We start from the raw sequence: 144,179 nt of genomic DNA on the forward strand, positions 1-144,179 counted from the left end.
TTTCCTGTCTCATTTCATCAGCCAGGATTAAGGCTACCAAGCATATTTTTGAAATACCCTCTTACTATATTTGAGACATGTTAAATAACTAGGATTCTATTTTTATAAAAAGAGTACTTAGCGGGGTGTGGTGACACACACCTATAATCTCAGTGGCTCAGAAGGCAGAGACAGGAGTATTGCGAGTTCAGAGCCAGCCTCAGCAATGGCGAGGAACTAGGCAACTCAATGATACCCTGTCTCTAAATAAAATACAACATAGAGCTGGGGATGTGGTTTTTTGGTTGAGTGTCTCTGAGTTCAATCCCCAGTACAAAAACAAAAACAAAAAAGAGTACTTAAGAGTTCCAAAACAAGAGTTTGATAATTGCAACTCAAATTTGATACAAATCTTTCACCTTGTATGTAAGTTTTACCATTCCTTCAATCCTCATAATCTCCAAAATTCTCATTTGTACAACTGGCATGTAGAGAAATAACAAACATAAAGTAATTAGCACAGTTCTTAAATACTATTAATGACCCATTTTACAGATGAGGAAATGAAATCTCAGAGATATAAAATCAAATTCATTGATAAAGTTCATGTAATCTAAAGTCAATAGCGAAGTCCTATTATAGCTGGGCAGGGTAGTGGATGCCTGTAATCCGAGCTGCTCCAGAGGCTAAAGCAAGAGGATCACAAATTCAAAGCCAGCTTTGACAACTTACTGAGGCCTAAGTAACTTAGTGAGATCCCATCTTTAAAAAAATAAAATAAAAAGAGCTGGAATTTTGGCTCAGTGGTTAAGTGCCCTTGAGTTCAATCCCTAGTACAAAAAACCAAAACAATAATAATAATAATCCAGTTATAAATTTACAAAAAAATAATAAAAATAATATTTGAAAGTAATGAAAAAATCACCTAAATTTGAATGAAATTACCATTTGAAACTAACATAAGAAGTAATTTAAAATTGGGTTTATTCAAAAATAACAACCCTGTCTACTACTTCTGTTTTCCTTTATTTTATGGGTTAAATTTTTTTATATTTATTTATTTATTTATTTTAATTTGTTATATATGACAGAAGAATGCATTTTAATTCACAGCATACATACAGAGCACGATTTTTTCATGTCTCTGGCTGTACATAAAGTAGAGTCACACCATTCATGTCTTCATACATGTACTTAAGGTAAAGATGTCCATCTCATTGCATTCTCCTCCCTCCCCTTCCCCCTACCTAAAGTTTCTCAATTCTTCCCATGCTCCCCCTTACCTCCATTGTGTATCACCATCACATAGCAGTGAAAACATTTGGCCTTTGGTTTCTTGGAATTGGCTTACTTCACTTAGCATGATATTCTCCAACTCCATCCATTTACCTGAATATGCCATGATTTTATTCTCTTTTAATGCTGAGTATCCCATTGTGTATATATACTACAGTTTCTTTATTTATTCATCTATTGAAGGGCATCTAGTTTGGTTCTACAGTGTAGCTATTGTGAATCATGCTGCTATAAACATTGATGTGGCTGTTTCACTGTAGTAATGCTGTTTTTAAGTTATTTGGTTATAAACCAAGGAGTGGGACAGCAGGGTCAAGTAGTGGTTCCATTCCCAGTTTTCCAAGGAATCTCCATATTGCTTTCTAGATTGACTGCACCAATTTGCAGTCCCACCAGCAATGTATGAGTGTGCCTTTTTCCCCACATTCTCACCAACACTTATTATTGTTTGTATTCTTAATAACTGCCATTCTGACTGGAGTGAGATGAAATCTTAGAGTAGTTTTGATTTGCATTTCTCTAATTGCTAGAGATGTTGAACATTTTTTCATATATTTGTTGACTCATTGTGTATCATATTCTGAGAAGTGTCTGTTTAGTTCCTTGGCCCATTAATTGATTGGGTATTTATGTGTGTACTTTTTTTTTTTTTGGTGTTTTTGAGTCCTTTATGTATCCTAGAGATTAGTGCTCTATCTGATGTGCATTTGGTAAAAATTTTCTCCCATTCTGTAGGCTCTTTATTCCCCTCATAGATTGTTTCTTTTGTTGAGAAGAAGCTTTCAAGTTTGAATCCATCCCATTTATTGATTCTTGATTTTATTTCTTGCAATATAGGAGTCTTGTTAAAGAAGTTGGAGCCTAATCTAACACAATGAAGATTTGGGCCTATTTTTTCTTCTATTAGGTACAAGGTCTCTGGTATAATTCCTAGGTCCTTGATCTACTTTGAGTTGAGTTTTTTGCAAGATGAGAGATAGGGACTTAATTTCATTTTGCTGCATATGTATTTCTAGTTTTCACAGCATCATTTGTTGAATAGACTATCTTTTCTCTAATATATGTTTTTGGTACCCTTGTAGATAACTATATTTATGTGGGTTTGTCTCTGTGTCCTTAATTCTGTACCATTGGCCTACAAGTCTATTTTGGTGCCAATACCATTTCATTTTTGGTACTATTGTTCTGAAGTATAGTTTAAAATCTGGTATAGTGATGCCACCTGCTTCACTCTTCTTGCTAAGATTGCTTTGGCTATTTTGGGTCTATTTTTCTAGATGAATTTTTCATGTTTGCTTTTTTTATTTCTATGAGGAATACCATTAGGATTTTGATCGAAATTGCATTAAATCTGTATAGTACTTTTGGTAATATGGTTATTTTGAAGTTATTAATTCTGTCTATCCAAGAACAAGGGAAGTCTTTCCATCTTCTAAAGTCCTCTTTAATTTCTTTTTTTTAGTGTTCTGGAGTTTTCCTTGCAGATGTCTTTCACTTCTTTCAGTAAGTTGACTCCCAAGTATTTTATTTATTTATTTATTTTTGAAGCTATTGAAATGGGGTGGTTTTCCTACTTTCTCTTTCAGAGGATTTGTCACTGATGTATAGAAATGCCTTTGATTTATGGGTGTTAATTTTATATCCTGATACTTTGCTGAATTTATTTATTAGTTCTAGAAGTTTTCTGGTGGAACTTTTTGGATCCTCTAGGTATAGAATCATGTCATCCACAAATAGTGATAGTTTTAATTGCTTTCATCTGTCTAATTGCTCTGGCTAGAATTTCAAGAACTATGTTAAATAGAAGTGGTGACAGAGGGCATCCCTGTCTTGCTCCAGTTTTTAGAGGGAATGCTTTCAATTTTTCTCCAGTTAGAATGAGGTTGGCCTTGGGCTTAGCATAGATAGCTTTTACAATGTTGAAATATGTTCTTGTTATCCCTAGTTTTTCTAGTGTTTTGAACATGAAGCAGTGCTATATTATGGCAAATGCTTTTTCTGCATCTATTGAGATGATTCTATAATTCTTGTCTTTAAGTCTATTGATGTGAGGAATTACATTTACTGATTTCTGTATATTGAACCAACCTTGCATCCTTGGGATGAATCCCACTTGACTGTGATGCACTGTCTTTTTAATATGTTTTAGTATTCAATTTCCAGGATTTTATTGAGAAATTTTGCATCTATGTTTATTAGAGATATTGGTCTGAAGTTTTCTTTCTTTAATGTCTTTGTCTGGTTTTGGAATCAGGGTGATATAGGCCCCATAGAACGACTTTGGAAGTGCTCCTTCTTTTTCTATTTCATGGAATAATTTGAGGAGTATTGGTATTAGTTCTTCTTTGAAGGTCTTGTAGAACTCAGCTATGTATCCATCTGATCCTGGACTTTTCTTCTTTGGTAGGCTTCTGATGGCATCTTCTATTTCATTGCCTGAAATTGTTCTGTTAACTTGTGTATATCATCCTGATTCAGTGTGGGCAAATCATATGACTCTAGAAATTTGTTGAGGCCTTCAATATTTTCTATTTTATTGGAGTAAAAATTTTCAAAATAATTTCTGATTATCTTTTGTATTTCTGTAGTATCTGTTGTGATATTTCCTTTTTCATCATTATGTTAGTAATTTGAGTTTTCTTTCTCCTTTTTTCATTAGCATGGCTAAGGGTTTATTAATTTTATTTATTTTTTCAAGAGACAACTTTTTGTTTTGTCAATTTTTTCAATTGTTCCTTTTGTTTCAATTTCATTAATTTCAGTTCTGATTTTAATTATTTTCTATCTTCTATTGCTCTGGTGTTGATTTTTTTTTGCATTGAGTATTAATGTTATGTACTTTATTTGTTGACTTTTTCTTCTTTTTTTTTTAAGTTCCTTCCTTTTTATTTTTATTTTTTTTTAATTTTTTATTGTGGATTGTTCAAAACATTACAAATTTCTTGACATATCATATTCCACACTTTGATTCAAGTGGGTTATGAACTCCCACCTTCACCCCATACACAGATTGCAGAATCACATCAGTTACACATCCATTGATTTACATATTGCCATACTAGTGTCTGTTGTGCTCCGCTGCCTTTCCCATCCTCCACCCTCCCCCCTCCCCACCTCTCCCCTCCCCTCCCCTCCCCTCTCTCTCTACCCCCTCCACTGTATAATCCTGAGGGTCTCCTTCCATTACCATGCAATTTCCCTTCTCTCTCCCTTTCCCTCCCACCTCTCATCCCTGTTTAATGTTAATCTTCTTCTCCTGCTCTTCGTCCCTACTCTGATCTTAGTTACTCTCCTTATATCAAAGAAGACATTTGGCATTTGTTTTTTAGGGATTGGCTAGCTTCACTTAGCATAATCTGCTCTAATGCCATCCATTTCCCTGTAAATTCTATGATTTTGTCATTTTTAAATGCAGAGTAATACTCCATTGTGTATAAATGCCACATTTTTTTTATCCATTCGTCTATTGAAGGGCATCTAGGTTGGTTCCACAGTCTTGCTATTGTGAACTGTGCTGCTATGAACATCGATGTAGCAGTGTCCCTGTAGCATGCTCTTTTTAGGTCTTTAGGGAATAGACCAAGAAGGGGAATAGCTGGGTCAAATGGTGGCTCCATTCCCAGCTTTCCAAGAAATCTCCATACTGCTTTCCAAATTGGCTGCACCAATCTGCAGGACTTTTTCTTCTTTTAAGGAATGAACACTATGCAATGAACTTTCTTTCATAGTGTCCCAGAGGATTTGATATGTTATATCAGTGTTCTTATTTACCTCTAAGAATTTTTAAGTCTCCCTTTAATGTCTTCTGTAATCCACTGTTTATAAAATAGCATATTATTTAGTCTCAAGGTGTTGGAGTAGCTTCTCTTTTTTATTTTTGCATTCATTTCTAATTTCATTATATTATGATCTTACAGAATGTAGGGTAGTATCTCTACTTTTTTATATTTGCTAAGAGTTGCTTCATGGCCTAATATGTGGTCTATTTTAGAGAAGGATCCATGTGCTGCTGAGAAGAAATTGTATTTACTCGTTGATGGATGAAATATTCTATATATGTCTGTTAACTCTAAGTTATTGATTATATGATTCAGCTCTATAGTTTCTTTATTTAGCTTTTGTTTGAAAGATATATTCAGTGGTGAAAAAGGTGTGTTGAAGTCACCCAGAATTATTGTGATGTGGTCTACTTGACTCCTGAACTTGGGAAGAATTTGTTTGATTAACTTAGATGCTCCATTGTTTGGGGCATATATATTTATAATTGTTATATCTTGTTGATGTATTGTTCTCTTAAGCAGTATGTAATATCCTTATTTATCCCTTTTGATTAACTTTGACTTGAAGTCTACTTTATTCAATATGAGGATGAAAACCCCTGCTTGTTTCCACAGTCCATGTGAGTGGTGTGTTTTTCCCAACCTTTCATCTTCATTATTTGGATGTCTTTTCCTATGAGTCTCTTGAAGACAGCATATTGTTGAGTCTTTTATTTTAAGTCCAATCTGCCAGTCTATGTCTTTTGATAGGTGAGATTAGGCCATTAATATTCAGAGTTATTATTGAGACATGATTTGTGTTCCCAATCATTTTTGTTTATTTTTGGTAATTTAACATGCATGACTTGATTTCTCCTTTGATTGGTTTTGCCTTTAGTGTAATACCTCCCTTTGCTGATTTTCAATGTTGTTTTTCATTTCCTCCTCATGGAATATTTGCCGAGGATGTTCTGTAGTACAGGCTTTCTAGTTGTAAATTCTTTTAACTTTTGTTTATCATGGAAGGTTTTTATTTCATCATCAAATCTAAAGCTGAATTTTTCTGGATATAATATTCTTGGTTGGCATTCATTTTCTTTCAGAGCTTGGTATATGTCGTTGCACGATCTTCTAGCTTTGAGGGTCTGGGTTCAAAAATCTGCAGATATCCTAATTTGTTTTCCCCTATATGTAATATGGTTCCTTCTCTTGTGGCTTTTAAAATTCTCTCCTTATTCTTTAAGGTAGGCATTTTAATTATATTGTTACTTGTTTTATATCTGTTATGACTTTGTACATTTTTGTACATTTGGTGTCTTGTAAGCCTCTTGTATTTGATTTCCCAATTCATTCTTCATGTTTGGAAAACTTTCTGATATTATTTTACAGAATAGATGGTTAATTACTTTGGTTTGTTATTCTGTGCCTTCCTCTACCCCAATAATTCTTTTTATTTTTTGAATATTTTTTTTAGATGTTGATGGACCTTTATTTTCTTTATTTATATGTGGTGCTGAGAATGGAACCCAGTGCCTCACCCATGCTAGGCAAGTGCTCCACCACTGAGCCATGACTCCAGCTCTATCCCAATAATTCTTAAATTTGGCCTTTTTATGTCATATCATAATTCTTGAGTATTCTACTCATGGTTCCTTACCATCTTCACTGTGTGTTCAACTTTATTTTCAAGATTATATATTTGTCATCATTGTCTGAGGTTCTGTCTTCCAAGTGATCTAATCCGTTCCTTGTTCTGTCTATTGTGTTTTAAATTTGGTTTATTGTTTCCATCATTTCAAGGATTTTTTGTTTGTTTGTTTTTCAGAATATCTATCTATTTATTGAAGTAATCTGTTTCTTCCTGTTTTTGCTCATACAGCTCTTTATTGAAATGATCTTTTGCTGCCTGTGTTTGCTCTCTAATATCATCCTTTAATTCACAGAACATTTCAATTATGCACATCCTAAACTCCTTATCTGTAATTTCTTCTGGTGTTTTGGCCATGCATTCTAATAATGTAGTATGTTGGTTTGTTTGGGGGACTTTCTTTCCTTATTTTTTTTGTTTTTCATGTGTCTTCCCTTCTGGCGCTTCTGATACGCTGTGTTACAGTTTTTACCCTGTAGGCTTATAGTGTTCCTTCAGGGTTCCAATACCTCTCCTTTAAGGGGGAGAACAATATTAATTGATCCCAATACAAACAATATACAGCCTTAAACCAAATAGCTGCTATTAAGACATTTATGGTTTTGTCACAATATACAGAAATGATGAGTTCAATTATTATCTACAATATAAAGAGTATATTATTGACCATATAAAGAGTATACAATATAAAGAGTATATAAAGAGGTTTGCAAAAGGGTCTATAGTTTCCTGTGGTGGACAAAGAGAGAACTGGAGGTGAAGTGTAGGATGATATGTGACAGAGGTAGGAGGTGAGGATATAGAGTTATTAGATCTTAGGAAGCATGAAAAGGAATCTGAAGAAGTTGACTAGTAGCAGGAGAAAAAGAGAGAAAGTGGTTTGGGGTAGACAAGTAAGTGGGAAATATAATAGAAATAGTACAAAAATAAACAAACATAAAAATTAAGAATAATAAGAAATGTAAAAACAAAAGATAATAGAAGATACAACCCAGTTTTAATATACTATTTAGACATTTCAGACCTCAGTAGCCTAATTCATGAAAAGTACTTGGTTTCCCAAATGTTTGGGATATAAGGGCCGGAGAAGAGAGAGAGAGAAAAGAATAAAAAAAAAAAAATCTCTAAGAAAAATACAAAGATTGTTTTTGTTCAGTATTTTTTGTTGTGTTCCATATTTTTCCTGCTTTCCTTCTCATCCAATAGGTGGGGTTGTCTCATTTTTGCACTGGTATCTCAGCCCTCAGGATAGTGAAGGTTATTAGGGTCAGAGGGTTGGTCTTGGAGGCGGAGCTCCTGGAGTTGGGGCATAGCACATGCTGGACCCCAGTGTAAGACTATACCCCAGGGATCTCCTTTGGGGCCTGCCCATGTGATATGGGCACCTGATCTTATCTCCTTATATCGCCTGTAGACCTCACCATTCCTGATCTTCTCCGTAAACTGTATCTCAATCACCCTCTCCCTTTCTACTTCCAGTCAGGATCCTTTCTCTCTGGAGGTCTTGTGGGCTCTTTCCTGGGGGCCTGTCATGTAGAGATGTTTGGTATTGGGCAGTTCAGGGCTAGGCTTTGCAAGCTATGAACTGACTGCATAGCCCCGATCACTGTGCCAGTTTAATGGCTATAGGGGAGAGGGGGGAGTCGGAGACTATAGGTACTCTTGATATTGCTTCTAGTTCCCAGATGGTGTCCCAAGCTGGGAATTGCCCCAACTACAGATGGAGACAAAGGTGTACCAAGATGGAGGTAGGTACTTTCAGAGATGAGGTGTCAGGTCAGGTCAACTGGGTGATGGCATTGGGCCGTGTGTTCAGAGATGCAGCCCTGTGGTGTGCAGTGATTGTGGCTTGTGGCTGTCTCTAGTCCCTGTCCTGTGACCCCAGGGCAGGCAGGCTACTGCATGTAGGGGACTATGGCAGTGATTGCAATGTCCCAAGATGGAGGCAATTGGGAAAGCCCCATGTTGGTAGATAGGTGGTCCACACAAGAGTGGCGGCTGGAGGTCCTACTTGTGGGCGGCCCCTGGGTATTCTGTGTAGGAGTGAAGGCCCAGATTCTTGTGCAGGTGGGTGGCCAGGGTAACTGAGTGAACATTGATGCTTGGGATGCTTCTTGGGCACAGTGGCCAGAGGTCCTGAATGGGCGAGCAGCTGGGAGTCCTGCACCAACTGAGGCCTGAAGATCTGTGCAGGCATGGCGGCTGGGATTCCTGAGTGGGAGCAGCTGTCAGAAGAGGGTAATAACTCACAGAGGAACAGTATTCCCACTATTAGAATCTTGCACCACAGAGCAACACAGAATGCAGCCTCCCTCTAGCCCACCATATAGGATCCCTCCTACTTCTGTTTTCTGATGTTCATTTAGACACAAGCCAGGAACTTTAAATAATATCTGACTCCTGAGCCCATGCCTCTGATCATTATATAATCTAGTATAAAATGGACATAAGGAAAAATTCTTTGATAAGAAGATTGCCATTCTTATTCACGAACTCTCACTAAATTATATATGTTATGAAAGGAATGCATTTGTAGCTTTCTACAGAATATGGATAATATGAGAGATATCAAAAACATATAAAACCCACGAATTAGATTTGGCATTAGTTGGTAGGAACTTATTTAGCAACAACCTCAGTGGTGTAATCAGTGAAAGGCTGCTAATTTAAATATGCCAGCATATTTTGAAAACTTTGAAAGCAAATGCTAAGCATCAGACCATTGCACATAAGCCTGTATATATTGAATATTTAACGCTTTGCATTTATTTCCCACCAGCACTCTCTTTCCCCTTTGTTGGGAAAGCATTTAGGTAGGTCTGGCCCCACCCCTACCTTTAAATTTACTTGTGACCCAGTTTAGGACCACCAGAGCACAACATCCTCTGAGCACAGTTAATGGTCTCAAGATAAACACATGGTCCAGTCAGAGCTAATTCTTGGGTGTGTTTGCAAGGGTTAGTCAGAAAGGAGACATTCATTCTCCTACAGTCTTCAACTGATAAATATGTGCACAGGCAAGCTCCACATGGTGGTGCAGGCCTATAATCCCAGGGATTTGGAGTCTAAGGCAGTTACCTATGTGGGAAACCTGCTGGGAATGACAGACACCTACCTCACTTCCATGAGGAACATGCTGGGGATGAAGTCAACCCAGCTGAGCACCAGAATTAAGACTAAAAACATAATTCCTCCTCATTTTATTTACTTAGGCTATCTTCATTCTATCTGCTTTCCTAAGTCTTACCCTTGCTTCTTGTTCAATGTCTAGATCAGATTTCAACAACATTTTACCCAGCTTTGTCCTTGAGTTCCTGGAGCACTTACAGCTGAGCTACAGCACATGCTGGAAACCCTCTCAGTCTACAGGGGATCACTGTAGCATAACTTTTCTTGGGTCCATATCTCACTATTACCCCCAGTGCTTCCCAGCAAACACACACACACACACACACACACACACACACACACAAGCCTGATGAGAAACTCTCCCAGTGTAGGGAATGTACTTGTTTGTACACATTCTATTCCCTATAGGGCCTACACACATTGCTTATTGCTTTTGCCTTCAGAATGCCTAGAAGATATTTGTTGACCCATAATTATTTCTCAGAATTGCTTTACAATATAAAATTCATTCAGTGAATTTGATCCCACTATGAACTTCAATATGCTCAAAAGCCCACATATTTTTGTGACAGGGAATATATTCTTATATTAAAGTTAACTAGATTAAAAAATGTAAAAAGTCTTTGGATCTCACCGTAAATATGAATTCTATATATTCAGAAAGAACATCCGGGACAGAATGCCTGTGCACAGCATGAACTACACCTAGGAAACATTCTCCAAAATGTGCCTGGGATCAGGGAGAAAATTTAGGGGCAGAAGACTTTGGAATAAAAATGCAATAGTAAACACAATAGCAACAATATTACTTACACAACTATAAGTAATACTTTGAGGCATTAAGTGGTTGTTAGACTGAGACTTTTGGAATCAAGGATGCTGTAAAAGGAAGATGTTGAGAATACTGTTAACATTTGTGTCAGTCAATAGATGCATTGGGATTCTGTGAAAATAAAGTTAATATAAAAATATTGTCGTGAAAATATTTAGTTTAGATATTTTACATCTTCTAGCTCTTTGTAAAGACACAGCTAGAAGAAAATAATGCTACTACCTGTTACTTTTATTTCCCACTTCTTTGACCTTCCACCTAGCAAGAGATAAGCATTGATCAGTAGAGCTGATTGTAGCTGTGCTTTGATGTTAAAGATGTTTTTGATGACATCTGTGCATATCGCTGATATTATCTGCAATTATCTAATTTTAAAGGGTACCTTTGAAGATAACCCTGAAAATTAAACATGACTTTTAAATGAAAACTTTTTCTATGGACAAGTCTAAAAAAACAATAACAATTTGAAGCTGAACCATAATTTCTATTACTTCACATTTTCTCAGAAAATGCAAGTCCTTTAAACATAAAATATATTTTAATATTGTCTCTTTCCAAGTGCAATTACTTTTGTCCATATTTTTGCCACATTTATTTAACACTATTTGTGTTCTGCTACCACTTTTTACTTGATTCTGAACATAGTTTATTCCAGGTTACATAACAATAATTTCTAAATTACATATGCATAATTCTGAATTCATATTCTGAATTACATATTTCACAATAATAATTACTGAATAATAATATTCTGAATTACATATTCTGCATTTGGAAAGCTTTAAAATATCATTTTTCATTATTTCAAATTCAGATCAATTTATTATTTTTTTATTAAACTTCTTCTTTAATGTGAATCTTAATTAACATGGTGTTGGTAGATTGAGCAAACATAGAGAATGTGTAAAAACAAATAAAATACAGTATTCCAAATAAGATGTGTATCCTGAACAAACATCTTTATAATTTGTCATTTATTCTTCATGTATGTGGCCATAGTACTAAGTAATGTATGTATGTATGTGTATATATATATATATATATATATATATATATATAACACATGTATATTTATGATATATAAGTAATATATATGTGACATATCACATATATATTACATATATGTAACTCAGTGTATATATGTATATATATATGTATATATGTGTGTATGTATATATACTTAGTACTTATATGCATATGTAACTTAGTACATATATATGTAATTTCTTATCAATCATTTTGCCTGCTATGGAGGCAATGTTGATATTAGAGGGTATATTTTATTCTATTATATAACATTCTTTCAGAGAAGACATTTTTTTTCTATACTACCATAAATGAAGTCAGTTATTAATGCATTTTCAAAAAGTTACAAAACATATTATAAACTTTATTTACCATTATATAAATATTTCAATCTTTGTATGGTCCATTTATGTTTCTTTTATAAAATGTGACTTTTGAAATGTTTTATATTTGTTATTAAATCTTCAACTGTTTGTCTCTCAAGTCCCTACTTGAAGCCATCCCAGAGGTAGAACATTGTATGGATTTAGTATTAATTCTGACTTTATTAAAAAGTATGATAATAACTCAATACTCATTACACATGCACTATGTACCCACCATCATACCAATAGTTCTATGAGTTTTTGCATTGGTCTGCACTGCAGAGCAATGGAGATGGTAATATCATTTCTCCAAACTTTTAACTATGAGGATTAAGCAGCTTACCAAAAAGATCTTGCTACTAATAAATGGTAGAGCCAGGATTAAGTGAAGTTCTGTGTGAAGTGTTGAATGGCTACAAAAGGCACAAATAATATCTGAAACATGAAGAAGCTTTGGTTTACAGCACACTATGAGACTGTGATTGGGGGGGACACAAATTACCTCCAACTGCATTAGTCATGGACTCTTCCTTGAACTATAAAGGGTTCTTATATTTTAAGATGCAAAATATGGTGGCATTTTAATAAAATCTGTTTAGAATAAATATGACCAGAGGCAAATAGATTAGATACATAATTTCATTCAATGATTTTTAAGTATCTTTAGTATATAATTTAAAAATTGGAAGCTAAGTGGAAAGTACAGCATGAAGCTTTCAATCCAGTATGAATATGGAACAAGGAAGTATGTAATTTTCACCTCAACATTTATTCTTATTCTTTTTTATGTAGAACTTAAATTCTAGTTCATTGGGGAATATTTTAACCAAATTATACCAATAATAAACAAATTTTTATCAACACTCATTTTCTTAATCGAACTAAGCATATAGTCTTTTAGATAAATATTATGATTGGGCCAATTCAAGTATTATTTTCAACAGAAAGAGTTATTTTCTGATACCTTTTTTACAATGAAGATTTGCTGAAATTACTGGATTTTTGCTTATTCTGAATTTTGCTAGTAGTAGTTTTCATGATTTTTTTTCTTTTCCGTGCATTGTAATATAAATTCAAAGGGTGAAATTGATAAGGTAATAATATCATAGGGAAACAGAGCACAAAAAATAATTTTTCAGATTCATTTTGTCAATAATAATAGATTTTTATATCATTTGGGGACAATTATAATTTTATCAAGTAGTTTTAGAAACTTCATCTTAGTTGATTATTTCTACAAAGTCAATATTGCTGTGCCAATCAGTATAATTTTTAAATGATAAAAATATTAATTTTCTCATTTGTGATGAATTTCACAGCCCTTCATGTAGCTACTGTCAGTTATATTTTAGGTTGTTCTTAAGTAGTGGCATGGCTTATGCATTTAATAAAAGATTTATGGTTTGTAATTTATTTCTTGGTTAATTTATGTAGCATTTAAGCAAACTTTCATAGTCATGAACTATGTTTCAAGAAGGGTAGATGTTATCACGGTGATGGGTTTTTCATAGACTTCTAATCCCTATGGATTCAGTAGCTGAAATTTCCATGCTGATTTCAAAACCAAAGGCAAATGACTGATCAGATCAAAACGCCCTCATGGTTAAATTGGTCTTTATAATCAAATCACTGTTGGTTGAAAGGCAAAGTCAAAACTTGGCTTTATAGAAGAGGTGCCTTCCAAATAGTCCGAAGTGATTCACCTTGAGCTGAGAGGGGCTTGCATTTTAGGTAATTTTACTTTTTTGATTAGTTATCTTTATATTTTTCTGTAATGAATATGTATTCCTTTTGAAATTAGGAAAACAGATGAAGCAGGAAAGCAAAGGAACAAGCAAAGAGACTAATGATGCAGGAACTTAGGCCATCTGGGTAATTCCTTAAATGGAAGCCCATGCAAATTGCAGATTCAGGTTCAGGTTATGAATGAATCAGTAGCTACAATAGGCAACGTTCTTAGAAAGGAACCACACTGGTGGCACAAATCCCACTTAAGGAAGCTATTATATTGTTTTTGAGGAATGATGTCAGAGCCACATAGAGGTTAATGGTGGACACAGTTTAGAATAGTCACAGCAGCGATGATTGATAGGAGAAAAACCAAAGTTATGGAGAAATGAAAAACAATACGTATGCAAATGGAATGAATCCAGTGTGCCCAAATTCAGTGTCCATGAATTGGACATTACAATGTTTAAGACAATAGGACTTGAGGAATTAGACCCAAAAATAGAATTGCTGGAAAATCTATGTGAGAAGCATTAAGACCTCACAGATCCCATTATCCATCTTCACTCTCCCACAAATGCATATACTTGCAAGTGGAAGCCACTCACCAACCAAATGGAAGTCAGCAATTTTATTCTCTGAATAAATTAAATCTGATATGCTTCATCCTGGGGTACCAAAGAACAGTATGGCAACATTCTAATGACAGTGGTTTTGGGATTTCAGAAATCTTTAAAGGAGGGAAAGTTTATTTGGGATCTCAGTTTCAGAGGTCTCAATCTATAGGCAGCAGACTCTATAGCTTTGGGTCGGTGGTGAGGGGAGGCAGAACATCAAGGGGTGGGGCACAGGGGAGCAGTGCAGGACTGGCAACAGGAAGCAAAGAGCTCTGCTCACTAAGGACAAAAGAGAAGGCCCAAAGGCATGTCCCCAGTCCTACCTGCCTACAAATTCAGTGTCCATGAATTGGACATAACAAACCTTCCTGTTCCAGCCACATCACCTGCCTACAGTTACCAACCAGTTAATCTATATCAGTGGTTAAGCCACTGATCAGGTTACATCTCATAACTTAATCATTTTGCCTTTGAGTGTTCTTCCACTGTCTACACATGAATTTTTGGAAACCCCTCATATCTAAACCATAACAGCTCTATTTCCATAGCCATAAAATTATTCAATTGATTTCTGCCATTTATTCTTTTTTTTTTTTAATTTTTTATTGTTGGCTGTTCAAAACATTACATAGTTCTTGATATATCATATTTCACAATTTGATTCAAGTGGGTTATGAGCTCCCATTTTTACCCCATATACAGATTGCAGAATCACATCAGTTACACATCCATTGATTTACATATTGCCATACTAGTGTCTGTTGTATTCTGCTGCCTTTCCTATCCTCTACTATCCCCCCTCCCCTCCCCTCCCCTCCCCTCTTCTCTCTCTGCCCCCTCTACTGACATTCGTTTGTCCCCCTTGTATTATTTTTCCCCTTCCCCTCACTTCCTCTTGTATGTACTTTTGTATAACTCTGAGGGTCTCCTTCCGTTTCCATGCATTTTCCCTTCTCTCTCCCTTTCCCTCCCACCTCTCATCCCTGTTTAATGTTAATCTTCTTCTCATGCTCTTCGACCCTACTCTGTTCTTAGTTACTCTCCTTATATCAAAGAAGACATTTGGCATTTGTTTTTTAGGGATTGGCTAGCTTCACTTAGCATAATCTGCTCTAATGCCATCCATTTCCCTGTAAATTCTATGATTTTGTCATTTTTTAATGCAGAGTAATACTCCATTGTGTATAAATGCCACATTTTTTTTATCCATTCATCCATTTAAGGGCATCTAGGTTGGTTCCACAGTCTAGCTATTGTGAATTGTGCTGCTATGAACATCGATGTAGCAGTGTCCCTGTAGCATGCTCTTTTTAGGTCTTTAGGGAATAGACCGAGAAGGGGAATAGCTGGGTCAAATGGTGGCTCCATTCCCAGCTTTCCAAGAAATCTCCATACTGCTTTCCAAATTGGCTGCACCAATTTGCAGTCCCACCAGCAATGTACAAGTGTACCCTTTTCCCCACATCCTCGCCAGCACTTGTTGTTGTTTGACTTCATAATGGCTGCCAATCTAACTGGAGTGAGATGGTATCTTAGGGTGGTTTTGATTTGCATTTCTCTGACTGCTAGAGATGGTGAGCATTTTTTCATGTACTTGTTGATTGATTGTATGTCCTCCTCTGAGAAGTGTCTGCTCAGGTCCTTGGCCCATTTGTTGATTGGGTTGTTTGTTCTCTTATTGTCTAATTTTTTGAGTTCTTTGTATACTCTGGATATTAGGGCTCTATCTGAAGTGTGAGGAGTAAAGATTTGTTCCCAGGATGTAGGCTCTCTATTTACCTCTCTTATTGTATCTTTTGCTGAGAAAAAACTTTTTAGTTTGAGTAAGTCCCATTTGTTGATTCTAGTTATTAACTTTTGTGCTATGGGTGTCCTATTGAGGAATTTGGAGCCCGACCCCACAGTATGTAGATCGTAGCCAACTTTTTCTTCTATCAGACGGCATGTCTCTGATTTGATATCAAGCTCCTTGATCCATTTTGAATTAACTTTTGTGCATGGCGAGAGAAAGGGATTCAGTTTCATTTTGTTGCATATGGATTTCCAGTTTTCCCAGCACCATTTGTTGAAGATGCTATCCTTCCTCCATTGCATGCTTTTAGCCCCTTTATCAAATATAAGATAGTTGTAGTTTTGTGGATTGGTTTCTGTGTCCTCTATTCTGTACCATTGGTCCACCCGCCTGTTTTGGTACCAGTACCATGCTGTTTTTGTTACTATTGCTCTGTAATATAGTTTGAAGTCTGGTATTGCTATACCGCCTGATTCACATTTCCTGCTTAGCATTGTTTTTGCTATTCTGGGTCTTTTATTTTTCCATATGAATTTCATGATTGCTTTCTCTATTTCTACAAGAAATGCCGTTGGGATTTTGATTGGCATTGCATTAAACCTATAGAGAACTTTTGGTAATATCGCCATTTTGATGATGTTAGTTCTGCCTATCCATGAACAGGGTATATTTTTCCATCTTCTAAGATCTTCTTCTATTTCTCTCTTTAGGGTTCTGTAGTTTTCATTGTATAAGTCTTTCACCTCTTTTGTTAGGTTGATTCCCAAGTATTTTATTTTTTTTGAAGATATTGTGAATGGAGTGGTTGTCCTCATTTCCATTTCAGAGGATTTGTCACTGATATACAGGAATGCCTTTGATTTATGCGTGTTGATTTTATATCCTGCCACTTTGCTGAATTCATTTATTAGCTCTAATAGTTTCTTTGTAGACCCTTTTGGGTCTGCTAGGTATAGAATCATGTCATCTGCAAATAGTGATAATTTAAGTTCTTCTTTTCCTATTTTGATGCCTTTAATTTCTTTCGTCTGTCTAATTGCTCTGGCCAGTGTTTCGAGAACTATGTTGAACAGAAGTGGTGAGAGAGGGCATCCCTGTCTTGTTCCAGATTTTAGAGGGAATGCCTTCGATTTTTCTCCATTCAGAATGATGCTAGCCTGAGGCTTAGCATAGATTGCTTTTACAATATTGAGGTATGTTCCTGTTATCCCTAGTTTTTCTAGAGTTTTGAACATAAAGGGATGCTGTACTTTGTTGAATGCTTTTTCCGCATCTATCGAGATGATCATATGGTTCTTATTTTTAAGTCTATTGATGTGGTGAATAACATTTATTGATTTCCGTATATTGAACCAGCCTTGCATCCCAGGGATGAATCCTACTTGATCATGGTGCACAATTTTTTTGATATGTTTTTGTATCCGAGTGGCCAGAATTTTATTGAGGATTTTTGCATCTAGGTTCATTAGAGATATTGGTCTGTAGTTTTCTTTCTTTGAAGTGTCTTTGTCTGGTTTAGGTATCAGGGTGATGTTGGCCTCGTAGAATGAATTTGGAAGTTCTCCCTCTTTTTCTATTTCCCGAAGTAGCTTGAAAAGTATTGGTATTAGTTCCTCTTTAAAGGTTTTGTAAAACTCTGCTGTATACCCATCCGGTCCTGGGCTTTTCTTAGTTGGTAGTCTTTTGATGGTTTCTTCTATTTCCTCAATTGATATTGGTCTGTTTAGGTTGTCTATATCCTCCTGACTCAATCTGGGCAGATCATATGACTTAAGAAATTTATCGATGCCTTCACTGTCTTCTAATTTATTGGAGTATAAGGATTCAAAATAATTTTTGATTATCTTCTGTATTTCTGAAGTGTCTGTTGTGATATTGCCTCTTTCATCCCGTATGTTAGTGATTTGAGTTCTCTCTCTTCTTCTCTTCGCTAGCATGGCTAAGGGTCTGTCGATTTTGTTTATTTTTTCAAAGAACCAACTTTTAGTTTTGTCAATTTTTTCAATTGTTTCTTTTGTTTCGATTTCATTAATTTCAGCTCTGATTTTAATTATTTCTTGCCTTCTACTTCTTTTGCTGTTGTTTTGCTCTTCTTTTTCTAGGATTTTGAGATGAAGTATGAGATCATTTATTTGTTGGTTTTTTCTTTTTTTAAGGAATGAACTCCAAGCAATGAATTTTCCTCTTAGAACTGCTTTCAATGTGTCCCATAGATTCCGATATGTTGTGTCTGTGTTTTCATTAATCTCTAAGAATTTTTTAATTTCCTCCTTGATGTCTTCTATAACCCATTGATCATTCAGTAACCTATTGTTCATTCTCCAAGTGATGTATTCTTTTTCCTTCCTTCTTTTATCGTTGATTTTCAGTTCCATTCCATTATGATCAGATAGGATGCATGGTATTATCTATACTCCTTTGTATTGTCTAAGAGTTTCCCTGTGACATAATATATGATCTATTTTTGAGAAGGATCCATGTGCTGCTGAGAAAAAAGTGTAACTGCTTGATGTTGGGTGGTATATTCTATATATGTCAATTAAGTCTAGGTTATTAATTGTGTTATTGAGTTCTATAGTTTCCTTATTCAACTTTTGTTTGGAAGATCTGTCCAGTGGTGATAGAGGTGTGTTGAAGTCTCCCATGATTATTTTATGGTGGTCTATTAGACTCTTGAACTTGAGAAGAGTTTGTTTGATGAACATAGCTGCACCATTGTTTGGGGCATATATATTTATGATTGTTATGTCTTGTTGGTGTATGGTTCCCTTGAGCAGTATGTAGTGTCCCTCTTTATCCCTTTTGATTAACTTTGGCTTAAAATCTATTTTATTTGATATGAGTATGGATACTCCTGCTTGTTTCCGAAGTCCATATGAGTGATATGATTTTTCCCAACCTTTCACCTTCAGCCTATGTATGTCTTTTCCTATCAAATGCGTCTCCTGTAGGCAGCATATTGTTGGGTCTTGTTTTGTGATCCATTCTACTAGCCTGTGTCTCTTAATTGGTGAGTTTAAGCCATTAACATTTAGGGTTATTATTGAGATATGGGTTGTTCTTCCAGCCATATTTGTTTATTTATGTTACTAAACATGGTTTGTTTTCCACTTTGATTATTTTCCCCCCCTTTAGTGTCCTACCTCCCACTGTTGGTTTTCATTGTTATTTTCCATTTCCTCTTCCTGTAATGTTTTGCCAAGGATGTTTTGAAGAGATGGTTTTCTAGCTGCAAATTCTTTTAACTTTTGTTTATCGTGGAAGGTTTTAATTTCATCTTCCATCCTGAAGCTTAATTTCGCTGGAAACACAATTCTTGGTTGGAACCCATTTTCTTTCAGTGTTTCAAATATGTTATTCCAGGATCTTCTAGCTTTCAGAGTCTGTGTTGAAAGATCAGCTGTTATCCTGATTGGCTTACCCCTAAATGTGATCTGCTTCCTTTCTCTTGTAGCTTTTAAAATTCTCTCCTTATTCTGTATGTTGGGCATCTTCATTATAATGTGTCTAGGTGTGGGTCTCTTATGATTTTGCACACTCGGCGTCCTGTAGGCTTCTAGGATTTGGGGTTCTGTCTCCTTCTTCAAGTCTGGGAAGTTTTCTCGGATTATTTCATTGAATAGATTGCTCATTCCTTTGGTTTGAAACTCTGTTCCTTCCTGTATCCCAATGACTCTTAAATTTGGTCTCTTGATGTTATCCCATATTTCTTGGATGTTCTGCTCATGGTTTCTTAACAGTCTTGCTGAGCTGTCTATGTTCTTTTCAAGTTGAAATACTTTATCTTCATTGTCTGATGTTCTGTCTTCTAAGTGTTCTACTCTGCTGGTAGTATTCTCAATTGAGTTTTTAAGTTGGCTTATTGCTTCCTGCATTTCTAGGATTTCTGTTTGTTTGTTTTTTATAACCTCTATTTCCCTGTATAGTTGATCTTTTGCTTCTTGGATTTGTTTATGTAATTCATTGTTGAAGTGATCTTTCATTGTCTGATTTTGCTGTCTGATGTCTTCCTTGAGACTCCAGATCATCTGAAGCATGTATATCCTGAATTCTTTATCTGACATTCCATCAGCTGCAGCTATTACCTCTTCTAACGTTGAGTTGACCTGCAATGCTTGTGGTCCTTTCTTTCCTTGTCTCTTCATACTGTTCGCGTTCCTTTCTACTTGGTGAAACTGTTGTGCTATTGAATTTTCCCCCTATATATTTATATTGGTCTTGTATAGTTGCAAAGTCTCCCTCGCAGGCGCGGGCGGCGGCTCTGCCCCTCCTCCAATTGGGGCAATGTGCCTACCACGCCGGCAGGCCGCTGGGCCTGCTCTGCCAGTCGGTAGCAGGTCCGCCGACCTTGCAGGCGCGGGCGGCGGCTCTGTCCCTCTGCGGGCCGCTAGGCTTGTTCTGTTGGTGGTCGCAGTTCTGCCTACTTTGTAGGCGCAGGCAGCGGCACTGCCCCTCTGCAGGCCTCTGGGGCTGTACTGCCAGTGGGTCGCAGGTCTGCCTACTTTGCAGGCGTGGGGGGGGGCGGCTCTACCCTTCCTCAGGCCACTGGGCCTGTTCTGTCTCTCGGTTGCAGGTCTGACCTGTTCTGATGGTGGTCTCAGTTCCGACTACCTTGCAGGCGCGGGGGGGAGGGGGCGGCTCTGCCTCTCAGCAGGCCGCTGCTCCTCTTCTGCCGGTGGGTCGCAGGCCCGCCTACCTTGCAGGAGTGATTGGAAGCTCTGAGCCGCGGGCCACTGGGCCTTTTCTGTCGGTGGTCACCCTTCCCCTACCTGGCAGGCGAGGGGGGTGGGGGGCGGCTCTGGCCCTCAGCAGGCCGCTGGGCCTGCTCTGTGTTTGGTCCCAGTTCCCTCTACTATGCCGGCGCAGGGGGAGGGGGCGGCTCAGCCTCTCAGCAGGCGGCTGCTCCTCTTCTGCCGGTGGGTCGCAGGCCCGCCTACCTTGCAGGAGTGATTGGAAGCTCTGTCCCGCCGCGGGCCACTGGGCCTTTTCTGTCGGTGGTCTCCCTTCCCCTACCTGGCAGGCGAGGGGGGTGGGGGGCGGCTCTGCCCCTCAGCAGGCCGCTGGGCCTGCTCTGTGTTTGGTCCCAGTTCCCTCTACTATGCCGGCGCAGGGGGAGGGGGCAGCTCAGCCTCTCAGCAGGCGGCTGTTCCTCTTCTGCAGGTGGGTTGCAGGCCCGCCTACCTTGCAGGAGTGATTGGAAGCTCTGTCCCGCCGCGGGCCACTGGGCCTTTTCTGTCGGTGGTCACCCTTCCCCTACCTGGCAGGCGAGGGGGGGTGGGGGGCGGCTCTGCCCCTCAGCAGGCCGCTGGGCCTGCTCTGTGTTTGGTCACAGTTCCCTCTACTATGCCGGCGCAGGGGGAGGGGGCGGCCATTTATTCTTAATTAATAATTATTTGTAGGAACTCTGGTGTCCTCAGTTCTGCCTACCTAAAGTGTGATTGTCAGTTGATTATGCAACCTAAAAAAGCTGGCAACCAGGAGGGCCAATTACAGAATGCATATTCTTAACCACTGTGCTATACCAGTGTGACTGATCACCTGAGCTACCCAGGATTTTCCATGAAACACTGTGAGTAGAAAAACCCTTGCAATTTTATTCACTTAAACTTTCAATTCAGGAACTAGAATGATCCTAGCTTTTCAGTACACCATGATAGTACAACAAATGTTGGGTCTAAACTTTGTGCTTTTCAAAAAATGTTAAGTTTTTAAAAGTAAAAGAATTTTTAAAATAACAATAGAATATAAATAGTTGAACATAAAGCTGAAACACAACAAACATCAACTATAGGGCCACTACTCAGGAGAAAAAAAATACTGAACCATGGGTGAAAAAGTGCTTTAAGAGAATAATTTCCTAGTAGCTAAAAAACATTTCAACTCATTTTATATTTTAGAAAATATCAATAAGACATGTTTTCATTATCCCCATATTCAACCAATATTTGATTTTATTTTGCACTCTCTTTATTGCACATTTTGGTGATGAATTTAAGTGTTCTGAAGTTCAGTTTTATGAAAGATGTCATTCTACAAAACTTTTTTTTTCTGAACAAATATTTTATTAGTTCTATCCTTCTTGTTCTCTCTCTCTGAGCAACTTTCAATTTTTAGTCTATTAATTCCCAGATCATACAGTCTGACAAGTCTATTTGCCTTCAAGGAAAATATTGAAATTACATGGTTTTGGCCATTGATTTCTGGAAAGTGTTTCAGAAATGATTTATGATACAATGATAAAATGCTTTTTCAAAGCATTATAACCAATAATGGAAACTAGGGCACCAGCATAAGAATGAAAGTATATGGAAATTTGATGAGAATATAAGTAATGAGCAAAATCAACATTTAAAGTCATAAAAATGCAACTTGTCAACAGATTCTTGGTCTAAGCTATCCATTATAAATCCTGGCTAAAATAGAGAGTAATAAAGCAAAACAAATCTGCAAAACATAATGAAGGCAAAATCCTATAAAAGAAACTGATGTTAAATACGATAAATAAAACTAAGCATTTTATATTAGTGTTTAAGTAATGCAAAGTCAGTTTTGATATTCATATCTGATCAAAACTGCAAGAATATGTACATATGTACGTACGCAAAGTGAATCTGTTAATGTGAAATATGCTTTAAACCTATGCTGAAAATATCTCATATTTTAGGAATAGGACAATAAAAATAAGTAGGATCAGGGCTAGTGAAGAAGTAAATTAATTTGCAACACAGTAAGAAAAACTGAAAGGTTTATTTGCCTGTCCTTTGATTTACTAGTTTTTTTTTATGTGGAAATGATATAAAAATGATTTTTAGGAGATAGTGTTATTATAATTCATTCAAATGAAATAACAAGTATTTATAGAATATCTAGCTAAGGGAAGTAAGCCAATCCTAAAACACCAAGGGCTGAATGTTCTCTCTGATAAGTAAATGCTCACCCGTAATGTGCATGTGTGTGTGTGTGTGTGTGTGTGTGTGTGTGGAGAATGGAGGAACTTTGATTGGGAAAAGGGGAGGAATAAAAAGGGAGAGGGCATGGGGGCAGGAACAATGGTGGATTGAGATGAACATCATTACATCAGGTTCAACCAGAGAAATGAAAAGTTGTGCTCCGTTTGTGTGTAATGAATTGAAATGCTTTCTGTTATCATGTATAACTAATTAGAACAAAAAAAATAAAAAAATTAAAAACGAATAAATATTTGTAATGTATATTCTTTATAAAATTTAACTTTATTTTATTTTCTTCAGATGTTATTTACTGAAACAAAAAAATACATCTCTTGTATATACTTATCAGATCATACAAGATTGTTTTTAGTGTTTTAGACATTACATATGTTAGCTAGTCCAATGCTCATAAAAATGTTATGAAATGGTATTAATTATTTTTCTTTAGTGTATAAATAAAGAAGTTAAAAGTAGAGCTTATAATAAGTAGCTGAGAAGAACTTAAATTCAGGCAATGTGATTACGAGTTTCCTTGTGCATACATCACATCAGAGTAAACACTTTCAAACCTGGTTGCCCAGAACCATTTTACCAATGAACTTCCTCATAAACCAAGTATGAGATCTTGTGGTTATACACCTTGTCTACAGTTATTATCTTTAGACATTTTATTTTTTTTAAATTTTATTGTGGCATATTATGGCTTTCCCTAAATCTCAGTAAATTTGAGCATCATTCCCTATGCTTAGTAGCTGTAGAATGTTTCTCTAGATTTTTAATTATTAAATTTTCATCAATTATATAAAATTGTAATTTGCAAACCCAAAAAAATGCCCAGAATTTAAGTGTAGAGTTTTAGTGAATTATGACAAATGACTCTTTGGTAAGGGATGGCAGATAAATCTGTGAATAGGGTCCTGTTTAACCCCTAGTCCAACCTATTTTCTCTCAATCAATCATATCCTTGGACCCAACCTGACACTAACTTTTTTTTCTGTTACTATCAGATTTTTTATTTCTTATGTAAATTAAATTTTACAGCATCCAGTCCATTCTACCTAACTTTTTTACTCAGCATATTTTTAGTTTCATTTATGACAGCCAAGTCGGATTTATTCCAAGACTGTTTCAACATTCAAAAACCAAGTGATGTGAAAAATCAACAAACTAAGGATAAGGAAAACATATGATTGTATCAACAGATGCAGAAAATGTATTTAACAAAATCTAATACCAATTCACAATAAAAGCTGTATGCAATCTAATAAGAGAGGAAACTTACTCACCTTTATAAAGAACATCTACAAAATGTTCACAGTTGGCTTACATCAGTGTCAGAAACTGGATCCTCCCTTATAATTAGGAATAAGACAAGGATATAACTTTCATTTCTCCTACTTGCATTATTGTGGAAGTCATAAGTATTTTATGTGCTATAAATAAAAGGGTCTTTTGATATTGTTCTTGTGATAATAAGAAACTGGATTAATACAAGACAGAAAACTGACACTCTTTAGGTAACCACGACCATGTGATATTGGTGAAAGAATAGACAGATAAATCAACAGATCATGAAATAGAGAACTTAAAAAGAGTCCTATACAAATATAGTCCATTGATATTTGATAAAAGAGCGAACATTTTTATTGGAGAAAGGATAGAATTTTCTTAAATATTTTATTTATTTATTTTTTAGTTACACATGACATTAGAATTTATTTTGGCACAGTATACATACCTGGAGTATAATTTCCCATTTTTGTGGTTGTACATTATGTAGAGTTGCACTGATTGTGTATTAAAATATGGACAGAGGAAAGTGATGCCCAATTTATTCCACTCTCTTTTCATTCCCATCCCCTCTTCCTTATCCCCAACTCCCCTGTCCAATCTAGTGAACCTCCACTCCCCTTCCCCTTAACCTTGGCCTACTATGAGTCAGTATCCACATATCATAGAGAACACTGGGCCTTTGATTTTTTGGGATTGGCCTATTTCATTTAGCATGATATTCTCCAGTTCTACCAATTTACCAGCAATTGTCATAATTTCATTATTCTTTATTGCTGAGTAATAGTCCATTGTGTATATATATACCACATTTTCTTTAAGGTATAGTATTTTTAACAAATGTTTAAATGAAGAACTGGAAATTCCAAATTCCTTTCTCCCCATAAATGTTTAGACTCTGGTCTTACTTCTTTCACAAAAAAAAAAAAAAAAAAAAAAAAAAAAAAAAAAAAAAAAAAAAAAAATTAACTTAAAATGGATCCTGGACCTAAATTTGAAATGAAAGATTGAAAAAAACAAATCTTGAAAAGATGTCATTGGAGAAAATCCATGTGACCTTGATAGGGCAATGAATTTTTAGGTGTGAAATTAGAAGCACAGTTGATGAAAGAAAAAATATGTTTGGCTCTATTAAAATTTAAATCTTCCTTTCTAAGATACAGCTAAGACAATGAAAAGACAAGCCATGGACTTGGAGAAAATCTTTTCAAAGCTTCATACGGATAAAAACTGGTTTCAAAAACACACAAAGAACTCTTAGAACTCAACAATAAGAAGCAACCAACTAAAAATTGAGCCAACATCTAAAGAGGTTTCTTACCTAAGAGGACTAACAGATACCAAGTAAGCATATAAACAATGCTCAGCATAAGTTTCTCTTATGGAATTGCAGATGAAAACCACAAGGTACCACCATAAACATATCAGAATGGTTGAAAATAAAACCACTGACTCCCCCAATGGTGGGAGAGGGTGTGGCGCCACAGGCTTCAGTGTTGGGGTACCTCTCTAGTCATTTCCGACTTCCACGCATTTCCTGCTCACATTGGTGTACACTTAAAATATTTCTCATACTTTCTCTAATCCCTAATAGGGAAGTTTCTCCATGAAAGATGCCTTATTTCTGGTAAACAAGTCAATAAATCAATACTTGCTTTTTAAATATATCATCAACAAAATAAATGAGTGACCACAGGGTGCCATGGTTGAAAATGAAACATTCCCTGTCACAGACATGACCAGAATGTGAGCACTGTAGCAAACCTGCAGATGTCACCTGGGGATGTCATGTGTCATTCACGCTTCCTTTATCTTGAGGAGAAAGAGCAGTACTGAATACACTTTTCCCATCTCAGTACCACATTGTTTCAACATTTCTACCTCCTCCAATCCACCAGTCCACACGTGAACGGTGAATAATCATGAATAATCACTTCTACATATTAATAATCATATATAATAATCATATATATATATATATATATATATATATATATATATATATATATAACTTATTAGGAATAACAATTTCTCTGATTTGTCATTTTTTAGTTTGAATATTTGTGATGTGGGTATACCAATTATGCAAAATTATTTACTTTATTAAGTGGCAGGTCCGTCCATAAATTCATCTCATTATTGACTCTGAAGTCTTTTTGAATATAGTACATCATAATATTCCTTTGTATTGTATACATTTAAGTATACAATATGAAGTTTTGGTATACATACACATAATGGAATAATTATTTCTGCCAAGCCAAATAATATATCTAGCATCACACAGAACTATTTTTTTCTTTATCTTTTACTATTTTCTCTCTCTCTCTCTCTCTCTCTCTCTCTCTCTTTCTTTCTTTATTTCTACCATGATCTTATTTTTTGTTTGTTCATCCATCAGTGTTTGCGTGGGGGGGCGGGGTTACATATCTTGGCTCTTGTGTGGAATATTGCAATGAACCTGGGGAAACAGATAGCTTTACAACCTGCTGATTTCATTCCCTTTGAGTATATGCCTGGCAGAGGGATTACTAGGTCATGTGGCATAATAGTCTAGAATATACTGACTTTCTTAGAGTAAATTGTGTTGTGTGGCTTTGCTTGGTCTTTGACAACTACCATCAGATTGCTCTTGTATTTGATGCTTCTTCATTTTTCTTATGTCTTATTCTTTACAAGCAACTTTTGTGTCTAGATAGTTTCAGTGTGTCTAACTCTAATAATGCTCCATCTCATCTTATTTATATTGTTTCTAAGAGGGGATAAACACATTGCAAGGGCTACTAAAATTTTTTATAAGATCTTTAACTCTACATGAGTGCCAATGTGCCAATTGGGACCTTTACTCTCTAAATGTCTCCTCTAATGTCTTCCTTTGAGGTCTTTGGATTCCTTTTTGATTCTTTACATTATTGAAATAGAGTTTAACACATCTAGCTGAGTAAATTGATACAATATTTCGTGTTAAGTACAATTATCTTTAACCCTGTTGGATGAATACATATAACTATCTACATAATTTTTCCAAAAGTGTTACCAAAAATTAAGACTTAGGGAAAAATTATTTAGATTTACCATTTTTCTCCTTTCTTTCAGTGTATCAGATTTTGATAACCACCTATCCCATTTTCTGTCATTAGACTAGCCTTTAATAACTTTGTTCATTTTTTTTGTCAGTACTTAAACTGTTTCATGTACCTGATTTAACCTGTTTCTTGTATTTACTTTTTTCTCCTGTGTAGATAATAAGGATTTGGAGAGCAATGGGAACATTTATTTAGCTAATCAGTACTTGTGAGAAACTTAAGTCTTTAAAATGTCACACTTATATCTTAATTTGGGACATTCGCTGTTACCTGACTTAAGGATAATGTATATAATCAACATTTCTATTACTGAGGCTTAGAATTATAGAATGATGTAAGTACATGTTTACTGAATGGCTAAATGAAACAAAACTAAACCTGTCTAGAATAAATACTTCTCCGTTTGTTGTTGTTGTTGTTGTTGTTGTTGTTGTTGTTGTTGTTGTTTTAGATCTAAGTGAAATGATGGTGCAGTAGTTTGCCATCTATATTTTGCATGGACATAGGATCCCTCAGAATAGAATCAGAGGGAAAGTGATTGAGATTTTATTAGCTGTGGCTCAGAGACCATCAGTGTTTCCTTCATATTTATGCAAAGCATCATCACGAGCTCTGCTAACTATTTTTTGTGTTGGCATTTTTGACTTTTCTAAAATTGGATAGAAAACATAGTTGTTGATTCTTAAAACAATTGAAGTAGCATGAACAGTGCCTTCATAGAAGAAAGAAGAAAGTTTCAAGATCCAAACAGTCTGATCAGATTCAGATTTAAAATCCTGGCTGCCTACTTCTTGACTACACGACTTGGGGAAGTCATAACCTTAACTTACCTCAGATTTTTTTCTTTAAAATGAAAATATTAATAGCACCTTCCTCCCAGAGTTGTCAAAATGAAATGAATGAATGGGTGCAAAAGGTTTAAGGCTTCATGGTTCATAAAATCATTCATAAATAATAATAATAATAACCATTATAAAATACAATATGTAGAGCTGAAGAAGTTTTAATAGCAAGCATTTGCTACATCCTAGTTCCTCAAAGGTTTCTATGCAAAGTGGAGAAATAATTGTTTTGGTTTTTCTGGCACTAGGTGTTGACCAGGTACAACCTCCCTGAGTACCCAAGGCACATGAGTTTGTGCTAGAAGCTATTTAGGTGATGTAAGTGCAGAATCAACCTTTCTTTGTCTGAATACTTGCAACTGTATATCGGAACACAGGACGTGATTATGTACACTGTACTGAAATTCATACTGAGGAACTTGTTTCTAGTCCATTATGAATCTTTTCTCTCTTAATGATTTGCTTTTCAAAACTGTGGCTTTGCATCTTATTTTCCATTGTTCAAAGATGGAAAAGGAGAAGAGAGGCAAGAAGAGTAAGAGAAGGAGAGTGGCCAGGAGATGGATTGATGGTGTTCTTTCAGACTCGAAGAGTTCATTTGAATGGCAGCACTGTGCCCTCGATGCCCTTATAGTCATATTCCCTTACTCAAGTGTCAGCTTCAGTGGTGAAAATAGATCATTTTATCTTCTCTTTTGAGGTCAACCTCTTAGAGATGGAACAGTCCGTCACTGTGTTTATCCTGAAATGGGTTTTTGAGCTGCACAGGAACATAGGTGGTAATACACTGCATGATTACATTTAATTTGTATTTCAATTCTAACTCTCTGGAGCTCTGGTTCTGCTTTCTCATTTTCCCTTTTTATGACAGTGGTGCATGGGGTGATAACTATAGATTTTCATCAGTAACTCCCAAATCCCTCCTTTGGTCGGTAAGCTAGAGAAATCTTTTCTCTTACAATGTTTTTCTTTGAAATTTTTGGTGATTTTCTTTCTCCCTTGCACATCTTACTTTGGTTCCAAAACATAATTCATTTAAGTCCAATTTCATCAAGCTTTATTTGTATCTATATCTTCCTTTGAATTATTGTGGAATTCCATGTGCTTTGAAAATGATTCTTTTTTGCTCAAAATGGGTAACAAAATGCTATAGTTATCGAAGAGAGAAACTGAAATCGAAGCCTTGAAAAAATCTCTTGTCATTAACAAACACGAAGTTTTAGAGTCTTATCATTGTTTCTTTGACATGTCCACTCACCAATGTTTTCTACTTTCTCACATGTTAATCAACACTGGCAAGTTTGAACCCCCACCCCCACCCCGCACACACCCCAACAAGATAAAGATTTCCCTCCAAATCAAACAATTGCTGTTTCCCTACAAATGAGCGTGCACTTCGAAACAGGCAACAAAACTATGAAATGCGTGATTAAAATGAATTTTTATAAATAATGTAAAGGATGAAAAATGTATCATCAAATAAAACTTAGGTGCTGTGATGTCTGTGAACGTTGTGAATGTTGATAAAGGTCAAATTTTACTAAATACCTTCTCAGCCACGGAGTTCTGCATGTAAATCCTATCAATAGGTATTTGCTGGGCTTCTGCTTTTTTTCCCCTGGAAATATACTAGTGTCTTGGGTACTTCCCCGACTGCCCTTTGCATTCTACTAGATTCTATCACTTGAGCCACTTTCCTTCTCTCTCTCCCTCCCACCACTAAACCCCCTTAAGACTTCCACTGATCATCTCTCTGCTTTATGCCTGCAGGTTTCCGGGGTGGTCCACCCCTACTCCACAACACTTCATGGTGTTTTCTTTGATGCCGAAAATGCTTGTATCATTCTCCTCATGAACTTTGCAAACTGTGCAGTGTCCCAGCACTGCCCTCAGTTTTGCATCCAAATTTCTCACCAGGATGATGCCTTTGTTATTGTTGTTGTTGGTAATGGTAAGAGAATGGTGGTGGTGGTGGTTTGTTTTGCCACAGCTCTCCTCCCACACGTTTTTATTTTAGGAGAAGATACTGCTCCCATTTCATTGTCTTCTGTTAGGATTGTCAGCTACAGTGTCTGTCCAGGGAGTGAGTACATGAGCCAAACTTGACAAGCTCTACCAAGAATTTTAATGCATAATAGATGACTAAGAGGGATCAAAGGTGGTCGGAGCTGAGTCAATGGAATTATTGTGTCCCCCCAAAAAATGCTGTGGATTCCTACTATGAAGATCCCTGGGACTCTCTTTTGTTCCGGTGTCTCTTGTGATTTGGCTACAGAGCTTCTCCTTTGATTATGTGAATTAGCCAGTTCAAATAAGTTCCTTGGATTTCCAAAGCTATATCTCTAGTTGAATTGATTTGCTTTTGTTGCTTTGTTAATGGATTCAGTTTTTACCACTTCCCCCTCTTCTCTTTCAATTTCCCACCATGCATCTAAGACCTACCGAATTTTATGTCCTTCACTATTTCACCATCCTCTCTTTGCCTCTATAGAATGACTTCTCATGTTCCCGTCACATGGAAACTCTATTTCTTATCTGCATTTCTCTACTTCCTATATAACCTCCAGAATTCAACTTCTGTCATACCCATCTGCTTCTACTCTGACCTCCTGTGGCCCATTGAGCACAGTGTCAGCTGTTGCTTATCTTCTATTAAAAAAAAATAAAAACTAATAAGTTTAGAGTCTGTTTTTTATTATTCATATTTTGTTTATAGTATTTAACTCAATGCCTTTTATATAAAAATTTAACAAATATTTGTTAAATAATGAATGCATGTAGAGAGAACCTATGCAACTCTATAAGACATTGTATAATCATGTTCCAAACTGAATATAATGAAGGTCCATGAAGCCCATCCTCTGCCTAAGAGAAAAATTGAAAAAGATCAGTGCTGGGCCCTGTTACTCTGGGAGGAGACACAAAGGGCATGGGTTGATTTGGTTCATGATAGATGGGATCAAAGGTGTTGCTAAAACGTTGAGCAGAACATTTTGACCCCAGCCTTGCAAACTGTACATTTCAAAATGTGCTTTGTCCTAAGGTAACATCACAACACTATGCAGATATGCTGACAAATAAAATTTATCTCATGTAAACTCTGAGTTTTTGTGGAATAATGAGGCCTCATGAATCCTTGGCATGAATGAGTGTGGTGACTGATCATCATTGGCTGCCTGGGAAGAGAAATCAGGAAGTATGTACAAGAGTCCATATGCTAGTATAAGGCATTACCCTCTATTTGCCTTTCAAATTAAATTGTTTCAGGAAATTCCCAAGGATATATAGAACATGCCAGATTGAGAAATCTATAGAAAGCTGGCTACAAAATCTTTAGAAAACTGATATAAAATCATAGAAACATTAAATTGCTAGGTTGCCCTGAACATAGTTATTCATATTGTTGATATGGAAGTCAAGGACTAGATGAGGTAAAAGGGTTTGCCCAAGACTGTCACCAATCCATCAGCAATAAAATTTATTTTTTTTCTATTTCGCATTCTAGAGTTTTCAACTTGCATAATCCAATTTAAGTTTTCTTTTTAAACCAAAGACTGATCTTTTAAAAGTCACTTATTAGTTGTGGTGACTTTCCCAATTAATATACTTTTGCTCATCTTAAAATTTGTAAACTATGTGTATAATTGTATTGCATAATTATGCACCTGGCAGCTAGCAAGAAATTAATAATTGTTGCCTAATATTTTCATTGTGATATTTTATGTTCAAGTATAACATTCAACTGACTCATCTCCCAAATTCCTTGAAAGAATGTGTCAGTTTTCAAGGCTGGTTAAACTAGGCATGTTTAAAGGATTTCGGGCACATGTACTTTGTGTAGTTGATGAATTAATATATTTGAATATCATAGGTAGGACTTGGATCATGGAAAGAAGTAAAGAGGACAACTGGGGGACAGAAGGATGCCTAAGGAAGGAGGAAATGTGAAGAAACCAAAATACCCATTTTAATTAAGTAAGGTTGTCTCCAATTCCATCTCTTATAGTCTGGTGTTCAATTATCAAGGTTAGGTTTTCCTTTTCTCACTAAGGTATCAATTGTTTATTACATTTTATTTATGAAATCAAAGGTGGTGAGAGCAGCAGTCATAATGTTGGAACTCCACACAACACTCATAAGCCAAAAACATTATTAGAAATAAAATAGGGATGAGCAGAGTTAGCAAGTATAGGCAGCTTCTATATACCAAGCAATGAGCTCCCTGTTCCATGCTTGTTGCCTTATTTAATCGCCATTTTATTCTATGAAAAGAAGTTCTATATGCTATGCTTGTATTTAGTTTTTCAATGTATTGCTTTGTTCTTTTTTTTCAATGTCTATAGAAGCCAAACAATCTTATTTCCACTTTTTTTAAAAAAAAATGGGAAAATGAGGCTTAGAGAGGATATGGGATTTAATCTTGTTCAGACAAAATTTTGGTCTCCTTAAAGTAGAATCGATACTCATGAGCACTGCACTTTATTCAATACCTTCATGTATATAAATAATGCAAAGAATAAGATACATGATTTTGGCCAGGCGAGGTGATGTACAACTGTAACTGCACCAACTTTGACGCAGGAGAATCTCCAGTTCGAGGCCTCAAGGCCAGTCTGGACAACTTGGAAAGACCCTGTTTCAGAATTACAAAACTAAAAGGAATTGTAAAACTAGTTATAGAGTGTCCCTGGGTCCTGGGTTCAAGCCACACACACACACACACACACACACACACCACATACACACATACAAGTGTTAGAACATGGACTTGCCATAGAGGCCAGCATCAACTACTGATTTTCTATTAAAAAATATAATGGCTTAAACAGCCCATTTCCTCGTGTTACCACCCCAGTTGTCTCCAAATTGGCACTTTTGTCCTTCGGTTATCTCTCCCAGCATTTCTTGTCTGCTTATTCAAATCTTATGTTTCTATTTGGGGTAAAAGAATTAGCATTCATCCTCAGTTTCCAAGTTCACAGTGATGCACCCACCTCTGAACTCACAATACATTCTGTCGCTTCAATTCAGTGCCTTTCGTTTAAAAAAATGTAAAATTGGTGCATATTAATTATACAGACTAGTGGATTTCATTGCAGCATATTTGTACATGTAAGTAACATCATTTGATGTTTGTGCTTTCAGTGACATTTTGTTGTTGTAAGAGGACAGTTTCTGCAGTCAATCAGGAGTCATGAGTGATAGCAGAGGCACATTAACATTGCATTCAATGCAATGTTGGGTTCAAATGTTTGATACATGTCCGTGCCTCCATGCTGGGTCACTTGGCTAGTAAGAGGGAGTCTCAGGACCAGTGATAGGTGTGGGAGTGAGCAGATAAGACCTGAGACCATGGGCAACTGAAGGTTGTATTGTCAGTGAAGAGAATAGGGGAATAAGAACAGAGAAAGGTGCAGCTAAATGGAAGGATTTAAGACTTAGAAATTCATCTAAACAGAAGCTCTTCCATAGAAGTTGCAGTAGACATGGGGTGGGTGAAGCACACCCCCTGAATCAGACATTCAGAGGGAGCTGAGAGCAGGAACTTGATTAAATCCATGCAACAGACAATCTTGTCAAGGACAATAAAAGATTCAACTTGCAGATTTCATTTCTGTCTTTAGAAATGTTTGAACTTGAGGTAATTGCTGCCCTTTTCTGCTCTTGATAAACAGTTTTTTTTTGTGTGTGTGTGTGTTGTTGTCATTTTCCTCCTGGATTTGTCAATGGATCAAAGACAGGAGATTTGACCACTCCTTAAAAGCAGGACCCCTTTACTCTAGAGGACATTTGTATTTCATGAAGAAGAGCCAATGGAACAGTTGGGAAGGCAAGACTCACTTATTCTTCCTGTGTTATACTCAGGTACCCAAATTCCATGCCACCTGGACCATCTAGCAGCCCTGATGAAGGAGCATGGGGCCTGGCAGCCTGTGCATGGCTGCTCCCAGAGATGCCCACGTTGCCTTGGGCAGCTCACAGCCTGATGGTCTCCAGACAATCTGTCATTTCTGCAGTGTCCCAGTGACCCTTGGCAACAGTAAATGCAAACAGGTGCCTGGAGGCTGAGGGATTCCAATACGGAGGATTTACACTTTCTTTATTTTAAAAAATATGGGTGTTATTGAGACCACAAAGAGTCCTAAAGTTTCATTTAGAATCAAGATCACCTTTGGGCTTGTTATAATTCTAGACCAAAAAAATATGTGGTTACCACCTTTGTTATGTTTTTTTTTACTCTGTCTTCACCAGGAGTGGAGAATAAGAAGAGATATTTAAATATTGACAGAGACAATAACTTATGTATCATTCTCTCTAGATGCATATGGGTGTGTGTATATGTGTGTGTCTGTGTGTGTGTCTGTGTGTGTGGAGAGAGAGAGAGAGAAAAATCTTAAATACTTTGCATACAGATATACATATAAGTTAAAATATAGAGATATGTGTATATATATAAAATTATGTCTTTCATATTGTACCTATATGTGTGTAGAGAGGAGAGATATCCTGAACACTTTATATATACATATATCAATATATGTAAGTATATATATACTCATCTATGTATGTATGCATACATATATCATATGTATCTATATATAAAGATATCTTGAGTACTATGTATGTATATCCATGATCTCTTCAAAGTATCTCTGATATAGTATTGATATATAGATGATATAGTTCATCTACTATGAATATGTATTTTCCCTTTTTTATAAAACTAAAACCTATTTACTGAAGTTTAACTATTTTCCTCATATGTCATATGTATACACACACACACACACACACACACACACACATATATATATATATATATATATAGAGAGAGAGAGAGAGAGAGAGAGAGAGAAACAGAGAAACAAAGACAGCTACAGACACAGAGACAGTTCAGAGAGATTTATGAATATATAGTTATTATCTCCCCAAATATAAGACAGTTCTCCAATTATATGAATGAGGGACTTCATCAAAATGTCCAACAGTTCCATTTCTGTTGAGATCTTCACAGTGTTACACAACAAGGATCTCCAAATGCCTACAGGTTGAGAAAGATGACCTTGAACATGGCCAGGCCAGGGTACTGGGTGTTTGGACAGCGTGATGCTGGAGGAGCTGGTGATGGGGGCTGTGGAACACTGGGAGCTTCATGCCAAGCCTGAAAGTGAGCAATCACTCACCTCCTGTCAGTCACTATGACAGTGCAGAATGCAGGTCCAGTTTTGCCAGATTTTCTTTGTATTCAAAAAAAGCCCATGAACCAGAGTGCACACAAGTTCTCTTGACTTACAAATGAGATTTTATTTTGTTCTGCACAAAAAGTACACCAGAAAGCTGAATCTTGCTCTTGAGTCATTTTTCATATCCTATAGGTCAAAAAATTCAACTGACTCTAATTCACTCATTTCACTCTCCTTCCCCTTTTTTTCTACTGAAATGTATCTTTAAAATTGAAAAATTATAAGTAATTTTTAATGAGCCTTCAATTATTCCTTTAGATTGGATATATAAGGTAAAAGAAGCACATAATTAAAAGATGCATTTATATTATTACTTGATTCAAAAGTCAATATTTATAAAATATATGTCAGAGTGATCAGTCTCTGTGTTTAACATTTTTCTTATCCAGGATCTCTTCAAAGTATCCCTGATATAGTATTTGTTCATCTACTATGAAGATGGATTTTCCTTGTTTCATAAACCAAAACCTATTTACTGAGGTTTAACAATTTTCCTCATATGTCATAGATCAAAATCTTTTCTTTTTTCTTTCTTTCTTTCTTTTTTTTTTTTTTGGTACTGGGGATTGAACTCACGGGCATTCCACCACTGAGCCACACCCCCAGCCCAATTTTGTATTTTTATTACAGAATTACACACAGGGTCTCACTGAGTTGCTTAGTGCCTTGCTGTTGCTCAGGCTGGCTTTGGACTCTCGATCCTCCTGTTTCAGCCTTCTAAGAGGCTGGATACACCACCATGCCCAGGTCTTTTCTTGTTTTTGACGTCACCTGAGGTTCATTGGTAGGAAAAATACTATGCCCATTCTCTGAGTCTCCCATATTCAGCTCAGTTCATTTGATCATGATCTCTGCCCTACGACACTGGAATTATTTTGTTTTTGACCCATCCTAGAGAGTAGCAGAATTCTGATACTATTTATTGCGACCTTAAAGAATTTGTGCCGCTCTAATTTTTCCAGCCCAAACTCAGCTTCATCTATTGCTCATCCAAGATCCCTTTCCAATTCTCTGCTGGTAGTTCTTCTTTACATGTGGTTTACAAGTTTACAACTTCTAAATTTATATCTAAGATTTTTCATAATTTCATTCTCACCCCTCGGGCAGCAGTCAATAGATAGGGAATGAGTAAACCCCCCATGTGAGTACATATTGAAGCAGAAAATAAACTATTGAAGTTTTGATTCGTAGAAAATTATATTTCATTTTCAGACTCACTAAACTCAGAGTTGTTTTTTCTAACTTGGAGAAGGCACTCTTTTCTAGCCCTTCTCATTTGGAGAAGAAGGCACTATTTTCTTCTATTTTTCCTAAATACTTGGGGTGTACACATTATTTTTCTTTGCCCTAAAGCAATTCTTATGTTTTTTTTCAAATCAACTCTCTACATTTTTTCTGGCTCTGTTATGAAAACAGTTCTGGGGTATGGTATTTAGATGTTGAAAGGACACAAATTCTTAATTCAGACAAAGCTTCCTGGCCACTAGCATTTGATTACCTACAATAATGTTATACTTGTTATACTTAGAGTGAAATCCAAGCTCATTACTACAGTAGGTGCTTCCATATTCCTGTCCAGTATCTCCTAAAACCTTTTCTCTCAGCCACAAGACTTAAGCAATATGTGCTTTATTTCTCCTGTAGCACCAGCTCCACATTTCTCCTTGATTCACGCGGCTTATTGGTGGGACTTCTTGTCTTTCACGCCTTAGAACTTCTGTTGACCTCCACAGAGATCATCCTTGGCCAGCATGTGTTTTATTTATGTGGGTTTATGTTCTTAATTGTACTTATTATTTTAATGATTTTAATTATGCTTTTGTTATCTGCCCCTTCCACTTAAATGTAAAGTCAATGAGGTTAGGAACCTGTATTATCCTGTTCACTTTGATGTTTGCAGTGCTTACAACAGTGCCCACCTGTGGGGGAAAAAATGTTCTTCCCTCTCCCCTCTTTCTTACTGTCTCCCAGAAAGTATATGAAGGCTAATAAAATGACTACCTCAGTTTTTTCTTTTAAAAAACCCACAATAAGCGTAAATGAGAATCCATTTATTAAGCTGTAAGAATTCATGATCTGCCCATGGAAAGCAGCAGCAGGTTCTCAGGCAGCAGAGTAAGGAAACAAAGACAAGCTGCTGTTATTATTTCCCAAATCCTGCAAAAATGTCAAAAGAGAGATGTCCAGGACATCTCTGGTGTAGGTCTGAAGGGATGACACGGAGAGTGGGGGCTTCTCCTTTGTGAAGTATAAAGAATCTTTCTAATTCAAATGCAATAGAAGCAACCAGTTTCTTTTATTTGTGACCTGATTCTCAAGCATTTGGTCTCAAGATACCTTTGCCATGTAATAAATTATTGAATATGCAGATTTTTGTACATATTTTTATACTTTTTATGCCTATCAATATTTACTGTTAAAATTAAATGAGGAAATATTCGCAGGGTGCCATAGTGAACGCTTGTAATCCCAGCAGCTCCGGAGGCTGAGGCAGGAGGATTGCGAGTTCAAAGCCAGCCTCAGATGCTAAGCAACTCAGTGAGACCCTGTCTCTAAATAAATACAACATAGGGCTAGGGATGTGGATCATTGGTTAAGTGCTCCTGAGTTCAATCCCCAGTACCTCCCCCCAAAAAAAATTAAATGAGGAAATATTTAAATGTTTATTGTTAAATATTTAATGTTTACTTATTTATTTTCATTAGATATTCATTTTATAGAAAGTAATGAACTCATTAAATATGAAAATAAGTAATTTTAATGGAAATTAACTGTTTATCAAGAAATACCAAGAAAAGTGTCTTGCTTTTTTTGGCAAATTTTCTTTGGAACTTAGTAGAAGAAGACTGAATTCTCATATCTTACTCTCATTCATTCTTGTGTTGTTCTGGTTGAAATATATGAAGAAACTCTGGTTTCATATGGTTATACAGTTGAAAAGGGAAGGGTATTTATATCATCTTTGAAGATAGTCATAACTATTTTCTCCTATTACATAAAAACTTGACCAATTGTAGTTTCTTAAATGGTAGCTGCAATGAAGAAGCTAAAATGATATTTCTTAAATATTTTACTCTGCTGCATTAAAATTCAACAGTCTCTGTGGCACAGTGAATGGATATTTTAAACATACAAAGCCTTATTTTTTTTAATATTATGCACCAGTCATTTGGGAAATCTTGTTTCATTCAATGAGTTATGTAAGTCTCTCTTGAAAGGGTATATCCTATCGTGGGCAATAAATATTATCAGTTGTTTTCCTTGAAGAGATAGGATGACTCCATTCATTTTTGAGAAAATGTCTACCCAATGCCCAAATTTAAGTCTGTAAGTAGATTTTTAAGTAAAAATGATATTCCACAAAACAACACTCCAGATGGGAATTCAAAAAAAAAAAATTTAAGTGCTTTTCCTTGAGACATCGTGACAATTCATCATGCAGCAAAAGTGTTTTATGTTACTATCCATTTTATCACACAGAATATTAAGAAGGGATAAACTCAGTGGTTGAGATTCAATAAATCGTTTCATTGCTTTGTCAAGGACATGGCTAAGTCAAACTGACTGTTTTTCCCCCTGTGAGGTTGAGTGGTAAATAATGCAATAACTATTACTACTTTGGGCTTCAGCTGTCCTGATTTGTTCTTGAGTACAAGCAGTTTTGTAGTCACAATTGCTGTTACATCATCAGTGCAAACATCAAGGCAATGAAACAAGGCCAAAATCTTAGTATCATTGTGAAAATGGTTTTGACCAAGTGGATACCCTTAAAGGTCACAAAAACCCCAGAGGGCCACATAGCACATGATATTATTACCAAACACTTGAACACATAGCAGGACAGATGGCTTAATCCCCAGTTCGTTTCTAGTCATTCGAACAAATCTTGGTTAGCACTGATAAAGTGTCAATCAATCTTATTTTTTTTCTCAATGAAGTAGACAAAACTGGGATATCAAAGAAACTAGAATCATCATATCTGAAGTGACCCGTTCCAAAAGTGTCAGTTCAAATATTCAGTTGGACCACTTTGAAGAAAGGTAACAAGTAGTTCTTAAAGATTGGCTGACAAGTATACCACCTGAAATTTTAAGGTAATAAAGTATCTTGATTCTGGAGTAATGGATGCTTGAGTGAACATTTAATATTTTTTGCATGAATACATATTTATTCCTTATAAAGAGATATAGAAGATTTGTGCCATCCACCCTGCAGAAGGGAGCTTTTCTTCTATACAATATACATAAAAATATGTCATTGAATCAATCTTTAATTACATTATGAATGTTTTTAACAGTTCCTGTCTCAATTTCTCATCTTACAATTAAACTAGGTACTCAAAACAGTTCAGTGTGACCTAGAATAGAGTCTTTCAAGGAATAAAAGTAGTAGAACAAAATAAAAAAAAAAAAAGTAAGGCTTGAAGGGAAGGTATTGGGGAAGGAGGTTAATCAGATTATTTTATCAACTTTTATTATAAATATGGCATGATGAATCCCACTAGTATGTAGTATTATAAAGCACCAATAAAACAATCAAAACCTAGACTACTTGCACACTATACTGGATGTGTTTCAAACCTAAGTTCTACTACATATCAGAGTAAATATCACTCAATATGTATAAAAATTGAACTTAAAAATATATGACCTATATATTTATTGGCAAAAATCCTGCCAAAAAATGGAAGACTTCAGGATTGTGATAACTGGAACTATTTAAGCAATAAACTCTCCTAAGTAGTGCTATGCAAATGCAAGTCCCTATACCTTCCTTAAAAGGTTTTTTGAGAAGGAGGAAAAAGTAAGTCAGGTGTAAATTACATGACACTTAACCATCTTCAAAGCCTGTTTCAAATGCTTATCTAAAGTACATGTATGAAGACATGAATTGGTGTCAACATACTTTATATACAACCAGTGATATGAAAAATTGTGCTGTATATTTGTAATAAGAATTGTAATGCATTCTACTGTCATTTGTTTTTTAAACAATCAATAAAAAATAAATTAAAAAAACCTTCCCCTTCTCTGCTCCTCCCAAATAAATAAATAAGCAATTCACCTTTTTTTAGCTTGGAGTTATAATTATGTACAAAAGCTTATACACACTAAGTATACATAGGTGTATGTATATATCACTTGATGCATTTAGATTAATGTCTATAACCATCATTACAACCAAGGTACTAAAAATATATACCACCTCCAAAAATTTCCATGATTTTAACCAAATATTTAGCAAGAGATTTATCCACTTAATGTATTTTAAATTGTACAATATTGTAAACTATAAGTACTATTATGTACATCAGATCTATAGAATGTATTCATCTTGTAAAACAAAAATTTTATATTCATTAAAAATTGGATGTTAACTCACAATGGGGTAGGGGGAGAATAGAAGTACTTTGGATTAGATATAGAGGAATGAAGGGAAGGGATGGGGAATGGGAATAGGGAAGATAGTAGAATGAATCTGGCATTACTTTCCTATGTTCAAAGATAAATACATGACCAATGTAATTCCACATCATGTACAACCAAAAGAATGGGAAGTTGTACTCTATGTTTATATAATATGCTAAAATATAGTCTACTGTCATGTTTAAATAAAAAAAATGGTTCTCCACTTCCTTCTTTCCCAGTCTCTGGTAATCATCATTGTATTCTCTGTTTCTGTGAGTTTGAAAATAATGTGAAGTCCAAATGAATGATCTCACAATAATGTGGCAGGGATTAGAGGACCAGGGCTTTTGTCTGGAAATCTTTCTATGGGCTTTTAAAAGTAGGTAGAAAATGTGATTTTAGTAATATCCTAATGCAATCAATTAGAAAATAGTGCTTTGAGGGACATGACTTTATTTTTTTTAAGCCTGCAAATAACTCTTGGACACTCCTGATGAAACAGTATAACTTGGGTCACCATTTGCATGAAAAGCACAAATATGTGAGATTTTTGATGGTCTTACAATAGAAAGACAATGCCTAGCTTCCTTTCTCCCATTCATGGTCTATAATAAATCTTCAGTTTTCTTGGTATCATCAATGCTGATGCATTTTTTTAGACAGAAACAAATGCATCCAGCACCCTGGAAATAGCATTGCCTAGGAAGGTGAGATCACATTTTAGACACCACCTTTGCAATAAATTGTGCAAATTGGGTAATTGGTTTTCTGTGCTGTAGTGACCTCATCTTTAAAATGAGGCTACTGCCCTGTATGTACCTTTCAAATTCCCATTACCTAAATTTTCACACTTCAAATGAGAGGCCCTGATTCCTGGTATTTGAATGCATAAAAATGATCCATTTGAGTTTATTTATAGTTCTTTTTTCCATTATGGGTAAACAGTGCTTCTGGGGTTTTAATAAATAAAGGTTTTGGGGGTAATGCTTAAAATGATGAACATGAGCAGAATCACGAGGATGCTCATTTGATCAGAAGATGTCATTTCCTCCTTAGCAAAGCACGATTTTATACAGGAAATAATGTTTTTGCTTCTGCGTACCCTTGTTTGATATTTAAACTTATTGTAAAGAATAGTTGCTTATGTACTTTTCAGATTTATGAGAATTAAATATTTGGCTTCAAATGTTGACATGTGAAAAAATATATTGAATCCTAATAAATAGTCTACAAAACCTCTAGGTATTACTATGAAAAACTCCTATACCATACTTCACAAGTCACATGCCTCACTACCTCAAGACTCAAGGTTCCTTTTCAATAGAAAAGATTGCTAGTAAATTTTTTAAATTTGAAATTTTGACTCTTAGCTGCGTAGTATATAGGTTAAGTCTATACCTATTGGGGTTCACATCACTGAAAAATTAGAAGGAGTTTAATGACAGATCTGTTCCAAAAGTTGTTGCTTAGAGAGGACACTCATTCTTCCAGGGATAGGAGAATATATTTATGCTCCTACATTAATTTCTTAGGGGTAATAGCAAATTATCACAACCTGATGGCTTGAAACAACAGATCTTTTTTTTTCTCAGAGTTCATAAATCCACGTCATCAGGCCTGCACTCCCTTTCCCAGGCTATGTGGAGGATTCTCTCTTGGGTCTTCCAGATCTTAGTAGCTTCTGGAGTTCCCCAAGGCTGTGTCGCTGGGACCTGTGTCTATCTTCATGTGGACTTCTATCTCTGTGTTGTCTCCTCTTATTTCTGTGTCAAAGCTCCTTATGCCATTTGTTTTTGACTTCTAAGGACTTGTCATTAAATTTAAGGCCAGATAATTAAGGCTGATCTCATCTTGATATCCTTAATTATATCTGCCAAGAACTTTTTTTCCCATTAATTTTGCATTGATAGGTTTCAGGAGTTTGAACAACATGGACTTGCATTTTTTAAGACTAAACTCAATCCAATATAAATAGAATTGTGTTCATGTGTTCCACAAAACCTTCTTTGGTCTGTTATTCTGCATTCCACCCATGCATTCTTAAAGGGAGAGATGGCCATAGAGATGGAGGCCATATTATTATCATCTTTCTCTTTCCTAAAGTCTGGCATATTTCCTGACACATAGATCAACTTATAACCTGTGTGCTCAGTTAATGTATTTTCTGTAATATTTACAGCAAAAGCCACATTTTTATTGCTTTCAACATTATTTTAATGTCATCTGGGTTAAATATCTTTCTTCTTCTCTGTAATGTGACATACTTAAGGGCTAAGGCTGCACTGGGGAAAGCCCAACATAATCATGTTTTAATTTCTTGTTAGAATTTGAGAACTGAGTATTATAATCCTGGATCTGCCTTTACCGGAGGACTTATCCATTATGGCTTCAGTGATTTTTTTTTTATTATTTATAAAATAAAACTTATGAAGACAACTGATGTCCATATATGTGAACTCAGACTGCAGTTTTGAATTTCCCAACCCCCAAATAGTCTGAAAAAATATGACTGCTGAGGAATCAAAAGCCACCAGTATTAACAGAAAAAACTTTTGTTTACCTTTTAGATATTGAATAACTGTTAAAAAGAAGTACTTGACAATATTATGAAGAGGCTCTTATTGTGTCCCTTTGGTATAATTGTGAAGTCAGAATAAAAATTGCATTCAATCATGTGGTGTCTCAAACTTCAATAATAAACCTCTGGGTCATAGAATATTATTCTGTAATATTTACCACACTCTAAAATTAGAACATTATTAGCATATTCTATACCTCACAGTTCAAGATTATAAAAATATTTAAGAATTAAAATATCCATAAACATTCTCTTACTCCTAAATTATGGAAAACTATATGGACAAAAGAGATAGAGCTACAAAGACCAGAGCAGATGTTACTGTTTGACCTACAAATAGCTGTGCTGTCATGTAGAGAGAAGAGTATAATCTCATTTATAGTGTTGGAAATTGAGTTTCCCCTTTTAAGAACAAAGCAATTTGATTTTTGAAAATGTTTGAATTTAAGTATGTAAGAAAAGGACCTCTGTGTTAACAGGTTCATTGAATTTTATTTCTTTATTTTACATGTACTCAATTTTTGATTTGTGGGCGGAATTTTATTCTAGTTACCAGGTTTGTATTGAATAAGACAAAAATCTCCACCATCTATTTTGATAGCTTAGAGTCACTTGTCATTTACAATGAAATATATGTTTTTTCCTAATAAATATTTTATCATTTAAATCCTCTGCCTTCCCTCTTTCCTCATGTCCATGGACAGTTGCCTTAAATTCTGAAATAAAACCAATTAATCCTAAATATAGACTGGGTTATGTTGATATCATGTGATGATGTATACATTTCCTGAAATCTGTCCCGTGAACCAGCAGCATCAGCGTTTTCTGGGGACTTGTTAGAAATGTGAATTCATGGACAACATCCCAGATTTGTTGAATTGGAAATTCTGCAGGTTGAGTCCAGCAATCTGTGTGGTGACAGTGCTCCCAGGGAACTTGAAGCATGATTAAATTTGAGAACCACTGGTCTATAGCATTGCATAGCACTCAGGTACTGAAATCTCCTATTCCCTGCAAAAAAAAGTCTTTGTTTGAGTGTGAAAGCATGCATGTATGTGAAGGGAAGGGCTACATCTTTCCATCAATCTTTTGACCAAGTTGGTTGGTACAAGCATACATTGGATTGGATTATTTATGTAGGTTGGTTCATATCGTCCTTTAACCCTATCTTTCAATTTACGGATGAGAAATTCCTGCCTACCTTTAATTTTTTAATACAGCTGGCCCATTTGTAACTTTTTCTTCTTTTTTAGCTCATTTCCAGCTCTTTGTTGCCTGATGGAAAGGAGGGCAGAGCCTTGAAAAAGAATCAATATTGCAAAAGAACCTGGAGAGCAGGCAGCATGCTGGATTCTCCTCTACACAGTTGATATCCGTGACTCCTCATAGCAGTTCTTCCCATTAGCTCCCATTATTTTCAGAACATTGTTGCAGGTTCATGTACAAAACATCAAAAGTACCTTTTAAGTGTACCATTCTGTACATTGTAGTAAATTCATAAAGTTGTGCTGCTATAATCCAAATGCAATTTGATCACATATCCGTTGTTCTAAAAAGATCCTTCATGTATGTGGTTCACATTTCTCCACATTCTCTTTTGAAGATGGTCTATCACTTGATCATGGCCCTTCCTTGGGAACAAATTTTTTATGTCATCATGGACTTAACTTATATTTTTCCAGTAACATAATGATATTGAACATCATTTAATATGCTTATTGGTCGTTTTTTAATGTCAAGTGTTAGCCCACTTTTAAAATTGGTTGTTGGTAAGATCATGTAGTTTTGTGATGCCTTTATATATTCTGGGCACATGTTCATTTTAGACTTAATTTTCATAAGTATTTTTTCTTCTATACTGCGTTTTGGGTTTTAAAAATTTTCTTCATTGTTCTAATGTTGCCTTTTAAAGCACAGACATTTTTAATTTTGATTGAGTAAAATGACTATTCTCTTACAAATTTGGGCATATTTAAGAACTGTTGACTTAACCTCAAACCACATTTTGCCATTATATATTTTCTACATATTTTATAGTTTGGGGTCCCTATATTTTGACTTATGATTTAATTTGACTTATTTTTTATTTGGTGTGAGATATCAGTCTATTTTATATATGTCTTGTGTCTTTTTTGTTCTTCTATTTCTGTTTTATTAGTATCATTGCTGTTTGATAGATGTTTCCTGGTGTGGCATTTTAATTCCTCTGATATTGTATTGGTTTTGATTTTCTTTGTTTTTAACTTTGTAAAGATGTATTATTTTTAAATATTTATTTATTTATTCATTTATTTATCTTTTTTTTTTTTTTGGAAGGGAGAGTACGATGGATTAAACTCAGGGACACTCAACCACTGAGCCACATCCCAAGCCCTTTATTTAGAGACAGTGTCTTACTGAGTTGTTTAGCACCTCGCTTTTACTAAGTCTGGCTTTGAACTCACGATCCTCCTGCCTCAACCTTCCGAGCCGCTGGAATTACAAGCATGGGCCACCATACCCGGCTTAAATATTGATACTTAGTTGAGAAAATTATATAAATTATCATGTGCAACATGTTGCTTTGAAATGTGTAGACATTGTAAAATGGCTAAATATATATTAGCATATATATTTACTAGCATATATATTACCTCATATATTCATATTTTTGTGGCCTGACCCCTTAAAATCTACTCTTAGAAATTTTCATGAATACATCATTTTTAACTGTAGATATCATGTTGTATGACAGAACTCTCAAATACGTTGCTTCTAACTGAAATTGTGTATCCATTTAGCCAACATCTCACTGGTTCTACCTTTCTACTCTTAACTTCTTTTTAATTTTTTTAATTGGTTCTTTTTAATTATACATGACAATATAATTAATTTTGATATAATTACACAAGAATGAAGTATATCTTATTTCCATTTTTATGGATGTATACAATGGTGGGATTCACAATGGTATATTCATATATGCACATGGGAAAATTATTTCAGATTCATTCTACTGTCTTTCCTTTTCTATCCTTCTCCCTTCCCTTCATTCCCCTTTGTCTAACCTACTGAATATCTATTCTTTGCCCCTTCCCCCTTATTGTGGGTTAGTTTCCAAATATCAGTGAAAACATTCAACCTTTGGCTTTTGGGGATTAACTTATTTCACTTAGCATCATAGTTCCCAGATCCTTCCATTTACTTGCAAATGTCATTAAAGTCATTCTTTTTTGGGGCAGAGTAATACTCCATTGTGTAAATATACCACATTTTCTTTACCCATTCCTCTGTTGATGGGCATATCAATTGGTTCTATAGCTTAGCTATTACAAATTGAGCTGCAATAAACATTGATGTGGTTGCATCACTGTTGTATGCTGATTTATATCATTTGGATATATACCAAGGAATGAGATAGCTGGGTCAAATGGTGATTCCATTTCTAGTTTTTTGAGGAATCTCTATACTGCTTTCCAGAATGGTCTTACCAATTTGCAGTCCCGCCAGCAATGAATGAGTGTACCTTTTCCCCCACGTCCTTGCCAACACTTATCTACTTTAAACTTCTTTGAGTTCAACATTTTTTAGATTCTAGACAGGAGCAAGATGCTGCAGTATTTTCTTTCTTTGCCAGGGTTTTTTCATCCATGTTGTTGTAAATGGACAGAATTTCTTTCTTTTTAGAGATTAAGGAGTAGTCCCTTATGTATATAGTCCACATTTTCTTCATCTGTTCATCCATGAGTAGATACTAAGGTTGTTTAACATGTTATTATCTTTGAATGACAGATCTGCTCCTTTTTACCAGCAGCCATCCCCATTGCTAATATGTCTAATAAATGTTCAAACATCCTTCAAAATAGCTCTATTAATGCTTTCATATAAAAACCTCCCTGATATGATTCCCCAAGTATCGATCTCCTCTACCTGTGCACTTTTTCTGTAATTTCAATTATCATTGGAAGTATTATAACCTTAGGTTTACATTTATTTTCTATAAAATTATGAACTACCCAAGACTATATTTTCATCAGGACAGAAAAGATCAATAAATATTTATCTCCTTGCCATCATCTAGCACAGTCCTTAACACACTGCAGAGAATCAGCAAATACCGGTAGAATTTAGTGTAACTAAGTCAACGTTTGAAATTAAGTGATTTGACTGAATTGTGGTTGTCAGAATCAGGTGTTTGTTCTTATTGGCTGTAAGAACTGCATAGATTTTAGAAAACACCAACAGACGCTTATAACTAACTGGTACAGTGAATTTCAAACAGATGGTCAGCAATAATGCCAAGTCCTCTCTCATTTTGATTCCTTTGATAATTATATGATGAGCCTTGATGTGGGTTTTTTTTGATAGCTAAATAATCATAATTTACTACCTCCCTTTTTTCAAGAATAAACACAAATCAGTGAATATGATGGTTTAGCTGGTTTACATGGGCAGGGTTGTTTTTTTTTTTTAATTGGATAAGTCATTCTCTTGGAGTTCTTGTTAACTCTCTTGTAACTCTTCTAAGTTCTGAATTATTTTTAGGAAGCTGAATACTAAACTTGTTAAAATGCAATTTACTTCATTTTCTCCTAGACACCATTTGATGCAGAAAGATTTTGTCTCCTGTAGTCTGGTCTATAGAAATTGGATATCATTTTATACCTATCACTGAAATGACTCTTGGTCTTTTACATGATAATACTTTGATTAAATTGATTACAGAAATTAAAAAATTCTCCACATAAACAACACAGAGTAATGATTCTCTACCTTGTCTGCACCCAGTGACTTGGGAAGTGTTTAAAACTACAGTACCCAGACTGCACCCAACACTGAGCCAGAATCCTGGAAGGTAGATCAGAAATCCGATTTCCTGTATTAGCAATAGACACAAACAAGTTTCACTGTTTTTAGCATTTTTATACTGTTCCATTTATGTTTTACAAAATTTGAATTTCTGCTGTTAATACCAAGTACCAGATGTTTAATGAATTTCTATCTTTGAAGGAATTCTTCCATAATGATAGTTAAGGCTCTAACTATTGATAAGTCTCCAAAAATCTGAGTGGCCGAGGTTCCTGACAATACTGGGTACTCTCAGGTTCTTCTAAAGTAGGGCAATAGATGGGCCTTTTGATAATGTAAAAAGAGAGTCAATATTCCATTTTATTATTGAATAATGTTAGCTTTATTATCATAATTGAATACAGTGTGACATAAAATTAAGAGCTTCCGCTAAACTCTGTAAAGCAATGCATGCATCTGCCATAAACAACCTTGACTCGTATTAGGTTTTATTGCCACTTCACTGCACTGAGGTGCAATAAACATTCAGTGTCATCTTTAAAAAAGATTTCCTGGGAGTAAACAGGAACTGTCCTCTATAAGAGTGTATCTTTATTTTCAAGGAAGACTTAACTAGTATTACATGGTTTAGCAAAGCACGGTAGAAAAGCTACATAGAATAATTTGTCTCTGATAACTGTGCAATCCATTTATACAATAGAATATTACCCACATATACTAACAAACTAAGAAATGATAGGAATGCAATCATTGCATAGCAGAAAGCAGACTAATAAGAAATATTCACATCTAGTGAGCAAAATACAGACCAAAATTTAACCATGAGGAGTCTGGAAGGTAAAATGCTCTCAATAAACACATTAGGTTAATGTCCAAAAATAACAAGATAAACAGCACAGAAGTTAGAGCCATAATTTATCTTTATTTTCTATACATAATATCTACACGTGATACCAGAGGATGAAAGGTCCTTGGTTTAGCCTTTATTGGCCTAGCTCATGAAATTTAGGCAGGACCAAATTAAACAATGAAGCACATTTAAAATGAAAACCAGAGTTTGTTTAGGAAAACACAGTATATTTTCCTACATCATTGGATAGCAGCTTTTTGAGAAAAAACATTGCTCAAAACTCAGATATGGATCCCAACTGTCTTATTTGGCAATTATGCTAAAAGCTTTACATTGTATTATTATAAATGTGTTTAGACCATGACCTGTGGATTCTGAACACTAAATTTATATATCTGTGAAACTCTATCAGACAAAGGAGACTTCAAAAATACCTTCTGCATAAATATTTATCTCTAAAACATCTGGGCAGTAATGAAACAGACTAGAATTTTTATAGGGAGTATTAATGGACCTCTTTTATTTAAAGCCCTTACATAGTATGCCTACAAATATATTGCTACAGTATAAATGAAATGTAATAATATTACTCAATAAAAGCTATTTCCTGTACATTCTTTCATGTATTTTATATTGAATGCTACATATGGTACAGCACTTATTGAAATAGTTGGTATCAGCAAATATAGCAAGAATATACAGTTGATTTTCTAATTCCAACTAATGCTTCCCATTTTTTTTTTATTTTACAATAGCCTAAAATAGGAAAATATGGTATGGCAGGATTTGAGCAGATAGCAACTGATCTACCATTGAACACTGGACAACAGTTTGGAATTATCAGCTTTGTCTACATAAGTGGACTTCATACCCATATGTTTGAAGTACCATCTGCTTCCATCAGGCTGTTCTGTTCTTAAATGCAGGCTCTGAATGTATTTCCATAGCATTTAACAACATTTTAACAGCTAAGAGTGGTGATTCCTACATGATATTTTAGGAACATAACTTTAAAAAAAGTAAAAAATGTACAATCTCATGCTGAATATTTACAGATATGATTTATATATTCTATTTTTTTGTTTCTAGTCATAAATTTCAATCTAAAGCTTTTAATGTAGTTATATAAAAGAATACATTCAACAATTCTAGAGCTTGCAAAATATTTTTGCCCCTCTAAAAACATCTCCATAATAAGAATCTAGTGATTGTTGGATGAATGTATTATCTGAAAATAGGGTGCAAAATAAAAATTAATTATCACTAATTAATTTTTAGTTTCCATTGAGAGAACATCTGTTAAGAGGATGCTTCATAGAGTCTAGTGGTAAAAGCTAAGATGGTAGCAAAGGAGCCTATTTAAAGCATTTCTCTCCACTGGATTAAATGTGCTCTACAATGAGCAATTGCACCTTTGCCTATGAAATTTCCATAAATTTTAAAATAGCATTTTAACAGCAAAATAATGCATTAGAGATTTTTTAAAAGGAGAAAGAACGGGCTTTTTTTTTCTTTTTTTTTTTTAGCTTTGGAAACACAAATGTTAAAGCTTATACATCAGCTTAAAATACAAAACAAAAACATAAGCACACCATAATTTGTGCAATAAATACATAGATTTTTAAATTTTTTCTTCATTAAACATTTATATTTTATTCTTTTAAACACCTTCACACAAAAATATTTTTGACATATACAGTAGTTTTTTTTTAATAATATTTGGAAATATATATCTACAAATGATCTAGGGATTGTAGGTAAGCTCTATTTTTCTTCAACTTTTCCTCCTATCATGGGACCTTCTTCCCCTTCCTTTCCTCTCACGTCTGTCTCCTTCTGATATGGTTTTGCTCTCCTGCGTCTTCTCTCAGAATCCTGTCTCCAAGCTGCATATTCTGCTCTGCTCTGGACTGCCACACAGGGGTCTCTTGTTCTTATGTGAATTATGGAAATAAGGAAACCTTCAAATTCTTTTAAGACAGAGGCAATAAAGCAGATGGGAATCGCTGCATTAAGAACAGAAAGCCATTCCCAGTTCAGGGGACTGAACGACAGAACACAACTATGAGAACCTATTGATGTGGTGTGGGGGCTTTTAGCTGAGGCTCTCTGTTGAGATATGTAGCCCAATAGACTAAGTTAAAGATTCCAAATAGCAGCGGGAAGGCTATTCTTGACAGGCGGTCAATTTTGCTGACACTGTTAAAGGTTTTCTTGGGCTCTGGTGGTTTCGTTTCCGGCTTGACTTCTTTGGGTTCTATGGTTGCACTTTTAGCAATGGTGGCTAAGCCGGGGTCACCCCTGGCCAAGTTAGGGGTGTAGCTTGTTGCTGTTGGAGCATAAGTGTTGTTTTTCTTAATGAGAGGATCTTTCACCTTCTTTGGCTGTAGAAAGGAAGAATTTGGTTTAGTAAACCATGAGAAGCAGAAGTGTCAGCTGTTCAGCAAAGTGGACCTTGATTGGGGACCCAAAGCTGAGTTTTATTCAAAATTTTAGGAATATAACGGATGACGGTCTTTTGGGATAAATTAAAATCGTAGATAATATTTTACACCCTCTTTTATCAAGAGGTGGAATCTATTTCATTGTTCATTGAATATACAACAGACTAGTGACTCTTGACTATTGATTCCTATGCACCCTGAGGATCCTAAACTCAAAAGGCTTGTCAGTGTCAGCCTTGAGTTTCTGGAAATTGCCACTGCCAAGTGAAGAACCCCAGAGAAGATGGCTGAATGACCAGAGCCCATGTGCAGTGACAGGTCCAGCTGATAAGCAGGATCAGGCATCAGCCTCTAAGAGAGAACTTCATAGATCTTCTAGCCTGAATGGAGTTTCCAGCTGACTGCAATCATGTGAGCAAGTCCAGGTCACACTAAAGAAATACCACAGGGTTGTTTCTAGGATAAAATCTAGCATCGTGAGCAAGTAATTTGCTGTTATTGCTGAACCAATTATTATTTGAATGAAGAAAACTTGATATTCCAAATGAGCAAATAATACAGCAGAGATGAGCTGGGAAGGCAACTCAGTTTCAGACTACTTGCCCAGCATGCGTGAGACTTTGGGTTCCATCTCCATAAATGTAAATTAATAGATAAATGGATAAATAAAAAAATAAAGCAAGCAGGGTCATTTAGGGTATCTTGAATTCAATGCCTGTTCAATTATCTCTGCTCAAAAGTGTCATCTGTGCAATGATTGACATCTAGAGCACTTCCCCGTTTTCTTTCATAGAGACAGTCCTAAAAAGTGATCATGGTTTAGAACTATGCAATCCAACACAGTTACCACTTAACCATGTGTGCTACTTGAAATGTAACTAGTCTGACTTGAGACGTACCATAAATACAAAATATACAAAGGATTTTGAAGACAGCATGAACACAATACAATGAAATAGATTTCCTTAATAATGTTTCGTATGGATTACATGTTATAAAGATATGTATTATATTTACATATATAATAATATAATATAATAATACATATATGTATTATATTTAGTGAAGTATATTATTAAATTAAATAATAAAGTTCCCTTGTTTGTTTATACTCTTAAATTGACACTATTAGAAAATCTTAAATCACATATGTGGCTTACATTTTTTGGCTTACACTATATTTCTGTAGGACAATACAATTCTGAGAGTGTGTTTTCTATTCTTTGGTTTGCACTGAACTATGCAAACATTTATAAAGAGAAAATATGCCTGTCTTTGACTTCATTGAAAACTGGGGGATAGTTCATATTGCAAACTCAATTAAATTAAATCATTACAGCAAATAATTTATGATCAAAGTGATCAGGCTTGGAAAACAACCAAAAGACAATGATTTTCACATTATAAAATTTATAGTAGACTTGATGCAGAAGGTATTTAGGTAAGTTCATTTGCTTCTAATGTCAGACTGGTTAAAACTGTTCTCAAATCTCAGAGATCATAGATGAGCACATTCAAGCAGAAATGTTTACCTTCCTATCTCTCTTACCTCTCCTTCACTCTACCTACACTCCTACTCACCCAAACAACCTCTCCTTTAAACATTAAAATTACCTCTTCACTTTGTCTTTAACACGCACAACAAAAAAAGAAAAGAATCCTCACTACCCGCGTCTGCATGCTTCATCAAATTCTCTGGGCCCAAGTATTCTAACCTAAAGGTTGAAAAAGGCACAACAGTGAACTAGTAAAGTCTTTACCTTCTCTGGAACCACACTTTTGCCATCCCATGCATAACCTCTCTTGGTGAAATAGTTTACTGTGGCAAACTCAATCAGAGCCGAGAACACAAAGGCATAGCACACGGCAATGAACCAATCCATAGCTGTTGCGTAAGCCACCTTAGGGAGGGAATTCCTGGCGCTGATACTCAAAGTTGTCATGGTCAGCACAGTTGTTACTCCTATAAGAAAAGAAATTAAGTGTGTGGGTTCATACTACAAAATTTCATGCCCGGAAATCAATCTACTTGTGCAAAGGGAATCAATAGTATCAAGTACCAAACATGGATTTTCTTTCATCCTAGTTTGGTTTGGAATGAGGGAATACTAATTTAACCCCATTGTGGGGGGTGGTTTATGGTATAGCAGTGCTAAGGGGGACAGTCTGTCAGGGAGCTTATTAACAGGATCATGAAGTACTCTAAATGGGCACCTTATACAGTTTCTTAGGTAGCATAGGAAATAACATTTTTCACTGTACCCAACACTTGAAATATAAATGATAGATCTTCAATGCCTTGGATTCATTAAAAAAAAAATGAGTTCTTCAGTTTTGTTTAATATTCTGTGTCCCAAGTGTGGAAACTGGAAAGCCAATGACATCTTGGTAATTGATAGATAATTAAATAATTTTAGATAAAGATTTGCCACATTAATAAATCTTCTCTTACAATGTTTTGTTCTGATTCTAAAATTGACTCATTTGAAGAAAGTCTTGGAACCAATGTATGCATATATAGCAAGTTACATAAGTTTATATGTATAAAATCTTATACATATATAATGTTCCCTTTATTCACAGAATATTCATTTTGTTCCTCTCTTATGGTCAGACAGCTAAAATTTTGAATGTGTTTTATCTGATTCAAATATCTAAGACTTTTTTTCTCTCCTTTTTGCTAATGCTGCTTAATCTTTCCTACTCTGCAACTTTAAAACACGTGATTAAAATGACCCATGTTTAAGGTCAAAGCATTTTCAAGCCAGATCTTTTCAGTCTATTTAGATAGTCAGATGCACTGGCATGTGAAAGATGATATCCTTTAATGTTCATTCAACAAATCAATGCTGTTAATGTCAGACTACTATATGTAATGCACCATATTAGATATACGGTACTAAGTACAATACTATAATGTCCCTTTCAAGGCATTTGAAAATGCTTAAAAACAATTCAAAATAACCTAGTCATAAGGGATCATAATCCATGTCATTGGAAATGGCCAGACTTTTTCTAATGACTAACCCCAACCTTAGTACTTAGTAGGTTTGTAGACAGTAGATTTGTAGACACTGAGAGGGACCCCAGTCTCCACATGTGCAAAATGGATGATTTGTTCTTCATTCTCTTTATTGTCTACACCACCACTGAATTTCTCCAAGGGAAATTTCTGTCCAGTCACTCACGAGAATTTTAGATTTTTGTGAGAATTAAATGCAATATTCAAAATAATTTTAAGTATTTTCTATTACTCATTGCTGTGGAAAGTATTGTCATCCATGTGTCTAAAACATAAATTTGTGATTCCTTCTTTTGATTCATTATACGGGGTAAAAATGGGAGTTCATAATCTGCTTGAATAAAATGTATGAAATATGATATGTCAAGAGCTTTGTAATGTTTTGAACAACTAATAAAAAATTTAAAAAAAAAAGAAATAACTGGACAATGCAAAAAAAAAAAAAAGAAAATTAGTAGGATCATAGAGCTTCTAGGTGGCTAATGTTTTAGGTTGCTTTAAGTTGATCAGTATTCTTTGGTTTTTCTTGGATTTCAAGGTGGATTCCACTACATTAGGACGTTAAATTATTAAGAAAAAACAATGAGATTTTTATTAAATTTTATTTTAGACACATGGTTAGGGTTGTAAGAAATAGATCCTTTTTTAGCTCTGGAGGGATTTCAGAAAAACTGGGGGAAATATCAATTTTATGTAATTGACAAACAGTTTAAGAAATATTGGCTGGGGACCTGCCCCCAAATTTACATATTGATATTAACTAGAGCAAATAACAAGGTAATTAAAAGTCAGTATATTTGGGGAACACAACAATCCAGTTTCTAAGGTCAATTCTATAATTGCTGAATGACCTTGGGAAAAGTGTCTAACAATCTTGAGCTTCTGAGGTTTTTTTTGTTTTTTTTTCTTTGCTAATTGATTTTATTAAGTCTAATGCAGAGGTTTAGTGTGGTGTGGATAAGAAATAAGATAATGTAATAAAGTGTTCAGTAATTAGTCTGATACTTACTAAGGGAAAAACTAATGTTTATTTTTTAATAAATCTCAAGTAAAGTTATTTTTTAATTTTGTTTTATGTAGGCTGTGTTCAGAACTAATTTGACAATGGGTATTTCACCAAATGTATCCATAAATCAAGATCATTCATGAACAGCATCAAGAGAGGGATGGGTATGTTTGTGGTATTGCAATTCCTGTTGTAGAGAAAAAGAAAGGAACAAAAATGTACTTTACAGCTTTTATATTCCAAGAATTAGAAGCCTGATAATTTATATAGTTTGTTTTTCTCATTTAATTATTTATTTTAATTTTATTATTGTTGCTACTTTTTATGAGAAGGGCTCTTGCTCTGCTGCCCAGGTTGACCTCAAATCCCTGCATTCAAGTGTTCTGGCTGCCTCAGCCTTCAAAGCGCTGGAACCACAGGTGTTTGCCTGGCATCATTTAAATCTTTAAGTAACACTACTTTACTTTCTTGTCTTTTCCCTTCAGAGACTGTGAAAGCTCAGAACAATGAAGCAATTTGGTCAACATCATATTGCTGGTAGGTGGTGAGATTGAACCTATAACTTGGATCTTTTGGGCAGAAAATTTATATGACAACATTGCCTCCAATTAAAAGTGAGCACATGAAGCCAAAAGTATGATCTTTTATGACATAAAATAGACTTCAACTTTGTTGAATTCTGGATTCCTTTTAATAAACTGCTAAAAAAACATACAACATTTTTTAGTTTAGTTTTGTTTTTTTTTTCCTTTTAGTATTTCTTGAAAAACCATTGATTCACTCCGGGATCTACAGAAATCAGAACAACATACTGAGTTCAGATTAAAATGAATAGAAAAAAAAAAAAAGAATAGAGGGGCTGGGGTTGTGGATTAGAGGTACAGTGCTTGCGTAGCACGTTCAAGGTTCTGGGTTCAATCCTCAGCATCACATAAAAATAAATAAAAAAAATAAGGGTCTTGTGTCCAACTACAATGAAAGAAAGAAAGAAAGAAAGAGAAAGGAAGGAAGGAAGGAAGGAAGGAAGGAAGGAAGGAAGGAAGGAAGGAAGGAAGGAAGGAAAGAAACACTCAAATGGTCTAGAAATATGTGATTTCATTGAACTTAAACATTAGAAACTTATAACTTGATACACAGAAATACTTGTCACTGCTGAGTTTATAGATATGTACTTATGTTCACCAAAAGGGCACCAGTCAATTGAAATGTAAGATTGTTGAAAATGTTATGAACAATGTTGATGACTTATAGACATTCTGAAATGCTTTGGAGAATTTCCAAATAGAAGGGGCAGTATTTGTTGCAGTGAGAGTGTGAAAGGCCAGCATTTAAAAAAAGAAAGAGAAAGAAAAAAAGAAAAAATATATATATAAATATATATTCACTATATTGCTGGGCTATTTCTTCAAAAATAGAATAAAGCAAAGCACATAAAATAAATAAGTTGTGTGATCCAATTTGTTTTTTATTTCCTGGTGAATAAAAGACTCAAATGGCATATACCAATAGAGGCAAACATCTTCCCAAGAGGTCAATCTTCAGTAGCTTCAATCATTGACAATATTGACAAATTGTTATAAAGAAAAATTAATCTGAAACGATCTGTTCTTTGTCTCTGCTGCTAGAAATCATTCTGCATCTTAATTTAGCTGTGGGCTTAGGCTACCATCGGAGCACCAGAGCATGGATTTGGTGGTTTCCCACCTGGAAGCATTCCAAATTAAGAAGAAAGTCTCTTTTCTGTCCCATGTGGCAGAATTGCTTTTTTTCTCGGGTAACTGACTTTTTGCTCCTTATACGTTATGGAGGTTGATACAGGAATCTATGCACATGGATAATCCTCTCTTTAGATCATAAACTTCTGAAGTCTATTTATTTTGTAGCACTGGGTTTTAAACACAGCAGGTACCTAGATGGCATTTATGGAGTGAGCCTGGATATCTGTATCATTCCGTAGTGAGTATGTGCTTGTTATTTCTAAATGAACGATGCTGACCTCACAACCTTGCCATTACAGCAAGATATCACACAGGTTACAATATTGCATCATCATTAAGGGCCTAGGACCCAGAGCCAAGGGCCCACGCCTGACTTCTCACTCCTTCACCTAATAGTTTCTGACTTTGGATAGGTCACTTAATCTTGTGTTCTTGTTTCTCGTGTTTGTATAATAGTGATCTTGGTGGTATACAGGATGCTTTTAGGGTTCAATAAGATAACAGGCTAATTGTCAGGGACTACCCTTTTTATGAAATGCAAGCTCTAAAATGCTACATTAGATCAGTTTTTCCCTTAGAAAAAAAGAAAATAATATAATAATTCTTCTCTAGATTGCCCTTAACTGGGAATATTGAATCTAATAAAGGTTTCCAATTTAAAAAATTAAATTTATAACTCTTCAGGCATGCACACCTTAGGTAAAGGTCATTAGTGACATGGTCATCAGTGAGTTCTCCCGACTTAAGCAATCCTGTTTTTATATACATAAGGAAGAAGTTTTGTTCATGTTTCCTAAGATTCCCCCAAAACAGCACGGATACAGGCTATGCATTCTAAATACTGTTTTCTGTGTACATGTGTTTCATCGAGTATGATGTTTTTTCTGCATGCTATGTGAAACTATCAAATCAAATGTTCATGAATCCCATCCATTCACAAGCACTAAAACAGTTTGCTATTTAACAATGTTATTTTTTAACCACACTACCTTAGGGATGGCATTTCCGTGAACCTTTCCATTGTATAACTTTAGATTTGAACACATATCAATCTTTTTTTTTCCTTGCAAGGTCACAGACATGGCATAACTTGCCCTCCAAACCTTGGCATGCATGTCTTGACTGACACTTACCAAAGACAGTTCTTGCTGGTACAGACTCTCGGTTGAGCCAGAAGGAGACTTGTGACAGAATGACCGTCATTATGCATGGCAGGTATGTTTGAATAACAAAATAACCAATCTTTCTCTTCAAGTGGAAGTGAGTAGTCATAACAACATATTCTCCTGGAGGGTAAAACAGACAGTGAGGTTGAGCAATTTGACCTTGAAAAGAACCTATTCTGAGGTTTCCTATTAGCAGCAAAGACCTGGAGCTCAGACACATCCTTTCTCCATGTGACATTCAGTCCCTGGAGAGAAAAGCTTCCAAGAGAGAAAAGAGTCATTTTAAACACACACAAAAATGGCTCTGTGGATGAGATGGAGGCTCCAGAGTTCTCATGGGTATCCTTACCTACTAATGCTTCTGTGTCATATATTTAAGGGACAAACTCTGGGCATATATTCACAGATTGGCTTTCCTGATCACGAAGGCAATGCGCTAGGTTCTGTGACCTGCATTAGGGTATTTTAAACAGAACAGATATCCAGGGTGACCTTTGCAAAACAGACTCAGGCTGCTCCTTAGCTGCTCTGGTGGGCAGATCAGTACAGCTGAATTCTACCTTCAACACTTCTTTGGATCTTAGGTGAATGATTTAGTCCGCCTGATCAGCAAAATGAGGAGCAGGGTAGAATTTCATAGTTTTTCATAATCTACATGCTGGAATCACCTGGGAAGCTTTAGAAAAATTCAGTTGTTCCAGTCCTACTACATTTACAAACCACTCTTTGAATTCTCAGGGAAATCTGGGCTTATAATCTGTTTTTCCCCCCAGTTCTGGGGATCCACTTGCTGGGCAGGTGCTCTCCCACTACCACTGAGCTACACCCCAGCCCTATACCAGCTTTTGAGCTTGGCATGCTTCCTAAGCTGAACTGGGAGATGGTAGCCTAGGTAGGTATATTCCATGGTCTTTCTATCCTCCAAATCCTGGCTTCATTTAGAGGACCTAAGCAGTAGACACAACCTAAATTGCAAGAGCCTTTTATTTTCCTTCATGTGGTATATTTTCAATTACAAATCTTGGAAGTGTTTTAGCCTGATTCACCCAGAAGATATGCTTAGCTCTCTGTGGGTGGGCAGGAGAGAAATAGATGTGTTCTGGATAAGAAAGCATCACTCTATTTAGAACACGTCCCCACCTTTCTCCTTCTTTCCCCTCCAAACTTCTCCCTTCTTGAGTTAGCATCTTTATCTCAGTTCATGGGCATCTGATCTCAGCCCCTATAATGGGAGGGCAGCTGCTCAGAAAATTTAATCTACAAGACTAAAGCCTCTTCCTCATCTTCCAGCTGCTGACTTCCTTCATCACAGCTGAAATTAGTGATGTCCCTATTGTCACTATAGTATACTCTTGATTCCTGCTTTCCTTTTATCTCTCGTTCTCAATTTCTTTTGCTAACTCATTGATAGTTTCAACCAGAAATTTCTTATTGAGTTGTTCATATTTATCAGACGTTGGTTTTCTTATCTCTTTAAAGCAAATGTGGGGGTTCCTGAGTTTCTTTGACTCTGATAATGTATTTTCCATCTCACCCCTGCTCCTACTGCTACCTGTATGTAGGTGTACAGATGGCTGACAAATCTACATCCTGGTGAACAGGCTCTCAAAGTAAAGAGGTATATCCCCAAATCTAAACAGGACTAGTCTCGAATTTTTTGTACTCCCAAGTCAAGGCTAGACAGTAGCTGTCTCACAGATATTGACTTCTCATTGGCACCATCAACTATGTTTAAAATTCATATTAGCTAACTTTTCCCCAAAACAATGGACAGCACATCTCTGTCTATTGCCTCAGGCTGAAAACCAGGAGTCAATCTTAAATAACAGAATGTGCTTTGGAAAGAGAGGAAGAAAGGAATCTGTTGGTCACACAATTTCAGTGTTACCTGTGTGGTATCTTGTAATCTGACCCTGGATATGTCATTGTCACTGCCCTTATTAGCTTCGTAAATTTATTATAATAGTCTATTAATTATCATATGTGCCTCCAGTTGCATATTTACTATAAGTTTCCCTAAACTTTCCTGTAAAGTAATTATTTATATGTGATCATGTAATCTCATTTTTCCCACCAAAAATATCTTGATGTATTCTCATTGTGATGGTTGATCCTAGTTGTCATCTCTAGTGGACTGAGAGACATCTAGAAAGTTGGCAAAGTACACGTCTGAATGTGTCATTGAGGATGTTTCCAGACACCATTGGAATATGAGTCAGCAAACTGAGCAGAGAACCTGTCTTGAATGTAGGTGGCACCATCCAATAGGCTGGGCCCTGGATGGAACAGCAGGTATGCATAGTAACTCTCCTGCAGCGGTCCACTTTTGCTGCTGCTATTACTCCCCCAATATCAGACTCTACCTTCTTCATACTTCAGATATGGACTTACCCCAGTACCTGCATTATTGGTCTGACCTATACTGAGGCTTCCAGTTTTTTGGACTGGAGCAGCTTTGCTCCATCATAGGCTCCCTGCCATGATGTTCTACGTCACCACAAGCCCAAAGGCAATGGAGCCAGCTGACTATGGACTGAAACTATGGGCCAATATCTTTCTTACTTTTAAATTCTTTATCTCAAATATTTTATCAGAGTAATTGAAGACTGACTAACATGCCCAGTATTCACATCAAGGATTCCTGACCTCAGCACTCTCGGAATTTTATACTAGATAACTGTTGTAGGAGACTTGTGCTTTATATATTGCACAATGTTTAGCCACATATCTGTCTTCTCCTCACTAATTGCCAGTAGCAAAGGATGATTTTTCCCTTTCCCTATCTATGTTCTTTTCACACTAAGGAAAAAATGCCCTAACCCAAATTCAAACCTCTCCACTGTATACCTCTAACACATATTACAGGGATTTGTCTCAACACACATTTTCACATTTCAGTATCTTGCTCTACAAGACTCTACTACACATCTTCTGTGATGGAATATTTGTTCATCTGTGGTTGGGGCCAAACACAAACACCAGGTCGTGAGTGAAAATAGGAAGACTTGTTCTGACAGAAAAGTATATTAGCTTGGAAGGCTATGGATTTGAGTTTAAAATCCAGATCTGCTATTTTCTTGCTATACAGCCTTGGGAAACTCATGCAAGCCTCTATTTTCTGATCTACAAAATAGTGGAAACTGTGATAGAGCAGAATGAAAACTAAGAGATCTCATTAGGATGACACCACAAAGCATGCTAAAATAAGTTTCAGATCCTTTCTTCATTTTCTTCACCCCACTCTCAATCAGAATTGAAGGAACTATCAATCAGAATCAGTGGAGCCACTGGCAGAAGAGATGCATTCATTGTTTACAGATAGATGCAAGTCACCAGTGCATTTACTTATTTATTTCATCACTGTTATTAATGGTCAGACTGGCCATTAACCAAGCACTTCTTAAGTGCTTTATTTGTAGCTCTTGTTTATATTTATAATAAGATCTCACACTTTGTATTTTAGTTATTTATATGTATATTCCTCCCACCAAACTGAAAGCTAATTGTGCACAGGGCTCCTCCTTGGGATACACCATGACCTCCCAGATTCTCAGTATCTGGTTCCTATCAGTGGTGAAAAGGTACCTTAAGGGCTCTCCATCCCTACACAGTCTATGAGTGTCTCTGTCTTGAAAGGAAAACAAAGCATTAACTAATAATTGCCTTTTATATTTTTTCTTATGTACTTCCAGTGATGTCGGTAAGGTCATTGGAAGGACAAGTAAGTGATCTAAGTTTGAGAAAAAAAAATGCAGAGAACCAATTTCCCCAGAGTTTTCCTCTAACATGTAGTCTTGGGTGGACAAATCCATGTTATAATTCACCATCTCAGGGTACACATTATTATTCCTAACCATTCGTTCACTTGTGGCCTGTAAAATGTCATCAGCTCAAAGAAAAAAAAATTCCACCTTCCCTATAATGTCAGTAAGAAGAGTGTCTACATCTACTCCATTATCTTTTGTTATTGGAATCTGGCATTTTTGTGAAGACTGTGAAAAGCATATGATTTTTTGAGATCTAAAGAGCCATTATTTGACATCATATTTATTTTATAAACAACCTTCATTCCCTAACAGATTGGAGAAAGAATAGAAGGGCTTTCAGTATTTTGAATCCTTCTTTCTAAACTAAATGAAAACTAAGAAGTTTATTTATTGGCACAAAACTTTTAGATAAGGGAAGGAAAGGACAGCAACATCAGAATCAAGTTGTAATCATTTAAATATGAAAGGAAAACAAGACAACAACAGAAAGCCCCACTCTCCTATATTAGATTGAAAGAGTCTAGACAATAAGGGCTTATGCGCTAAGCATGTCAATTTCTTTTCCTCTAATTCAACGGTCTAGAAGAATTGCAATTCAAATATCTTTGCACAACATCTATCCCTGAGGGAAGCTTGTAAATTAGATGTGACAATGTTTCTGATATATTACAATATAAAATTAAGGAAAATGGAAGAAAAATAATGGGATATAATTTTGCAAAATGCTATTAAGGGCTTGTGTAGACCTGACTTCTAATCTTTGCTTCTTCCAATGTTAGTTACTAAAAGATAACTACCTTGCTTAGCATTACTTGGCTTCAGTTTCTTGACATGTCCAATTCATGAGATAGTAGTTAGCTATCCTGCCATGCTTTAAGGCTAAAAACAAATAATAGATGTAGAAAAAAAAATAAAAATCCTAAGTCCTACACAAATTAACAATTTGAGGATGGAAAACGCAGCTGTATATGTTCTCTCCAGCTTGGGAAATCAAATGTCCAGATAGTGAATAAAATTTTATTAAGCACTGATTCCTTCTACAGTTATCATGTGCCTTCTAAGTTTTTAAAATTCAGTCTTTACTATAAACACGATTCTTTAAAAAGAAATGATGTATCATAATATTATGGACGGGTGGCTGGGGGTATTTTAATAACTGCTTCAAAGGGTACTGAAATAGAAATAAGGAGAAAGAGAAATAAGGAGATAAGTCTACAGTGCTGGGTCACTTCACCTTTCTGAACCATTTTTCACGCTTGAATTCTAAAGTGACTGACAAGGTAACCAAGTCTTTTTTTCCTCTAAATCTCTGTAAATTTATAATTATTTCCCTGGAGATCATGTATGAAGCTTTATAAATGGTAGCCCTTGAGGTCCCTGTGGTGAGTGCTGACCACCACTGTCACTTCATGATCAAAGACAGTTGCAGTCTTCATTGTTTTGACATTGCAAGGTCATCCTTAAATCAACTTATTCAGAGGAGCCTCTGTAGCTCAGAAAAAGGGCCCCACAATTCTTCTTAGCCATTTTATTCTGAAGATAAATAAATGATCATCATTCAGGAGAAACAACTTATTGCCAAACAAATTGTGATTTCCTTTAAACAAATTTACTTTGGTGAATACAGAGAGCTTCCAGTCATCATTATGTGTTTTAAAAACCTTTTATGTCATTGCATTCTCATTGTTTTCTGTACACCAGTATCTTTCTTATGACTAATGGCCAGTCATTTTTTTTTTATTTTTATGTGTAAGTTATATCTCATGCCCTTGAATCACTTTTGTCATTTTTGTATGAACTCCCCTTAAAACTTTGCTTAGGAAATGTCATGTGATGAGATGTTAGGAGAAGGGGTCTTGCCTAGAATCTGGGTCCAAACTTTCTTCCCCAATACTTCAAGCAGAAAAGACCTCCTTCTCCATTTCTTCACCACTTCACTTTTGTACTAGCTCTGCCATGAACCACAAATAGTAACATCTGCTATTTTCTGCCTGGTTTTTACACAGCAGACCCTGTTCCTAGCGGTTGACATGCATTTTCTCATTTCAAATTCACAGTAGTTCATGAAGCACATACCAACTATGAGTAAAGATGAATAAAGATACGAGAATATTTGCCAAAAGGAACAATTCATTAGTGCTCAAGCCCACAATGGAGCCCTTGTTACATAATTCCGGAATTCACCTCCCTAACTGTGCTTCCCTTATTACATGCCTGTGTTGCCTTTTACTCTTGTGCTTTGTAATTGAAAAGCACACTCTGTGGCCAGACAGCTCAGATCCAAACCACAGATCCTCCTCCTCCCAGCTGTGTGATCTTGGAAAACTAATTAAACCCTGCTGTGCCTCAAATTCCCATCTACAAAACCAGGATAACAATACTGCAAAACCCCTAGGATTTCATGAGGATCAAAGATGAGAATACTGGCTATAATGTTTTATATATATATATATATATATATATATATATATATATATATATATATATATATATATATATATATATATATAATGTTACTTATATCTCTCAACCAGGAGCTTCTTGAGGGTAAGGGCTGTGTGTCTTTCATCTCTCCTATCCAGGCTCAATCACAAGTTGGAAGCAATAAAACACACACACACACACACACACAACCCTGATTGAAGGAATAAGAGGATACATGAATGAGTAATAGAGAACTATATTGGATTTGAAAGCCCATGATAATTTATCCTTTCTATGTTCGTATAATGATTTCGCTCCACCAGGTGAATAAGTATCCTTCAAAGTGAGACACTAATGAATTTTCTTTCCCTAAATTTGATGGCAGACTTCAAGGAAGGGATTGCATCTCTAATGTGTTTGCACTGAAATAAATAAATACATATAGTGTTAGAATTCCCATCATTTCCCCTTTGGTGTCAACAAAAATGATCTGGAGGTATTTTGACCTGGGATTGTGTGCTTCCATGTTCAAATGTGTGCTGGTGGCAGGCGAGCAGGACACCCTCTAACCTTGTCAGAGGTGATCTGAACTGATCATCCCCCAAGGAGAACTCCAAAGAAGACAAAGATGTCCCTTATCTACCCATTCTCATTGGGAGGCTAGCTCTTATCATCATTTTCTAGTTTTCTGGTAAAAAAAAAAAAGGGAAGGTGTATTTCACTCAATGCCAGTTATCTTAGTGTTTTCAGGGCTACACGAAGAGATGTGACATAGAGCACTGAAGACCTTACACCGCATCTTTATTTCTTTCCCTTTAAATCTACTAGGGTGGATTACTGATGAGCTGAATTCAATGTCCTAATTGGAGTTGAACACATGCATCAAACTGAGCTTCTATCCTTGAGAATTTGCTCATTATTCTCCCTCTTCCCCAATACTCCTAAGGGAATAACAGGGGAAAGTTCCTGTTTCATACAGGCAAACTAGCTGTCCCATCACAGAGTGACCACTTCTGATAGACCCAATTTTCTTTCTTTTCTTTTTTTTTTTTTTTTTTTTTTTTTTTTGAGTAACTGGAATGCAGTTAGCTTGAATCCTTAGGAAATGAACTTGGGATGGATTAGGATTGGCTCAATGGTAGAGAGCTTGCCTAGCATGCACAAGGCCTTCAGTTCAATCCCCAGCATTGAAAAAAAAATTTAAAAAGAATAAAGAAATAAATAATCGTGACGGAGCTTTTGGAATCTAACAAAGCCAACTAATTTTGCACACGTGGTAACTGGGGCCTAAAGTGGGTTGCAGTGACATGCTGAAGGTTGCTAGGGCTAGAAGCAGAGTGGAGGCCTTGCTCCTCTGAGCCAAGGTCCAGGCTTGCACACTGTTGCATACGTACTTGTAAATTTGAATGCTTTTCCTGACATACTCCAACTTCCATTTTAATAATAAAGGTGGCCTTTTTGTACCACAAAATGTCTGCATCTATTATTCGAAATGCCCTTGGCTTAGAACTGTGATTATTTGTCTCTCACCAGATGTAGACTAGCAAAATGAAAAGCCAACTTCTGAAGCAATCCTTCCTTAAATATTCTAATCTATCTTCATTTATCTATTTGTTTATTAATTCAAAATATTTATTCAGTGCCTCCTATGTCTCAGCTATTACAGAAAATAATAGAGGCACAGAGGACAGACATTGTCTCTGGCCTCACAGAAATGTTAATCACAGTGCTTACCATCCATTTGGATAATTATGGTGTACGTGTTCATGTGCTCTTAGACTTTGGATTCCATGAGAGCAAGACCTGTGCCTTGTCTGTCATTGACTCTCTAGCGCCTGTAGTAATATCCAGGTTATAAGAGTGTTAGATGTTTAAGAAGTAAACACAGATTTTTTTTTTTTTTAGTATCGTTTTCAATACAGAATGTTTTGAAAAAGAAAAATCTTCAGCACTTTCCATGTTTGGGATATGTTCAGGATTAGAGTTACAGCTACTACATGCCATTTTGATCACCTACCATGTAATATTCTGCAGTATTTCATACTATCTCATCTTTAATGCAAAGCGATGACTTTCCTATTCCTTAGATGAAAATACAGCTTCTGTTTGGATAAACGATGACTTGTCAAAAGTAACAAGACTTCTAAACAATAGGACCAGGACTTGAGTCTCCATCTTATAGCTCAACCCAGGACTTTCTACCACTCCATTTCTAATAAAAGCCAAGCTGAGGAACATTCTTGCCCATATATTTTTAAACAAGCAGCATAAATATGTAAGATTCTCAGATAGCTATGGAAGCTTTTAGAAACAAAAGACAGATTCAATTAGGCAGAACTCACCAACAATCACAGTAAGAGATATCAACCTATTATTTGAAGGTGTTGGAATTATGAGAGTCCCAAGATAAAGTCTGAAATCTAACAAAAACTTTTTTTTCTGATAAAAATTGTATTAAAAAATTGTACAAAATAATCTTTCTTTACTAATCCCAAATCAAAATGAATAGACAAATGTAAATTATATAAGACATTCATAAAAATAATTGTTGGTTCATATTAAATATTTCAGTAATTACACATTTTAAAATATTGAACACTGTGGGTGTAAGTTTTCTTAATTTTTAAATTCCATCTTTTACTTCTAGCTACTCTGGCTTGAAGATCACATTTTCAGATAGTAAAAAATAGTTATTCACATAATTAACCCTTAGTGTTTGAAATGCTTTAAGAACTCAGATATGGCTTTCTAATAGTATCTAAGCTAGTTCCAATAACATCATTAGTGAATCACTTACAACACTCCAAAGGAGGGTACCCCACCTACTTTCAGTTCCAACATGGAGGATCCAAAGTACCGTGGCTACAGCTCCATTGACTTTAGCTGTGGAAGATCTTTGGCTAAATCCACAAATAGATTTATAGAATGAATTGTTTTTTTTTATTTATTCATTTATTGGTACTGAGGATTAAACTCAAACACTGAGCCACATCCCCAGCCTTATTTTGTATTTCATTTAAAGACAGGGCCTTACTGAGTTGCTTAGCGCCTTGCTATTGCTGAGGCTGGCTTAGAACTTGCTACCCTCCCTTCTGCCTCAGTCTCCCAAGCCACTGGGATTACAGGCATGCGCCACCACACCCCACTCAAATTGGCTTTTTGATGTCCCATGTGTAACCATCATTGTCAAAACTTCACTGAGAATCATTTATTCATGGCAAGAAATGGAGCCTGGATGATATTAATAGCCAATATTTATGGAAAGTTTTTTCCTATGGCAAGTAATTTTCAAGGGTTTAATTTCTTCTTCCAAAAACATGTAGGCTAACTACAACCAGCTTGCAAAAGTGGAGAAATAAGGAATTAACCCAGACATTCATCCCTAAGAGTTCATGTATTTACCTGCTATGCTACACTGATCACCCAGAACCAGCTCCTTATTTTGCAAACACAGCAAGAAGCCAACTATCATCCAATGACAGGTCTTACATCACAGGTCTACAGAGTTTACATCTAATATCAGCTCAGCTCACCCCGAGTTTTGTGTGATCTTCTGGAGAACTCATTGAGTTCTCACATCCCCACAGTATATTTTTATACCCCTTCCTCATACCTGGAGTAAGCAAATGGTGCTTACCTGTGCTGGACTGGACAATTCCAGAGTCTACTGTTTGTCCAAGAAGATCATACTGGTTTAAGCGTGACCCATCTTCTGCTACAACCACGGAGCGTGCTGGCTCTCTGGTCCACTCATAGACAACTTCTGCTCTGGTATAAGCATCTGAAAGAAAGGATGTAAAATTATCCATGCATTTGCCTCTTTGATTTTTCTTGTTAGTTAATGTTTCACCAGCTTCATATCTTCTCTCACAGCTTCAGAGGGAAGGCTAGCACAGAAAAACCCACATTTCTTAGTTTGGGAACACCAAAATACATTTTTCTGATTCTTTCAGTCATTTGGTCACTCTTTCAGCAAATTCTTGTTAAGAATCTACAAAGAGCAAAGTACCGTGCTGGGGACAGTAATGAATGAAATGAGCAAGGTTGCCAATCTTAGGGGATGTGCACTTTAGTGGTGGGGACAAAAGCAGATGAGCAAATAAACATAAAATTCCAACCATGTTAAGTGCAATAAAACCATACACAAGGGCTAGTGCTGTAGCTCAGTGACAGAGCACTTGCCTAGCATGTGTGAGGTACTGGGTTCAATCCTTAGCACCACATAATAATAAATAAAATAAAGGAATTCTGTCCATCTACAACTACAAAAATAAAAATTTAAAAAATATACAACTGGATAAAGGGATGGAGAGTGATGTGGGGGGGAGGGGACTATTTTAAGGCAGGTAAAGGACTCAGAGAGTCTCTGAGGAGGTGGCATTTATATTAGTATCTGATAGAAATGGAAAAATGATCCAAGTGAGGTCATGAGGAGGAGATCACCCAATGCAGGCTAATGATATTTTTCTTCTATTGAAGGTAAAAGCTTGACAAATATAATATGACTACAGTGAAGGGCATGAGCGATAAATAAGAGATAAAATAAGATCAGAGTCAGTAGCTTGGTTTCATATTATGTTAAGCTACAGGAAGTTTATGATAAATATGAAAAGTAACATTATAAATTTTGCTATTTGCAAAGAAAGTTTGATATTACTCCCTTTTATCAATTATGCTTCTTATGGATATTTACCATCATTATGAAGAGGATGCAAATGATGATAATGAGTTACATTATAGAGCTTTTCTTCCCAATCGCTTTCACATGCCATGTCACTTTTAACCTAGCCATCTCCTAGGCAAGTGGTTTGGTCATAAATCTTTAATCCACTGCAGGTTGGAGGAAGAGAGTGCATAGGTTAAGAGAAAAATAGGAGAAGAAATTCCACAGCTCTTCTGGAAAAATGAACACAACTTCCACAGAACACAACTTCCTATAGGCTGACATGAGAGTATATAGTCCCCGCTGTTCAGATGCAGGGTGGTGTTAAACATTTAAGGAAAATCCCATGAGAGACAGTAGGCTGTGTCCAGGGAATTTGCTGGGAGAGCATGGTAGCAAAAGTTGGCCTTAATGTATAAACTGGACTCATTGGCCAAGGGCCATCTTCTCCATTAGACACAGTGGGCACAGTTCCCAGGCCCTGAAATAGTTTCAAAAGGCCATAAAATGTTTTAATATTTTTTAGATTAAAGATAATAAAATAAATATAACCTCACCTGGCTTACATTCATCTTTAACTAACATAGTCATAAAATATAATTTTGTATTCACCTGTATACTAATATAATCGTAAAATAAAATTTTAATTTTGTTTTGGAGGAATGGTCCCCAAAGGCAAAGATGCTTAGGGCATTCACACACACACACACACACACACACACACGCACACACACGCGCGCACATACACACACACGCGCGAGCGCGCACCAAAAAAAAAAAAATTCATGATTCAGCCCTTCTTGCCCCAACCCTCAACCCTGGGTGACCAGGCCGGTGACTTGCACCCAAACATGGGTGTTCCCAGCCTCAAACATTATGCAATGTAAAATTATGGATGACTTTTGAAAATGAAGTTGCCTTCAGGAGGATGCACACCTTGAGCCTTACTGTCTGAAAGAAAGCTTCTTAAAATGACCATGTTCCTCTGAGTCGACTGACTCAGCAAATGGAGTCAGTGTCCCCTGGTTTCCCATGAGTGTCCTGTCATCATTTCTGGATCAATTTGCAATCATATATCTCTTAAAACAATTTTTTTCTAGAAGTTTAAGGGAAATTAATTTAGCTGTTCATGAGAAAGATTAGAGTGACAGACGAATATTTTGGAATCTGTCCTTATTTACTTTTCTACTTTTTAATTGTGATTGTGATTGTCCTCACTAATATACATTGGTGTTGTAGACTGTAGGAAGAATGCATGTCTCTTATATTTTAAAGCTCTTAGAAGAGGGCAGAGCACACTAGTTTGAGATGGAACATATTTCACACAATTTGTAGGAAGCTACATTTAGTAAGATATTTTGCTGGCATCTTGTTCTCTTACCTAAGAAGCCATTCTCAGATGATGGCGGCATGGAGTGATTGAATACTCGACTCAGAAAGACCTTGAAGGCCGTATAATTCCATCACACTACATAGATGGTAAATCGAGGCACAGAACATTAAATGACTTTTGTAAGCATATATCGTATTTATTGAGAAAACTGAACTAACAACTTAGGATGTGATTCATTCTACTCCACTGCTGTTTTAAAGAATTTTTTAGGCAAAAGCTGTATATATATATTTCATAAGCTAAGAAAGGATAGTTGGTGATAATGCAGTTCTAGATCTAAAGTCACTTCACAAAAAACTAAATCCCTTGCTACTATATGACGCTCCTATTAGCAATAGTGGTTTGTCATATGTTGTCACTTGGATGCTGATATAGTTGTGGAGAGAAAACTGTCACCCATTGACTTTTCATTTCTTCTTCTTATTATTCTTATTATTATTGTTACTAGGGATTAAACCCAGCAGTGCCTTACTACTGAGCCACCTCCCCAGCCCTCCACCACATTCTTTTCCTTTATTTATTTATTTATTTATTTATTTATTTATTGAGACAGTGTCTCACTAAGTTACTTAGGGTCTTGCTAAGTTGCTGAGGCTGTCCTGGAAACTGTAATCCTCCTGCTTCATCCTCCAAAGTTGCTGGGATTACAGGGGTGCACCACTGTGACTGATTTTCCTTTCATATAATTTTTAACAACTCTTTTCCTGAAATTAGAAACCACACTGTGTGTAAAAATATGCATCTACTACCAACATGCCATCAATCTAAAGGTGCAGATAACTCATTATTCACATCTCCCCACAGAAACCTTCCAAACTAAAGAAGAGTAAACTCACATGATGAAAGACAATATTTAAGATAGAGAAGACAAACATACATAAGGCCTAAGAACAGATGATAGGTCCTCTTTGTTTCCTCAAATTCCAGTATCTGAAAAGATGAAAGCTTACTTGATTTGAAACTTCAGCATTAAAAAAAAGGATTTAAAAGGATTTTCAACTATTTGATCAAAAATTTTAGGCTATGCTATCAAATAAATCATACAACCCCCTAAACGTTTTTTTTTTTTTTTTTCTTTTTTAAAGGCAGGAAGATTTTGGTTGGGATTATGAAAGAACTTTATGGGGCTCAACACCAGGAACACAGACTTAGTATCAGAAAAGCAACTGATAATGGATACTATTGTTTCATGTTTATGATCTCTGTATTTCCATTAGCACGAAGCAGTTGAGCTGTATAATGTCCAAAGTTAGGCACTTTGGAGAATTCATTTAAATTTCTGTGCATTCTCCTCTCCTTTGTTTGTAAGGCCCTGAGATTGACAGTCAGTTAAGAAACATTCATTTATGAAAGTCTTCTTACTAGATCTAGTACCTGCTTGGATCTTAGTGTCAGAATTCAAAACCTGAATGTCTTCTTTTAGAATCAAGGATTTATTTTGTATCTTCCTCATAAGACAGTTAAGCTGTAACCCATGCACTGTCTCTGGGTTAACTGGCCTTATGAAGAGGTCTTCATCCCCAGCCAGCCAGAAACATTGTTCAGCAACTGACAATTGGAATCTAATGGAATGCAGGAAGGAAAACATCTGGTTTTCCAAGTGTAATGCTTATTAACATAAGGACAAAGTTACTCCAGAAGTGTCATAAACATTCATTGTCTAGAACTCAACTAAATCCCTGGAAACTTGTCTTGCTTATCCTCTTCTCGGACATTTGAGTGAGACATTCACGCCAAATACTGGGTCAAAGAATTTTTTCACTCACTTTTTCCTCCTTTTCTTCACCTTTGAAATATACTAATGAGCCCAGGGAAGAAATGATCAGACAAGGAACAGACCTCCTGCTGCCTATCATGCCAAGGCCAGGCAATAAAAACCATTCATGGTGGGCTGTCCCACTGAGCAAGACAATCTTAGCCTCTTTCAACATCCATCTCTGTTTTAGTTTAGTTCCCCACAGATCTTACACCCTCTTTTCTGAAGTTCAAACATCGAAGGAGCATTTGAAGTCTGGTTAGTGTAATACTAATACTAGCTTCATTTTATTAACCTCTGCACTAGGAAATGCTGAGTAATATATATAAACTCATGAAGTTTCCAGTCCTCAGACAATAAAAAGTATTAACCAAGAAATAAAATGAATAATTCATGCTGTGATAAATAAACTTGTGTTGGGATCAAGAAGACTGATGAGGTTGTGTGTAAATTCCTATAAAGTCGTCAGGGAAGGCTTGAGGAAATGACATTTATATGGAGATGTGGGAAGATAGAAGAAGCCAGCCATGATAACACCAAGGGAAGAGTAACCCAGGGAGACAGATGGGCATGTGCAAAGGCACTGAGGTGGAGACTGATATGTTTTTCTTTCATATCAGCTTTTCTATGTGATACACTATTTTCTACTCATTATCCATTTCCTTCTTCCTAAAATATTTCCAATATTTTTCAGGAAAATTATTTGCCCAAACAAAAAAATTCTTAATTTTGCAAATAGCACTGGCAATCTGACACACATTTGATTACTGATATGTAAGTAGACGCCTGTTAGGATTTCAGGAAAAGCTTTTATGTTTTTCATGCAAAACTGAATTCTCTCTTAGCTTTCCTGCCTATTCCACTTATTTTTGAAAGCAGAGTTTCAGCAGCCATCTTTTGATGAGAACGAATATCTGGGGACACTGTAACAACATCAGCTTTGTTAACATGCTGAAATAACCACTAATCAACCAATAATGATTTGCCTCCATAATCATATAGGAATACAAAAATGTTTCTTTTCTTCACCTATCCTTACTGTTGAAAAAAATTCTTACTAATGTAAAAAAAAAATGCAATTAATTGCCCCAGTAAGGACACTCTAAAGATAAATAGGGGCATAATTAGCAATTTTACTATATCAGTATATCTATGATATATTAGGGGTATATCAGTACAGCCTCAGGAAAATTACCATTGGTAATCTTTCTAAGTATAATAATATGTTGTAGATTAGTGAGTTTATAGATGCACAGACATTTAATATGCTTCCTGGCAGACAGGTAACCCATAATATATATTATCATTGTTAAAAATGGAACTGGTATTCAGGATAACACATACTAGTCCATGATGTAAAATTTATGTTAAATTGAGGAAAGTGTGGGAAGAAAGAACTTATCACCAATGGCCTGATTAGCTGACAGTTGTTGAGGTAGATTATCCTTAATTTTCTCTATAGAAGGAGCTTCAGAAATAGAGAACATTGTCCCTCCATGACCAGTGCTAGTAGGATCATGAGGGCCCCTTTGTGTGCTGGGTTCCTACACTACCACTATTTTTCTTCATGAATCATATCTTCACCAAAGTAATTGCTCAGATGCCTGTCTAGTGAGAACACAGAGCTGGTTCAGTGTCCCAGGAGTGGACTCAGTACTTGTATGCAACACCTGTGCAGAAAATCAATTCAGGTGCTCATGCAAGTCAAAAGCAAAAGGGCAGAGAGAACACCAGAGAATCCAGTCTCCAGGCCACTGTTCTCTTGGCTCCTCTCAGATGCACTGAAGTGTCTTCAAACAGCAGAAACCCAGAAAGTCATCATGAAGGAGATATATCTAGAGGCCCATCAAAAGTATGAGCATATTCATGAATTCTATGCAATGTCCCAACCAATCCAGAAAGATTTAAGAACTATGAGAATAGATTATTTTCTAGAAATCTCCATAAAGGCAGCCTTCATTAGTAAGGAGAAACTTGCATATTGTTCTTTGCTGCCTACTAGTATTTCCCACTTGTAATTATTCTTAAGACCAGACACTGCCAGTAATGATACACAATGAATAATCTCTGTTTATTAAGAGGAATATGTTATCCATGAAGTACAAGCCTCATACTCCATTCTTTTCTCAAGAATACCTTTTCAACAAAAATAGAATTTTTCCACTAAATACCTTAATCTATACTGTATAGTCTGCTAGACAGAGAATTGCTCTGAAATAGTATTAGAAAGTTATCTACCAGTCCACCTGACTATAGCAAAACTTTTGAGAATTAAAATAGATAAAAGCAAATAAATACTTGCATTATGAGGTGAGAGGTATCCTAATTAGCCTGAATGATTATTACACAATGTGTATGCGCATTGAGACATCACAGTAAGCCCCCTAAATATATATATGTATGTATATATATATATATATATATATATATATATATATATATATATACATACATATATATGTAAAATTAGTATGTGTCAATTAAAAATAAAATGATACTTGAAAAAAAACACATTTTTTAATTACTACTTACAGGAAAACAGGGATTACTACTTATAGGACATCCCTGTAGCAGGTTGCTTCTTTCTTTTCCTTTTTTTTTTTTTTTTTTTTTGGTGCTGGGGATTGGATTGAACCCAGGGCCTTGTGCACACTAGGCGAGCACTCTACCAGCTGAGCTATATCCCCAGCCCAGCATATTGCTTTTTGAAGCTTCTTGATGCCTATGTGTCTCCCTAACAGATATAACTAATTAGCAGTCTCTTAATAAACTCTCTTAAGAGTAAAGAAAATGTTGACATCCAATTCAAGTCTTTATACATGTACTTTGTATAATGATGACCATCACATTCCACCATTCTTGTTATTCCCCTTTTAACATATTTTATATACAAACAGAAATACAAAAAGCATGGTATTTATGTGTATTAAGAATCGTAATACAAAAAAAGTAACATTACCTTAGATTAGGTAGAGGGAAGTGAAAGGAGGGGAAGGCAGGGGATAAGAAAAATAGTAGAATGAAACAGATATTATTACTGTATGTATGTATGTGACTGTATGACCAATGTGATTCTATAATATGCATACTCAGAAAAATGAGAAATGATATCCCATCTATGTATGATACATGAAAGTTTATAAGTGCATTCTACTGTCATGTATAACTAATTAAAACAGATAAACAAATAAAAAAGCAAAAAAAAAAAAGAGTAAAGAAACTGTGAAGTAAATTTACTCACAGCTTCCAAATTTCAGTGGGCAGGCATGGGCATCCATGGGGAAGTCCTCCAAATGCATTGGGCACTCAGCTCTCACCGTCAGCCTTGTTAATTAAGAGAAAGAACAGGACACAAACAAAAGCTCTGTAGGTTAAACTCTCGCCAACAATCTGAGTTAGATGCTATTAACAGTAGCAGAGATATGAATAAAACAGGAGAGACAGGCATAAACTATAGATCATGCTAATTTGTTCATAATCTAACATCTAAAAATAATTATTTACAACAATGACAGAATTCTATTCATTTCTTATTTGCTTTGAGAAAAGAGGCAATATTTGGTTTTATGCAATGGGCAAGCATTGCCCAAGTTCTCCTAATAAGTATCATCCACTAATCCACCTGGCTAGAGCAAAATTTTTGAGAATTAAAGTAAATATAAGCAGATATATATTCATAATGAGGTATGCTATTTACCCTCATTTGATGATTACAAAATGAGTATGTGTATTGAAACATCACAATGAACCCCCTAAAATATGTAACTATTGTGTGTCAACAAAAAATAAAATAAAACTTAAAAAATACAAGCATAAACACTAATTCATCCTGCGTTGGGAAGTAGACATCAAGATCAAGGAAGAGAAGTAAAATCCTCCTGCCCTAAATGAGGCTCTGTCTCCTTCCCTAAGTATCATCAAATGCATCAACCAAAGAAGGAATGGGGGAAGGAGGAAGTGTCTTCAGGTTTTGTGAGGCTGAGATTAAAGTTTTCTTGAGAATTTCTACATGACATCATTATATTCCAGCCGGTTAGTTTTATTTTCAAACCTATGGCCAAGTTGGAGCCAGGTCTCGGCTGTGCTTCTCTGTAATCTCTGGGATGTTCTGGGGAACTAATTTCTAGTCATGTTTAAAAAAAATAAAAAAGGATGTCAAGGAAAGAAATTCACTGAAATACATTTGCTCTCCATTTGTAGAATAATGAAGGAATTTATATTCATTTTCTTTATATGATTTTGGCAAGTTTTCATAACCCATATTATTAAGTCACTAAAAAATGTGGTGGGATGTCTTTATAGCCAGTGAAATTATTAAGTGAGTATAACACTGATTACAGCAAATATGAAATGTATAGGTTAATGACTAAATTGCATTCTTAAATCAAACTGCTCAAGCAGTAACTTGTTAGCAAAGGTGGTGAGAAATTTAGGAGATGGCAGTAATATGCTGGTTATTGATGAAGAACTTTACATTCATCAGAAAACCATTATCATAAACTAGTCAGCATGTGCAAATCCTTGCCCAGAAAATCATCTTCTGGGAGGAATGAACACTAGAATTAGGTTCCAAAGCAAATGCATGTTTTGTTTGCTTGTTCGTTTGTTTTATTGTCGTTTGTCTTTGTCACCAACGGACAACATCTCAAATTTCACATATATTTAGTTTTTGGTGTTTTTTTATTTGTTTTTTGTTTGTTTTGTTTTTCATTCTGAAGTTGTATTACACTTTAATAGTTGGGTCTAATATCTAACTGGCTTTTAAAACAGTTTTTCTTTTCCATTTGGATGTTTGTATTTGAAAAGATAGGTATCCTGGAAGCAGTTTTCTCTAAGGGCAAAATATCACGCTATTCTCATGCTGAATACTACCCACTAAATTGAGAATTTTGCCTCTATTACTTTTTTATACCAAAGGAATAACCGGATGTTGGTCAGGTAGGTCTATGAAAACATCATTCTAGCAAGTCATCTGGAAATGAAATACCGCTGCTCCCAAGAATGAGTCCCGGACAATTCAAAATTTTCCATAAATAGGGAATATTCTTTAACACCTCATGTTTTTATTTAAAATATTTATTTAAGATGTTTCTTTAAAATAATGAAAACTTCTTTTGATTTGTGCTCCCTTCATTCAACCTTAAACATAGAGGACATTCTAGATGCTGAATTTTGTAATCATCTTGAAAAGGGAGAAATATTTATATACCAGAAAAAAATGTATATATATGTACTATATAATATACAATATATGTATAGTCTTCAGCTTAAGCAAAATTAAGAATATCTATCAATACCACTTGAAAATGCATGTACTATTTCATGTATGTATTTTCATATAAATTTATATTTTCCTTTAAGAATTCTTTAACATTCTCTATTTCTTATTTTTTGTTCTTCTGAGTAGAAAGATTTTTCCAATCTACACCATTAGATCACTTTCAGAAATTTAATTTAGACCTTGCTGAACAGTTGAACTTCACGAAGTTTTAGTGAGGAAAGGAAGTCAGTTCCTCATATAGAATTAGAGAAGATCAGAGGGATATATTGTTCTGTATTGTATTATCTAATACATACTACAAACATTTTTTCTCATTTTATATAATCATTTTTAACATATTCATGCTTCCCCAATATTCCAGTAGACTAAGATTTCAGAGAAGAGTAATTTTCAAGGTTGAAAAACTTGAAAATCAGTGTCCCACTGTGGCACCTCAGCTTGAGGGTTGCCTACAGTTGGAAGGGAAGCACAGAAAGTTCAAGGCTAAAGTGCCACTGGGCTCACCTCATGGTGTACAGTAAGGTGCCGTCCTCTGTGATCCGCAGTAGTTTGTTGGGCATTGTCATGTTATGCGCCACAGACTTCTTTCCGTTGTGAAAAAAGGTATCTGGAGTCCAGATCTTACTTGCCATTAGGTTGTTTAACCGGAGAACTGTCATGGGTCCTTTAAATTTTAATCTCTCGTCCTTCCAGCTTTGACGGAAAAACACATCTATTGTATATTCCTAGGTAATTTTGAAAAATGGCAGAGTTTACTGTGCTGTGATTTGCAATGCAAATATCTGACAAACAATGCGTAATTCTTCTAACTTTAGAAGACAAATGTGAGCTAGATGATGTTTTAGTAAACTGTGGTAGTATGTACATATTAGTGTCAGGTGAATCACTGGTTGGTGTAAAATATTTTTTTAAATACCTATAATATATGATAGATTTCTTTGTGATAGGAAAATGTTTCCAATTCTCTCCTGAAATACACAAAAGGAAGTGAACTCTGCCGCACTATGCCAACCACTGAAAGAAATAGAACATAAGACTGCTAAAACACAATCTAATGCTAAAGGATATCATGTGTAGGAAAATATTTAAATTAAATATTTGCAGCCACATAGACAAAGTGTAGTCTTTTGGAGAATCTCCCATGGTCTCTGAAAATGTCACACCCAAACCTGTCAATCACAGGTCTAATTTAGGTGTAAAGATCCCATCTTCTGTTTGGCTAGGTAAACATTTTATTTTCACAGATAATATATAGAGAATTCCAAATCTCTGTATATAGACTTTCAGTTTTTCTATTGTCCTACACAATGCAGAAGATTTTGAAAAATAAGGAATCCATTTCCACTTCCCAAAAAAGGGAAGAAGAATATAGAGTATGTGCAGGGTTGTAAGTGTATGTTTGTGATAGTATGTGTGTCTAAGTCACATGAAAAATGTGTGAGGCTTATCATCATTCACAGCCAGGGAATCTATTTATTTGAATAAACACAGCATTTCTTAGGGCCATACCCAGAGACAAACATCTGCTAATCTGAAAACAAGCAATTTGACTTACAAGCTCCTAAAATTGAAAAGGGTAATATTCATCGTCCTTGCAGGTCTTGCTACACTGGCACTAAATTTGGAACTCAATGGTTGGAAATAAAGATCACTACATTCTCCATTAATCTTCCCATGCTCAAAACCGGAAAAAGGACTAACTTGAAAACACCATGCTACATTTTCCTAATCCTCTAAGCACTGATGCATCTGCAAGCAGCTGTTTTTCCAAATCTTACACATATCATCTTTAGGATGTACAAGATAAATAATGTGTGTCTTTAGGCATTTTGTGCACAAATTTAACCACCTGTCTCTTTCCCAGGATTTAAGCAAGACTGGGCAAAACCTGAATGGAAGTTCCTCCTTCTGGCACATTTTTGATATTGCTGAGTCCTTGCTGATCAAGAAACCCACAATTATTGGTGGATGGTTTGTAATGCAACAAAAGCATTGCTAATTGTTGACTGAGACACAAAGAAAGACCCATTACGTGATGCCGTTCTGTTGATGTGGGCAAGACAAGTTACCTTGTTTGCTGGTAAGGTTTTTCTGTATCTGGAAGTGTCAGGTGAATGTCATTGTGATACGAGATAGGATTTACTCTAAACACTGGTTAAGCATTGCTAAATTCAGCAGAGGGAAAACGATTTAGGCTCAGTATTGTCAGAGAAACTCATGGAATAGTAGGATGGACATACAATGGTGATTTTCCATGGAGAAAAATGGGGAAGAGACTGAATTATACCAGGAAGTGATATAGGGAAGCAGTGTTGTCCTGGAAATAACGAGACTGAATTTCTAGTCTGAGTCCAGCATGTTCTTCTTTCTGAACAGCAGACAAGCATATGAAGTAGGAATATAATAGATGAGGATATTTATTTTATCACAACCTGCTACATAAGCTCCATCTATCTGATTGAACTTCTTAAGACTTGTCAATAACAGAGAGAATGGCCACTTATAAATGAAAATTCCAGGAATGTCTAATCTGAACACATTACCATGAACTTTAACATTTTGTTCATTTGTTTGCTAGGTCCAATGAGATTTTTAATAAATTAAATAAACTTAAGTATTAAATAAACTTAAAATGAATTTCTAAGCAAATTTATTCAAAGTATATCCCAAATGCAATGACCGCCCCCCCCCCCCGCCAAAATTAAGAAAATTATATCAAAATTTGCCCAAGGCCTAATGTTTTTATGTTTATCATGTTTACAGCCAGCTTTGCTTGATTACCTCTGTTAGTGGCAGACACTTCATTTCACATAGGCTGTCTTCAAATACTATACTAGTCACAAATGCACACAAAGCAACACTAACTGCCTAAGGTTGATTTCCATTTTCCACTGTATTACAAGTAGAATTGAAAACTGAAATCAAAGCAGTTGATGGTGATCAGCTCCGGCCTAATCAAGAGTGTAAATATTTAGCCTCCCATTTTCTAAGAACTACCCTTGCATGATTACCATGGCAGCAGTAGGTGGCTCCTAGTAGCGATTTATATAGCAAAACCTTGTTCCAATCACCAGAATTCATTAGCTCAAGATTGGGTATCTTGACCAAGATGGACAAACCCCCTTACTCAGAACTTGGGATAAGAAGGGGGGGTGGTGAAGATTTATAAAATTAGATATTATGAATATGAATATAAATTTTAAACTTGCTGGCTAACCTACCTCCAGGAATTTTGTACCCTACATCGCCATGTTCTAACCTATGAAAGTAGGAAAATTTAAGTTGACAATTGTAAGAAGTGAGTCACTACATGTGAATAGAATTTCTAGAATATAGGAAGCTCATAGTATACATTAGAAATTATTCTTTGTCTCATTATTTTATCAACACAAAATTTTATTAGATTTCTATGTAGCTGGGATATATATATATATATATATATATATATATATATATATATATATATATATATATTAGATCAGGGATCCTAAAGAAAATGAGAAGGTAGGTGATGATCATGATCATGCCAAAATAAAGCAGCATGCAAATGAAGGAACTCCATGGAAAAGAGTCTGAACAAATAGCAAAGTCTGCTGAATTTTTTTTTCTAGTTTCTGGGTTCCAGCACACACAAGTAAAAACTCTGAGTTACTCCATTCAGTAAAGTAGGTCTCTGGCGAACATGAGCCTTATTCTGAAGATCTGGGACAAAACATCCGCTATGTTCCTAAATAAATATTGTATTGAAGTGTTATCGCTTGTACCCTTTATTACCATCTGTGTGTGCTTTGAGTTAATACATTTTAAGCACTACGAAAAACAAGGCTCCATGATTATGCTGCCTGGATATTTCTGTCACAACCTAGTGCCCTGGGAATGTGTTGCTTGATGGCCAATTAATGTTTTTTAAAATAAAGTTAAGGAGTTGTCCTAATTTTGTTTTCTATTCCAGATGAAGTCAGATGCCTTGGGAACCACGACTCCCGTAGGGGTGGATAGACTGGAATCTAGTTGCTACAGTTAGCTAATGGGTCACTTTCCTTCTCTAGAAAATGTGAATATGATTAATATTTGGGTAAAATGTTTGCAATGAGAATTAGATTAAACATGATTTGTAAAGCTTTTGCATAGTGCCTAATGTATTGTGAGCATTCTATGATGGTAAATGCTGTTGTGGCTACTGTTATTAATTAGGTATTTCATTAGTTTTCATTTTAAGTCCTACAAAGCTTTCCCTGTTTTGAAAAATAGCTTTGTCATTCTGCCTTCTAATTTTGATTGCCTCTAAATCATACTGCTTCTTTTTATGCACCATTCTTTCATAACATGGTTTAAAAAATTGATCTCCTAAAGCAAAGTGATCAGGTACAATTTCCACTAGTCACTTAGTCAATCAGTGGCAAACCTATGGCCAATTTGATCCTTTGAAAGCAGAAATCAAATGTAGTCTGATTCACAAGTTTTAAGCAGTAGGCAGGTCCCTGGCTTTGAAAGTGTTATTCCTATTTGATGTTTGACCAAAGGCTGTATATAAAATGTTCAAAATAACCATAAGGCTGATGTTGTATCAAAAATCCTATTGTATGCATTTATTCTAAGATGAAAAAAAATCTCATTTGAGTGATGCCTTAGATGTGTAAGCAATTTGCCCAAGGACATGCTACTGCTGGTGGTGAGATTTGAATTCTGCCAGTCTGAATCCTAGAACTGGTCCTAGCAGCCTCCAAGATTGATTGCCTCATAGGAAGAAAATTGTTAACAGGTGAGGAGGTATGACAAAATCATTTGTGGATTATGTGGAAGACAGCTAGAAAAGGTTTGAGTTTGACCTGAATAATTCTGTAACTTTTATCCTGACTCACTCTGAGCTACTTTGAAATCAAAAGACTTTTACACTAAACACCAACCAAGAGGCATTTAAAAAAAATAATTCCTGTTACTATGTCTTTGAAATATTCATAATAGTATATCTTCCTGTCCTCTATGATGCTTTCCTTATGTAGAAGCTTGGCTGTTGTGAATTCAGAATATTATATAACATCTGCAATTCTCTACTGACTTACCACCTCTGATCAGATGGGCTAGGAATTCACGTTAATTTATTTGAATGGAGAAGAGAAAGGACAGGTATATATCCATTTGATTTGCACTTTTGGTAATAATTTGGTGAATCTTTTTTGTAATGAATCCAAACAGTAAACACTAGTGTATTTTATTTTAACTATTTTTTCTGCCTAGTTCTGGTCAAGTATTCACTCAACTTTTATATGCATTTCCTCTTTAGAGCCAAAATTAATTCAGAAACCACAACAGCAATGGTTATTCTGTAAACATTACTAGCTACCTGAAAAACACAATATCCTAGAATCAACATGGCACCTAAGTGAAAGAGAACTTGCACATGACTCCCAGAACACAAATCAAGACAAAGTAGTCACCCCAAGGGATGTAGGAAAAGGAAGACAAATGTGGTTAAGAACCATGTAAATAACACTGATCTGGGAAGAAAATGGTTATATAGAATATATACATATACAAATACACACAATATCAGGTATCTTATACACAGAGACAAAAAGAAATATTCAAGCTTTTCAACTTGTTCCATAAGTACTTATTCAATTCATTTTTTCAAAACTTAAATTTAAAATATACTGAAGATGCTGTGTCACTTACCATATCGTGGTCTGAAACGGGTCCGAAACTGGTAACGAAGATGTCAGTCTTCACTTCAGTTACACGCTCTGATGAAGCAGGAAATTGGGCCAGTGAGTGTCTATCAACAGCTCTTATTAGATCTCACCACCACATACTCACACCCAAATGGGAAATTTATTGGCTTTGATTAGCTATTTCTAAAATTGGTCCACTGTGTAGTCCTGATAATTTACTGCTTACACATGAAATTTCACAGTTAATATTTTCAATGGAGAATAGAGTCTAAATATGCCACGTTGGGAAGCAGACTTTATGGAGAACTCAGCTGCTTCCTAATGACTTCTTCAGGAATGGACAAAGGTGCCTAAATAATACTAAACCACTTCTTATTCCATTAGCATAGGAGTATGCCATAAGTTTAAATATTGTTACACAGCTAGACAGATCCTGCAGGTATGTAGGCTACTCTTGGGATGTATATACTATGTTATGGCAAGCTTTATTAACTCTTTAAGATCTCAAGAGAATGTTTTATAAATGATTGCTTTCTTGCACTAAATCTTAACCAAATTATCTGTATTCCTCCCTGGGAAAAATATGACAACCTATGTAAATATTTTCAATTTTGAGGATAAGTAGAACATATTATGGCATAGAAAAAATTCATTTAACTCATTTCATGTTCAATGTAATTTTATTATATGGGCCTCTGATGGCATATATATCAACCAATAAAACATATTTATTGTAGTTCTCTGACAAACTCAACACAAACACTTCCAAAGAAATACAGTCACTTATCAAGAAATTGAAAAAAAAATGTTGCTTGCAGAAAAAGAAACAATTTGTTGAGGGGTGAGAATGAGAAATATGACTCTGTAATTTTCACCTTAGCTCTGAGAAATAACAGTCTACTGTCTTAAACAGTTGATTTGTCAGTATCTTTGTATCTCTGGCATAGAACATTAAAAACATTATCCTTTAAGTGCAAAAATAAATTCCCTTGAAAATTAAAAGAGCCTGTTTCCTTCAACTCACTTGTGAAAAGTTAAGACTTTTAGCATAAATTCCTAGCAAAGAGGTCATGTCATATGCTACACAGTATGCATATCTCAATTGATCAAACTTTTTTGGAGTTGGAGATATTCCCTTTAATAACGAATCTAATGTTTTTTTTTTTTTTTTTTTTTTTTTTGTTTTCTGCAAAAACTTTCACAGGCTCCAAAATGTTCAAATAAGCCCCTTGACACAGAAATTATCTGGGATTTACCCTTTAAACAATTCAAAGACATAGCTTATGACAAAGAAAGTAGAGTTGTCTATTTAGAGCTCACTTCCAACCTTAATATCAACATGCTGCAGTAACTCAGCATGGATTGAGAGACACAGTTGTCACAGTGAGTCTCAGTTCTCTCACACTCTGTCCACAGTAAGGTCCTTGCTCTTGTGCCCTCAAGCATTTCCCCAATAGATATCTCTCTCTCAGTATGGATGCCTCTTTCAATATTACACTCTTGCTCTCTACATATTTTTTTACTAGACTAACACATTTACCTAGTTAAAACATCTTTATTTCTTAAGACTTCATCAAGAGCTCACATTGTATTAGAATATCAGAAACACTTTTCAATTAAAAAAAAAAGAAAATCTATGCCACCTATTCATAAAAGCTAGAATATATCATATTAAATAAATTCATTTTCCCTTTTATCTTTCAGCATTTTCATTTGTAGATCAAGTAAAAGAGCCATCACTAGAATTTTCTTTGATATAATAAAATACACATTTATTGGTATGAAAAAGAACAGAAACATGACAAGAAATAATGATGTGGGCATATTTTCATGCTAAATTATTTTGTACCAAATCTTCCCCTTATTGGAAATAAGTTTGTTTCTCATCATTCATAGATCAACTTCCTGAAATTAAATACTTCTGAAACAGACCAAGGGGAGAATTAATATCAAAATTATCCCCTGACCTTGATATGATCAAATGTTCCTGTTTTACTATTTTTATAATTAGTTGACTCAACCTCACTTTGCTTCCAAGGTTTAGTTTTTGTTTTTTCCTGATTATGAAACATAAGATTAATAGTAAATATCCTATGGAACTTAGTAACATGGATGTAATCAAAATTTTGTCCATTCTTTTCATTTTATTTTTTTATTTGAGATGCATGCTCATTTAAAAGATACCTATTGATCCCATCTTCAAACTTATACATGCATGGTTGCCTGAGGCATCTCTCTTGGAAAACTTCATCATTCTATTTCTTGCCTGTGGGAAAGCACAGTTCTACATTATAAAGAAATACCTTGGGATAGCTAGTTTTAAAAAATTGGCCCACCAGGTGTTTTAGAGCAACTCTTTTGTATTATTTTGCATGAAAAAGTGCCCTGAAGAAGTGAAGTGTCCGTTTAACAAATGTATGGGTCATTTTCCCTCTATTGTTTTTAGATTGTTAATAGATGACCACGCTACAAAAGCAGCAAATTAAAAGCCTATTTATAAAGATTATTGAACCAAACAGGACATGGAACATGGTTAAGTTTAGAAACATTTATTGCCATGCATAATTGTTACTATGCCATACAGAGATTAGGCATAAATGGAAAGCAATTTACATAAATGACTATAACTTCACTTTTAATTCTTTTATTTTTTCATCTTTTATCTATTCTTGGCCCTAAACTTATTTACCATACTGGTTCACTGCCTTCAGATACTTCATCTTATTTCATACCAGCCACTTGCATCTGAGACATTCCAAAACACACCTTTACAATATTCCAAGGCAAAGACTCTGACCCAGAGCCCCTATATCACAAGTCTCCGAAATGACCTTGTCACCGAGGACTTTAATCACAGATGCATTCTTGTTCTGTATGTTTTTCTCTTTCTCTTCCAAACATTAAGAAACATTCCATGTCAGAGAACTTAAGGATGTATGTGAGGGACTGCAGTGACCAGTCAATGACTAAATGGGAGGGGTGAGGGAGGGCAGAAGAGGGGTAAAAACAGAGTGAAACAAGGCTCTGCATGCCTCTCTGTTCCTGCAGGGCCAGGATAACTACAGGAAGAGAGCAACCACTTTCCTCGCTCTCCCTTCTAATGTACTTCCCTTGTTACATACCCAAACAATTTTCTTTGATTTTTTGTATCAGCTGTTACAGTGAATGCCCACTGGAACAAGTTTCCATAAGAGGAAAACTCTGCATATTGCCTATTTCCTGTGGAGGATTCAACATTAACATCTTAATGTTTCTAAGAAATTATGTTTTAAGAAAATATAGTCAGTTTTTTTTTTTTCTGTTTCCCCAAGTGACTGGGGAATGCTACTTTAAAATGTTACCAAAGCTTTAGAGTAAATTGGAGGACAATATAATACATCATGGTTTTGGTAAAAAACAAAACAAACAAACAAAAAAGTCATAGTGTAAGTTTAGAAAACTCAGATGTGAGAAAAAAAAATCCCTGGATAAATAAGTAAATAATAAATAAATAAATTCACGCTTTATTCAAATCTATACTTCATGATTTTTCTCAAACCACATTCTCTCTCAGATCAATATAATTTCATTGACAAGGGATAGTTCCGGCCAAAATAAATCTTTCCCTGTAACGCACCAGGAACTCCCTGAGTGCTCTGTGGGGTCATCCTGCTTTAAGACAGGAGGTTTACAATCCCAAGTGCAAATGTTCGAGAGAGTATTATGAATGAATTTCAGCAAAATTGCAAATAGCAGCGGCATGGGTAACTTCCCTTCTTGGTAAAGAAATGGTGGCTTCAAATTAAGACCTTGTTAGGCCCAGGACCAGTTCTAAAAGGAGAATATTCTCATATTATATGCTATAGTTGAGATGTACGGAAATTTTTGAGGAATCTTCCTTTTCTCGAGGGCTGGGAAAGTTTACTGCTCTCCATGAGCTATCTTCAAGATTCCCACAGAATATCTATTATCTAACACCTATCATTATCTCCATCTCTTAACGAACATTAGAATCTAAATCATGTTTTCTTAATACCAAGAATTGTTTGACTTAGCACCAGACTCTAAAGTGTTATTAGATATACCTGGAAGGTACACAAGACCTTTCTGTAGATTACATGGTGAAAAGTCAACATGTTTTTGTGCTTCTATGTATTCTCTTTAAGAGCATACAACATGAGTCAGGAAAGTCAAATGAAAATTAGGTAAAATAATTATAGACATAGCCAAATCTATATATGACTGAACTCCTTATGTGACTAGGAAACTCTTTAAAAATTGATATCAAGTAAAATAAAAACAAATAACTTATCAAAGAATTTTTTCAATGATATTTTCTTTATGCTAATCTTTCCATGTCCAGCATAAATGAAAGATGACAGATAAGTATAAATGTACATATATGTTCAAGTTGTCAAGGGGAAAATATGGAAAAGAGTTATACAAAATAGGATCATGAAATTATGATATGATGAGTGCTATTAAAATTGTTGGAAATAGTTCAAAATAATAAATGTGTAAAGTGTCTGATGATAAATCAATCATATTCAGTCCTTAAACAACCACACCCATTCATTCAATGCTATGTTTCTTATGTACAGATACATACAAGCATATGTATAAACATGCTCAAGTGCTATATTATATATTCTAACTACTAGACAGCAGAACTGTTTTTACTAGGAATTTCCTACAATGTTGATATCCTGTTGATAAGTATTGAAATAACAGATGTTTTGAAGTGATAATTCAGAAAGATGATTAGTATCAGAGGTATAAATGAGAAAAGCAGTATATTAAAGTAAGTAGTAAGCACATTGGATTAAGATTCTAAGTGCTCAGGTTTTAACTCTGATTTCCCTTGAGAACAAGCTGCATGATTTTTAGGTACAATCCTGTAATCTCTCCGAATCTATTTTCTCATTCTTTGAATATCGAAATACCTATACAGTTGAATACATAGTTTTGGTGTGAAGGTTGAATAAAATTGCAATGCCAAAAACACTTTGAGAAGCATTTGTTGGGTGTGTTAATTTAGTCAATGAATGTTTATTTAGCATTTTCTGGGTCCCAGCTAGGCACAATGCTAAGTCACAGTGATATAATAATGAACGAAAGTGAATATGCTCCTTCTCTAGCATACCTCAGAGCGTTTCTTAGGGAAAACATATTTTTCCATATATTGGGTAGGTAGGTAGGTAGGTAGGTGGGTACAAATAGGTATAATTTTAAATATAGGTGTGCATAGACATATAAACACAGATTATTCTAATTAAATTCAGATAATTTTAAAGTATTCTGAAAGAATGTCCTTGAACTGAGATCTGAAAGATGAGGAAAAGTCATTCATGGGCAGATCTAGTAATGGCATCAAGGAAGATAAATCAAAACAAAGGATCTTACGTCAGAATAAATGTGTCATGTTTAAGAAAGAGAAGGTGGGCTATATCTGCAGCAGTGATGCAAATGATTATGGTACACGATGATGCTCTTGAGACAAGTGGGACCACATTTGAAGAGTCTTGCATATTTCAGAAAGCCACTGACCTTTATTCTAATGCTGCAGGAAGCCTTTGGGTACTGAAGTAACATGATGTTACTTGCAGTTTAGAAAGATAGAGGAAGCTATGTAGATAATGGATGGTAAGACTTTAATAAAAGAAGTGAAATGGAAAACAAAGAGGAGAGAATTGTAGTTGGTATATGTTAACAATACCTATCACCACAATTTGTTTAATGTGGCACTGGAATGTTTTCACTGGAAATGCTATTAATTAAGGAACTCAAAGAGTAATATTCACTAGACCAGGTTCCAGGGACCCATAACTTAGGAAGATCTATTGCTTCCTTTAAGCTACTCTATTAATCCATAGAGACAGACACCACATGGAGGCCAAATGGACTAATGTTAATAATCATAATAAAATTTATCTCAAATTCCTACTTTAAAATGTTCTTGTTTGGAAAGTGAAAGTACCCTGGGCTCCCACATAAACATCAATGTATATTTCAATGGATTTGGCAATGTTCTAGCACCTGGCCAACCTGCCTGGAGCAATGTTTTTTGCTCCCTGTTCTTTGTTTTTATTCTCTTAATGCCCTAGAATATTGGCATATATTCCCTGATTGATATATAGAGCTACTTAATTTTGGCTCTAATACTCAGCTGCTAAGTTGGGATATTAGATAGACAGTGAAGCTTCAAGATGCCTCATCAATCCTGCCTTTTGTGTTTTTGAATTCTAAGAACACAGATGATATAAGCATCTCAAGGAAGAAAGGTCAATTTTGTCATAGGCATTTATTCCATTTTCACTGAGAAATTTCTGCCTTCCCTCCTTACATTATAACATGAACAGTTTCTACTGAGAAAGGGCTAAACTTAACCTTGATGGGTTTCTTTGGGTCTATATCAACTTTGACCTAAATTGTACAATTTATTATGGTTTTAAAGCATTATGATTTCTGGCATAGTATTTTAGTGATGTGAGAATGCTAATATAAAAATCTAGGAGGAATATTCTATCACTTTAGGTCTTTGTTTTCTGTTAAATTTTCCACAAATAACAGTCTGTTATGTTTAGCAATGACATTCTTGTCTTAGGTACCACACAGAGTTTTCCAAATACAGATTTTTAGATTATGCCAGGAAAAAAAAAGTCAATAGTATATAGAAAAAAAAAAACCTGTTTTAAAGATCCCATGTTGGTACTAGAATCAAGATGGGAAATAGAAACTATTAAAAGGTCCAGAATAGATGCAGGAGAATAGAAACTATAGCCATTTACTGAGACTGGCCTTTAAACTTGAGTAGTATCAATGGCTTTATTTTATCTCAAGAAATTCTTGGAAACTACTTTATAAACAACAGAAATGGTGAGAGTAGAAAGTTTCATACACAAGCTAGAACATTCCTTTGGGTATCTAAGTTGGATATATTGCAAAAGCTAGATTCATGAACTGGCTAGAGAGCTTGGCCAGAGAAGGTTAAAAAGGTGCTTTCTGTTCATTTTAACAGTTCTTCTTGGGTTTTTGGTAGTTGTCTTTTCTGTGAAACTCAACTGAGTTATAAAATGTTTTGATATAGTATTTTTGTGAAACTGGGTTGAATTTGCCAAAGTCTGAGCAGCTGCTCTACACCCTACATTAAAATACAGTAGTTTCAAAAAGAAGGATGCTTGTGAGTTGAATTTTAAAACAGAATACTGAAGGCTATTTTCTGGAATAATAATAATAATAACTATAACAACAACAAGAAAAAGGGATTGGATAACCCAAAAATGTTTATATCTTATTTTTACAGATATTATAAGTGGAATTCTTTTATTTTATCTAACAGTAATATAGCGTGACAAAAATATCTTTGTCCTCTCTATTTTTGAAATTCTGGCTTTTAATATAAGCAGAAAATGCATGTTTTAAGCTTAGTTAAACATGAATATGAGGGGCTGAGGTTGTGGCTCAGTGGTAGAGTGTTTGCCTGGCACGTGTGAGGTCCTGGGTTCAATTCTCAGTACCACATACAAATAAATAAATTAAATACAGGTTCATCATGACTAAAAACATATTAAAAATGAATATGACTCTTCTTTCTGATCTCAATATCACATGGGATGCAAAATAATAATAAAAAATGTTTTAATGACATTTTATAAAGTGGAGGTAGACTAAATTTCAGTTTTAAAAAGTATAAAGCTGTATTTCTTTCCCAATTCTCTAGTGACCCAAGCTTTACAAATTTGCAAAAAAAATAAATAAGTAAAAATAAAATAATTCTCAAAAGTTAATTTTTCAGCACTCTCAACTTTCCATTTTTTTAACCTTTTTTAAAATAAAGAAACACAACCCAAGGTCAAGACTAATTACCTAAAAAGAAAAAAAGATAAAAAGTCATTTGCCAGCTGCAGAGAATTTTCAACTGCTTTGACTCATTTTAGGAGTTGTGGGATCTTGTTGTTTAAAATGGAGGTATCTTCCAATAATTGGGCTAAAGATTAGGCCAAAAGGTTTTATAAGAGTATGAATAATCCAAGATAAGGTAAATTATAAAGAGAATGTCTGTTTGGAGGCATAGATTATTTTTTTAAATAATATTTTAGTGCTAAAATCTTTGAGAGGAAATTTCAGCTGCAAATGTTCTTCTTACACTTTCAATTAACTGCTTAGATTTCAATTGCTCTAGAGCCTTCTCCCAATTATTTGTTTAGATTTGCTTAAGCAAAATCTAAAACAAAAACAATCAAAACAGTCAAATCTATAACATTTACAGCACACAAAAAAAGAAAACTGTAAATATTATGAAGTGTACAGTAGGGTAAGTTCCATTCTCTACTTACAATCCTATTCACTTCCTTATCCACTTGGCCACCCATCCCTCTGGGTACTTTTACACATTCATCTCTCTTTCCCTGGCCATCTTCATCGACGTGGTTTGATGATAACAACTTTGAAAGGCATCCATTGTTCTATACATCATTTACTAAAATCAGATTTAAAATTGAATTTAGCAGTAATGACAGTTTTTCCGGGAACTACCATAAACAGGGATGGAGTCGGGGGAAAGTTCTTCTGCAATCCCTACAAGTCCATCCTATTTTTGTTCCACCTAAAACTGGATGATTTTTTTCCTAATTTGTTTTTAGAGAAGTGAAATGAATTTGGTTATAGAAGAACATGTCTTTTGAGAGCTAGATGAGGGAGACTGAGCTCATGCACAGGAGGAAGGGGAACTCTTAGCTTTGTGACATGACCTGGATGATGACTGCGCTCACCCTGGCTCACACAGGATTCTGGCACATCTTAAACTATAGGTGGTACATACAGAAGGATAAAGAAGAAGGAAAGGACGTCATTGGAAGGGTCTTATTTGTCTTTGACAACCTGCAGTGTTTCTTCAGGATTAAGCTTTGGGTGTGTTTATGATTACCTTTTCCTATTCCCAAAGTGTGGAAGGAACCTATATGAAGGTGAAATAAATTCACCTAGATGTGTGCAGTTCAGCAGAAGTATTATTTAATTTTTCATGAAGCTAGAGCATATACAGGCTTCCTCTATTTATTATAAGCACAAGTAATAGGAGGAACCTTGGGACAATGAGTTCACTCAGAGAAATTTTGGTTTGGTCATGATTGAAAGTAAAAAGAGAAGTCTTGATGATCCCTGTGCCCTTGTGTCTATCCATCCTAATGGATTCCTCTGCTTTATAGTTTCATCTGTTTCTCTCCAAGACCTCAACCCCTCTCAATTTGCCTTATTCAGAATCCTTACTTCTATCTTTTTGTTTCTCTCCTTTTTTCCTGAACTTTTACTTTTTTATCTTCCCATTTTTCTGACTTCTACCCAGCTATATCATTCTTCTACAAGCTGACCTTGTTTTAGACAAGATTTTTCAAAAATAGTTTTCAGTTCCTCGTTGCAAAGAGAAAGCAGCCCTTCATATTGTGTCACCAAAGAAGAATATAATAAATGAGAGTGAATTAAACAGTGATACACAATCCCAATTTGTGTTTTCTGGCTACTGATGATTTTAATTAGAGTTTATTTAAAATTTTCTTCATTTACTTTGTGCTTAAAATATAAACCTGGTTGAGTTTTCTCTTTAGATTTTTCTAGTATATTAAATTTAAAATTCCACATAATCTAATCTAATCTGTTTTAACTCTCCCACCTTAAAAAAAAAGAAAGAAAGAAAAAAGAAAAGAAATCCTGCACTGGGGTTGTGGAGCCGTGGTAGAGCACTTGCCTCACACACGTGAGGCACTGAGTTTGATCCTCAGCATCATGTTAAAATAAATAAAGTGAAGGTACTGTGTCCATCTACAACTGAAACAAAAATTACAAAAAAAAAAAAAAAAAACTTTCCAGGATATCTCTTTTTATGTTATCCTTATATTTTCACCTTCATAGGCTGTCTCTTGACACTGAAAAAAATAGCCTTTTCCAATACTGTTGCAATATCTGCCAGCTGGTTTCTATTATCTGAATCCACCCCTTTACGTACTTAGGTCCTGGTTTGTACCCACAGCGCACATCCCTAAGGAGCAATGCTACACTTCTGATGCATTGTGTTTCTAGAAAACGAGTCATGATGAATGTGCACATACAACAATTTCTTATAATATTCTGGAGTCTTGGGTTATCATATTTTCTGAACAAAATATCCATGCTTTTTGAAGAGTTTTGTTATTTTTATAAAAATCAGACTTTTGTCATAATAAAGAAAGCAGACGGCAAGATGAGGCTGTCCTAGCTGTGATCATGAATCAACTGAAAGGAATCTTTTACCCTCTTAGTAACTAATGATAATTATTCAAGTATATAATAGTTTGGGTTTTTTGTTTGTTTGTTTGTTTTGTTTTTTGTCTGAAAGCCAATGACTCACATCAAAAAGTAAAAGGAAGGAGATTATTTTTGCAACAGGAATTTATCAGAATCCATGTCACACTTAAATTGACAGAAATGCATGGCAATCTAAGGAAATAAAAATATATTCCAAAACAGTAATGTTAAAAGATGAATTAATGTAGTCATTTCTGGAAGCAAATCTCCTAGTGTTGCAAGTCCTGAAAATTAGCTTTTCAATCTATGCTTAGCTTGGTTTACAACTCCACAAATCCATGGTTCTCCATGGTCTAGGTATACATATAAGGAAATGGTTCCTGCTCAGACTATGTTTGAATACTGAATTAATGCATACAGTTATTAAAGAGTTACATACAGTTAAATAAATATTAACAATCATGGCTTGTTATTTATATTTAGAACTATCATACAAATATTCAGCTGATCCTTGAAGAAGGTGATTGTATAAACATAAAATTGTCCAACAAACTGAAAACTACATACAAATCTTTCAGAGGATATTCATGTGCACACATTAAAATATTAAACAGAATTTCCTGAAGTAGGATGAAAGGAAATTCTTTATAAATGTTATAAAATTCTGCTCATTTTGTAGGGAGTGATATGCATCAGGAACGAGATTCAGTGAAGGAATTATACACATTTTTATGAACTTTCATAAGTCTTACTTTTTAAAAACTTACATCAGTAACCCATTCCTTAGTTCTGTATATACCTCCTCTATATGCAGTCTTTATAATTTACTTCAGATTTTATGCATCAAGAGAAATTTCCTTGGAGCCAATGCTGATGTTATGTATTCATAGACATTATATCAACATATGTACACAATCATGCTCTCTCATTTTGTGATACCCGAGGTCCAGTTTGTTTTTCTTTTTGGAGACAGGGTCTCATATTCCACAATCTGGCCTCAAATTACTGGGCTCAAGGGACCCTACTGCCTCAGCCTACTGAGGTCCCTCAGCTCAAGGGACCCTACTGATCAGCAGAGACTACAGGCACCTTCACCTGAGTCTAGCAACTTTAGGATTTTTTAAAAAATATTTTTCTTAGTTGTAGATGGGCACAATACCTTTATTTTATTTATTTTTATGTGGTGCTGAGGATAGAACCCAGTGCCTTACTCATGGGAGATGAGCACTCTACCACTGAACCACAACCCCAGCCCCTAAGATGTTTTTTTTTTTTTTTTTTTCAACTGAATGAAAACTAAGGGTAGAAGAAGTCTGATGAAATTTGTGTAGCATGTCCTACATATGAAATTTGAAATAGATAAGAATGGACACCTGGTAAGACCTTTGACATACATTTTAGTTGTGAGTTTTAAAAAGCAGTTTCTCTTAAACCTCTAAGACAGTAATGACATTTAGCTGCTTGAAAATAGACCCATGATGCACATCTCTGTGATTACACTACACAAAACATTTTTTAAATGATTCTAAATCCATGCTACTCTATTTGGTTGTAAAATCAGTGCTTGAGTCTTAAGCTTCTTACTCACTGTTTATCTGTGCTGTCTAAATGCAGAAGAGGTGTCTTTGTTATTATTGCCATTTAGTTACTATTTAAATATTACTATTAGTTTCTACAGGTGCTTTGGAAAAGGTGCCATATCAGCTAAAGCTGGGAGTCAAAGATTCTAATATTGTTGTCCTCTGTGACTTCAAACAAGATAATTAATATTCTTGCTTTACTTGTTTTACTCTTACAATATTCTGACTTGGTTTCAGTAATTTTTGTTTAACCAAGTATAATAGTTTGATTATTTTATTCAATTTTATTCAAATAGATGTATAATTTTTGGAACAATTAATTCTTATTGTTATACATATTTATGTATAGTAATAAGTTCTACTTTCTTCCTTAGCATAAATTCTTCAGTATTACCAATGAATTGATATTCCAAAAAAAAAAAAAATCACTACAGAAAATTAGGTTGTAAGTTCAAATGTATGGTTAAAAAAACACTACCATTTATCTCATTCACCTTTGATCCTAGAGATGATGGTAATCTAGCATAACACAGTGGATCAATATATATAAACGTTTAAGGCAACAGATTCAGTGTATCCTGTATGAATTCAATGCAGACTTAGCAAAAACAGGTGAGGCTGATGTAGTCTTTAAACTGGAAGGGACAGTGTCCTTCCCATTGCTTTCCCTGTATAATCAAATTATAAGAAAACATTGTGTTTGCCAAATAAATGTAATATCTCTTTCATATCATTATGAGAACTTTGCATCTTTTGATCCATAAAGTTAGGTGGACACAACTATCATAGGGAATTGAATTAACACTGAGCAATCTATTAAAATAGGATTAATCATTAAACTACATGGTACCATTCTCATTATTTTAACACTTAAAGGGAAAACAAGGCTATCATTAAAAAGATTTTCATATTATTCTTTAAAATAAAAAAATACAGTAACACAACCCACCTCCCAAGCCTGGTCTCAGGCGATTGTCATAGCCATCTAAGAGTCGGTCCAAAATCCTAGTGAAGACAGTGGTGTTGTCTTTAAGTTCATCTTGTAGCGAGGGCTGTCCGAAGCTGGAAGTAGCATAAAGATAAGCAGTGTCTGAGTTAGATACATGTTTCCACTGGAACTTCTTTCTGATCAAGATTTTCCTAGGTTTTCCTACTTTTCTTTCTATTGAATCTTTGAAAATTCCTCCTGCTATTTTTTTTTTTCCAGAACTGGGGATTGAACCAAGTGCTTCATGCATACTAGGCAAGCACTCTACCACTGAGCTACATTCCCAGCCCTGATTTTTTTTTTCTAAATATGGAAGGGAGAATAGAGGAAATGAATACTACCTCCTTACTTTCTGAATTCTCAGCATAATATTATGTCATAATGTGTATCTTCTCTGAGCAAGCAAAAATATTCACACATATTAGAAAAAAGCTGGGAAACTTCTCAAATTAAAATGTGTGTGTGCGTGAGAAAGAGAGCAAGAGAGCCAGGCAGTAAAAGATATTTATAAAAATGGTTTTGTTTTTAATTTAACATGTAGCAAAACCCTAAGTTTTACCTATCATTTTTTCTTCCAGATCCTAAGGATCTGTTTTGATTTTTTTTTCATATTCTTTTAAGATATTTAGATGAGAAGAAGATAAAAATATGTTTACATTAATTATATTTTAACTAATGTTCAAAATTTCATTCATCTTAAGATTTATGCTCCAATTTAAAAAAAAAATTATCTGATCAGTTACCTAATTGAGTTTTTTGTCATTGCTGGCCTTACACATGAAAGAGTCCTTGAAAAAGAGAAAGTTCAATAGTCTTAATTTATGGTTTATAAACTGTAGCAAAGCTTTAGTGTTTAAGAAGACAGCAATTTGTAAACAAAGCTCATTCTAGAACCCAGCTTTGTTCAACTTTTAAGCAAAACTTTATCTCCATGTTTTTGTATAGAAATAATTATTTCTACTTAAATTGTACTGTTTGAGGATGTAGCTTGTATCTCATCTCATTATCAGTCTTTGATTTTCAACCACGTCTTGACCACAATTCATATACTGTTTCTTTTATCAACTGCATTACTGTCTATGCTCCTTGAATCATATTTTATGTAATGATTAGCATGACATTTCCAAAATCCTTTGAGAGAAGCATTTTCTATCTTAGGATGGATCACACTCACTGATAAATTTCAATGATAGCTCTGACCTTGAGTAAAAAAATACATGAATATAGGGTATAAACTAAGGAACTTCTACAAATCTGTCTTTCATATTTCCTACTTAATACACTTTTTATTTCACTCTTGTGTGTTCTTATTACTAATAAGTATTAACATTCTAAAGAAGAATTTATTTGACAGTAGCAAGAAATACAAAGTATCATTTTGAAAACACTGTTTTGCAGGTAATTGATTTTGTATTAGTCAAATGCAAAGGCCTTTTTTTCTGAAAGTTTTATTTTAATAAAGTTATTAAAAATGAAAAGTTATCCAGGATATTAAATATGTTAAGTGTGTCCTCATGAAACAATTTTTTATTCTGCTAAATTCAACATTAATATCACACAGATTGAGGGCTTACTCTTTTTCAGTAAAATTAAACATCTTTTTTTAAATCAAATTTTCAATGAGTTCTGTATCTTCCAGTATGTCTCATTGACAGATGGCAAGAAATAGTTTTCTGAATGCAATTATTTACAAAAACTCATTGTCACAAAACTGACTGCTATGCTTGCATCTTTCAAGGGTATTGGAAGGTCATCTTGATAAAGATGGAAAAGAAATGTAAGCACACCTTAAGCTGTTATGAACTCCTGATAGACAGCTCTCAAGAAGAAAGTAATAAAATAGCAAGGAGGAAACAGTGAGATGGGATGACAACACAGAGTGCAGTTAAGTTGTTTGCACAAACCTTAGAATAAGAGCTGTCTATTACCTTTACCTGCATTCCCTAAGTTTTTACAGCTCATATACAATTCAGGAAATGTTTTTCTCTCTGGTTTTGTCTTATAAGTGTTTTCACAAATTTCTTGCATTGAAGTGCAAATACCAAAGGAGATCTCCCCTTGTCCCAAGAATATTAGCTCCCCTGTCCCTTTTAGGATAGAAATCTCTCTTTTGTGTGATTTTTTTTCTAATCAGGCACTTCATCTTTGCTTCTAATTGACTATGACAAACTGTAATTGTCAAAGTAAAACCTTAGAAAAAATATCAAAATTATTTATCTGGTAATAAATTATCCATGCCACCACTGTGTTTCCTAAACAGAATGTATATTTTGAGGAGAAATGTCAGTTACAGTACCTGATTTTTATTCCATATGAAGCACTATAGAATAAAACACTGTGCACTAACTCCATCTACAGGTCATTACAATAGTAACACTTCATATAATTTTTCAAAAGCAGTGAAGATCATTTAACTTCTCAAATTAAGAGTATCTGACAGTAATGTATGTCTTGCTCATCTGGTAGTCATATATACTATACGAAATGCCAAAAAAATAATAATAGACAACTTCTCAATTAGAAAACATGCCTCCAAATTCACAGATCTTTCCAGGATACTCTATTTCTCTCTTTCACTACTAAAGATTCACTTTCCGTTACATTTGAAGAAACTCAGGTTTTTAGATCTAGTTTAATAAGTTCTTATGGGCTACAGGAATCAAGTACACAAGAAATATTCAAGCAAACAAAAAATCACTCTCAAGTATTTGGTCATATAATTTTACTATAATATCTTATAGTCTTGATTGCATCATTGATCATATTTTGAATATGCTTAAACATTAATATTTCCTTTAACTTTTATATAAAATAGTTATGCTTAATTAGATAAGTTTGATTTTACGTAATGTTTGTAAATATTTATTTAGTATATTCCACCTTTATTGGTTATATAAATATAGTTTTGAAACAAAGTATGCACATGTATTCATAGAGGCATGATTTTCAAATTAAAAATATTATGTTAAACTTTCCACTTCTATATATTCACAAATTATCCTATGATCCTTAAATTGGCTAAAATTTTTCTTTTTGGAAAATCAGAGTGCATGGTATGCAGACATTAATTGGGGGAACTTTTTCTATGAATTAGGAAACCGCATGTTTTTTTTCAGTTACAACCGAATAGTGAAAAGTTCAATCCAGGACTCAAATGTTAAATTAATACATTTCTTAACAAAGTCTTAGTAAGTGTATTCTAACTGACATGCAAATAAGATGTTTATTTTTCCTTACTACTCTTTAGTCTTAGCTGGAATTTTATTGCACTTAAGTTTTTTTTTTTTTTTTTTTTAATTCCCTTAGTCATGAATTCATCCATGGACAATTGTCTTCCCCCTAATGGAATAAATGAAAAGTTACAGAAATTCTCATGCAGATTTAAAATAAAGTGTCCCCACCTTCTTCCAGTCAACGTGCTCAGAAGGAGGGTCCAGGCCCAAAGATAGTCAGAGAGACCTGGACTTCTCTTCATCGCGGACTTGAGCAGCTGAAAAGTAGAATAAGTAGAGATCAGTGTGTCTTGCAAGAAACATCAGGTTATAACCACTAGGGCTGACTGAGGCAGTTCAGATGAATGCTTTGAAGTCAGGAAATGACCTCACTGGAACATGACACCTCATTGGAAGCAATGGAAACCTGGACCATCCATTCTCCAATTTTCTTTCCATTTCTCCATTCAGAAATCTATCAGTACCTTAATTTCTCCTGTAAAAGAATACAAGTTGAAATGCTTCAGGTGACAATATTGCTCAATATAAAAACTGTGAGTTGTTTTCCCTGGGCTTTTTAAATTTCTATTAAAATTTGATTTATTCTCTTCTTGTTGTTTTGCATGAGAAAATTTTGACCTTTCTGATTTGAGTCCCCATGACTGAACTCCACATTGAAAATTTTAAGCTTCTATTATTAATAGGGAGAAAAATGTTTGGGGTGGAATGTGGATGGTTAACCTGCTCCATTGACTGAATTCATCTCTGAATTCTAGATGTACCTTGATTTTAGAAGCAACTGTATTTATCTCTTTATAAAGCCCATTGGAAACACACTGTTGAATGCCAAAGTCGTGCTTCTATTCTGTGTCTGTGATTGCCTTGTTAAATAAGCTCACAAATGTTTCTGTGAAGCTAAAGGACACACTTTATAGTCAAGCCATGTACTGATCTCTCTCACATACCAACCACACACACACAAATGCACACAAACATGCCCACACATATCTTTTAATCCCTTTCCAATTCTGCCAGGTTGCTGCTGAAAAATGTTTCATTCCAAACAGATGGAAGCTGGAGTGCTTTGCCTTGCATGAAAAGGGGGATCTTTTTTCCCTGTTAGGTAAAGTGCAATCCATCACTATTGATTGTTGAATTTAGACCTGGTAGTGGGATGCTGGAGAAATGGAGGAGTGCGGAAGGCTTACAGAATTAAAAATATACATAACCTATTTATGGAGTGCATTTCAGAAATTCAGTGCCCTACCTGGTTAAGGAGCAGATAGTCACATTTTTATTTCAGTGAACTGTCATTAATTCCAGCAATAATATGAGAAATGTTAGAAGTATGTTAGCACTTCCCTCCATCTCTACTCTTCAGTAGGATCCGGTGATTAATGAATTGCAAGTATTTTAAAGCATATTTTTTTCATTAGCCAGTCTATAGTTTAATGTAGTATACCTTTAATTATAGCTACAAAATGCTTTCCACACTCTTGGGGATCATTTAAATCAGTAAAAACCATTACAAACAGGCATGTAAGCAGTGAAATATAATTAATGTGTTTGGAGTGAAATGGTGTAGAGATAAGAACTGTGAGCCACATCATAGCTTTTACTTAATTTAGTGCCTGGTTTTGACACAGATGAGTAGAATATGACAAGAAATCTTGTATAAACATTATTATGTTAAAATATTGCATCTAAATGGCACAATTATTATTCACCCTTTCATTACTCTTCAGCATCTGTTAGGAAGGGAAAAACAACTTCTCTTAGCCCTATTAATTTTCTTTGATCTTTATAAAAAGGGGGAATTCCTGAAGGAATAAACACAAAAACAAAACAAAACCCCAAGGCAAGACACCATAGCTTTTTGCTTTCCTCTGGTATTTTTTAAAACAGAAAAACAACGCTTCAGTTGTTGGGTAAGAAAGTTTCCTGCAAATACAAACATAATAGTTTAAAAGAAACGCTAAACTGCCTCCTTACCCCTTTCCACCTCCAACCTTCCCCTTCCAGACAGACACTCCAAACACCCTTAATATCCCCTGCCACCCATTTCAAATAACAAGTTGAGTTTTTCATGTTCAGAATGGGAGAGACCCCTACACCAGAGGGCATTTTAGCAGCGTCCACTAGAAAGGAGAAAAGAGGCAATTTTTCATCCAGAATTAAGAGTGCCTTCCTGAGATGGAAGAGGGAGAGAGGATTTCTGTCCCAGCGTCTTAACTTTAGACCTTGCCCCCCAACGCCCCTCCCAAACTCACCCCAGCTCCCCCTGGCAGGGAGGAGAAAAAAAAAAAAAAGACCAAAACAACATGTCACCACCCACCCCGCGGAATAAATTCAAATCTGCCTAAGAAAGCAAAAGAGAAAAGAAGAGAGGGAGAAAATAAAGCTCCTAGATCGCTGCAGTTTTCGCCCTGAAGAAAAACATTCGTTGCTTCTACCTGCTACAGGCTCAGGCTCCTGTCCGGCTCCCTCTTGCTTTCTTGTTTTCCCACCACTATAGCATTTCTGTCTCCCAGGCTAGGAAAAGCCATGTTCAAAGCGCTGTAGGTCGCGGTCCGAAGGCGCACTTACCTCGGGCCCCCTCTGGGCACCGGATCGCTCAAGACCGGGGGAAAAGTCTGCGAGAGAAAATCGTGGAGAGCCGGAGCCGGCGCGAGTCTGCGAGTCAGTCGCGCCGCGAGCGGAGGGGCGTCCTCGCTCGCTGCCTCTCACTCACTCGGTCTGAGCCATCATGGACTCTGCGTGCTCCAGAGCTGAAGATTTCACACCCAAATTTGCTTCCCAATATCCAATCTGCAGCTATACAACAAAAGATTTCTCTTTACCAAGACAGTAGTAATACGTCCCAGGGCAAACCGGATGTGAAATAGGCGGTGACTTCATGCCAGAGAGATTTTATTTTAGAAAGGAAGGTGGTACCAGCCTCTGGATCTGGAGACCAATCCGCCCATTTTTTATATGCAGCACAATTTAACTTGCACCGCTCTGGCCCTAATCCCCTTCTCTATAGCTGCAGACTCAAATCCTTCCACAATCTGCTGCATGCATTCCTTTTGGGGGCCATGGAAATGGGGAAGGGAAGGGTAGAGAGGTTTGGAGACATGGGGAAAGCACTTCGGATCTTTTCACACTTGCAATTGACGAACACCCTATTTTAAGGTGTGCCCATTAGAAATACAACTGATCGGTATAACTGTTCCACTTTAGATCAAATATTTAATCACTGCATACATATGAATGAAAGCAAGCCATGAAACAGGGAGACGCAGGGTTACACGTGTGGAGAGCGCACGGTCCTCTCGCCTCTCTGGCTCACACACACTCCCACACGTATGTCTAAGTCTCTGTGTCTTGCAGAGTCATGATTGGAGAGTGACGGTAGGGAAGAGTTCTGGCCGGTAGGGAATTGGCCACTGGGGTGAGAGTCCTTCGCACTTTGGCAGGTTTGGAGCGCTTTCCAGCCCACCTTCATGGGTAGCTTAGAGGACAGCAGGAACACGCTCCTGAACCCGGTTTTGTTTTTTTTTAATTTTATTTTCCTGTAGGCAACTGCTTGTGTACGTGATCACGAAGAAAACACAGGCGTCTTTAACTCTGAATTGTGTTGGGTTCCCTGAAGAAGCAATATTTAACTTTAAACACATCATTCTGATCATTTCTAGGTTTGAGAGGCATATCTCTATTTCTGGAATCATTTTTTTTTTTTTTTTTTTTTTTTGCCTTGAACTCCATCATTCTTGGAATGGGAAAATGGGAAAAGGATGGAGGGATTTTTTAGAAGTCAGAACAAAACTCACTTCCCCTCCCCACCCCACCCCACCCCCACACACCCTGTCCTATTCTATTACACTCCCTGGTAGCTCTCCACCCACGAATAATTATACACTCAGGGAAGGGGTGTGTGCTTCAACAGCCTAACTAAATTTTCAAGGAATCAGGAATGATTGTGGTTCGGGTTTTGTGAATGGCTGTTTTTAGCAGAGTGGATGGGTGCTGTCTTCCTGGGAGTGCTTACTTGAAAAGACCCATACCACCAGGAGCTGTCCTTTCAGCACTTTCGTCCAGATTCGGTAGGCGGTGCTGAAAAGATGGGAAGTCCCTGTGTTATACATCTGGAGGAAAGGTCCAAGCCTTTGGAAAGCTCACGGGCCACTTTCCCTGAATACGCTTCTAGCAGAAGAGACTTTTGAGATGGGGCTGAGTATGGCTAAGAAAATACTTAAACAGTCCATATCACTTTTGGGGTTTTGATTCTACTAGTGCTCCTTGACCCTGTGCTGCAATGATCAACTTACAGGAATAAACTTAAGTAAGGTGATTGAAAGGTGATAAGGGACACAAAATTGAAGAGCAAGTTCAGAGGGGGGCTTAGGTACCTTCTGAGTTTTGAGGTGAAGTGTTACTAGCAAATGGTTTTAGAGATAAATTTTTGGAAGAGAGGTTTGCAGATCTTAGGATGATCCTTTCTGTAAGCAGTAGTTAGTTGTCAATGAATGACATGACAAATTCCAAAGTTTCCTTAAAGATATAGATTGAAGGAACATCACAACTTCCCTTTGTGGCATTACCCATTTTTTGTTTATTTACTTAACCATTAATTAATTTACTTGTTTATTGAGCAATTTCAAGAACAGAACTGACTTTAATGAGGTCTTGGAACCCTGGGGTAAACATTAGAAAACATTATTTTTTTTAAACTTCCCACATATTATAATAAAATTTCATAGTTTTTTGTGTTTTTTTTTTAAATCAGTATTCATAAAATGTGTTATTTTATTCTTTTCTTCTTCTTACCAAATCCTTACAACTCCTCATACCTTCCTCTTACAGCTCCTTATACCTTCCTCTACAAATTGAGAACAACTTTATACCCACTATCTACTGCCACACAACCAAATCATTCTACTGATTATTATTTTTTTTTTAACTCAGTCCCTGGAACTTTATCATTTGAACTATAGTCTCTAAGAACAATGCCAATAACATCTGGTTCAGACTAAAAATATTAAGTGACTATGCAGTGAGATAAAATTTATGTTAATACCCATAAAACAAATATTTATGAAATACAGCATTTAAATGGAAATAGAAAAGCCCTTTAAAATACAATACTGACAATGTGGGATTTATTAGATGACTTCCCATGGATATCATCTTTATATGCATTTGCTTTGGGGAATACATATTTTTAATAAATAAAATACAAATATTTAATTAAAAAACAAATGGCTTTATATTGTCTTGTTATTTTGACTTTTTTGGATAACATTTTGCTAACATTTAGTTTTTCTCTTATACTTAGAATATATGTCTTCAAAGTGTGTGCTCTTGATGATATAAGTTACTGAAGTAATAATAAACATGATGGCTAATATTCACTAAAAGCTATGTGGTTTCAAATAATGTACTAACCACTTTGCATAAATCATTCAATTTAATTCTCAAGAAAAAGTCTATGTGAGAAATAGTCTTAATATTCCCATTTTACAAAATATTCAATAAATTATGGATTAGAGAGATCAAAAAGACTTGCCAATTTAACACAACTAGTGAGTATCCATGCTAGAATGCAAATCCAGATCTTCTGAGTTCAAAGCTTATTCTCTTAACCACACTTTTAGATCACTCTGTTTCCCCCGTCTAAGGCTATGAGTTTATATTAAAACTTTTTTATTCATTATATATTCATGCTTGACCATTTTTGTATAAGTCACATAAAATCTGTCTCTGGCATTTTTTTATTATTTATTAATAGTAAGAATCTTTCCTTTGATATTTTAGTGTGTCCATCTGCAACATATGTGTAGGCTTACATTTGTATTTCAGATGTTTCTGCTATTTCCCCTTCATTCTATCAAGCCAGTGACCAAGTCCCTCCTACTAGTTATTAGTTCCTGACAGCAGGAATTTGAGGTCAAATCTAGGAACAGAGATCCTGAGAGGCCTAATAACTCTATCTCCAGTGTTGCATCTGGTACATTTTGCTTTTTCTGTCAATTTTAAATGGCAGGAAGCCCTGACCTAATTGAAGAAGTGGTGCTGATTCTATTCAATGGAAAAATGTTTTTACTTTCTCCAATTAAATATGAATCAAATAAGAAAAAATATAGCAAGAGAATTTCCAGTTATGCAGTAGAGCTTTCTATCATTTACAAAATAATTTGGGGTAAAGAAGAAAAGTGATTAGGAATAATGAAATTTGAAATAAATTTCAGTTGAAATGTAGAATAAACTGATCTTTTAAAACATATTAGCATGGCTCAGATAAATGAACTGAAAATATTTCTTAGTGTTAACATATCGTGAAACACCATTACCAATCTGCAGCAACAATGGGAAGTTTGCAGTTTAGCACCTATATTTATATACATCTGGAGTATTCCATTATATTCAGACAATTAGTCCCACTTTTCTAATTTTCCTGTATTATACACACCATCTTGTTCAATGAACTGTGTTAGTATATCCAGAGGGATATCCCTTCCTTTATAATTGTTGTTGAAATATAGCTCAGATGGGGGGGGGGGGCAAGAAAATGTGATTTAGGAAATTAGGTCACTTTTTGTACCTTAATCTAAATACCTTTGGCATCTAGATGATGCAGACAAATCATATTTCTCAGACTGGAGGGCAAGTTTGGCATTTCTGTGTATGGAGAGACACAGTAAATATAATGTAAAAATTATTTAGATTTGAGTCACAAATATTTGGCACTCTTGGGAAATAGAGATTATTTACCCCAGATCATAAAGAATTTGAACGCTGCAATCTTTGTGGAAGAAGAACTCGGTTTACCAGAGCACAGCAGTGATCAAGCAAGGACATCTACTCCCAATCACTGATACTCAGTAGTATGGCTATGGGTACCTTCCTGAGCTTTGCTGAACCTTATTTTGTGAGTAATAAAATGAGGTAATGACACCTCAAATTCTAGATGAGATGTTACATGGGAAAAGGCATGTTAATCACTTAGTCTTCCAATGTTAAAACTTGAGAGGCAGCCATTGAATGCTAGTTTTTTCCCTTTCTTTTGCCTCACCGTGGATTCATTATTATTTTTGTAAAGCCATGACCTTTTAAAAAAATATTATTAGTTGTAGATAGATGCAATACCTCTTAATTATTTATTTATTTTTATGAGGTGCTGAGGATCGAGCCCAGTGTTTCACAGAAGCTAGCCAAGCACTGTATGACTGAGCTACAGCCCCAGCCCCATAGATTTATTCTTTTCTCAGAATTTTAGTGCCTTATTTACGAAATGTTCATATAACCCAGTAGTAGTGATGGTGTTATCCGCATTTTGCTTAAGATATAACTAAAACACATTTTTTTTAGTTATTAGACAAGGCACTCTGACAGCTAGCTCCCATGCCACTTTGGTCCTAGGACTATGTTCTTATTTCTAAGGTGTTCTGAGAAAAAGAATGATTCCCAGTACATCTGCCTTAGGCATAGAGTGTTCTACATACACCCCAGTCCAGGAAAGATTAGATTAGGGTACAATGCCATGGAGAGCCAACCACAGCAAACACTCTGTAACTGCTACAGTGAACCCTAGACACCCCCAAAGACATATTTATAATATTATTTTGTACACAAAATTTAAGAAAAAGCCAACAAGTACCTGTATGTCAGAGTCTATTTAATAGTTATGTAAGTAGGACATTATCTAATTTTTCCTCTGTTGGCATTTTTCAGCTTATCAGCAACTCATATGTAACCCAGATTCACCCATTTTCTTCCAAAGACTTCTCTTTTCACAAATGTCAAATCCACCAACTCAAGCAGATAAATGCATATTTATTCAGAATTAGGGGAAGTGATAATAAGTGAATGTCTAGCTGCAATTACTTTTTTAAATAAACAAAAATCAATCATATTCCACATTTTGAAGAGGGGTGTTTTGACTATGTAGACTCAATTGGTAACTTGAAAATTGTACCATAAATCAGGAGAAGATAAAAAATGTTAAAATTCTGTCACTAGTTTAGATATTTTAAAATTCTAGTTCCTATAACACTTGGTTAAAGCAATGAGCATTCCCTATTTTTACAACAAAATTACAGCTTTCATGATATGTGTGTATTTTGTTAAAGTGTGTGTGTGTTGTGTGTGTGTCTGTGCTTGCATGTAAACTCATTTTAAAATATAGGATGTATACTTCTTCTGTTTTTCTTTTATAATAAATATGGTATGAATAGACAGTGATAATTTTTAAGTGTCAAGCATGCAGGAAAAAAGGATCTGAGTTAAGGAAACAATTTGGAGAGATTATCAGAAATAATAAAAAACAAATATTAGTACCAAGAGACTTAATTTAGTATGTGCAGAATCTTCTGCCATGATTAGTTTAAAAATTTTGAAGATTTTTATGTAGTTTCCTTATTCTGTTAGACATTTGCATTTACATATTTGTTTAAAGTTATAAAACACATACAAAAATGATACTACCATTAAAACAGCATTTAAAAAATCATTCATTATTCTTTGAATGGCCACTGGATTTGTGGAAAGGATATGAAACAGAAGGATTTACCAGAACAAAGATCAAGAATTAAGACACTAATGCTCCATCTGTTCAATAGCTCCCAATTCTTAATGTTTACAGTAATTGTGTTTTGTGGAATAAAATAAAAAGAGTCTCTGAATATGGATGCTTTTTTATTTTAATGGTACATAAATATATCCAAATGTAATTAATGTGCCCTGTGTTCAATGTAGAAAATGGAAAAAAAGAATTTATATACTATAATTTATAAGTACATAAAATAACTTATCTTAACCTAATGCGTTTTCACTTTTGCCTATAATAACACTGACCAAGATTTCTCTTTAGAGAAAAAATCAATAAAACCTCTGTGTATACACACATACACAAACACACACACACATGCACACATAATTACATATATAAAATTGTAGACAGGGAAGCAGAGAACTAAAGAGTTTAAAGATGAATGCCAATTGCTTTTTCATGATTATTCACAAAACAATGACTAGTTCATGCAAATTTCGAAATAAAATAGACTGTTCCCCATGGGAACTTGGGATATGTTTCAGGAAAAAAACAAACCTTGCAAAATAAATAAATAAATGAACAAAGCAATATCAAAACCATATAGCTCAGGCTGGGGCTGTAGCTCAGTGGCAGAACACTTGCTTAACATGTGAGGCACTGGGTTAGATCCTTAGCACCACATAAAAGTAAACAAAATAAAATAAAAAGGCATTCTATCCATTGGCAACTACAAAAATTAAAAAAATATAGCTCAAGGCCAATTTAACATGTAGAGTCAAGATGACAAAAGACAAATGAAGATATATTTACTTATCCTATAATTTGCTTATAAGGTGTCAGCACCTAATTACCTTTGATAAAATGAGATTTTTCAAAACAATTAAGTGGACTTATTGCCTATTGCTACTCAAATTCTATATAAGAATTCAACATAATATAGATCATTCTTAAACTCTTAAGGCGATGACAGAAGGAATTTTAAAATTTAATATTCCCTTCCCTCATAGAAGAGATCAATTCTTATTTAGTAAAGAGAATATACCAGTCATCATTCTAGTTTAATTTCATTTTCACAATAGTGCTGTTTGTAGATGGAGACAATAGGTTTGGAAAGAATAAACTACTTTGCCACAGACACGTCTTGTCAATCAATCTTGAATTTGAATACAGTCATAAATTTTGTTGGTTCCAAAAATTCATAATTATAATTCAGTGAAGATACATTTCTTTCCTATAGCACAGAGGTGGAACAATTCTGAGAGATGGCTGAAACTATTTTTGGTCTCAAACATTATTATGAAGTTAAAAATATTGAGTTTAGGGAAGCAGTCTTGCACAATATTTAAACAATATTTAAGAAAGAAATTGTCAGGTACAACTTTTCTGTCTGCAAATAAGTTACTTTTATATTTGTGAATAAATTACTGTTTGTCCACATCTCTGAGCTTCGGTTTCTTTATGGGGATTGAGGATGTTCATATTTTCATTTGATGTGGAATATTTACAAAATGATATCTGCAAAGTGATTATATACATTAAAAACTCTAAACAATCGTTAGCTGTCGTTATTGTAATAAAATCCTTACAGTTTATCCTTCTGTGATAACAAGTTATTTTTTCTGAGATATTTCTTAGCTTTCCAATACTTAAATTAAGTCTTTGGACATAGTAATCAATTCACTGAGGTTTCAGTTGAATCAACACAATCAGGTAAAATTTAACAAATACAAGATTGACCATTTGGTCATATTATCATATAGTGGTAGCCTGGAAGAAGGAAGGCTTATCCTTTGCAAGAAAAATTCGAGAAACTCGAATCAGGAGATGGTGGAACACAAGACATAAAACACTTAAGACTGAAACCATGGCAAAATTCAATGATCCCCTAGACAGGAAGAGAAAAATTCTCTAACTTCTTTCAACTGATTTACCAATAAGACAATGTAGGTTTAATGGGGAAAAAATTGCTTAATATTGAAATTTTAAAAATGAAACAAAAATAAATGGGCTACAATGTAATGAATCAATCAGAGTCTAAGGGATATAAGTCACTCTTGCTATGTAATACACTTTTACTGACAATTGAAGTAGATAATGCTGCAGTCAGAAACAATTCACAAAACTCCAGAAGGAAACACTGAAAGACAGCTATTTAGTTTGAGTTCAGCAAATTCTGAAATCGGATGGCAACTTTTGTGAGACAATGTAGAATCTAGGAAAACTAGTGGTCCATTTTTACACCATATCCTTATTTAAGTGGTGTGGAAATATTTTATCAGAGAAGTTCAAACAATTATGAACCAAATGAATCATATTGATGTTCTGAAATTCAAATTAAACACAAACATCAACTGGGAATGCATTGAAAATCACACAAAACATTTTGTTTTGTTTTAGCTTTCTTTATTTAGAACCACTTGAATTAAAAGTTTGTTGATATTTCTTCTAAATATCATAGTGGAATGAAGACAGAATGTAGAATGAAGACAGGTGTCCATAAAGCAGTGTAATCAGACTGCAGTTCTGTTCTTATCGATCATCACTAGCTCTGTGAGCCATGCTAAAATACTGTAGTTAGTCTTCTGGTGACCTTGAGAGATTTTCATACCTCTAGGAAAACTAGCTATTTTACAGATTGAACTGTCTTAAGTTAGTCTGACAGCCATATGTTTAAATCATGATTTCAGTGCCTAAAGAAAATTTTTTTTTAGGCTCCCAAACAAGTCAGCGAATTCAGTAGAGTTGCCCTGTGGCTCCAAGAAACGTGGTTGGGGAAGGTCAGTCAAGGTTCAAAAAGCCTTTGTCAAAAGCTGAAGGAGAGCTCCCATCAAACCCTGCATTCAGACAGAATGGCAACTGTTTCTCATGCACATGCTCAAGGAAGGCTCCATAGATTACCAAAAATGAAAAAAAAAAAATCCATTATAAAATATCTCTTCAGATTTCCTAAAATCAGTGTGTAATTTGACTCTGAGCATTATATAAACATAAAAAGGAAAAGTAAAGAAAAGAAACAGAAGATAGGGTAATATATTCTTGGGTAGGACCTTGTCAGGTACTAGGTAATGGTAGAAGGGAGAAAATAAAAATTTTAGGAACAGATTTTTTTAAGACTCTCCTACTACCATTATGGGTGCACCCAGCAAATGTGTTCATAAAATTTAAAATTATGGTCCTAAATTTTCTTATTTTTGTTTTCTTCTCCCTCTGAAATGTTATTCTTACTCTATTTTTTTCTCTTTCTGAACATCAACTCAGACAAATAGGAATACACTTCTCAGATTTCATTAGGGCAAATACTAAGGAAAAACATTTTCATGTAAAATCTAAAAACAGGGTTTACAGGACAATATAAGCAGTTATCCGTTCATCTCTATTTTTTTTTTTTTTTTTTTTTTTAGTCAGGGATTGACCTCAGGGGCACTTGACCACTGAGCCACATGCTCAGCTCTATTATTTTTTTTTTTTTTTTTATTTTATTTAGAGACAAGGTTTCACTGAGTTGCTTAGCACCTCACCATTGCTGAGGCTGGCTTTGAACTCGTGATCCTCCTGTCTCAGCCTTCTAAGCTGCTGGGACTGCAGGTGTGTACCACCATGATGGCTGTTCATTTCATTTTTATTTGAAAAAAGCCTCAGTAACCTTTATACTGATCATTGCTTTAGTTTCCAAATCTCAGCCCAAACTTGAATGTTCCTTATCTAGCCTCAGGAAAATGAGAGAAGATGCCTGATCCCGTGTTTGTGGCACTTTCTCATGTCCCTTGGCACAATTCATATCTGCATATGTGTTTACTGCCTTGGGATTTCCAAAAGCTGTTTCATACAGTTTTTAAAAATATTGCCGGGGGTGATGATGCACACCTGTAATCCTAGTGGTTCCTGAAGCTGAGGTAGGAGGTTCTCAAGTTCACAGCCAGCCTCAGCAACTTAGCAAGGCTTTATACTTGTCTCTAAATAAAATATTAAAAAGGGCTGGAGGTTTGGGATTGTGGCTCAGTGGCAGAGTGCTTGCCTCACATATATGGGACACTGGGTTCAATCTAAATGCATTGTGTCTATCTACAAATATATATATATATATATATATATATATATATATATATATATATATATGGGCTGGAGATGAGACTCAGTGGTTAAGCACCCCTGGGTTCAATCCCTAATACTACTACTACTACTAATAATAATAATAATAGAAAACTTTACTCAGATTTTTTTTTAATTTTAGGACTAATTAAGTTGATTAATAAGTTCTTTGAAGGATATAGTGAACAAAAAGATGAAGAAATTTTGTAAAAAAATGAAGCATAGAATTTTTTTCTGCCAGATATAATAATGTACATGAGGCTATAGTAAATAGAACTCAATAGTCATTGGTACAGAAAGATTTGCACTGCTAAAAGCAAATAAAGAATTGAGAAACAGATCCATCCAACTGTGAGAATTTTATATGAAAAAATATATTCCAAATCAGTGCAAATTTTATTATTAAGTAACACATAGAATGAATTATAGACCATATGTTTAAATAAAATACGTAAGAGCAAAAAACCTTTAAAATTAGATTAATGCTGGAAAGAAAAATGGATTCCTGGTGAAAGAAGAAATCTACAAATTGCTGGGAGCCATTAGCCAAGTAGGTATGACAATTTCCTTGCCAGCGTACCCCATGTTGCTGACATGTTGCAGCGACATTGAATGTAGGTGACCTTGCTCAAGGACCAAGGTAGATTAGGGTGTTCCTGGTTTTAAGATAATCTTGTTTAGGGCGTTCCCAGTTTAGGTTCCAGGTTTAAGGTTTAAGATTATTCCTGCTGGGAATAGGGCGTATCCTGCTGCCTGAGTTCCCCTTGATTTCTCACGGGATTCAGACAGTATATTTTGGAGATAGAAGCCCAGAGAAGGTGGATTTGGGCAGAGAACGTGGATTTCCCCAGAACGTGATTGTAGACGGCTGGTGTGAGTTCGGGAATAAAGAGTTGCTGTTTGAATCTACAAGCTGTGTGGTGGCTCGTGATTGTGTGCCCAGCCAGACTGCGGCATTTGTGCCCAGCCAGACAGCGGCATTTGGCGGCTCATACGGGGAACTTCTGAAGCTTGGAGGTAAGTGAAATTGCTCGCCCCTGAGGAAGAGCGAAAGAATGGGTGACCAATTCAAAAAACAATGTGTTATTGTTTTGATTTATCTTGTTTTTGTTTCAAGCTGCCTATCCCTAGAAATTTCTCAGGCAAACTGGGGAAAATGGTTGACTCAAGGTTTGAAGTTGTTCGCCTCCGAGCAAGAGAAATTGTTAGAGGAAGGAGGCACCCCAGTGAGACCAAGAACAATTAGGGCATATGTTGATACAATACAAAAATGTAGCCCATGGCTTTTTAAAGACGAGTTATTAAGTATATCAATGGGACCATCATGGTATCCTGTAGAAGGATTTTTCTTCAAGAAAGAGATGGCTAGTTCTGTTTATTACAATTGTCTTTAAGATCTTGGTTTTTACAGACATCTGATTAATTTACAAAGGTAAAGTGTTAAAATATCAACCACTAAATATAAAATCAAGTACTCTTACTTATTAAGTTCCATAAGGTAATATATTTAAACATTATGTGTGTTTTCATAAATTGATAAATGGAAAAATGTTTAATATTGCTTTGGTCTGTGTCTTTGCTAAAACAAAGTTACTAAGTGTTAAGATTCTATCATGTGTAATTTATATACAAAGAGTAGAAAAATATTCAGTTGGGTTTCAATTATAGTATTATAGTATCATAAAAAACATGAAAGTCTTTCATCTTATTAAAGTGGAGTAATTTGTCTAAATCAGAAATTTTATAAGAGTTGTTTCAAAATGTGAATTTATAAAAAGGGTTAACGGTTAAAAAAGAGATAGAAAAAGATTCAAGATGTGGAAATATATTTTAATATGAAAGGTTAAAGGAGAAAGAAATGTTTCTAGATGAGATAATCTCTGTGTGGTAAAGTAAAAAGTTGTAAAATACCATTTAAAAAAGATTTTGAGGAAACTAGACTTACTTTAAAAGTTTGAGAAAGGAAGAAAGAAGAAAAAGGTATTTGTACATGGCAGATTGAGACAAAGCTTCTCACTGGAAAAAAAAAAAAGCCTTTGGTTGAAGGGCAGCCATGTAAACTAACATTAAAGCGATTTAAACAGAATCTAAGCCTCGTTTAAAAGAGTGAAGCTGTAGGTGGTGAAAAAGTACATTTAAAAGTACAGTATAGATGATAATTAAAAGGCTTTAAAAGGTTAAATTGAAGGTGGTTAAAATGCCTTCATGACGGAGAAAAGATTGTGTCATTTGAAGCCTAGTTAATTGTAAAGACATTACTTAAAAAAAATGGGAAGATAATAGGATAAAAGATATTTAGATAAAGAAGATTAAAAATTCAAAGTGAAAAACTTTAAAGACTGAAGTATAGAAAGTTAAAAAGAGAAAAGATAAAGAAGATGTAGAAAGATAAAAAAGATGTAGGGAGACAATAATTTTAAACCCACAAAATAGAAAACAACAACAACAACAACAAAAAAAAAAAAACTAGGAGGAAAATAAGCAACTAAGGGTAAATATACAAACCTTAGAAAAAAACTAGAAGATAGAAATAAGATAAAAAATGGTTGAAAATGTCAAGTAAGGTATTTCAGATAGAAAATGCAAAAATCTAAGACAACTATTAGATACAGACATATACTTATTAAAGCAAAAAGAGGGAATTGGAAGGGGGTATATATCCCCCAAAGATAAACTTAAAATAACGCTTTTTACTCTAAACTTTTTAAATTTGGATTCATCAGGACTTAGTGCTGCAGAAAGACATGTATCCAAAAAATGTACATAAGCCTAAAGTACTTTGGAAAGATATTCTAACAGGACAATGGAAAGGTCCTGACCCAGTGATTGTCTGGAGTCGGGGGTCTGTTTGTGTTTTTCCACAGGGAGAACAGCAGCCCATTTGGATTCCAGAAAGATTAACTAAAACAGTCTCTACAGATTGAAAAGAAGATGATTTGACTCAAATCCATAACAGCTGATATCCAGAACTCCAGCTTGGCCATTCTTACATCTGCGACAGTGATTAACCAGGATGCTTTTTTCAATAGCTATTTTATTATTGCATTTTTCCACATCATAAGGTTCTATTTTTATTTTGTGAGCTCATACAAACCTAGGTTAATGTTTTTCTGATCAGTTTTATTTTTTGACTGTGGAGTTTTTAAACATTGCAATGGAGATTTCACCCAGGTAAAGCTACAAGGCCTTTACTATTTTCTTATGTGTTGTACGTTTGTGTACACTCTTGTGTTTTGTGTTGTATGTCTGTATGTGCGTATGTCCATATTTCTTATATGAGGAGCGCTCATGAAAAAATGGATCCGAATTATTATTATTTTTATTCACGTGATTTAAATGGTTTAATTTAAATTAGGTAAACAGCTGTTAAGGATTGTTTTTAAAGGTGGTTAACAGATCTGTTTGTTTACTAGTTTAAATTAGGTAAAAGGCTGTTAAGGATTGTTTTTAAAGTAGGTTAACAGATCTGTTTGTTTACTTTCACCTTTCCTTTTCATTATATTTAATAATTCTTTTCAGGATAATGTCTCTTTAGCATCATTGCCAGAATTCCTATCTCCATCCCAGTGCCGGTGAAGAACTCAACAAGTAATGCTCAATCAAAGAGTCAACTTACTTTGGGAGGAAACGGATTTTGGGAGGAAATGGACATATTGATAGATTCCTCTGCTTTGAACTGCTTGCAGAACTTGCCTGGACTATGTAACTATCGTTTGGTGCAACGAATTGTGGTAATGCTGGCATATCTTTGCTGATGGTGTCACCAGTGATGCAATTTTTTCCCAAGGAGCCGTCAATTGGCTTGTTGTCGTGGCATTTCTGTATACTCCTCCCTTCTGCTAGTGATGGTCTAAAATTTGGGGGCCAATGGCTTATGCTGGACCGGTAGTCAGTGACGGGTATGATCCAATTGCAGTGGTATCAACCTAAGACAGGAGGCTGACGCCTAAAGGTCAGTTTTCCGATGACGGGTAAGAACCATATGTTGAATTGGACAACCTACCAGGCACGGTCCATAAGCCACATTAACCTCACTCCCCCACTGGCACCAAGGCCAAATTTGGGGGCCAACAGAGGTGAGGCAAAGAACCTCACCCCCCCACTGGTGCATAGACCTATCCACAAGTATGGCTGTATGCTGGACCGGTAGTCAGTGACGGGTATGATTCAATTGCAGTGGTATCAACCTAAGACAGGAGGCTGACGCCTAAAGGTCAGTTTTCCGATGACGGGTAAGAACCATATGTTGAATTGGACAACCTACCAGGCACGGTCCTTAAGCCACATTGCTTGTTGTTTAATTAATCAGAAGGGGGGAGATGCTGGGAGCCATTAGCCAAGTAGGTATGACAATTTCCTTGCCAGCGTACCCCATGTTGCTGACATGTTGCAGCGACATTGAATGTAGGTGACCTTGCTCAAGGACCAAGGCAGATTAGGGTGTTCCCGGTTTTAAGATAATCTTGTTTAGGGCGTTCCCAGTTTAGGTTCCAGGTTTAAGGTTTAAGATTATTCCTGCTGGGAATAGGGCGTATCCTGCTGCCTGATTTCCCCTTGAGTTCTCACGGGATTCAGACAGTATATTTTGGAGATAGAAGCCCAGAGAAGGTGGATTTGGGCAGAGAACGTGGATTTCCCCAGAACGTGATTGTAGACGGCTGGTGTGAGTTCGGGAATAAAGAGTTGCTGTTTGAATCTACAAGCTGTGTGGTGGCTCGTGATTGTGTGCCCAGCCAGACTGCGGCATTTGTGCCCAGCCAGACTGCGGCAACAAATAGTCTATCCATTCATTAATAGTAATAATAATAAACAGGTTGAAATGGTAGGTCAATACAAAGTTTCTGTTCATGGCCAATAAACATGGGAACAGACATTGAACTGCACCTGTGATCAGGGTAATGCAAACTAAAACAATTTGATGTAATAGTTTGTCTAATTAATAAAAAAAAATTGTAAAGAATTGATAGCATTCAATATTAATCTGAGTCATTTCATTTGTAATAAAATTGGCAATCTGTTAGTGCACATCCAAGGACAAATACATACAAAATTGGAACTAGTTTCCTATTTCTAGGAATCTATAATATAGGTAGCTAATGCAGTGTGGAAAGATATGTCTGGATGAGGTTGAAAGTAAGGTTATCCATAAATACTTCTAAAATTATTGGCATATTTAATATCTAAAATTAGAAGAATGGTTAAATAAGGACTGATATATTCACATCATGAAAGTCTATATACCATATTAAAAAAGGAAGCAATCTTTACTCCTCACACTTCATATAGAGCCCTAATATCCAGAATATACAAAGAACTCAAAAAATTAAACAACAAGATAACAAACAACCCTATCAACAAATGGGCCAAGGACCTGAACAGACACTTCTCAGAGGAGGACATACAATCTATCAATAAGTACATGAAAAAATGCTCACCATCTCTAGCAGTCAGAGAAATGCAAATCAAAATCACCCTAAGATATCATCTCACTCCAGTAAGATTGGCAGCCATTATGAAGTCAAGCAACAATAAGTGCTGGCGAGGATGTGGGGAAAAGGGTACACTTGTACATTGCTCGTGGAACTGCAAACTGGTGCGGCCAATATGGAAAGCAGTATGGAGATTCCTAGGAAAGCTGGGAATGGAACCACCATTTGACCCAGCTATTGCCCTTCTCGGTCTATTTCCTGAGGACCTTAAAAGAGCATACTATAGGGATACTGCCACATCAATGATCATGGCAGCACAATTCACAATAGCTAGACTTTGGAATCAACCCAGATGCCCTTCAATAGATGAATGGATTAAAAAACTGTGGCATTTATACACAATGGAGTATTACGCAGCACTAAAAAATGACAAAATCATGGATTTTGCAGGGAAATGGATGGCATTAGAGCAGATTATGCTAAGTGAAGCTAGCCAATCCTTAAAAAACAAATGCCAAATGTCTTCTTTGATATAAAGAGAGCAACTAAGATCAGAACAGGGAAGAAGAGCATGAGGAAAAGATTAACATTAAACAGAGACGAGTGGGGGGAGAGAAAGGGAGAGAGAAGGGAAACTATGGAAATGGAAGGAGACCCTCATTGTTACACAAAATTACATATTAGAGTTTGTGAGGGGAAAGGGGAAAAAAAAAACAAGGGAGAGAATTAAACAACAGCAGATGGGGTAGAGAGGGAAGATGAGAGGGAAGGGGAGGGGGGATAGTAGGGGATAGGAAAGGTAGCAGAATACAACAGTCACTAATATGGTATTATGTAAAAATGTGGATGTGTAACCGATGTGAATCTGCAACTTGTATTTGGGGTAAAAAATGGGAGTTCATAACCCACTTGAATCAAATGTATGGAAGATGATATGTCATGAGCTTTGTAATGTTTTGAACAACCAATTAAAAAAAATAAAAAAATTAAAAAAAGGAAGCAAATTTCTACCCAAAATATAAGATTGAGTATCTATACCATACATATATACATACATACATACACACACATATACACATATATGTAAAAGGTATGTGCAATATATTGTTTATTCAAAAAGCAATGATCTAAATAGTTTGATTTTTTTTTTAAAAAATCATATATATGAAGATAAAATGTAGGTCTTAAATACACACATTTCAGGTATCAGATAAGTAAAAATGTTGACAGGGTCATCAGTTTTTATTTTACCCTTTCCATTTAGCATGATTCTTGAAATGAGTATGTATAGTTTATGAATTCTTTTTATAAGACAATAAGAAACACAAAGGAAAATAATGTGATTTAGTTTCCTAGATGCAGAAGAAATGACTCAATGACACCCAGAGTTCACTTAAAAATCCCAAAAGTAACTTTTTGCAGAGACAGGTTTGTTATAATTATCACCCAGGAAGAGTTGAATTCTCAAAATTGCTGAGATTTCATGCACTTCTGAAAGTTGAGGAGGAAGTGGCAGCATAGTGCTAGAAGCTCATACTCACTTTGTCTTCTTAATTATATAGTCATCCAGGAGTAACACTTTCCTTCAGAAATAAGATACTTAGTCACTCCTCCAAATAATGTGCTTATAGGCTCACTGTAAATTCAACAACAAATGATTGAAAATAGAAACTGTCAATCAGTGGAATAGATATACTTGAGTCTGAGAATCTCTGCTGCATACTATAAATGTCAGCTCATTTTTGCAGCATTACTAGTATGGTGACTTGCAGTCACTTCTTTTTTTATGGTTTTAAGGAGAAATCATTTTATGCCTGCAAATACCCTAGGGAGCATATGTTTAAGTACGTTAACATCACATTGATGGGAACCAGAGTTCTTAGCCTACTTCCCTGTCTACACCCTTGGGAATCCTTCACTAGTCACATAATTCTCATAGTCTAATTGTTAAATGAATCACCTTTTATGTTCTACAATAAAAGACATATGAGTTTAGTTTTATGATTTTGCACAACAGTTTTTTTTTTAATAAATAGCTCCAAAATTCTATCAAGAATGTTCTTTTCTCTCACTGACAAGTACTTGTCCCACACATCCTCAGTGAGGAGAATATGTTTCAAAATAGAGAATAAATTTAAAAGTCTCACTTTCCTGTATTTTTGCCTCTAGAAACCATACCACATCAATTCAGTGCTTTCAGAGGCATAAACAGTTAATCTCAGAGTCAAGAAGAAAGTACAACTATTCTTGCATCATTGTACTAAGACAATTCTTCCATTTATAAATAAACATTTTGGGCTTCTATTTTCTGTGTTGAAAGTGTTTTTCTCTCAAGGATGAAAAGATCAGGCACAATGAATAATCAATATTATCAGGATTTTATTGAGACACTTCTAAGTGAAAACTTTGGATCATTACATTTTACTATGAGGTTAGTAGATGAAATTAGCATTTCTTATTGTCAGTCAGATTAAGTAGGTTTGCATTTCAGAAGTATAGGTAAATTAAGATTAACTTGATTATGGTCCCATGAAGTATGGCATATGTCAGTCTGCAGACTGGCTATAAAGGGGGTTTTCTTTTGCTCTTAAGATCAAATGAGGTACATGTTGGAGGAAGGGACTGGATGTCTAGCCTTGGATAGACATAAAAATACCAGAGCGATTTTATTCAAGACTCCTGCAATTAAAAAAATGTGGAAGTTGAAGTATAGCAAAGCAATTTCAGGCAAGTGTGGATTTATATCCTTGCTCAGCTAATTACTGAACTGAGATAAACTACTTAACCTTTCTGTATCTCTGATTATTTTCACTAGAAATTAATAACAATTACCACTTCAAATGTTTTCTTATAAGTGTAAATAATATAAGGTGCTTAGCATAATGTGTGTCACAAGATAAATGCTCAATACCAGTGTTCTAAATTGTTTCTGATGATATGACTATTCTTATTAATACTATTGTCACTACTGCAAGGAAACCTTTGTGACACTCAGTTTCTAAATAAGTTGGTGGGTAAATAGTTCTTCCTCGGTAGTCCAAGGGAAACCTCACTGAGGTCACCACTGTGGAGGACTCTTGAAATCACAGTATTTTCTTTAGGGAATATATTATGCCACCATCATATGAGAATGTGCAAAACAACTGTGTAAATACTGTGCACCAAGGAAGACACATCTCTCTGAATACATGGCAATTCTATTTAGGATTTCAGCTACTTCAATTATTAATTACGATGCAATTTAGGATTGAATGGATGTATTTAAGGTGATGTTCTAGGAGAAATGATGCCAATCTAATATTAGCATGAACAGCCATTATGGGCTCCAGATAATCCTATCTTACAAACCATACACTATAGTCACAAGGGCTTAGAAAGATCCAAGTATAAGACACTGATGTTATATCAGTCAGAATGCAAAATCATTTCTAATTTTGGACCCCATGAATCCCTGTATAGGCAAAAAATATCCTAATATTGCAGTTTGCAAATGTGTATGTCTCCCTCTCCTTCCTCGTTTCTTTGTAGAGTAAGAATGATTGTGATTATTATTGCAGAAATTTAGTGGGACAAAAAAGATTCTTTACACATCAGTCCATATATTTCTTATGAATAAAACAAAAGGCCTTATCATATAGTTTCAAAAACTTCACAGCTCAGATATTGGTGCCTAAGTTTCCACTGGACCGAAAACTTTCTTATTCTAAGCTTGACTTAATAAATATAAAATGTGACTCTGCTCTAATGTCAGAGGCATATTTCCAACACCAAGGTATCGGAGCTTTGCTAACTGGGGACATTCTGAATATTATAAATACCAATACTAATTGTTTGCATAAGGTTTTTTTCCCAATGCCTTCATGCTCTAATTTCTGCTGTGTTTAATACTTCTAATGGCTTCAGAGTATAACCAGTTTTCCATTTTCATTCAATAGAGAGAACTACCTCCTTTCTGCTATACACAGGGAGACAGAAAAACAGTGGCAGCAAATTAAACTACTTAAGGAGCTGTGCTCATGGTGTTGGGTTAGAGCAGGGAACTGAGCTGGACCTTCTATGTTTGCTCATTTATATGAGACTGTCAGTTCCATGAGGCCCAGGAGCAAACGAGTGAATTGAAAGAATCCTCCTGAAGAGTAGCATAGACACTGGGCTGAAGTTTTAGAGTTAGAGGAACCTGTTTGGAGAATATTGCGTCTGGCATTTCTGTACATCTCATGAGCAGAGCATTGACTTCCTTTACTCCAGGTTATCTTCTTTTGTGGATGTTCCTGTGAAGATCATATTTCTCTTCAGAACAAAGAGCACATTTGCTTACAGCCTTGGTTTGCAGAGATAGTGTTTCCCTCTGGAACAAAAGGAAGGTAAGTTGCTTCTTTTAAAAAAGAATGTGGATTCCCAAAGTGGAGAGTTCCTCTCCTGGTGTGTACTTCTCCAGGTGGAAGTGCAATCAAGACCTTCCATGTCACCTTGTGGGAAGTGAGGGAGGGGAACTGATGTAGGTGCTGCTTGCTGTCCTTGGAATAACACAATCTTGTGTCTTAGACCCAGGAATCTTCTACCTTCAGCCAGCACCGAGGAAACTGAAGCAGGATAAGTAGGGTTAAGTATCTTGGATATTTCATAGTTCTTGACAGAAACACAGTTAAATAAAGTGATACAGGAATTAAAAGAAATCTAGAAAAGAAAAGGATTTTTAAAAGATAGGCTGAGATTCCCTTCCTTTAGGTTTAGTGAAGGCATACTTGGAATTAATTCATTTATACATATATTGGTCACTTTCCATACTGTGGATGTTATTCTACGTACCAGGAATATAGTACTAACTATGGCTGATAATCCCCCTCCTCTTGTGCTACATAGGTACTATTGAGCAGAGTAAAATCCAAATCTCCTAACAAACATATATTTTAACTCCATATGATTATAAATGATATGAAGCTAAATACAACTTTGTGCAATGAGGGAAATTTTCATTCATTAGGGTATTCAGTGAAGGTCTCTTTGAAGTGATAGCATTTGATATAATGTCTTTGATGTAGAATTTTGGGGAAAGAGCATTCCTTATGATAAAGGAGGGGGAGGGAGACAGAAAGAAACAGCAATTGTGGAGACCCTGAGGACTGAACAATTTTCATTCTTTTCCATAGAGAGGACAAAAAGTACAGTGGCTGGAATAGAGGAAGTGAGAGGAAAAGGGATATTGGATGAATTCAGCTATTTCTGCAGGAATCAGATCATATAGAAAATTATAGACAATCAGATAGGGAAGTTTCTGTCTCTTTTCCTTTATGAAGTTAAATTGGCTCTCTTTCCTCATTGTTTTTAAACAGACACAAAGCTTATTGATTCCATGAGCATTTTAAAAGTAAGAAAGGTATTTCCACTACAGAATGCAGGTGTATTGATTTCTAGGACAAAATTAGGGGGAAAAAAAAAACTTCTACCTAGAAACATCTGGAGAATGGAACTAAGAATAATTGCAATTAACCAGTACTGTTACTGTTACTACTAAAACTTCTATAATCCCAATACTACTAAAAATGACAACATAAAAATAAGGCAGAGGAGGAGGTAGAAGGAAATAAGGAGAAAAACAACAAAACCCACAAATTATAAAGAGACACTTCCATGTCAAGAACGAAGACCAGGGCTGGGGTTGTGGCTCAGTGGTAGAGTGCTCACCTAGCATGTGTAAGGCCCTGTGTTCGATCCTCAGCACCATATAAAAATAAATAAATAAAATAAAGGTATTGTGTTCAACTACAACTAAAAAAGTTATTATTTCAAAAACAAAAAGAACTAGGACCAAAGTTTTGAATACTTTTCCCAAGTTTCAAAATCGCTCCGTAAAGTGCCTTGATGTTTTTTGCAGAAATGAAAATCCAGGATCCCAGGAGTAAAGCTCATTGCTTGAGATTCCGCCAGCTAGCCAATGTCTGTGCCAGGATTAGAACCTTGAAACTCTCTGGCTCTGGAGCCAGAATATTTGCACAATATGCATCCCCTATTCTAATGTGGCATCTTTGTGCTGCAGATGTTCCTTCCCTTACAAGGCAGGCAGCTTTGTCTTCCGTTGATAGAGAATTGCAGTACTGCAAAGATTGTTAGGTTCCATCCTGGGACAAAATGATTGGTGGTTTTTATCTACATTGTTTGAAAAGTCTGGCTCTATACAGTGGCTGAAATACAGCACATTTTTTTTCCCTCAGTGGATGCCATAGCAGAAAACAGATGTACAATGCCTTATAATAAGATGGGCAGAAAGGCCTAAATCCATTCTCTAGCATGGGTTATAGCTGACCCATGCTTTATTCCAGGTGCTTCTAGACTTCAGTCTTTTAGAGGAAAATGATGAATTTCTAGAATATATCTCTTAAGAGAAAGGATTATTCTAATTCTAAAAAAATACTTCAGAAATACACAAAGTCAAAGGGGACATATAAAATTACCAGAAAAAGCAGATATTTATCTAATAGAATAACAAATCCATGGAAATCTGAAATTCATATCTTGAAAATTTAGTAACCCATGATAGGTTGCTACACTAGAAATCTTAAAAAGATAGTCTAGACATTGGTTCCATACCTGTGTTGAAAGGAATGCAGGTTTCTAGAGAGGGCAGTGTAAAATTTCATAGTTTGAAAAACATTTAGCAGAATTTGTCTATACCCTCTTTTCTTATTGGCAGGACCATATTTAGTTTTATTTAGGGAAGGAGTGTTGTTGAATCTATGCTGTCTATGTATCTGCATTTCTCAACCTACATTTCATTGTAGGAGGCATTAAAATAAAATTTTGGTCTGTACTATGAGAAAGGTTCTCTAAAGGGCTCTCTATGGCTTGGAGGGATACCATCTTGCTGCTTGCATTTGGTTTTTCTGTGTGCAAATTGTGTGTGGAGCTCCAGCCATTGGATTACATTACATTGTTTTTAGGATAAAACTCACAAGTTAGCATAATAAAACTTATAAATGAAACTTGGATTGATTTTGTGGCATTACCATATCAGCCGTGATGCACCTCTGCCAGAATTCAGTTTTACTCAGAATTAAAATCCTAGGGTGTTTAGCCAAGTCTCTGCCACTTACCAGGAATTGGACACAGTTCCTGATAAATTTTTATATATTCCATTTCTTTTTCTCAAAAGTTTGAGGCACATTCGATGATCAGAGATCTTGAAAAGCACAGTCATAAATAATACGTAGGTAACTAAACGAACTGTTCAGTGATTCCTATGTGCCAGACATTATGCTAGATGCTGAGGATATGATCAGACAGAAGAAGCAGATCCACTCTGAATCTGTTATAAAAGGAAAACTTTCTAGGAGGTTAGTTAGGGTTTGAAGGGTTGATAGGAGTTTTCTAAAAAGAGAAAAATGAAAATACAACTCAAGTAGAAAATATAGTAAATGAAAAAGAGACAGAGATGAGATGTTTCCCAAGAATTTCATCATTCTGATAGAGCTGGAGATTACAACAACAGAGTTGATCCTGTGGCTGGGTGCCTGGTGCTGGAACAGAGATGAAGTTCAATGAGATAGATAAAAGCCACACTGTGGAAGGCTTTTTATATCTGTCTAAGGAACATAGGCACTGGGCTCTAGGCAGTAGGAACCATTAAGAACTTCAGGCAAAGAGAATCAAGATTGAATTTGTGTTCTTGAGTGACCTTTCTGGCATAGATGTGGAGGATGGGTAAGGGAGGTTGTTTGTGATAGGTAGGTGAGTTTGGAAGGAAATCGGATGCAAGGAAGCTAGATGGAGTCGGTTGAAGTAGCAAATATCAAGAGGATGGAAGCCTCTGCTGAAGCAACTGCTCTGACTAATAAAGGACCACATGATCTTATTTATGTGACAATGCCATTTCCATGAACCTAATCAACAGTTGTAGGAAATAAGAGGACACTCACTAACTCAAAGCTAGCCTATATTTGAAGAAATTTATTTCATAACTTGAAAGTTTAAAAAATATCCTCCTTAACATTCCCAGGTTGCTGTCAGAATCAGTGGTTTTTAAGTGCACAAAAATGCAGGCAACCATTTTGATCTAATCTGGTATTCCCACAAGCATTCAGCAGCTCCCATACTGAGAAAGTTGTAACTTCTCTGCTGCTTTGGAGACCTGTCACTACCCGAAGTAAGAGCACATAATATGTAATCAAGAAGGCTTCCATCTTCCCAGAGCCCACTGTTCCTGGCATTTAGAAGCTGGTGCATGTCAGCTTACTGCAGCATTTATCACCATGCCCTCTCAGGCATTCTGACTGAAGCCAAGGTTGTCATTGAAGTCCTATGACTTACACTGAAGATCTAATGATGACAGCACCCATGAAAAGCTGCATAGTTCTTATTTCAAAGGAAATCATTTCATTGAGATATAACAATAGACTTAGAATCCATTTGCATCTCTGAAATAATTTAAATCCATGTCCAGATTCACTAGCTCTTTGGCACTAGAGTCCTACCATCAAAATCTGAGTGTTCCTGAGGTTCTGTACAATTCCAGCTCTGCACTGTGCAATGTTTACTTTGTAACCTTTTAAGAAGGGCTGGAAAATACTTCTGAGTGAGGTTTGCAGCTGAAGAGTTCCATTGCCTCAGGGGCTTCCTGCAGGGATGGTTGGAGATCATTTTCATTATTGTGAGGATGGTGTTTTGCTATCACTTTTTTCCTATCCTATCCACAGACCTTAGTATCTCCATGTTACCCAAAGGATTTCTGGGAGAAATCAGTCAGTGTGAGAAGGAAGTTCTCAGGTGCATCCATCATGCTTTTCCCACCTTGCACATTCTTTTGTAAAGACTTGCCTTTGACTCTAGGGATGCTTTTTCTTTCAAGTCCATGAGATGCCATCCTTTCATGATAGAGAACATACCCAAGAACTCATGGAAAATTAGGCATTAAGTAGCACCACCTCCATCAGATTATAGCAGCTACTGAATAAATAGATGGGGGTGTGTGATTGTTTTGAATACCTAGTGAGCTTAATACATAAATATTTTAATTAGGAAATAATGATTAGGTAGGTGTCTTAGAAACATAATTCTCTATAATGTCCTTTTTTTAAAAAAAAAAAAAAGTATATTTTCACTTATTTTTATTTTACAAAACTTCAGCTTATTTCCAGAGAGAGTTGAAAGTGGCTAGTGATGCACCCTACTTGAGCTTTAATATTATTATTCTAGTAAAGGTTGTGTATTGGCCTCCCATTGTACAAATCCAATAAAAAAAACACACTACTAAAAATGGTAGAAGTCTTTTTTTCTCTTAGTCTTATTAAATGCAATTTGTTATTTCCATAAAATGCATGAGACAAAAAGGAAGAAACAGACCATTGGGTGGTATACAAAGAACCATGAAAAACAATTTTTGTTTTTCACAAATAGAGAAGAAAACAGTAGTATAAAAAATCATGGAAGTGTACCATTAAGAAATTTACAGAACAAAGCCTTCAAGAAATATGGGAATTCTGTCATGTCTAAGACACATCCTGACTTTAGGCTTAGAATTAGTAAAAGTCATAAAATCTGTTATATCTTGAAATGAATCAGTTTATGTAATGATGATTTTTACCGAAAATGTAATTCATTGACTACACCTTTCAGAGTAGGCAACAAACATCTCAGAGTGGTTAATTAACCTTTCAATGTCACATAGTAGCAGAGGCTAACTGAAGCTCTCTGAATCAATTTCCAAATTACTAGTGAGCAAAGTACTCATGGGTAACTGATTCTAGGCCAATGTCCTGTGCTATAATTCCCGTTGTGCCCCTTCTACAAAGTAGATAGATGACTAAATGAATTAGGACACTTTTTTTTTTTTTTACTTTTTAGTTGAAGATCTAATTCTGATTTCTAAAAATCTAACCAAAACCAGCTAAAGAAACAACATTTGAACCATTGTCCCAGATCAAAGACTGAAAGGTCATCTACTTAGAAATTAAATGCAAAGTAGTTCAAATCAGATTTTTAGAACCAGACAGCATACTTTACACAGTTACTTCACTTAAGGTAGGGAGATATGAGGACACATTATTTCAAATAGTAAAAGTGTCCTTTATCATATTCAGTTGAGCCTCTGCTAGTTAAAAGATTAAAGAATCTTCTCTCTGTTTCTAGCAATACTTAGTAACCCAGTTTCATAAGATCCCATTATATCACAGCAGGGTACTTGTTTGAGAACTCTTGGATGTAAAAGTTTTGCCTCAGGGGAAAAAAAAAAAGAGCCAATCTACTGGAAGAAAAGCATTCACATTTTTTTTCCAAGTTTCACCTTTAGTAATTAAATTAATCAAATGGATATTTTTCACTTTTCTTTCATAAAGCACATTTTTAGAGACCATGCAAAGACAAATTGCTCTCAGAATCATGCTAATTGGCTCTCTGGCAATTCAAGAGATGACTTCTTGATGAGGAAGATAATGACAAGCTCACAAGGGAAGGTAAGGAAAAGCAGTCCCACTCATGTTTTTTTTAAAGGATATAAATAAGAAGCACTTAGCACGGAATCTAGATAGGAGTTCCTTAAAGAGAAAATAATGCTGACATTCCTGGTCTTTTGGTCTTTTAGGGTAAAAGTTGAACTCTAACCTTATATACTGATCTACTTTCTACTGCTGTGATGGAAAATAAATGTATGCATTTTGTAGAGCAGAGAATTCAGAATGCTTCTGGAATCCATGACTCCAGCCGGCAGCCTCAGGAGGTTGTCTGATCTGCTGACTTCTTAGCTGCAGAACCTCAATCAGCACCATAGAGCTGGGAAAAGAGGGGGAGGTTTATAGTCAGTTTCACTTTTTTTTTTTTTAAGAGAGAGAGAGAGAATTTTTTTAATATTTATTTTTTAGTTTTCGGCGGACACAACATCTTTGTTTGTATGTGGCGCTGAGGATCGAACTGGGCTGCACGCATGCCAGGCGAGCTTGCTACCACTTGAGCCACATCCCCAGCCCCAGTTTCACTTTTGAATAGATAGTGATAAGGCATGATATGTATGTATGTATGCATGATATGCATGATATGTATGACCTGATCCCTCCTCCCTAGAGGGACAGGAAGGAAAATATAGCAACATGGATTCACAAGAACAGGTAAGCAGAAGAAGAAATGCTCTTCTTTTCAAGCGGTATAGGCTACTATATTTTGGGTATAGCTGAGTGTCCTCCAGGGGTCCCTTGTGGTTAAAGTTTTAGACACCAGGCTGGTCTTCTGTGGAGGTACTGGAACATTTGAGAAGTATAGCCCAGTGAGATATCTTAAGGTCATGGAAATGGGCCCTCAAAAGTGATAAGTAATTGTGGTATATAATGCACAAAAACAAAAACAACAGCAAAAAAAAAGTACATGTATAAAGACATGAATTGGCATGAACATACTTTATATACAAAAATATGAAAAATTGTGCTCTATATGTGTAATAAGAATTGTAATGTATCCCACTGCTGTGTATTTTTAAAAAAATCAATAAAAAATAAAGTAAAATAATTTTGTTAAAAAAAAAAAACAGTGAATGTGGGACACTAGTGGGACACTAGTGTCTCTCCCCGCCCTCTCTCTCTCCCTGTTTGCCACTGCACACTCTTCCACAAACATGCCCTCATACCATGTGCTTCAGTCCACTGCCCTCACCAGAAGCTAAACCAAGGCCTTCCACTCTTGATCATAAACTTTGAGCCTCTAAAATTGTGAGCTAAATAAACCTGTTTTCTTTATAAGTTGTGTTATATTGTAACAACACAAAAGCTGACTGATACATGCATGTAAGCCAATATTATATTTAAAAAACTGATGCAAACATCTTGCAACCATAAGTAAAAACACTAAAAAAAATGCTGAGAACAGAGTACAAAAATATTGTCTCTGGGTCCATGATGGTATTACTGATTTGCTAAATCAACACTGAAATTCACCTGCAGATAGGTGTTCATTTTCCTAATGGTTAGTGAATTACTCTAAGTCCTGCAGCCATAGGATTTAAAAAAAAAAATTTTCTCTGATGATCCTTACAAGGTTGCATGTATAATAAATGGGTTTGACAGGTACAATGTCTCCTTCTGGAACAAAGGGCTGTTCCGTATGGTAAAGATGAAGTTTAGGGGAAAGAAAATGGATCCCATTACAGATGACCATGGATGGTGTCATCTGGCTCTCTGCATTTCCCTGTGAGAGTGGGGCTCACCACCTTCCAGGTTTGTTCTGATACTCTTCCTATTATCACTGCTTTGAGAAATGAAGTTTTGTGTTTCTGCAGTCACCAATGCAGCAAGGTTCAGAGGTAGAGTAACTGGATCATGAGGACTCCGGCCTCATCAGTGGATTAACAACACATGGGGTCCTAGTTGGAGTAGGTAGGTTGCTGGGACTGTGCCTGGAATGATTTATCTTGTCCCTGAATGCCTCTCTCCATCTTCCACCACACCCTTCTTCTATGAGGTTTTGCCTCACCTCAGGCACAAAGCTATGGAGCCAGCCAGGCATGGAAGTAAGTATTTCCTCCTCTGAGTTGTTTTTCTCAGGTATATTTGTCCCTGTTCAGGGATGAAAAGCTGATGAAAAGCTGGGAATGTATGACATGAGTTTTATACATCACATTGTACCTGCCATTAAAGTAGCATACAGAAAATACTGGGACACGTCAAAATGAAACAGGAGCTAGTTTGAATAGGATGATTTGGGCATCAAAATCAATAACAAGAGCAATGGATTGTGGCCTTATTAATAAAATAGGAAACTGTGATTTTATACAGACTTATATAATAAATGAGTGACTTATTAGCCTCGTGGCTTTCATTACAGATGGATATAATCTAGTGTATTATAAATGGATAGGTAAATAAAAAAGTAGATTTAAAAAATTATTACACAGAATATCAATGAATTTGGAAGGAATAATGGAAATAAGAGAGTTGCCATTTAGGCAACTATGAAAAACAAAGGTTAATTAAGGCAGCTGCTTATCAATGGATATTAAAGCCATTTGGTGGTGATTTGATAAGGAACTGTTTAATAACAAAATTATAAAATTCTTTACTTCAAAATACTAGTCCATTAAAATGAGAAACTGGAGATTGTGAGAGGTGAGCTCTTGGCAGAGTCTAGTACAACTAAGTAATTCATGCTAAAGTCACCAGAGAAAGCATTGGTACCACATCCTCTGCCTCCTAATGGAACTGAGCTAAGAAGGGAACGATATGATTTTTATGAAACTCCTACCAGAGAAACTTAACCTTAGTCAGGACAGGAAGAAAAGTCAGATGGACCCAGGGTGAAAGATGTGATCCAGAAGCTAAAGCCTGTTCCCTTTGAACCTGCCAAGGACATGAGAAGCAGGGAAGCCCTGAGGGACTCCTTCAGCAGGCAGGAATTTAAGAACACTGGACCATCAAATGCAAGGTTGTTTCCTCGGTAGAACAAAAACCACCAAGAGAAAAATTACTGTTGGAGCAATTGACACTGTTGGAATGGAAACTTCTGGATGAATGGTCCTACTGTGCCAATTTTGATTTCCTGATATGGGGGATTATTGCATAATTGTCCAAAAGAGTATTTTTGAGAAACATGTAGACCATACTATTTGAGATAAGGAAATGTTGTGTCTACATTTTACTCTTGAAAATGTGAAGAAAAAAATAAAAGATAGTGGTTACGAAAATTCTAACAATTGAAGGATCTGGATAGGATAAATAGAAGTGGTTATTAGAATTAAAAAAAAAAACTTAGAATGGAGTATGTATGTGCATATACTGAAACTTAAGGTAACATGGTTATTAATAAGATTATAGTCACTTGCATTTAAGTTGGTATATAGCACATCATTCATTACCCCCAATGAATGCTGAGATTTTACTAGGGTTGCTCCAATGTTTTAGATGCAAAATTGAACAGAGAAGAACAATTCAATCACACAGCCTACACATACCTAGTCTCTAGCAGAATTCCCATAATCACGTCAAATTCTTTTAGTTATTTTCTAAAGTAATTAAGTCATTAGAACACTATGTTCATTTTATTATTTTAAGACATTTTTGTGGCCTCAAGAATAGAGATGAGGAAATCTGAAAAGGAATAACAACCTTCAATAGAATAATAAATACATTAACTCAAGCTGTTTATGGCGAACATATGCTATTTTCTAATTCCTTGGAACTTGAGCCTAAGAGGTATTTCCTATAACCGGGATTATGAATGGAGATTTTTAAAAGATCTTTCCCAAGTACTTTCACAAGCAGGATCTCATTTATGAGAGCTGCAAGCATTCTGATAACACTCTGCTTTCTCAAATCATAAATACTGCATTCTCTTCCTTTCAACTCATAGTTTCTTAAATTTCAAAGGTCAGCAGCCTTCTGAATAAAAGAATAAAGACCAAACCCTTATAAATTGTGGTGTAGGCCCTCAGTAGAAACAGTATTTTTAAATTGCTTAAACCAAAGCAATAAAGAAGAGAGTATCCACAGGACATTGGCATATTCCTTCCCAACTCTCCCTTTAAAACAATAAGCCTTTTTTTATGGACTTTATCCTTTATCTTATACATGCCAGAAATGTAAACTCTCAAAGCTACAAAAAAATGTAAAGTACCTAAGAATATTTGCAATTCAGCTGAGAATCTGGGTTTTGTTTTGTGAAGCTCCAGTTCCTTTTTTATAACAGGGATTTGACAAAAGACTAAAAATAGTTAATTTGGCTTCACTCTTCATGCATAATATGAATTTGTTTTAGTTCCCTGTGTATATTACTTATTTAGAATATCTAGATTTAGGAATTTAACCTAAAAAACACAAATACACACACGTGTATATTTATGTATGTACATATATTTTTTTCCTGGTTATCAGGAACTGAACCTAGGACCTCATCTGAGCTAGGCAAACACTCTACCTCTTAGCTATATATCAAGCTCCCAATCACCTTTATTATTGTGAGAAAGGGTCTCATTAAGTAATGTCCAGGCTAGTCTCAAACTTGGGATCCTCCTGCCTCAGCCTCCTAAGTGGTTGGGATTATAGGCTTATACCATTGCACTTGGCTTAGAAGATGTTTGTTTAATGGCTAGACCACCTGGAGCCCACACATGAAACATAAAACAAAAGAAATGTAGTTCCTCCACAGAAGGCTCACTTTTGTACTGCGTAAACATGATTCAATAAACAGGTGCATTGATATATCTATGATTAAGGTATAGAGAAAATTTAGAGGAAAGCATGATTGCCTCCACCAAAGAAAGTACCAGGGATGGCTTTCTCAGGAAGAGGATGACAACCCGTTTTAAGACTTTAAGAAAGTTTGCCAAACAAAATTTAAAAAGAAAGAAAAGTCTCAAATGATCCAAATTCACAGGGAAAAATCATAGAATGTGGTAAATACATTCATTATTGCCTCAGTACTGTGTGTATGTGTGTGTGTGTGTGTGTGTGTGTGTGTGTGTGTGTGTGATGAGTAGCAATTGCTGATGAAGCCATCATTAGCAACAGGACAGTTATACAGGAAAAGTCGCATTTTAACAATAGGAAGAACACAAGTTGCTGTTGACTCTGTTTAACATATGAAATTATTGCTAAAGTAGAGTTCCACTCACATTGCAGTTACTATCTGCAGGCGAGGTGGCTTTCAATGTGAGATCATTCTACACTACTTCAGAGGGCAGGCAGGTGGGCACTGATGGAAGGATATAATAACATCTGCTGTCAGAGATTTTAGATGCTACCCTGTGATGGCAAAATTCCCTGTTACCATGCCTAGACAACAAGATACTTCCTTTTCCTATTCTGCATATTCCTGCAACAGCAGTGTGTGTGGTGCAAAGGTGTAAGCACATATACATAATTGTTGTATTTATATTTGCCATTTTTCTGTCCAATAGCCAGAGTGACCTTTCAAAAATTCATATCCAACTATGTTATTGCTCTATTGAAGATCTCCAATGGCTTCCTTCTACACGTAGAATAAAACCTGAGTTCCCTATGTGGCCCAGCTTGCCTGTTTCTTCAATCTCATTTCAAACCCTTTCTTAGTCAATCTCATTTCAAACACTTTCTTAGTCACTTGCTAACTTCTGACAATATTGTCCTTCAGTCAATGTTATGGTTTAAATATAAGATCTTATGTGAGGCAATGCAAGGAAGTTTAAAGGTGAAATGATTGGGTTATGAGAGGTTTAACAAAATCAGTGTGATCCACTTGAATGGGTTAACTGGGTGGTGACTGCAGGCTGGCAGGATGTGACTACAAGAGATGAGTCACTGGGGGCATGACTTTGGGGTTTATATTTTGTCCCTGGTGAGGGTAATCTCTTTTTCTGCTTCCTGATTGTCATGTCCTGAGCTGTTTTTCTCCTTCACACTCTTCTATCTTGATGTTCTGCCTCACCTTGGGCCCAGAGCAATGGAGTCAGCTGTCTATGGACTGAGACCTGTAAAACCATGAGCACCAAATTATTTTTTTTTTCTCCTCTAAAGTTGTTATCTTCAGGTCTTTTGGTCACATTGATGGAAAAACTGACTAAAACAGTTTCTAGAATAACCATTGTTCTTCTCTAACATATGAACCTTTGAACTTACCAACTCTTCTGCACAAAAATATCCTTCCCATTAGCAGGGTAGCTCCTTTATAGGCTTCATGTTATAGATTAAATGCCACTCAACTCAGAAAGACATTCCATGTGGTTCAACCTAATACTATCATGCTGCACTCCATGGTCATAGTGACTTTAACTATTGGAAGCAAGGTGGGAGCAGTTGACACTATGGGATACCCACAGGGTTTGGAATCAAATTCTAGTTGTACAACATGCAAGCTGTGAGTGCTTGGATACATTCCTGAAAAATCTTACACTGGTTCCTTCACTCAGGCTCTATTCTAGACATCAGGGAGCAAGCAGTGAACAAGAAAAATAGTATAGTACCCCTGCATTTACGATGCTTCGGGATGCAAGTTGTCGATATCTATTACAATTTCAAGGAGTGATGGGTGAGATGAGAAGGAAGGAGCATCTTTTGCATATTTTGAATATGAAAGGTCTTTCTTAGGAAATGGCATTTTAGCAAAGTGGAAAACAACATTTTTTACTTCTACTAGAGTGTAAACTGAAAGATTATAGAGAAAACATCAGTGATGATCAGTCCAGGAATAATATTGGCATACTTAAAGATTAAAATGTGTAGATACTGAGACCTACTTTTCAGAGTTGTTGTTCTGGAGAATAAGCGAAGTGCAGGGCATGCTGTACAATTCAGGGAGCTTAGCACTTGAAAATATTAGTCTCCTACCCTGCTTTTCTTTTCTCCATCCTACTCCCTAAGATTAAAGAGAACTGAGAAATAGATAAAAGCTCACTGGTATTGACCAGCACTGTTACCTTTTGCAAACTCATGCTCTCACACTGTCTCTGTGCACGTGAATGTGGTCAGTTAAAAGTCTCACTGAGACATACACATTAGGGAAAAAGCCGATTCTTCCCAAATTCTTGATCACATTTTCTAATGGCATAATGGTAGGTGTTGCTCAAGAGTTAGAATGTTCCCAAAATGCAATGCATGGTCAAACAAAGCAAAACAAAGGGGATTGAATTCAATACAATTTTATTGTAAGTCTGTGATTCATCATTTGTTAGCTGTGTGACATTTGTTTCAGTCACCTCAACTTTTTAAGACTCAGTTTCTTTGTTCGTAAAATGAGAAAAGGATTTTCATCCTAAAGTTAACATGCGGGGTTCTTAGAGTGTCCCAATCACTGTGTTAAGGATGTTGCATGTGCTAGCACGTGTTCCTGGTAATCACTTTCTGATTCACTTGAGCTGTCATTACTTTGAGGGTACAGGTGAGGAACCTGATGACTTAAGTCACTTGCCCAAGGCTATTTTTCTGATAAGTGTCAGAACCAAAATTGGAAACCATTTTACCTATAACATGAGTGGAAAATAAGTGATGTTGAAAACTCATGATACTTTTCATTGTTTATTATCACAACAGAGCTGTTATGTTGTTTTGCAGCTTTTAATAAGTGCACTCATACATTATGACACTGAGGAGGGAGCTGCTATATGAACTTTGTTCCATTGTATTTTATTTAGCAAATTAATGCAAAATGACTATGTAAAGGCAATGTGTTCAAAACTTGATAAATATTAACTTTTTAAATATTCCATGTCAACACTATGGTTCAATGATCCCACTTCACAGCTAAGGAAACTGAGGCACAGAGAGGAAATTTAACTTCCCCTGGTCACATAGCTATGTCTAGCACAACCAGATTCTAAAGGTTCAGAACATGAGGTTAAGCTCTTGACCACTATGTTATGATGCCTTCCACACCACATATGTAATAACATGATCCATACATCTGGGACCAATATTTTTATGAAGTTCATGTGGTCACTTCATAAAGATTGTAAATGTGGATTCCATGAGTATAGAATAGTCTCATAGTCACAACCTCTGTTGGACTCTCATTTGCTGTGCAAGTACACTCTTGGCTCCTTATTATTTCCTTGAATGAGGAAGATTTCTCTCCTTTAAACAGAATCTTGACTATGTGCTCTAGTCTTTCCAATTTACTGGGTATTGTACAGTCAAAACCTTTATGAGACTAAAATTTTGAATGATGCTACTTGGTATTTTGTTAGAATATAAATACAATTCTCAACTCCTGAAATGATTTCATTAGCATTTAGTAAATTTGAATGGCATAAGGTGCAGAAAGAAAATGTGCTTTTTAAAAGCTTTTCTGACTTTGAAAGTTCAGAGTTATTGGAGTGTTTTTAGAACACAATCCCTTAGCAAATTGTGCGTATTAACAGCTTTACACTGGCACAACATGAATAAGAAAGCTTTAAATTTTATTCTGACCAAATAATCTAAAACTCCATGCAATTTCTGAAATCCAAAGCAAAGGAATACTTATTACTGTGCTTTAGCAAAACAAAACATTTATTTTAGAAATAGCGTGAATTCTGATTTTCTCCCTCAGGATCTTCCTATAGCTTCCAACCACGTGATGAAAAGTTGAGTTAGTGTCGTAAGATTGATGGAGTAAAAACAAGCATTGTCCTTAGGTCTATTCTATCCCAACAATATCACCTTGTATGGATACCACCACAAATATGTTCAAGGAGGAAACACTTGTGGAGTATCTCAGGAGACATAAGATGAAGTGTGAATCTGAAAGTGTCAACATCTTGAAAAATGTTTTGAACCACAGGGAACTGTACTTACTCTATGATGATAATTGCCAGCTTTGCAGAGAGTTGTGAAGGATGCTCCTGACAGTTTATGCAACATTCTTAGACTCAGGGTCATTTATACTTTTAACCAAAGCATTTCTTCATTGAAAATCATTTGATCTTGTTCATCCCATTTCTCCACCCCACCTTCAAATATACTTGCAGCCCCTGCTGGTATTACAATGGATCATTTTAGAGCGTGAATTCCATATGTGGGTGTGAGGATAACATCTTGAGAGAGTGGATTCAAGAATAGACCTAAGGATGTGAGTGCCATTAGCTGAATTATTGCTAATTCATATTATTTTTTTTTCAGATTCTGCCAATGATAGAATAAGATTGTGTGGTACCTTTGAGTTTCACAAAGCTCAAAATCATGATGAGCCAGGCATTCTTTCAGTGAACATTTAGGCATTAAACATGTCAACTTTAACAATTGTTTTTTTTTTTTTAAGTTTTTTTAGCATTTTATTGTATTTTATGTATTTACTATCTTTTTTTATTGGTTGTTCAAAACATTACAAAACTCTTGACATATCATATTTCATACATTAGATTCAAGTGGGTTATGAACTCCCATTTTTACCCCAGATACAGATTCCTTGTCCCCAGGTCTCTACTCGAGGTTGAGCCAGGGGAATTATGGGGTGGCTGAGGAAAAGTTTTCTTGGAAAATGTCTATTTTACAGCATATTTGCAGCCAGGGAGTTTTCTTTAGTTTCAGAAATCTGGCTACTGATCTGGGACTCGATTTTGAGAAATATTTTTGGAAAGTTGAGTACCTGTTATGGACTGAATTGTCTCCCTAAAATTCACATGTTGAAGCCCTAATCCCCATTCTTGGAGATAAGTCCTTTAAGGAGATAACCAAGGCTAAAGGAGGTCCTACGGGTGGAGTTCTCACTCAATGGGTTGAATGTTCTTATAAGAAGAAACACCAGTGCTCTCTTCCTCTGTTCTTCTTTCCTTCCCTGCCTTCCTGTGTCTCCCTCACTTCTTCCCCTCCTTCCTTCCTGTCTATTCCACGGGAGCACACAGTGAGAAGAAAGAAGCCATTTGGAAGCCAAGAACCAAAACCTCATCAGAAACCAGATTGGTCAGAATTTGATCTTGAACTTCCCAGTCTCCAGAACTGTGCATAAGTAAGTTTCTGTGTTTAAACTACCCCAGTCTACAGAATTTTGTTATGGCAGCCTGAGCTGAGTAGTATAGTATTCTGTCATCAAAGTTTATGGTCCTTAGTCAGCTTTTTTGCTGCTGTGATTAAAAGACCCGATCGGAACAATTATAAGGGAGGAAAAGTTTATTTGAGGGCTCACAGTTTCAGAGGTCTCCACCCATACACTACGGGCTCCATTCCTCAGGGCTCAAGGTGAAGCTGAAGATCATGGCAGAAGAGTGCGGCAGAGGGAAACGGCTCACATTGAAGCCAGATTTAAAATTAGGTAGTCAGTGTAGTTAGGTAAATCGGGTCTAATATCATATCGAGTGAAATCTAAAATGAAGGCCATGCTGATAATGATTCCAGGAAACGCAGGACAACTCATGGAATGTTAATGAAGTCCCTGAAAGGCCCTAGGCCAAAGTCCACCCCAAAGAAATGTTAATGGAACCCTGGGAACAGCCCCAACAGATTTGGAGATAGCCCATCCCAAAAAGTGATAATGAAGTCCTTCCTGCCCAGATTACTTGTTTGGCCCACCTGTGTCCTACCCCTCAGGCCTTCCAACCTACATTCCATCACCAAAACTATAAAAAGGGGAGACAACCGCACTTCCACGGATTCCACCTCTTGGGTCCCCTTCTTCCTCCTTCCTCCAGGAGAAGTCTTTTCTGCTGTCCTTTAATAAACTTCTAATTTCTACTCTGAAAAAAAAAAAAAAAAAAAAACAATTGTTTTATTGAATTAAATAGTTTTAAATGTTTTGCAATATTTTTCTTTTACAATTCATCCTCAGTCCTTTACTATGTGGTTCTAAATCACACAAAGTCTAAAAAAAAAAAAAAATCTTTTGATGCCAGATACAGTGGAGCACACTTATAATCCCAGTGACTCATGAGGCTGAAGCAGGAGAATTGCAAGTCCAAAGACATTCTCAGCAACTTAGTGAGGCCCTTAGCAACTTAGTGAGACCCCATCTTTGAGTGAAAAATTAAAAAAAAAAAAAAAAAAAAAACGGCTGGGGATGTTGCTCAGTGGTTGAGTGCCCCTGGATTCAATTCATTGTAACCCCCCAAAATTGCTGAGTTAGCTTTTTTATTAATTGTTGTTTTGTCTACTTTTCAGTCATGGTTGTTTTTCCAAGTAATAAATATAAACATACTTAATCTAAAATCATGAAACTTTTGAAAATCTAAAACTTGAAAAAAAACATGTAACAATAATCTCACAGTTTAAGTATGTTTTCCATTAATATTTTATTTCTTGTTTTCTTTAATGTTTTCTGCAAACAGCAAAATAGATACCCTGTACACAAATAATCTCTTTCCCTCTTTTTAAATATCTTAAAATAGTAGGCACTTCTGTAAGTCCAGAACTGAGTTAATAAGCAATGTAGTAATTTGCCTTTAAAATTAATTCAATATCCCATAAACAAGAAACATGTATTTGAGGTATGTGGCAATTTAATTAAAATTTATATTTAATTGATAGTTTTCAAAATATCTTTAGATTTTTAAGGACAACAAGTCAGGACTGCAGTCTTTTTACTATCATTGACATTAAAGATTCATAACTTTACTTCAAGAATATCAATTTCTTTGATTCATCTACATGATGAGAAGTTGAGTTAGTATCATAAGAAAGAATAACTTAACACCAAAAAAACACAAATAATCCAATCAGTAAATGGGCTAAGGAACTGAACAGACACTTCACAGAAGAAGAATGATCAACAAATATATGAAAAAATGTTTAACATCTCTAGCAATTAGAGAAATGCAAATCAAATGTTGTTGAGGATGTGGGGGAAAAGGTACACTCATACATTGCTGCAAATTGTTGAAATCATTGTGGAAAGCAGTACGGAGATTCCTCAGAAACTTGGAAAGGAACCACCATTTGACCCAGCTATCGCACTCCTCAGTTTATACCCAAAGGACTTAAGATCAGCATAGTATAGCTGGCATAGCCATCTCAATGTTTATAGCAGCTCAATTCACAATAGCCAAACTATGAAACCAACCTTTCAACACATGAATGGATAAAGAAAATGTGGTATGTATACACAATGAAATATTACTCAGCCTTAAAAGAAGAATGAAATTATGGCACTTGCAGGTAAATGGAGCTGGAGAATATAATGCTAAGTGGGGTAGGCCCTTCCCAAAAAGCCAAAGGCCAAATGTTTTCTCTGATATGCAGATGCTAATTCACAATAAAGGGGGTGGTTAGAAAAAAATAGAGTTACTTTGGATTAGATAGAGGGGAGTGAAGGGAGGGGAGGGGGTATGGTGGTGCGAAGGGTATTAGAATGATTCGGACATTATTATCCTATGTATATATGACTACAGAACTGGTCTGATTCTGTATTACGCACAACCGGAAGAATGAGAAGTTATATTCCATTTATGCATGATGTGTCCATATGCATTCTACTATCATGTATAACTAATTAGAACAAATTAAATTAAAAAAGAAATTAAGAAAAACAGGAAGAATAAGATGTGGGATACTTAGAATCTCACAAAGCTCAAAGACCTGATGGAACACGGGGGTTCTTTCAGTGTACAGTTAGGCCATCAAACTTGTTGTCTTTAATAATTATTATATTAAATTAAACATTTTAAAATATTTTGATATTTTTCTGCTACTGTTTATCCTCAGTCCTTTCCTATCTGGTTCTGAATCACTTGTACTTTAAAATAAAATCTGTGAGTTTTCTTTTGTTTTAATTGTTGTTTTTTTGTCTATTTTCTAGTCATGGTTGTTTCTCCAAATAATAAAGACAAACTTACCTAACCTAAATTAATGTAAATTTTGGAAATCTAAAAGTCAAAAACCATGTAACAATAAAACAACTATAAAATCTCCCATTTAATTTTTGTTTCAAATAGCATTCTCGATTCCGTTTAATAGATGAATTCTAACTGCTTCCCAAGAAGATACAAATTAAATATAAAACATGATCTGTTTTTTCTTATAAGTCTACAACATTGTGGGCAAGGCAAGCTAGGTGCTGACAAAGCAGTGAAATAACAGAAAATTGCTAAGCTTTGGTAAAAATAAATAAATAAGCGAAACACAAACCTGGTCACTTCATTTACCTACAGTAATTCATACACTGTATTGCTGAGATTGAAAGTGGGAATTGTTTTGCCTGCAGCCAGTGATAGTCTCCAAAGAAGAGGCATTATTCACAGGACTCTATTGTATTTCTGTGTGAAAAGAAAAAACACATAATTTCCCAACACATTAGTATCTTTAAAAGGGTGAGTTGAAGTGGGGTGTGGAGTCAAGTGAGTGGAAATTGAGCAAGCATGGCAGGTATAGGCTGTTCCAGAGCCCACCTGTAGGAGCAAATTACTCTTTCCCTGCTCCTTAGTGGGGGGACTCAAGGTGTTTCTTGAATGAATCAATGAGTCAGATTTGTGAGTTATATGGTCATGAGAACAAAAATGGATACACAGCATACATGCATATTATTGGTATTGAATAATGAAGTTTTTTAAAATAAAATTCCTGTGCCTAGAAAAAGTCCTCTTGAATTCTACACACATAGCCAAGGTAAATTCAAGATTGAATAACTGAGGTGGTGTTTTGTTTTGTTTTTATCTATCTATCTATCTATCTATCTATCTATCATCTATCTATTTATTGTTGGTATTCAAAAAGTGACTTAAATGTTCTTTGGCTTTTAAATGATGAGATATTTAAATAAAATATTTTCCCCCATAGACTTCTGCCATATGGGGGACAGGCAGGTAGGAAGAAATAAGACATAGAAATAAATGGAAGCTGTATGCTTTCTAATCGTTGCTGTAAATATAGTGAGAAAAACTTTTCTGGCTCTGATTCTTTTTTTGTCACAGCAGACGCAACGTTTTTAAAGTAATGTCTATTTGTATTAAAAATAAACAGTTTTTCACTCTCTTTATATAACTAAAATGATTTCCCCCAGTATTGATATGGTATGCAGTTTCTGCTTTAGTTAAATTATTTTAAAATATATATATAATAAAAATATAAAATCCTAGTGTAGGTTATTTAGTAAAGAAAAACTGAATGAGGATTTCTTTTAATAGTTTCTTTCCTGAGCAGATTTTTAAAATGTTATTTTACTTACAAATTTTTCATACCACATCACCTTATAATTTTCTTATGTTCCAAAACCACTTTTAAAAAAATCATGAAATTGGACCAGGTGTGCTGGCCTACTCCTATAATCCCAGAGACTCAGGAGGCTGAGGCAGGATTATCTCAAGTTCAAAGCCCCCTCAGTAAAAGCAAGGCACTAAGCAACCCAGTGAGACCCTGTCTCTAAATAAAATACAAAATAGGGCTGGGGATGTGGCTCAGTGAGTGCCCCTGAGTTCAATCCCCAGTAAACACCGCCCCCCCCCAAAAAAAAAAAAAATCAAGAAATTGCTTAAAATGAGTTTTGTTGAAAAAAGTAAAGCAAAAATTCTCTCCTGAAAGTAATGTCTAATAATAAATATTAGCTAATAAAAGAGGTCAGAACTCTGTACCGTGTTTATCTAGCCATGGGCTCTTCATTCACTTCTTTCCTTTGAGCTTTGTTTCTTGATCAATAAAACAAACATAAGAAGAAGAAATGGTCTTAAAATATTTCTAGTTTTTTTTTTCCAATTACTCTTAAAAGTGTCCTTAAACCAAATAATCTTCTTGAAATTTTAAGAAAATAGATCTCATCATTTCACTTCCTGCCACTTCCATCCCACCCTTCGGATTTTGTCTAGTTAATTACTCCCACAGCACATTAATTGGTCCTCTCCAAGAGCACCTATGGTCTCCTGCCTTATTTAAAAATCATTTCCACCACAGCTGCCCCTTAGGACGACAGAGAGTCACAACTTGACTTCATAGCTCCAGGATTTCCATGGAGAGAGTGGTGTTAGGAGAGGTGCAAAGGGAATTTGCAGGGTACAGTGATGCACAGCCAGAGGTTCAAGTTCTTCTCTACTATAGACTGTAGGTTGCTTAAGGACCAAGATTCTTTATTTGCCTTGAAGATGGCGCAAGCTAAGCATAGGTTTATTACATGGTGGGCTTTCGCTAAATACATACACACAAAGATGCAGAATGAATGAGTGAAATGCACAATCCGTCATTTGGCATTTCATTCCTATTCAGATTTGAAGTGAAAAACAAGTTCATACAACAGTTTTGATTGCTAAGGTAGATAAAATATCTCTGAAAACAAATTTTATGAATCTGTGCCCACTGACAATAAATGCAGGCAGATAAACACAGGTGGCATAGAGAATGCTAAACCAAGAAAGAAAAAGAGGAAGGCTTGAAATCGGAGATTGACATGCTGTTGTTTTCTTAGGACCTAATTCTTTTTGTTTTTGATTTTCTTGTTTCAGGTGTTTCTGGTGAAAGACTGAAACTAGATAAAACTCTATCAAAATTTCCTTTGTGTTCTTTTAAAGCAAAAGGGGGGAAAATCCCTTTGTTATTGAGAAAATATGTTGAAAGAAAAAACATCCTTTCAAATAAATAAATCTTGCAAAAAAGAAATTTTGAAATGCTTTGGAAACTGATGCCCACATCTACTACAAATTACTCAGTTTGACATGAATGCAGCCAGGTACATTTTAAAATAATTGTCTAAATCTGAAATTAGAATATTATAAGACTGAAAGGATTGCCTTACCTTATCGCTTCTGTTAGAGTCCCAGATCATGAGCAGTTTTCTAAATTAATCTAAACCTTATTCAGTTAGCTATCTATAGATAACCTTGAATTAGTGGCAGTCACTCAACATATTTGTCTGCATTCCTACTATGTGTTAGATTGTGTACCAGGTGCTGGTAGTATAGGAGAAAATCTTGGCATTTTTTTGGAAAATGTATCCAAATGGAAGGAAATCACATGAATGATACAAAAATGGAATTCAATGTTGTAAGGTATTAAGTGAAAAATATAGCAAGGATAAGGGAGAGGAAGTTCTGATAAAGAGCTGATGTTTTATTTATTTATTTATTTATTTATTTATTTATTTTCGTTTTTAATTTTTGGGAGCACTGGGGATTGAACTCAGGGGCTCTCAACCTAGTGATGACTATTCCGTTTGTTCTTCTGCAAAGTTCACTTACTGGTTTCTACAAATGAATGAGAACAAAGTGATATTTGTCTATCTCTGTCTGATTTGAGTCACATAAACTA

General features: G+C 35.5%; 1 protein-coding gene across 1 annotated transcript; it reads right to left on the reverse strand.

Moving 5' to 3' along the window:
- Positions 1-51,278: 51,278 nt before the first annotated feature.
- Gabra1 (gamma-aminobutyric acid type A receptor subunit alpha1) lies at positions 51,279-99,818 on the reverse strand. The gene is made up of 9 exons (XM_027938702.2): positions 99,745-99,818; positions 96,305-96,417; positions 83,523-83,590; positions 78,351-78,571; positions 75,807-75,889; positions 68,391-68,534; positions 58,530-58,682; positions 53,411-53,613; positions 51,279-51,590 (listed from the first exon to the last, which is right to left on the reverse strand). The coding sequence occupies exons 1-9, from the start codon at positions 99,816-99,818 to the stop codon at positions 51,279-51,281; spliced, it is 1,371 nt and encodes a 456-aa protein (XP_027794503.1).
- Positions 99,819-144,179: the final 44,361 nt, after the last annotated feature.

This window comes from Marmota flaviventris, chromosome 5, assembly GCF_047511675.1.
Source record: "Marmota flaviventris isolate mMarFla1 chromosome 5, mMarFla1.hap1, whole genome shotgun sequence".
Lineage (NCBI taxonomy): Eukaryota > Metazoa > Chordata > Mammalia > Rodentia > Sciuridae > Marmota > Marmota flaviventris.

What these genes read in the sequence shown, in the direction of transcription:
- Gabra1 (XM_027938702.2), bottom strand. Translation starts at nt 99,818, where the DNA reads ATGAAGAGAAGTCCAGGTCTCTCTGACTATCTTTGGGCCTGGACCCTC. An exon ending in AGCACGTTGACTGGAAGAAG is followed by an intron (nt 96,418 to 99,744) that starts GTGGGGACACTT and finishes TGCTACTTCCAG; the next exon opens with CTTCGGACAGCCCTCGCTAC. An exon ending in AATTGTCCAGTCCAGCACAG is followed by an intron (nt 58,683 to 68,390) that starts GTAAGCACCATT and finishes TTTACCCTCCAG; the next exon opens with GAGAATATGTTGTTATGACT.